We start from the raw sequence: 144,179 nt of genomic DNA, 5'->3' as shown, positions 1-144,179 counted from the left end.
CTATTACAAAAATTTGTACAGACCCCTCAAAAGTTATTTTTCAATTTCTATAAGTCAGTAGGGCACGGTGAATTCCATTATAGAATTTATGAGTTGATTGTGGATAGGACCCCTACCTATAGAATGCAGGCAGAATTTCAGTCTTAGGATCCAGGTGTGGGAGCAGTGCGCGAAGGATTCCAAGGCCAAGGAAGAGGAAGAGGCATTGGACTAGGGTGAGGGTGTGGGAAGGTAATTTTCTATAACTGTGATGAAGTAGGCCACTTCGCGTGTGATTGTCCAAATCCCACGTACCCCTCATCTCAGTGTCATCGACAGTTTGACCATGTCATAGAGGAATGTCCAGTCCTTATGGCAAAGATGCAAGAAGAGAAGGCACAGACCCAACAACCTACACAGAACATTCAGATGATGAGGGCTGAGCCCCACGAAGAGGATCATAACATAAATATTGTATTGTGAAGTGGTATAGAAACTGGCATGGATAAAGGTAATCATCTTGAGGAAGAGGGATCGGTACGCAAGTCTACTGAGAAGGAAGTCGACTTTGATCTGAATCCCACTAAAGAAACGTTCTTGGAAGCAAAGAATAACTTCACTGAGGCCTCCACCTCATGAAATTAGGAGAAAAAACTTGAGACTAATGTGACTCAAGAAGTAGATCCTTCAATACTAGATACCTTTCTGAAGACTTGTATGAAGTTGTTGCGGGATCAAAAAGTTGTCGAAGGATTGCAAGAATTAATAAACAAGTGCACCAATAAGGAAAAGACTCCTACGGAGCAGAGCATAGTAAGAAATATTGGTAAGCATAAGGCATGAACAGGGCGCGAGATGAGGTTAACCATGGAGATCGGTGAATACAAATTGGACCAGGTAATCTTGGATTTAGGGTTTGATGCGAATCTCTTGTCTAAACAGACATGGGAAAGGATAGGGAGACCTACACTATAGTGGTCTCCTATTTAGTTTTGCATGGAAAATCAGCAAAATATTATTCCAATGGGGTTCTTATATGTTGTAATAGTGGAAATTGAGGGTGCGAATGCACTGGCTGACTTCGAAGTCATTGAGATAGTGGATGAGAGTAACCCATACCCCACACTATTAGGAATTGACTGGGCTATCGATATGAACGTAGTAATCAACTTGAAGAAGCGGAATATTTCCTTTGAGATGAAGTTGCTCAAGGTAGTAGTGTCATTAGACCCGGCAGAAGGAATGTGTTACACTAAACCTATGCGTGACTATGTCGAAAGTGATGTTGATCTCGATCAGATATACAAGATAACAATGCAAGATGAGGATTGGATCAATCCTACCGCAGATGGATGAATCACGTGGGATAGGGATAGATCCTACGCCTTAGACTTAGATGGAGAGCTTGAGAATTAGCAGAATAGGCTGCATGAAGTATCTACACTTTGCTGCAATATGATGACCAAGTCGCTAAGGTGTGTTTCAACTGAGGTAAGAAACCATCCGCATTATGATGGGTTGACTGACATGGAATTGTTTTAAGATGAATTTGAATGGGAAGTACCAGAAGGGCATCGATTCTAGGCACTGGAATTGTCATTTTGCACTATGCGTGCCCGTTGGTGGGGTATGCATAAGGAGAGATTTGTTGGATGGAGAGAATACCGGAGAATGATGAAGTTAAGGTTTGGGTACACTAATACCAGGATGACAGAAAAATACAGCAAGAAGGATGACCCACATTATCATTTAGCATGATGGACTAAGGCTTGGGGAATAGAACCACAACCAGAGTGGGTGCATATATTCTTTCATATGCCAGATACGATCCCAATGAACTAGTATTTGGAAATGGAGCTTCACCATGGAACTATTGAATGTGATTTTTTAAGAGAAAGTTGTCTATTAACTTTCATCTTTGAGGATGGCTTTGAGAGTATTGATGAAGTGCTGCAAGAAATAAAAGCAATTATCTTCAGAACACCGAAGGAACTAGTAGAATGGACTTAGCCATATTGGAGTACACAACTATGCCATGCGTTGGAATGCTATAATGTGACTGTTGAAGAAGAGGATGACCCGAAAAATATTACCATCCCTGAGACCAAAGGAAAATGCGAAGTTGAAGGACTGAAGGTAGCGAACCCAAATATATCAAACCCTCTGAAAATTTGACAAGTAAACATTGGGTCTGAATAAGAACCCAAGTTTGCAAAGATAGGAGATTATTGGGATGATAATATAGTTGACAAGGTAGATGATATATTGCACGAGTACCAGGACTTATTTACCACTAAGTTTTTAGAATTTAAAGGGATTGTCGGAGATTTAGGCGTTATGAAGATTACATTAAAATTGGACGTGAAGCCTATTAAACATCGACCTTATCAATTGAATCCAAAGTATAAGGAAAAGGTGCACCTAGAACTAGATAAGATGCTGGAAGCTGGCATTATTGAGCCTGTAGAAGAATTCGACTGGGTAAGCCCAATGGGTCCAAGAAAAGAAACAGAAGGGATAAATCTGCATATGCATAGATTTGCTGAAGCTGAATGGTACCTGTGTGCATAACCCATTTCCGACACTGTTTACTGACGAAGTATTAGAGAATTTTGGGGACAGGATGCATATTCATTTTGTGATGGATTTTCAGGTTATCATCAAATAAAGATCATGTTAGAGGAACGAAACAAAAAAACCTTCACAGCGGAGTGGGGTTGCTTCCAATATATAGTTATGCCATTTGGATTGAATGCGCCTACAATATTTTCCCAGGTACTGATCACGACGTTCAAGGAACTTATTCATAAGTTCCTGGAAGTATATTTCAATGATTCGACCATGTTTGGGTTGGTGAAGCACCATGTTGCGAGTCTGTGCCTCATGCGAGATACATCTCAATGGTTTCAGATCGCACTGAACTTGAAGAAGTGTATATTCTGTGTGCCTTTTCATATTTTTATCGTCCACGTTTTCAGTAAGTAGGGATTGGTGGTGGACCATCTAAAGATCATCATTATTGTGAATTTGGAACCCCCTAGGAAAGTGAAACAACTGCACTCGAAATTGGGACACATTGGGTATTACAGAAAGTTTATCAAGGTGTATGACCTGATAACCGCACCAATGGAAAAGTTGCTAAAGAAGGATGCAAAGTTCTGTTGGGATGAAGACTGTCAGCACAACTTGGATGCCTTAAAGGATAAAATGGTGATCACGCCTATTGTTGTAACATAATTTGGTTTGATATGTTAGTATATTAGTCAAAAATAATTTTAAAATGATAAGTTAGGATATGGATGCAAAATAAAGAAAATTTAAAATGTTAGGACAATTTAATGTTTTATAGGAATCCATATCAATAAAATGATAGGTGTTAGCTGCCCTAAAAAAGGAAGGGAAAAGAAAAATAAAATGTTACGCAAGAAAAAAGAAAAGAAAGGCTTCATTTCATATTTTTAAAATGCACCACATTAGAAATTTCAAATTATGTTAATATATAGTTAGTTCCTTAATCGGGATTAATTATTTGATTAGAAAACAAAGCAAAAAACTTTGGCATTTCAATTATATTGTAACATGCAACTTTGATTTGACCCCAGCAATAAACGACAAAAAGTCTTGTCGTTTTCGAATAATGAACGCACATGATCTAACAGTTGATATACTCCCCACCCAGATCAATGGCAAGGGAGAGATTTCACACCCCCCTCCACTGTTTCATGTTAATGCAACTGGGGGGGGTCCATAAAGCGGTTTCACGGCAGACTCCCTGACCTTACATGTCACCCTCATATCTCTCCGCATCCCCTGCAAAAAACCACAAAAAACTCCCTACCCCCCCTGCAAACCACTCATGATTTTCTCCACCAACAACTCTTTCACCCTACTAAAAGCTGTTATCCCTCCGCTAATCCTGAGTTGACACCTCACCTATCCTTTGATCACTCCTCCTGTCTATTACCTATTTACACGCTTGTCCCTCCCGTTCAGCATATTGTTGTATCCATCCATTGCAGTCCCTCTCCCTTGCTTTTAAATATGTTATGGTTATCAACAAAATAGTTACTCCTTCCCGCACCTTATAAATAAAATGAAACTACCCCTTTTGTCATTTTCTTTTGATTATTCTCAAAATTGTTTGTAGGTTTCCAGTGTTGCTGAACATCTTTCCTTTTTCTTGGTCTGTCATTTATAATCATTTTTCTTCCTGTCTTCCACCATGGCCCCAAAATAAAAATCCAAGAAGCAGACCACAGAGGAGAGTATTGTTACCTCGAACCAGCCTAACCTTGATCATATCCCAATTTTCGATTCACTATTCAAAGTTGTAGAAACCAATTGTGAGTTTGATTTTCATGAACTACACTTATGGCTTAAACAGAATTATCCAGACCAAAAAGATCCCATTAGATTTTTGGAGTCCCTATTGCCTTTTTACAGTTTCCCAAAGACACATGAATTCCCTGATCTTATTACCTGGTGTCAAGCCAAGCATGACCCTGTGAAAAGGGCAGTCATAGCTTAGAATGGAGACATTCTAATAACTATCTTTGTGCAAACTATAAATTCAATGCTCTTAATTCCTAAAATTTCCTCTTTGACTCAAATCTCACCAGTAGCACTTATAAATTTGTGCCATAATTTAACTTTCCCACAGAGAGCCCAAATATTCAAAATATTTTTTCTTGAGGATGTAGAATTTCCAAAAATAAATCCACCTTTTTCATATGCCATGTTTCCTGAAGCCTCTGGACATTGCATTTCCCTTCTTTCCTATCTGTTAGGATACCCTGATGACCAATATATTGATGAGGTAATCCTTGGATTCCTATCCATTTTCAATAAATACCAACAACCAACTTTCATGTATAATTACAGCCAATTCTTGGATGATAATATACATGAACAATTCATGAACTTCACTGTGCAAGGATTGTTCAATTACAGCTCTGTAATTTTTCACATCCTTCTTTTTCAACAATGTGATCAGTTACCAATTAAACTCAGCAAGCAGGATCAACAAGGAGTGAATCAATTAGTGATTCACTGGACAGAAATGGTTAGAGAAACTTCTACCACCTCATCATTCACATAATTTGTGGATGCACTCATACATCCAGTGGTACAACTCCTTAATAGTCAGATAGAGCCTAGAATTGGGAATGAGATTAAAAGGATCCTACACTTAAGTGAACAAACCAAGATTGGTGGCTGGTATTTATACGAGAGCTACACTAAAATAAGAGTGTATGGTTGTGAGATTGCACCATACAAGCTACCTAAATATGATCCTTCGAGAATATTTTCTCTAGAATATATCAGGTAGGTGATTCACATGGATGAACTACATTTTGTGTCAGGAAAAATAAAATCTCAGTTCAAGCTCAAAGCACAGATTGGGTCATTTATTAGCAACACCAGATCAACTAGTGTTGAGGTAGATGCATTATTAAAGAAGATGAATTTCTAGCCTAGTTTCACCTGGTCCTATGATCCTTTTGGAATCATTTCCACCTTAAGGGTTAGCTTCAAGATGACTTATTACAACCATACTCCAAGTCCAGAAATTGGGAAATTTATGAATCAAGGAATGTGAGTTGATGGGACCCTTCAAGAAGTAGATAAGAAGGTTGTGTCTACTACCACTGATCGGACTCTAGTTTCTTAGAGTAAGCAATAGAAAAGGCTGAGAGAAGAAAATTGATCCACTGAAGATGTTCTGAAAGGGTTCATTTTCCAAAAAAAGAAACCTAAAGTCAGCTTGATCACATCAACAGAAGAGACTCCACCAATGATCATTGATCTTGGAGATCCAAAAGTATCCACATCAATAGGTGTTAGTACTTCAACTACTCCTCCTACAACTTCACCTACCATAGAACCTCTAGAAATTATTCAGTCAACGGGAACCAACACTTTAAATGATTCAAATATATTTTCAAGGTTCCTAGAAATTAAGCAGAAAAAATGAGACTTTAAAGTCCATTGTATATAGTTAGTTTTGGAAGTAAACTTCGACCTTTCAACAAAGGCTCCTTTCTTCTTTTGACAGTGAGAAGGGTAGAATGCAAATGGATTTATTGGAAGACAAGATTTCTTTTCCTAAATCACCATATGATTACAAGAAGACTGTGTTTTCATTTAAAACTAGTCAAATCCATCCAATTGACTAGATGGACATGCATAAACAAACTGGTGAAATGATATTTTCCACTATGACAACTACATCTATGTCTCTTTCTAGACTTAGGATTGCTCTATCAAATGTTCAATCCCAAATTAAGTTAGAAAAGGTCTCCTCTCTAGCTAAAGACAATAGGATAAAATAAGTAGAGGATTTTGTGATTAAAGTGGGATATGATCCCATGGATGTAAAAGTTGTAGAACTACTTCTTAAGAAGGAAGATGCAGGCATTGTTGCATTGAAGAAACAATTGAAGTTGCCTTCAACAGAGGATCCACTGATAAAGGATATGGCAGAAGGTCAACAACAAAAGGAGGATATGCTCAAGCTGATCATTGAGAAAAATATATAGTTAAAGAAGACAGAAGAATAGATTGAAGAGCTATTAAAGGAGAAGGAAATAACACAGCTTGCCATGGTGCCCATTACAACAACCCCAATAGCAGTTGTAGGTACAGAGCTAGTTACTCATCTATAGCCATTGATTATACATCAACAACAATTGACCCATCCAGATTAGCACAGGAACTGTCAATCCAGAAGCAAGAAAACTAGATGCTACTTTAGAAATTTCAAAATATGGAATTGCAAAAAGTGCAAAATGATACTAAGTATCTAGAAGAAATGTGGAAGACTCACAAATTAGAGCTTAAAATCCAAAATTTTGAGAGTGAGTCACTAATGAAAGACACGTTGGCTCATGCCAAGGAGAGTATTTGGACTAACATCCATCAATCTATGATAGACGTATGGCCATCCATATAGATTATTTTTGAGTAGAAGGAACTCATCACTAGGTGGGGAGTAGTGATTCAAGAGCAAAAAGCAACCTTGAAGACCAAGCTAGTAGAAGCCACAGATATGATCAAGGTTTTGAATTCAAAGAGGAAAGAGGAATTAGAATAAATAAACATCTATAACAAAATAGACACTAGTTTAGAGATCAAAAAGGTATTATAGAAAAGGAATTTGATGAATCAATTGGAAACTAAGTGTCAAAACGTTCGAGATTTCTATCAAGAGATTTCATTCAAAATTTAATGGTTTAAATCAAAAAGTATTTCTAGGATTAGTAGTTTTGAATGATAAGTTTATCAGACTACATGGTTATTGCAAGGAGTTATATGCTATTGTTATAGACAGAGCCAAATTTGTAGGAGTGAAAGGACATATAACAGGGAGGGCCTTCCTAGAAGCCTTGGAATATGATTTAACCATCTTGTTGGAAATAATACTGAGAGGGGGGGGTGAATCAGTATTATCAAATTCTTTTCAATATATCTTCCTTATTTATACTTTGAATTATTCTTGTATGTTAGTACCATAAAATAATGAGCATGGACAAGAAAAAACAGATAGTCACACCAAAGAGCACCAGATATAAGGTGGAAACCCAATGTGGGTGAAAACCACCTGCTACAATATGTCTCTATCTTCTTTCAATTAGAAACTCCTTTTACAATGATTTTGTACTGGTGCAGTCCTTTACCAGCACGCAAGCTGAAACCTGCAGAGAGCTACAACTCTCTCTCTCGTTTTACAGTCTCTCCTGGAAGGGAGCTACAACCCCCTACTTATTTTTCTTTCAAGGACCACTTTTCATCAATTTTCAAACTGGATCCAAGAAGATCAAATAATCATCAAGTACATGCAAATCACCAAAACTCCAAAGAGTCACCCAACTTCTCAAAATGCTGTAAACAGAAAAGTAGTACCAGAAATATAAACCCAGAACTCTGCAGCAATAGATAAAAGTTAACCAACAAATGTTTTAAGATAGATCCGCAGTTTTTCCTTATCTGGGCTACGTGGCCTCGCACTCGGCCTTCTGTTTTCCTGCGTATCTCCGCACCTTTCCTTCGGCCTTGCTGTGTATCTCTACTGTGCCTCCGCACTATGTCTTCTGTCATGCCGCGTACCCCTACTGTGCCTCCGCACCAGAGCCTTCTGTCATGCCGCGTACTTCTACTGTGCCTCCGCACCTGAATCTTCTGTCGTGTCGCGTACGTCTGCAACTGCACTTTCTATCACGTCGCGTACCTCCACTGTACCTCCGCACTATTCCCTTCAGCGCTCCGCACGCCCCCGCACTGTGCCTTTTTTCTCTCCGCGTGTCTCCGCACCTCACCTTTCTGTGAACTGCGAACCTCCGCAACTTTACTTTTTCTGGACTGCGAACCTCCGCATCTGCTCTGTGAATCTCTTGCGGACCTTTGATTCTAACCGAATTAGCAGCCCTCCAATGTGCCACCAACAGTCAGATGCACAAATCTGATCATGCACCCGTGAGATCACGACTTGATAGATTCACCTTCAAATTTACTTTGATTTAGATCAAGATTTTAACATTGATAACCTAATATTTCAGATCTTAAGATATTCGATTGCTAGATACATTAGCAAAGTGATCTTCTTCCCTATTTATAGTCAAGCCCTTATTCACACCATGGGACAAAACCATCAAAAACCAATACGAGGGATCCAAACCGGGGCTTAATTAGATCCTATACCAAGGGCCAAAACCATAGGATCATGAACAACGGGCTAAATACCACGGGCTAAACATAAAAAACCCCACGTGAGCGCGCTTCTCTGCCTTGAAGTGAGTGAACTTGGGACCGCACCTTCTGAATGGATAACCTGCGGGTATGACCGCACTTCCTGCACGGCGTACCTGTGGGTCCGCACCTTTTGAACCATTCACCTGCGAACCCCTTAATTTCCAACATTTTGAGAGCCTGAATAGAGCATTGCCACTTGAGTGAGTTGCCATCAAGTACAACACCTGTAACATAGAGCCATACCAGAATCATAATGCCAACAATCTCCCCCTTTGGACTTGATGGAAACCTCAAGATCTTCAACATCATTCTCCCCCTTTGACATCAAGGGCAAAGGGGTATGCTCCCCGTAAGAACATGCTCCCCCTAAATATAAACCAGATTTGCAAAGAAGAACCATAATCCACCAAACACCATAAATGAACATGAAAGAGATAGAGACATATTGCAGCAATATTCAGACCAGCATTCATGATCTCCTTCTGTACTTCCTCCATAATGCCAACAATGCATTATATGCTCCCCCTGAACCTGTGCCTTTCGATCTTCGACCAATGCGCAACCCAGCACATGTACGCAGATACCTTGCGTACAACCAATAATCAGAAGTGATTCAACAACAAGATGATGCATCAACAACTCCCAGCTTTTGCCTGAGGTATCCAAAGGTCTCCCTGGGCAATGGTTTGGTGAGTATATCAGCAACTTGTTCCTTAGAGGGAACATACTCCAACTTGACCTTTTGTTCAAGCACTTGTTCCCGGAGAAAATGATACTTGATCGGTATGTGCTTGGTCTTTGAATGCATGATTGTGTTCTTTGAAATGCTGATTACACTTGTATTATCACATAATATGGAGATAGGTGGTGTACAAGTGATTTGAAAATCTTGCAAGGTCTGCATCATCCAAAGGAGTTGAGTGCAGCAAGATGCAACAGCAACATATTTCGCTTCAGCTGTAGACAAGGCAATCGAACTCTGTTTCTTGCTAAACCAAGATACTAATCTGGAACCCATAAAGAATGCACCACCACTTGTGCTCTTCCTATCATCCACGCTTCCGGCCCAATCTGCATCTGTATAAGCATGAAGTGTGAGATTCGTATCTCTAGGATACCATAAGCCATAATTTTGAGTCCCTTGAATATATTTAAAAATTCTCTTCACTGCCTGAAGATGAGTTTCCTTTGGATTTGCCTGAAATCTTCCAACTATTCCCACTGCATGCATGATGTCTGGTCGAGTACCTGTCAAATAAAGTAGACTTCCAATCATAGATCTGTAGGTTGGTTGATGCACTGTTGTTGATTCATCATTTGCACTGAGGCTACATCCTGTGACCATGGGTGTACATACTGGTTTTGCATTTTCCATGCCATACTTCTTCAAAATCTGCTTGAGATACTTGGTTTGAGACAAGAAGATCCCTCCTTCATTTTGTTGGATTTGCAAACCAAGAAAATATGTCAGTTCTCCAAGCAAGGACATTTCGAATTCTTTCTGCATCACCAAGGCAAAGCTTTGACTCATAGCTTCTTCATTGCTACCAAAGATAATGTCATCTACATACACAACAAGTATTAGCAATTTGTCATTTTCAATTTTTATATAAAGATTGCTATCTGCTGATCCTTTTGAAAAACCTTGTTGATGAAGATATTTGTCCAAACGATAGTACCAAGCCCTTGAAGCTTGTTTAAGACCATAGAGAGCTTTTTTTAGTCTGCATACAAGATTTGGATCATTTCCAAGAATGAAACCATCTGGCTTCTCAATGTATACTTCTTCTTCTAAGTCTCCATTCAGAAAGGCTGATTTCACGTCCAATTGAAATACTTTGAACTTTTGAAAGCTTGAGAGAGCAAGGAACATTCGGATGGCCTCAAGTCTTGCAATAGGAGAAAAAGTTTCTTCAAAATCTATTCCTTCTTGCTGGGCATACCCTTTACAAACAAGTCTTGCCTTGTTTCTAATTACTCTCCCATTTTCATTCAACTTATTCTTGAAGATCCATTTTGTCCCTATAACATTCTTATCTTTTGGTCTAGGAACCAACTCCCAAGTGTTATTTTTTTCGATCTGCTCAAGTTCTTCATCCATTGCTTTGACCCAACATTCATCTTTGCATGCCTCTCTTACATTTTGTGGTTCAATGGAGGAGAGTAATGCCAAATAGCTTGACGCTTCTGCAATTGTTCTTCTTGTTTGTACACCTGCTTCTTTCTGCCCCAAAATCTGAGATTCTGGATGATTCTTTTGAACGTACCTGGATGGAGTCTTCTCTTCTATCCTTATCTGTTCCTCTGGTGCTTCTTGAGGTTCTTCTCCTTCATCATTCTGTATTTGAGGGTAGTCTTAATCTTCTTCGATATTTTCATGATTTACTTGCCTAGGAATGTATCCTTTTTCATCAACCACTACATCAATGTTGTCAACAATTCTTCCAAGTCTTTTATTGTAGCACTTATATGCTTTTCTATGAGGAGAATAGCCAATAAGAATGCCTTCATCTGCACTAGGTTCAAGTTTGCCAAGTTGCTCATCAGTATTCTTAATATAGCATTTTCTCCCAAAAATTTTGAAATGCTTTACCGAAGGAGTCTCACCATACCAGAGCTCATGAGGAGTTTGATTGCTGTTCACTCGGACATTTGTTTTGTTGAGAATAACAACTACAGCATATGCAGCTTCACCCCAGAAAGTTGCGGGAGTTCTGGATTCATCAAGCGTAGCACGAGCCATTTGTTGGACTGTTCTGTTCATCCTTTCTACCACTCCATTTTGCTGAGGAGTTCTAGCTGTAGAGGATTCCCTTCTTATCCCATGTTCTTCACAGAAATCAAAAAATTCATTCGAGGTAAACTCCCCACCTCTGTCAGACCTGAGGCACTTAATTTTGTAACCTGATTCATTTTCAACCAAGGCTTTGAAGGATTTGAATTTTTCGAATGCTTCGTCTTTGTGCTTCATAACTCCTAACCAAACAAACCTGGAGAAATCGTCAATGAATAATATCAAGTATTCTTCTCCTCGAGGTGTCCTTTTCCTAAAAGGACCACATACATATGTATGGACTAGCTCAAGAGGCATGCTAGCTGATCCTTCCTTCTCTAGAAAGTTAGTTCTGGTTTGCTTTCCAAACTGACATGATTTGCATATGGTGTTGTCTGGAATTTTGGTATCTGGAAGACCACGAACTGCCTGATATTTGCATGCTTTCCTTATTTGTGAAAATCTTAGATGCCCCAACCTCCGGTGCCATAACCAATGTTCATCATCCTTGCTCAAATAGCATTGTTGTTGTCCTTCTTCAAATATGTATAGATTATTTGGAGTTCTTCTGCCTTTGATCACCGTTTTCCCTGTATCAAGATCACAAACACTACACCCATTTGATCGAAATATTACTTCGGTTCCTTGATCACACATCTGACTGACACTTAGAAGATTATGCTTCAAGCCATCAACATACAAAACATTTCCAGCTTTGACCTTTTCTTTCAATTGAGTAGTGCATTTTCCTTTTATAGCTGCAGGAGTATCATTTCCAAAAGAAACTTTCTTTCCCTTTTCTAAAGCAGAATATGATTCAAGTCTTTCTTTATCACCTGTCATATGCTTCAAACATCCACTATCGATGTACCATAGATTTTCCTGTCCCACTGCATAAAAGGCTATCCCACATCTTTCTGTTTATGGTTCCTTTATTCTCCATGTTCTTGTGCTTGAGGCTTGTTCCTTTGTCTGCTGAAACCTGCTCCTGCATTCAGAATCTTCATGACCGAAGTTATTGCAAATAGAACATTCAATTTCATTTTCAAGAGCCGAAAAGTTGTTATAGGTCCTTTTTGTAATCCCAGTCATACTTCTTTGTTTTTGAGCTTCTCTAGTCATGATTGTTTTATATGCAACACAATGAGCTGCTTTGTGACAATAGTTATGGAAAGAGAAACATTTTCCATTGAAGAAACTTCTGCGGTTATCAAATCTACCAGCCAAATGATTGAAATTTCTATTGTCATCCATTCTTGAAGAAAATTGAGAAGATTTTACCTGTGGCTGGTTGTAGCTTTTGTTCACCCTTAAGATGGATTGCCCCTGGTTTACCTGATAGTCTTTGTTTGTTCTTGATGTGATTCGTCCCTTCTTTACTTGGTGATCTCCATTGTGCTTTTGCTCATTCCTTCTTGCTGCATCAAGATAACTCTTTGAGGTGGATGCTTGAGATGTTTCTCCATTATACCCCAGACCTGTCTTGTTTAGCGGAGAACACTAGACATTGATGATCTCATCCAGAGTTTCAGATCCTTTGACAAACCTAAGATTAATAGCCTTTGTTTTCTCAATTTCTTTTCTAAGGCCAACAATTTCACATTCTAACTTTTCAAGAAATTTTTCTTTTTCATCAATTTGAAATTGTAGAGTATCAATGATCACATTCTTTTCTTCTATACATGTCTTGAGTCTAGAAATCTTTTCATAAAAGTTATCCACATCTATAGCATCCATGTAATCATCATCTTCAAAGGCCATTAAAAGTTTATAGTCATTACCTCGTTCATCTTCATCACTATTTGATAGACCATCACTGTCTTCATGAGTGTAGTAGCTTTTCTTATTTGCATTCTGTTTCTTGTTCCATCTAATAGGTTCCTTTCCCTTGTCGATCTTATCCTTATGAGGACATTTGGCAGCATAGTGACCTACTCTTCCACAAGAAAAACATTTGAAGGGCAACTTACCTCTGAACCGTCCAGCACCCCGTTGAAGATTTCTGACAAAATTTGATTCTTCTTCTTCTTCTGACCCATGTCCTCATTCATAGTACTCTCCTTTGCCTGAAGCCTTGAAGGCAGCTTCTCTCCTGTCAGATGGACCTCCTTTCCTCATTTCATAAGCCGTTAGAATTCCATGCAGTTGTGACATTTTAAGATGTTGAAGATTCTATTTTTCTTCTATAGCAGAAACTTTAGATTCGAACCTTGATGACAAAGATCTTAGAACTTTTTCAACCACAATAGCCTCTTTTATTTCTTTACCCAAATTTTTCATACAATTAACAATCTCATCCACACGAAGAAAATAGTTAGCCACACTTTCATCATTATACATCCTGAGATTTTCATACTGAATTCTGAGGGTTTGAAGTTTTGCCCGTTTTACCTGTTCATCTCCTTCATAGCTCAAAACAATCTTGTCCCATATCTCTTTTGTGGACTTAAACTGCATTACCTTAACAAATTTTGATTGAGATAGGCATCCTAATAGAGTATTAACTGCCTTTGCATTTGTTTCATATTTCTTCTTTTCAGCCGGATCTGTAGGAGTTGCAGAAGGAAAAGTATACCCTGTATCTATGATATCCCAGACTTCTGTACCAAGAGATTGAAGATAGGCAGTAACTCTTACCTTCCAATAAACGAAGTTTGTCCCATCAAAAATTGGTGGCCTGATTGATGCTTCCCTCTCGTAGTTGCTCATGATGATAGATCTTCCTTCAAGCGATCAAGCTCCTTCAGAAGGACTTGCTGATACCAATTGTTGGAAATAATACTGAGAGGGGGGTGAATCAGTATTATCAAATTCTTTTCAATATATCTTCCTTATTTATACTTTGAATTATTCTTGTATGTTAGTACCATAAAATAATGAGCATGGACAAGAAAAAACAGATAGTCACACCAAAGAACACCAGATATAAGGTGGAAACCCAATGTGGGTGAAAACTACCTGCTACAATATGTCTCTATCTTCTTTCAATTAGAAACTCCTTTTACAATGATTTTGTACTGGTACAGTCCTTTACCAGCATGCAGGCTGCAACCTGCAGAGAGCTACAACTCTCTCTCTCGTTTTCCAGTCTCTCCTGGAAGGGAGCTACAACCCCCTACTTCTTTTTCTTTCAAGGACCACTTTTCATCAATTTTCAAACTGGATCTAAGAAGATCAAATAATCATCAAGTACATGCAAATCACCAAAACTCCAAAGAGTCACCCAACTTCTCAGAATGTTGTAAACAGAAAAGTAGTACCAGAAATATAAACCCAGAACTCTGCAGCAATAGATAAAAGTTAACCAACAAATGTTTTAATACAGATCCGTAGTTTTTCCTTATCTGGGCTGCGTGGCCTCGCACTCGGCCTTCTGTTTTCCTGCGTATCTCTGCACCTTTCCTTCGGCCTTGCTGCGTATATCTACTGTGCCTCTGCATTGTGTCTTCTGTCACGCCGCGTACCCCTACTGTGCCTCCGCACCAGAGCCTTCTGTCATGCCACGTACTTCTACTGTGCCTCGACACCTGAATCTTTTGTCGCGCCGCGTGCGTCCGCAACTGCACTTTCTATCGCGCCACGTACCTCCACTATACCTCTGCACTGTTCCTTTCAGCGCTCCGTGCGCCCCCGCACTGTGCCTTTTTTCTCTCCGCGTGTCTCCGCACCTCACCTTTCTGTGAACTGCGAACCTCCGCAACTTTACTTTTTCTGGACTGCAAACCTCCGCATCTGCTCTGTGAATGTCCTGTAGACCTTTGATTCTAACCGAATTAGCAGCCCTCCAATGTGCCACCAACAGTTAGATGCACAGATCTGATCATGCGCCCGTGAGATCACGACTTGATAGATTCACCTTCAAATTTACTTTGATTTAGATCAAGCTTTTAACATTGATAACCCAATATTTCAGATCTTAAGATATTTGATTTGCTAGATACATTAGCCAAGTGATCTCCTTCCCTATTTATAGTCAAGCCCTTATTCACACCATGGGACAAAACCATCAAAAACCAATATGAGGGATCCAAACCAGGGCTTAATTAGATCCTATTCCACGGGCCAAAACCATAGGATCGTGAACAACGGGCTAAATACCACGGGCCAAACATAAAAAACCCCACGTGAGCGCGCTTCTCTGCCTTGAAGTGAGTGAACTGGGGACCGCACCTTCTGAACGGATAACTTGCGGGTATGACCGCACTTCCTTCACAGCGTACCTGTGGGTCCACACCTTTTGAACCATTCACCTGCGAACCCCTTAATTTCCAACATTTTGAGAGCTTGAACAGAGCATTGCCACTTGAGTGAGTTGCCATCAAGTACAACACCTGTAACATAGAGCCATACCAGAATCATAATGCCAACACATCTTACATGAAATCAAGCACTTATTACTCACCAAGCCTAACTTTGAAAGATATAAAGAGGTTGACGAAATGTTGAGGAAGATGGTAAATGTAGAAATCCCAAGTGAAAAAAATGGGATCATTAGTGTGAAACAATTGAGTAAATCCTCATTATGACAACAAAACAGCTCATCAGTATTTTCAGGACAACTTGTTAGTGTTTTCAGGCCTGATGTTCAACAAATTCCAAAAGAATAGAGCCACCTCTTCAACAGTTTTTTAGTTGCTATCATATAGTTCTATTTTTGTAATTTTGTACTATTTTGGTATTCTATTCCAAACAGATTGTAGATCTTTTGTAAAATTTTGTATAAATAACTCCTCCTTTGAGTTATTAAGGGTTGAACCCTTGAACAAGTTATCAAGCAGATTTTTACAAAGCTAGAGCATTTTTTAGATAATAAAAGATTCTGGATTTGCCTCATATGGTCTGTCTCTCAGTGATTTGTATTTCATCTTGTCTATTCATTATGTTTCCTTCATATAAATTAATTCTTTTGTAGTCATCCAATTTAAAATTTAATTCAATATCAGTTTCATTTGAATCCTCTGTGAAGTTGTAATTTAAATAAGAGATTAATTTACAAAGCTATTTGTTATTTTAAATTCCTCTTTGAACTTAAATTACACTAAATCTTTGTAATAGTTTGATTATATTTTATTGATTAAGAAAGCATTGCTTTCTTAATTTCTTCTTGTAAATGGTTAAATATTTAGTTTGAATATCAAATCAATTATACTTCTCCATACTCTACCTCTCCATCACATTAAAATCAAACTAACCATGTGAAGTTAAAGAACAACCTATCATTTTATCAAAAATCTGTCTAAGTTTAAAGTGCCTATTTATAAATAGTTCACTGGTCATCCAAACACTCAAAACAACAAAGCATTATATATTATTTGGCATAACTAATTAACCTTAGGTTATCTCAAAGGACAACATCAAATTGGTGTCATTGCCAAGGAGCGAAGGATTGAAAGCTAAGTTTTCCTTGGGGCAGCGATTCTCCCTTTCCTTTAAGGTGAACAAAGGATAAGGATATAGGTCAAAATATTTCACCTGCCAATTCCACTGGTCCAAGCTAGTTGCTTTTAAGCATACTAGCTCACGTTATGATTCTAAAATTGTTAACCCTCTACCAGTTCCAGAAAGAATTATTAGGGGAGCCTATTCAAGGAGAAGACATAGAACCCTTTCTTCTTGTTCAGCTTTACACCCTGAAGATAAATCATCTATAGATCCTTTTTCACTCGCGACATGCCATCCTAATTGGACTGAACTAACTCCTAGGGTTTCTGAACTCCATTCTAGAAGAGTAGATCTTCCATCAACCTTTTTAATACAATCACTTGAGTCATATCACGTCCCAACCATTCCTATCAAATCACCTTCATCTGAGGAAGAATTGGGTTTACATTTACCTGAATTCAAGCCTACAAACTTCATTCTCCAACTCCTTATTTTATTCCATCAACCTCTACTAATCTTGAGGAGACATTTTTTGTCTATTCAAATCCTTTGTTTGATAATAAGGAAGACTTTCCACAAGGAGTTCAGAAGTTGGTTATTAAAACCCCTCTAAAATCCTCAAGGAGGTCTCCTCCCTCTTTCTCTCCTCCACATACTAATACCCCTACCAATTCATCTTCATACCCTTCAGCTTCATCATCTTCCTCTTCATCATCATCATCCACTCAGTCATCCCAGACTCTTCCTACTATTATGGCTTTTTGGTCCATTGTGCAAGCAAGGTATGCTGCTCTAGTTCTCCCTGCAAACTTGGAAAATTTTCCTGATAGATATCTAAAACATATGCCAAGATTTGATTGAGAAACAAGTCCCTCAATAGAGGATCATGTATCATCTTTCCTAGATTTTGCTGAGAATATGAGCATAAAACAGGAAGATTTTTATATGAGAGTATTTGTACAATATTTAGAAGGAAATGTTAGGATCTAGTTTAGGAAAATTAGGGCTGACTCTATTAGAACATGAAATGAACTCATAACTATCTTTAAAAACCAATCAGGGGTAAAAAAAGATCTTGTTTACTTTCTCCCTAAATATGAAGAATTGAAGAGAAACTCTGGTGAACCAGTTGCTGAATTCATCAAAAGATTTAACAAACTCTATCATAAAATGCCTGTTGATTGTAAACCACCAATAGCAGCTACAAAATTCATATTTTCCAAATCATTTGAAGATGCATTTGCAGTCATGCTAAAGGAAAGGGTATTATAATACATGAGAAGACATGAAGACAAATGCTATAGAGGTAGAAGTTAATAGGCCTGCTTCTGGAAAACTTAAAGCTAAATAAGAGAAAGAAGAAAGAAAACTAAAAGCTAGGGTTGATGACTCATCTTCTTCCAAATATAAACTTGAAGATCAGAAAATTGATGAAATTACATCTTTACTTAGAAACCTTTCTAATAGGATTTCTAAAATTGAAACAAAACCTAGAATTGCTCAGCAAAATGCTATTAGACCTGAAGCTCAAACTCAATTCTGAAGAACTCCTCAAACGCAGATTCTTCAGAGACCAGGTTCTAATCAAAATGTTCAACCACCCTTGTTGATTGATGATCAAAAGCCATAGGATACATGCCCTTTAATCACTAAAGGTATCAATAATATTGATTCTTCAACAATAGAAAGGGAAATAGTTCCTTCATCTTCACCTCAGTCTTTTGAACAAGAACAAGGAGATGATCAACTTTCAAAATACCAAGCATTCTCTGAATTTCTGATTGCAGAATTGAATAAGAGGTATGCTCTAAGACCTAGATCAGGTCTAGGTAGACCTTTAGAATCTACCACTATAACTGAACATGCAGTAAAATCCATTCAAACACAAATTCCAACACCTCAGACTACAGAGTCATCCACTGAAACCTTTTCATCTGACAAGACCATTTTGACAACTTTCAATATTGAAAAGGAATTGGAAAGGGTCAAGATCCCTATCCCTTTAGCTAAACTTTGCAAAATCCCTGGTTATAAAAATCAAGTGTCTAAATGGATACAATACTCTAGTGTAGATGCTGAGGGAGATGGTATTAGTTTGCAGGATGAAAAGCCCTCAGTAGTGTTTGGCCCTAGTTCTGATATGATTGATGAGATTATTCCACCATTTTATGTAACTTTAAAGGATCATGAATTTCTTTTTCTATAATAGCATTATGGACCCTATAGTTTCTCATAACCTTATTCCAAAGGTAATTATGGACCAGCTTCAGTTGCAAGTTACTTGTTATTATCATGATATTTACACCTATGATTCAAAGAAAGTACCATGCTTAGGATTGATCAAAGACCTAGTTGTGACCTTAGCTCAAATACCTTTCAAGAGTATAGTTTTAGACATAGTTGTCGCTAATATTCCTGCCAAGTTTGGCAGGCTCCTGTCTAGGTTATGTTGTGCTAAACTTTGAGGATCACTGCATATGAACATGTATTTTGCTACTATTCTAGAACATTTAAGGTTATATAGGGAAGTTAGATTCCTTCATACTATTTGTAGGTCTGATCAAGAAAAAAACCATCCTATCTATGCAGTAGACCAGGGTTCTGGTTGCTTTCAGTTATCTTCACAAAATTCATCAAACACTCAAATTTCCATTTAAAATATAGTCTCCAAACCTAAAATTGTAGAATCAGATATTTGGAAACTTTATTTTGATGGCTCTTGCTCAAAGGAAGGAGTAAGAGTAGGAATTCTTTTAATCTCACCAAATAAAGAAAACATTACTCAATCATGTAAACTTGAATTTGAGGTCACCAATAATGTGGCTGAGTATGAGGCTTTTATTCTTGGTCTTGAGCTAGCTAAGGGTATAAGAGTTAAAAACATGAATGTCTTTTCTAATTCTGAGCTAATAGTGAAGCAAGTTAGAAATCTTTGTCAAACAAAACACCCAGGGCTTAGGTCCTACTGAAATGAAGCTTGGGACACAATTGAAAATTTTTTCCAAGGATTTAACATAATTTTTATTCCCAGAGATGAAAATATGCATGCTGACTCACTAGCTATCTCAACAAGCTCTTTCAAAATCCTTGAGCCAGTATTGTTAGAGTAGCAAATTCAAGTCAAGTATAGACCATCAATCCTTGATAACCTTAAACATTGGCATATGTTTGAGGATGATGAACAATTAAAATCTTTCCTTCATTCATTGATGAATTTTCAAATATGCAAATTGAAGAAGATCAAAAAGATGTTCAGGAATCAAATCACCAAAATCCATAAACTTCATTTAGTCCTAAAATTCTTGATCACGATATCATCCAATTTTATAATAATTTTATTCCTAAAGGATTAGTTCCATTGGAAAAACTATTTGATAATAATGATGTCCCTAAAAACCCCTTGTTTAACTCACCTGAAGAAGAAATCGAAGAATGCAATATTGGGACTTTGAATGATGTGAGAGATGTTAAATTGTCATCAGCCTTGCCTTTGGATGTAAAAATCAAATACTTGAATATTCTTAAAAATCACAAAGTTTTTTTTCCCTGTTCCTATAATGAGTTAAAAACATATGATACATCTTTGATTGAGCATAAGATTCCTTTGAAACCAGAAGAAAAACTATTTCAGAAAAAAAAACTAAGAAGAATCAATCCCATACTACTTCCAAAAATTGAGAAAGAGCTTAAAAAGTTACTTGATGCTCATATCATAGTACATTTATGGTATTCTAATTGGGTAGCCAACCTAGTGTTTGTCAGAAAGAAAAATGGTGAGATTAGGCTATGTGTAGACTTTTGAAATATGAACAAATCATCTTTAAAGGATAACTATCCATTGCCCAAAACGGATCATCTACTCTAGAAAGTTTCAGCTGCAAATATGATTTCCATAGTAGATGGATTTTCCAGTTACAACCAGATCATGGTAAGTCAAGTTGAGCAAGACAAAACTGCTTTCATCACTCCTTGGGGTACATTTATGTATGCTAGAATGCCATTTGGATTGAAAAATGCTAGAGCCACTTTCCAGAGAGCTATGGATCTATAATTTGTAGGTAAAACATCTAAATTTACTATCATTTATTTAGATGATTTACCCGTTTTCTCTGATTCTAATGAAAATAATTTAAAACACTTGAGCAAGGTTTTTGACACGTGTAGGAAATTTGGCATATCCATCAATCCAAAGAAATATTTGTTTGTTGTAAAGGAAGGAAAATTACAAGGGCATATAATCTCCAAGTAGAGAGTTATAATTGACCCAAGGAGAGTTTCAACTATTTAGACCCTATCTCTACCAAGGAATAAGAAAGAGATACAAACCTTCCTTGGAAAGATTAATTTTCTCAGAAGGTTCATCCATATATATGCAGAGATAGTTAAGGATATAACGGATATGCTAAAGAAAAACAATGAAATGAAATGGATATTTTTTGCTAGATATGCTTTTGATCAGATCAAAAAGGCTATATTGAAAGCTCCTACATTAGCCAGTTCTGCTTATTCCTCACCTTTTAGCATATTTTCTTTTGCATTCTAGACAACCTTAGCTATTGTACTTTTACAAAAGAACACAAATGGTGATGACCATCCTATAGCCTTCTTTTCCAAAGTTATGAGGGATGCTAAACTTAGGTATGATATTATTGAAAAACAAGCTTATGCCTTAATTCAAGCCCTCAAAGCCTTTAGAACCTATGTCTTGCATTCACACATTACAGCTTATGTCCCTAATAATGTTGTTAAAATTGTTTTGACCCAACCTTATATTGATGGAAGAAGAGGGAGATGGATTGAAAAGATCCTGAAATTTTACCTTGAAATTAAGACCACAAAGCTAGTAAAAAGCCAAGTCCTAGCCAAATTGTTAGCTGAATCCAACTGCAAAGTATTGGGGATAAACCTAGTTTTTGAAATTTCATCTGGGGAGAATCCACAAGAACCTTCTTCAAATTCATCTGGGGATAATCCACAAGAACCTTCCTCAAATTCATCTGGGGATAATCCACAAGAATCTTTTTCAAATTCATCTGGGGAGAATCCACAAGAACCTACTCCTCTTATAGAAGAGGATAACTCACAAGAACCTCTTTCTTAAGACCAATCCATTCTTGTTCACATATATTAGAAATATCTACTCTCTGATTGGTACTCTGATATTGGGCAATTTCTTAGGGATTTTGAATGTCCAGCTGATCTTAATGTGAAGCAGTGCAAAGCCCTAAAGCTTAAAGCAGTAAAATATTGCATTATCAATGCTAATCTATACTGGAAATACCCTCTTAATATCCTTCTTCTTTGTTTAACTAAAAATGTAATAGAGGGAATTATAGATTAGTTCCATGCAAGGTTTTGTGGTACACACTATGCCTGGAGAGAAACAACCTACAAAATTTTAAAAGCAGGTTTCTACTGGCCCACACTTTTTAAAGAAGTCGAAGAAAGAGTAAGAAGTTGCATACCGTGCCAATTATTTGCGGGGAAACAAAAACTATTAGCACTTCCTTTACTTCTATTATTGGTTCATGCTCCTTTTCTACAATGGGAGTTGGAATTTATAGGGTAAATTCATCCACAATCAAGTAATCAACAAAGATGGATTTTAACTGCTATAGACTATTTTACCTAGTGGGTAGAAGCCATACCTATTAAAAATGAAACTGATACTATTGTGATTAAATTCCTTTAAGAAAACGTCCCATCAAGATTTGGATGTCCTCAACAAATTGTTATAGATAGTGCAGCAGCTTTCAGCAGTGTTAAATGATTGAGTTCTGTCAAAAGTATTCAATCCTATTACACCATTATGCACCATACTATCTATAGGGTAATGGGCTAGTAGAGTCCTCCAACAAGAACTTATTTAAGGTCATTAAGAAGACTCTTGAAGACCATAAAAAATTTTTGGGACAAACATCTAATCCATGCAATTTGGGAAAACCGAGTTTCTCCTAAGAGGTCATTAGGAAAGTCTCCTTTCCAATTAATTTATGGAAAGGAAGAATTTTTTCCTACTGATTTAGATTTACCTGTTATGAGATTCCTTCAAGAACATTATGAATAAAAAGATGATTTCTCAAGAAGGATTAATCAAATTATTGAGTTGAATGAAGTCAGGGATGAAATTCAGTACAAGCTAAGGAAATACCAAAATAAGATGAAAGAATTGTTTGACAGAAAGGATAGAGAAAGAAAATTCAAGAAAAGTGACCTAGTGCTTAGATGGGAAACAAGGAAAGAATATAAAGGCAAGCATGCAAAATTTGACAACCTCTAGTTTGGTCCATTTAACATTGCAGAATTCAAAGGGAACAATACATTCATCCTACAAAATTTGGAAGGAGAGTATTCCTCATTTCTAGTCAATGGGAAATACTTGAAACATTACATTCGGTATTAATTTCTCATCCATTCATTCATCATTTGTAAATATCTGAAGAGTTTATTTTATTCTTGAAAAATTTACAAGTGAGTATTTGTTTTAGCAAAGACTCCATGGCCTGAGGAGAAGGAACATGGACCTTCTTGTTCTCTGCATCCCATAAGGGGAAACAGTCCCTAGCTGGAGCCAATGTTGTAACACAATTTGGTTTTGATAAGTTAGTATATTAGTTAAAAATAATTTTAAAATGATAAGTTATGATATGGATGAAAAAGAAAGAAAATTTAAAGTGTTAGGACAATTTAATGTTTTATAGGCATCCATATCAATAAAATGATAGGTGTTAGCTGCCCTAAACAAAGAAGGAAAAATAAAATAAAATGTTAGGGAAGCAAAAAGAAAAGAAAGGCTTCATTTCATATTTTTATAAATACAAAGGCTTCTAGTCAAAATGCACCACATTAGAAAATGTCAAATTATGTTAATATATAATTTTTTCCTTAATCGGGATTATTTATTTGATTTAAAAAAAAACTTTGGCATTTAAATTATATTGTAATGCCCAAGTTTGATTTGACCCCAACAATAAATGAAAAAAAGTCTTGTCGGTTTCAAATAATGAAGGCATGCAATTTGACGGTTGATCTATTGCCCGACCAAATCAATGGTGGGGAAAGATTTTGCACCCCCCTCCACTGTTTCACGTTAATGCAATGGGGGGGGATCTGCAAAGAGGTTTCATGGCAGACTCCCTGACCTTACATGTCACCCTCACATCTCTCTACATCTCCCCCCACCTGAAAACCACTCGTGGTTTTCACCGCCAACAACTCTTTCACCCTACTAAAAGTTGTTGTCCCCCGACTAATCCCGACTGGACACCTCACCTATCCATTGATCACTCCTCCCGTCTGTTACCTCTTTACATGCCTTCCCCCCCCATTCAACATACCATTGTATCCATCCGTTATAGTCCCGCTCCCTTGAATTTAAAGTTGATATGGTTATCAACAAAACTGTTAGTCCTTCTTGCACCTTATAAATGAAACGAAACTGCTCCTTTTGTCATTTTCTTCTGATCATTCTCAAAATTGTTTGCAGGTTTACAGTGTTGCACAATTTCTTTCCCTTTTTTTAGTTTTTCATTTATACTCATTTTTCTTCTTGTCTACCACCATGGCCACAAAAGAAAAATACAAGAAGAAGACCACAGAGGAGATTACTGTTACCTCGACCCAGCCTGACCTTGACCATATGCCAATTGTTGATTTATTGTTCAAAGTTGCAGAAGCCAAGTGTGAGTTTGATTTTCATGAACTACACTTATGTCATAAATAGAATTATTTGGACCAACAAGACCCAATTAAGTTTTTGGAGTCCCTATTTCCTTTTACAGTTTCCCAAAGACACATGAATTCCCTGATCTTATTACCTGATGTTGGGAGCGAGATCCCCCAAGGGCAGTTTTGGGGCTAAACACCAATGTTTAAGTCAATTTTTGTAATATAATTCTAAATACTCCACATTTTTTGGTCGCAGATCACGAAGGTGTTATGTGTCAAAAAGGGTAGTCCACCCTCAGTTTTGTAAAGTAAAGTTGGTTGTAAGAGATCTACCCATGGTATGTAGACCATGGGATTGTATAAAAAGAGCTAAGCTCTAAGTAGTTTAAGGACATAGAATGACACCCAATGTAATGGAGCCATAGCTTGGAAGCAAGAAGTCTAAGTCTTGGGTTGTAGCATAGGTAGAGGCTATGCATCTAAGTGCGCAGAGGCCTAGGGTAGAAGTTCACAGTTGAGTGTGTGGACCCCTGCAACTGTGTGCACAAGGCAGACAGAGGTTGTAATAGTTGGAAGATATTAATAAAGAAAGATATTCTGCAATTTCTGTGTCCTTGTTCTGTTATTGCATCTTGATATGTTATGTATGAATTTCCTTTACTGTGATTATATGATGTGCAAATGATCACATTTACTAATATCTGGTTATGCATTGTTAACTATAACTCTTTAAGAAGACAAAAAAATCACTAGATTAATTGAGGAATTTTACGGTACGCTGCTCTAGCAGAGTGAAAGTACCTAAGCAGCAAGTTAGGGCTACACAAATCATATACTTTCGCGGAGGTATTGAAGGTTGGAATAGAGGGTTTCTCTTGCGAGCCCCAAAAAGAAGCAACCTGCATGAAGGCAGGGATAGAGGGAATTAAATGACATCACAACCATCTCAAGATGCGGAAACTTGGTTCCAACATTCCCCCATACTGCTTCAGGTGAGACTTCGATCCGAACTCCATGGGGTGAAGCCAAAAGGGCCAGTAGTGTAGGGATTTTTTTGGCTATTTAACGTTGAACCTGGGTTAGGCCCCCTCAAGCCAAAAAATGCTCGCACTGAAATTTGCATAAGAGATGTGTGATGCCCTTTCACTAGAATCCAACTAAAAATGAGATTGGAGACTAGTTGGATAGAAAAATCCATGAGTTCGTGGTGCAGGAAAACATGAACCCACAACTAACAAAGGAACAATGGTTGGCCAGATACCTGTATACAGAGATCCACGAGATCTTTTTCTTCTCCTTCCCTATTGAGCTATACGAGTGGATCGTGAAGCTAGCAGATAGCCAAGGAAGGTGGAAACTTGACGGTACTATTGTGTGGACCTCAGAGCTAATACATAAATTGGAAGCATCTGAGGACAAGACCGCCCATGCTGTTGATCGTTGGCTCGATCACGTCATAGGAGGATTTGTGACTGAATTCGTAGTCGACACCTCAGTTAGCTATAGCAAGGCAGAGCGATGCATTTTCAAAGCACTATGAGGTAAGTACTGTTGGTCACTTTAATTGCTTATTGAATTAAACAACAAAGTGCGACATTAATTGTCAACCCAGGGAAGTCTTGTTATTTCAAAGGCAACTACGTATTGTATGTACTTTAATTTTAAAAGTAACAGAAGTTATAGTATAAGCAAATCACGCCTTAATTTAACAAACTGAAGCTCCACTCTGCATTACAACAATTACACTCTATTGCAGATGGCTTATCAGAAAAGTGCTTAATTCAAATAAAGAAATTGAAAGAATCAATCTGCAAAAAAAAACAGTGGCTATGTTGTAACAGAGAGTCAGGACCCTATCCCCCGGAGTGGGAATCTCCGGCACCTGCCTCTGATTAATTCATCCTTGCCAATTCACTCTGTAACTAATCACCGGTGAAACACTCATATAACAATAATCAGAAACAGAGTTTCAGCAAAGGTATTATAAACAATGTTCAACAAACAGTATTGTTAACAAGGCAAAAAGGCACACTTAACACACTGCAGAAATGTAATGGGTGAATCTTGTGATGAAGGTGGGCCCTGTCCTCCTCACAAGATTCCCCAGGAAACAAGAACTAGAAAAAGATGCTCAGAACAAAACTTTATTCATCCATCAATATGTCATATTACAAAAAATAGTTCCAGTCCTGTTCCTTCAGCTAAGCCTTTTTTCTACCGTCCCCCCTCTCTAATGTAGATGTCTCCTCTTTATAGAGGAGACATCTATTACAAAAGATTTACATTGTTCTAACCCATTATACAAAAATAGGGAAGTCAATTCCAAGTCAATGAAATGTTGTTACAGTAATGTTGTCTTTAGATATAAGCGTTACATCCCGTGTAACAGCTTCTTTGGTGATCAGTCCCGATTCCTTTGCTGTTGTTGTATTTAGAATGCAGATCTCAACTGTTTCAGCATCGTGATCTGCATGTTGTTCCTGTTGTTTCAGCAACTACAAAAATAGTCTTCCAGTTGTTTCAGCATCACAAACTGCACATCATCCTTTATCTTTTTAGCACTTAATAATTCAAAGATTAACTATGAAGATGTCGTGATTTATATGCTAAATAATTAAACATATAGTGATGAGAAGAATCGTTTCGTACCTTAGAGATAATTGGGTCAAAATATTAACAAAGGCTTTTAAATATAAGTTTGAAAGGGATAGTATCATAGAAAAATATATGGTCAAAAAGGGACAATATGAGGCCCTAACATCCCCCCAACTCAAGCAGTTGCATGTCCCCATGCAACATCTACTCTGAATCTGAATCGGAATACTGGGATGTACAGTGCAAATTACTTATACAGTAAGTATAAAAGGTGCTATCAGTCGGATTTCTAAAACCCTGGACACTCTGTAATCTCTGCCATGCTGCAAGCTCCTCCTTTTTGGATACCTTAAAGTCAGCCTTATATTGTTGTACTGGCAACCAAATAAGGGGAAAGTGAAAATGATAACCTAACCATTTGTTACCACATTGTTGAACACATTTAACATAATTAGGCACACGTGAAATTGCTGCATGAAGATTGAGAGGGTTGAAAGGATGATATTCCCTTCTCTCCTTAGGGCTGTGTTCCTAGAAAAAATTGTTTGCCTGCATGGCAAGAGATCTTTTCTTCTTGATATACTGCTGACATTATTCTAACACTGCTACCTGTAATTCACTGATATGCTCAGTCATTCCTGGTTCTTTTATAATCCTATGATGTTCAGCAATGAAAATAGCAGCATTCTGTGGTTCAACTCGAATCCATAGAAGGCGATTTTCTTTGTTATGTTTTGCTGAAAGAAAAGCGTTTTGACATGTGAGATGATTAGCCATAAAAGAAACAAAAGCTCTAATCTGAATATCACCAGCTACAAGAATCAAATTAAACTTCCTATCTTCCGACATGGCCCCATTATGAAGATAAAGTTCACATAAGAGATTATGTTCGCTGACTGAGGCTGTTGCAAAGGTTTCAATAAACTGTTGTTGTGTGGTGACTTGATGTGGTCATCCATCTCTAACTGCTTTTATCTGAAGGAATGCTAGGCGTTCTGCTAGGAACACAAAATAATTAAAAGATGGTTTCCTGGTGGCCAGAAGTTTTTGAACTAATTCAAAGATAAGGGACAGTCTGGTTTTTAACTTTTTATTTTCCTTCTGTTGCGCGTGGAACTGTTCCAAGACTTCCCAATTCCTATATGCATGGTTTTTCCATGATGAATTTTGTGCCTGAAATTCCCGTTCTTGTGATAAGGCATACTCCTCCTTCCATATAGCTCTGATTTCTTGAATGCTTAAAGTTTGAGTAAAAACAGTCTCTACACGAAGAGGCTCAGTCTGGGTAAATACCATCTTTGCAGACTTTGGTGCAAGATTCTCAACTTTGACAACTGGGGTAGGCCGGTGTGCTTGCGTTTTTTCTTCTTTTTCAGAAATCTTTGAAGGCCCTGCTGGTTCTTGTGTAACAGCAGGGCGTTCCTTTCTAACTACAACAGGAGTGACTGTGGGAGTAGGTCCAGACAATGGAACTTCAACTATCTTATAACCAGCTCGAGAATAAAGATCACCACATTGGCTGCACATGTATTCCTCATACCGATCCTTATCCGCACTTCTCTCGGCTGCAGATTCTACCTGGGCCAAAGTATACAGATTAAGTTCTTTTTCATAAGCTTCCCTTGCTATTATTAACTCCTGCTTATAGGCCTCAATCTCGGCTTTCAGAAACTCATTCTCCTATTGAAGGGAAGCTATCATGACCGGGCCTTTTGTAACAATTGCAGTCTCCATGGTTAGTTCAGGTGGAAGGGAGGAAGGTTGTTCGATAGTAGCTTCATCATTAATTTCTGCAACAGGTGGTTCTTGTGTGACATCTGTTGGGCCATCGGCTGGTATCTCTTTCTGAACATGCAAATTTTTCATACTGAGCAACTGAGTGACTAGAACTTCTGTAGCAGAAATATCCTGGGTATCAATTCTTTGCTCATTGGCAGGTGGTTGTTGTGTAACACCTGCTGGACTAGTAGCTGGTTCTTGTGTATCAGCTATTGAGTCAGTAATAACTAAGTCTTGTTCATTTTCTTGTTCCTGGTCATCAGCAAGTGGCTCTTATGTGACACTTGCTGAGACAATGGCTAATTCAGTTGTATGTTGATTACCCATTTCTTGTTTATCAGTAGGTGGTTCTTGTGTAACACTTGCTGAGACAGTGGCTGCTATGTCCTGATATGTTTTTAGATCATGGTCGTCAGCAAGTGGTTCTTGTGTGACACTTGCTAGTCTAGTAGCTAGTTCTTGTGTAACAGCTATATGTAGTACATCGTCCTGGGTATCTATTTTTGATAAGTTAGCAGTTGGTTCTTGTGGAGCAGCTGTGTCTTCTAAGATGAATGATGTCACAAAATATTGGGCGTTTTTCATTTCGGTACCCGAGGGTGGGGAAGGTAGGGATTCGAGAGGGGTATGGGGTTTTAGAATGATGGGTGGAGTATCTAGGATGGGGGTCTCTATTGCTGCTGCGAAAGACATCCTCCTTCGTCTTCGAGGTAAGGAGGCAAAAACAACAGAGATTTTCCTTTTATGGATTGCCTTTTATGGGGTGGGAGGAATACTCGAAATACTAGCTTGTTTCACTGAGGCCTTTTTTGTCTTTTTATTAAAGAGGCAGTCGTTTATTGCGCTTTTCTTTTCCTTCTCAGCCTAGCCAGAGGAATGTCATCGTCTGAATCACCACTGGGAATATGGACAGTGGGAATGGATGATTCAGGTGAATTATGGGACGGGGTTGATACACTAACGGGGTCAATTCGTCTGGCTATTGTGGATGGCTGAGGAATTTCATCGTGTACTTGAGAAGTCTCAGGTGCCGCCTATGAAGTTCCAGCGATTTCTTGCGGAATTTCAGCAGCTTCCTAGGGTGGGTTATTAAGGGGGAGAGGGTTCTGCAAGGCAAAGCCTCTGAGGATTAAGAGATAAACCAAGCGATGGTGAGTAATGGAGAGGAGTGGGTACCTTGCATCCTTAGAATAATGTGACATATTCTTTAGACACCCAAGCAGATAGTACGACATATTCAATAAACGACCATGTCTTAAATGATTCAATAATACAAAGTCATGCTGGTACACTACCTGGTAACGTCCTTCGCAGGTAAAATAATGCTTGACAAACTCTGCAACCTTTTCCCATGGAGGTGGTAAGGAACGTAGTGCAACACCTCTGCCTTTAGGTTCGACCTGCTCCCCAGGTAGAAGAAAATCTTGCTGAGCGTTCAGAATTAAGAGTTTTCGGCTGAACCAGCGAATACAATTGGCCGGTAATCCTAAAACCTGTGCTATATCCTCCTCTGTTACGGGAATTCGCATTCCTCGAACAATAGAATGGTCTTCTTTTAAATTAAGTGCGAATTCCAGGACTTGCTGAGAGTCAAATTCCTGGAGCCTTCAACAGTAATCCACCCAGCCCGCTTGCAGAAAAATTTGATATACTTCTGGGTAAAGCTCCAATAAAGCTGTTGAACCAGGTTCATTTCGGACAATGTTCCCTCCCATAGTTGTTGGTTCAGTAAAATGCACAATACAGAGCCGAGTTATCGCAGCAGAGATAGAGTAAGATATTGCAAAATGGGGCGTGACAGAATAAAACCGGAATGGGATGATGAGACTCAATCGTGTTAAAAGAACAACAATGATTGACATATCAAGTAATTATTGCGAAACTTTGATATTCCCCCCCAACTGCGGCTAAAAAGTGTACGACGATTTCGGAAATCATATCGTGATCTTCTCATTAAATATTGTTTAATATTTACACATAGACACGCATACCTCACGTTTTACCTTTGATTGTTGTGCTGAAAGTCCATTTTTGTCATTTAGTGGATTACCAATGGTTATTAGAACAAGTTATAAGATATGAGGGTATAAAAGGATTTATTTTTTTTTATACATAGGAGGTGACGACAAAGGAACTTTAATTATCAGGATAAATGGCTGATTCTCTGAGAATGGATAATATTATATATTAATTATTTTGGAGAGAAATTGATGCCTCAATTACGGGAAAGATGGGAAAATTTGACGCTTTTTCTGAAAAATGAGAAAAAGTCAATGTTTCCACAATGGAGAAGAATGAGGAAACATTGATGTTTTAGCGACAGGAAAAGTGAGGGAAGATTGGTGTTTCAGCAACAGGAAAAAGATGGGAAAAGATTGGTGTTTCAGCAACGACCGATACTGGTGTTTCAACAACGGCTGAAACTAGTGTTTCAGCAACGGGAAAAAAAGTGTTGTCGTTAAAGAGGAAATGTTGCTGATGGATAATGAATTGAGATGAAATGGCCATGCTTCCCAAACTGAAACCTGATCCTGCTTGTAATGCCATTACTCCTTCAACCAGCCTCCAGATTAAGACCTGCAAAATACATTGTAATATGGCAACCCTTGACAAGGATTATTAGTTAAATAATCTAGTCTAATACTAATACAAAAAGTAATGCAGAAATTAGGTGCAATGAGGGGCAAGAGACTCCCCCAAGAAAATGTAGTGTGACTCTACCATGCAAGTGGCTTTAAAATCCTCCTTATAAATTGGTTTCTGGTATGGACGAAGCCGATACCCATTTACTAGTAATGGAGTTCTAGAACCATCAATCGTTAGGAGCCTTACTGTTCCATTGGGAAAAACAGTGTCTATTTCATAAGGTCTGAGCCACCTTGTTCGTAACTTGAAAATTTTCAAACTTGGAATCATATAGTAAAGCCCAATTACCTTTTAGGAACTGCTTATGTTTAATAGCTTTGTCATGCCACCTAGTTCTTTGCTGCTTAATCATAGTTGTTTGATGGATGGCATCCAGCCTTTTTTCATCCAATTCCTGCAGCTGCTGCAACCTAGTTGTGTGTGCATCAGTTAAATCAAGGTTAACAGCTAAAGCAGTTCTTAAAGTTTTAATTTCAAATTCTACAGGGAAAACAACATTTTTACTGTAAACCAATTCATAGGGTGAAAAACCTGTAGTGTTTCTCCAAGTAGTTCTATAAGCCCATAATGCCTCAGGCAGTATTTGAGACCAATCTTTCCTATTCTCTTTCACAGTTTTTGTTAAAATGGCTTTTATGACTTTATTTGTGCTTTCCACCTGACCATTAGCTTGGGGGTGGTAAGGTGTAGTCATTTTATGGTTGATATGATATTTTTGAAGCATATCTTTGAAACTATGTGAATTGAGAGGAGGTCCTCCATCTGTGAATAATTCTCTAGGCACCCCAAATATCACGAAGATTTCTTCAAATAAAAAGGTTAAAACAGATTCTTCATTAGCTTTGATTAGTGCCTTAGCTTTCACCCATTTAGTCATGTAATCTGTACAAACCAATATATAAATTCTTTGGTTGGATGGAGGGTTGATGGGCCCTACAAAATCTAGAGCCCATATTTCAAAGGGTTCAAGTATTACCTGAGGGTTTAACAGCATTTCATCTCTATGGTTGGGTTGGCCCATTCTCTGATAGCTGTCACAGGCCCTGACATATTTCTTTGCATCCTTGAAAAGTGAGGGCCAATAATAACCCATCCTGAGAATTTTATGTGTTGTTCTCTTATCAGCGAAATGCCCACCACAAGGGCCATATGACAAGCCTTCAATATGTCGTAAAATTTATCTTCTCTAATGCATCTCCTGATTTCTTGATCAAGTCCTTTATGAAAAAGACACCCATTTATCCAGTTGTACCTAGCACTTTGTTGAATGATCCTTCTTTTCTCCCTATGTGATAGGTGTGATGGTAACTTCCCTGCAACCAAATAATTGGCAATGTCTGCATACCATGGTGAGTGAGCAGATACTGCAAACAAATATTCATCAGGAAAGGAATCATCTACTGGAGTATTATCATCAGTTTTTATCTGAGAAAGGAAATCAACAACCACATTCTCTTTACCTGGTCGATCCACAATTGTAATATCAAATTCTTATAGTAACAATAACCACCTGGTAACTCGAGCATTTGTAACGGATTTATTCATTAAATACTTAATAGCTGAGTGGTCAGTGTGAACAAAAGTAGGATAACCAGTAATATAATGCCGAAATTTATTAATAGCATAAATGAATGCTAAAAATTCTTTCTCGGTAACTGTGTAATTAAGTTCAATAGGTGTCATATTCTTACTAATGAAGTAGATAGCATAAGGAATATTGTTTTCTTCTTGACCCAAGGCATCTCCAATTGCAGTGTCCGAAGCATAAGAGGATATGTGAAAGGGAAGTGCCCAATCAGGTCCCCTCAGAATAGGAGCTGTTGACAACTAATGCTTAAGTTCATCAAATGCTTTCTAACAGGCATCAGTCCACTTAAATTCAGCATTTTTCATAAGTAATACAAACAAAGGGGAGGCTATTTTAGAGAAATTTTTGATAAATCTTCTGTAATATCCAGCATGTCCTAAAAAGCTTCTTACATCAGTTTGTGTTTTAGGAATAGGAAAGGTCTGAATTACATGTACTTTGGATGGATCCACCTGAATCCCAAGAAATGAAATGAAGTGCCCTAGTACAATTCCTTCGTTCATCATATGACATTTTTCAGTACTCAAGGAAAGGTTAGCTTGTATACATCGTTTGAGTACTTTCTCAAGGTTTTGCAGCGCAACTTCAAAAGTCACACCATAGGGAGTGAAATCATCCATAAATATTTCCAAAGAATCATTAAGCATATCAGAAAAAATTCCTATAACTGCTCTTTGAAATGTTGCTGGAGCATTACATAATCCAAATGGGAGAACTCTATAGGCAAAAGTTCCCCAAGGACTAGTAAAGGTGGTCTTGTCCTGATCTTGGGGTGCAATTCTGATTTGGTTATATCCACTAAAACCATCTAAAAAGGAAAATAATTTCTTCCCTGAAAAACTATCCAACACCTGATCAATAAAGGGCAAGGGGAAATGATCTTTTTGGGTGGCTTTGTTTAATGCTCTATAATCCACACACACTCTCCATTTCCCATTTTTCTTAGGTACTATCACCAATGGTGAAACCCATTCACTGTCAGATATAGGATATATAAACCCAGCATCAAGCAATTTTTGAAGCTCTTCCTTAACAATTTCCCTTAGTTAGGATTCATTCATCATTAGGGTTGACAGACTGGTCAAGCTCCCTCCTTAATATAAATACGATGAGTACATAATTCAGGAGAGATCCCCTTCATGTCCGTGTAATCCCAGGCAAATGCTTCTTTGTTCTCATGGAGCAACCTCATTAGCTGTTGTGTTTCAGCATCTGATAAATTGGGGTTTATGTTTAGTGTTTTGCCAGGTTCAATTTCTATTGTTATTCTTTTAGAGGAGATAGCAGTTGATGTTTGAGGTAAATCTTCAGATTTAAGCTTTTGCTATACTCCAGGATCCTTTTTTGTAGTTAATTGATTATGTGCTTCAGAAGTAACTGAGGAAGGTTCAGAAATAAAATTACTAATTACTTCGTCTTCTGTGGTATCTTTAAGAGTTAAGGCCTCTCCAATGGTCAAGATGGGTTGGGTATCATTATCCTCATAGTCTAACCATACAGAATCGTAATTATTAATTATAGGTGTATCATGAGGGTACAGCATAAGCTGCTTAGTTTCACAGCCATTAGAAATTGTCATTGAACCTGATCGACAGCTGATAAAAGCATCTGTTGTAGCCAGCCAGGGTCTTCCCAAAATCAGAGGATGCCCCCCCAACTTTGCTTTAGTCTGTAACACCACAAAGTCAACTGGGTAATTCCAGGATTCAACTGAAATAATCAGATCTTCAATAACCCCCTCTGGTTTGATTGTGGAATGATCAGCTAATTCCAGGATAGTTGGCGTTTCTCTAATTACATTTTTCAATTGTAACAGCTGTGTAGTCTCAAGGGTCATAATATTTATAGCAGCCCCTAGGTCTACCAGAACTCGTGAAACAATAGTTTTTCCGACCTGCACTGTGACCGTAGGGCGACCAGGGTCACCATATTTGATAGGAGGTTCTTTTCCTATCATTAAAGCATCTAGATCTCCCATCACATGAACGGTAATGGGATCTTTAGCCCTCCTTCCCGGTTTCTTAATGCAAATTTCTCTGACAGTTCTGGCATAGATTGGTACATCTCTGAGTGCTTGTAAGAGTGGAATTTTAACATACAGATTCTGTAATTCTCCTAAAAGGTTAAAAGAAGGTGGATCAGGCATCTTAGTGAGAGCCAATCACTCAGGGAATGGTGGTTCTTCTGTTTCAGTAGTTCCATTAGAGGATGGGTTGACTGTCTCAGCAGTTTTATTAGATGATTTATTCTGTTCTGCTTCCTCTTTCTCAGAGTCTGAAGAGGTAATATCATCTGTAGTTGGCTCGACTACTCTCCCAGATTGTAAATGAATATCATTGCATTGCATAGGCTATGTAGGCAGGCTCTGAATGTTAATAACTTGCACAACTTTATTTCTATTTGGGTTAGGGTTCAGTTGTACATGCAACTGAGGCTTCATGGTTTGATTATTTGATAGGGTACCTACCAGGAGAGAAAGTTGTTGCTGGAGCTGAGGAAATTGATTTGAGAATGGAGTCCGTTGAGCTCTCGAGTTTGGGTTCCATTGGTTAAAATAGGATTGCTGTAGAAGCCAGGGATTCCACATTGTCGGGTCTACAAAGGGAGGGTTTGTTTGCTGCATGGGTGGGAAATTAAAGGGTGGGTATTGCATTTGGTTAAGGGGTGGGTAATTTTCTTGATTAAACGAAGGATAATTATTCCAACGATTAAATGGCATACTAGAATTCGTACCTTGTCCTCGTGGTTGCCATTGCCTCCTTTGTGTCAACAGATAAACTGCTTCAGCTTCTTCCTCCGTTGGTTGTAACACTGCCTTTATCCCTGGTAAAGAGGGGCATTGTTGAGTTTCATGGTCCTTTTCACAAATGGTATAGATTGGCACCTTGTCCAATGTGTTAGCCTCCTATACCAATAGGGTTTCATATTTCATGATTGACAGTGGAAATACTAAAAATGATCATCTTTGATGATACAAAGGTTCCATTTTTGTGGACAAAGCAAAAAGTTAAAAAATGTAAAGAGGGTATGCCTTAAAAGAATAATCAAAGGGCAAGAAAATGATTTGGTCAAAGGAAAAAGAATTGAAATGAACCCCAAAGAAAGACCAGGAAAGTGGCCAATCAAAATGCCACTGCTATCTTGATGTATGGCTCAACAGCTTAATCTGGGCCATGCCATGTTTTGAATTGCTTGTTTTAGAATAGGTAATGAGTACCTGTTCAAACAGTTTGAGCTTGACAGATGATTAGTTGATAGAGAAAGAAAGGAGCCCACTAGCTTAATCTGGGCCCTTGGAATATATAAGGCTAGATTTAGATAGGAGGGCAGCAAAAAGAAAAGAGCACATGAGGGTTTGCAAGTCTAAGCGCACCCTCCCTGAAGAAACAAAAAATGCTAGGAAATAAGATGGGTAGGTAGTGAGGTTGCAGAAGCATGATTTCTCTCATGTCACTAGCCTAAGCAAAGGAAACACATGGTGGCCAGTACAGATCTTCCTATTCAGCATTTTTGTGGCAGCACAGTGAAGCATGGCTAATTTCCCAATCATTCCCTATCAAACTTCTTTCTAACATCCCACTATCACCTTTGTTCATAACAGAAATCAAACCCATTTGCTGATTCTGGTTATATAAAAGAGCCACATTTCTTGTGTAAAAATCTTTTCATTTTGATCTACTCTCAAAACTAAGTTTGTTCCCTAACAACTTAGTGTCTGCTACCTATCATCCATATCTTCTTCCCATATTAACTACTAACCATATCATTACTTAATTCCCTATGTTCCCCCTTTCCCTATTTATTATATCACCATTGTATATAAAAACCCCAAAAAAAGTATGTATTCCCCATCCCCTTTGGTATTATAGCCATATGTTCAAAACTTGGAAAACCATGCAGAATCAAAGTCTTGTTGTATATGGTTTCTTTAAAGTCGGCAGTTAAACTAACGATTGGTTGGTTTAATAACCTAACCCTACCCTTATCCCCTTACAATCCCTTCACAATGCTATACCCGCGCTATTTGCAAAAACCTTGTTAAAACCCACTTTCCCTGCCTTTTCCAAAGTTCACGATTCGGCACGCTCACCACAAAAAACAAAAGAAAATATTATTTAAACCCCGCCGAGACCCGCCATATCCACCCATCACCTCCACAGCCCGTCGACTGTCGGATCTGGGCCCTCCCATCCAACGGCTCACAACAATATCAGACCACCTCCGATGCCCGGACGATAGCGCCCGAAATCTATCAGAGCATGACGTCAGCGCTCGGACGCGTGTCATTCCCAAGTTGTATCGGGTGGCCTCCTGCCAAAACCACTCCCGTACCATAAGCGGTCCGACAGAATCATTTACCGCTCTGCCAATTCCACCATACGTCGCTCCTACGTCATCCATGTGTCATTGCCACCTCAGCATTGCATCACTGCCCCATCCGCCATCGCTCCGAGCTGTCTGCCATGTCACCTGTCCACGTGGGGTCGCCCACCGGCCGCCACGTCATCATTCCGTACCCGACCCCACCCATGACGTCATGCTGACGTCATCCGACAAAAACGCGCCAAAAGCCAAATTTTCACTATTTTACCCAAAAAACCCGTTTTTTCGCGTTATTTGCAATTTTCACTCACTGTACTCCTGCATGAGCGAGTACGTCATTTACCTGTCAACTTTGAAGACTGCTCCTTGCTGCTGGCGCCCCGAATTCACCTGCATTTCCACCATTGTGCCAAGTATACCAGGTATTTATCAGTTTCCCCCCTCCGCGCCTGGTTTTTACATAATTCACTGAAGAAACTAAGAAAAGAAGAAAGAACAGTAAAAACCAGAAATCCTTATGAACCATTGGTATTCACAGAAGTCCCCATTGTGCTGAATTTCCACAAATTCACAGTTTGTTTGCACATTCGCAAACCTGAGCCTCTGCCCGATAAATTCACTGAGAAAGCAACTCTCAAATCCCAGCATTTGCTCAGTAAACCTATCCTAGGAGCATTTTGACTCAATTTTACCCCAATTTTGCCTCTTCTCCTCTGCAAATTGCCCTGCTCCTGCAAAATCCACTGCTCTATATTGTTGTGCCCAAGAAAAAACTTCAAATACAATTCCAAATTCAGGTGACCATGGAGACTCCAGTGGCATTGAACATTGCCCCATTAAATGCCCCGCATAAGGACCTGGAATGGCTAGCCCTGGCAGACCAAGATTATCAGATGAAAGACACTATAAAGTTGTGTAACAAATACCACGTAGAAGCAGTGTGTGAGTTAAGGAAGAAACAAAAAGATGGTACAGACCTCCTGGGAATCTGGAATTCCCATTTTCCAATCTACTATCTCCCTCAGGTCAATGAGTTTCCTGACTTGATCCATCAGTGCCGCTCAAACTATGACCCCACTCAAAGAGCTGTTCTGAGTCCTTCAGGCTCTGTCTTGTTCCATATTACTCCTGAAGCCATAAATCAAATGCTGCAGTTTCAACCTACAAAGCCACTGGTCCCTCTGTCCATGCAGCTTTTATTAGAGCAGGGTGCCAAGCTCTCCAATTCACAAATCACAAGAATTGGCCAACTGTTTATGATTCCAGAGTTTCAACCTAAGCAGCCTCCCCCTTATCTACATGTCTGGTTTAATGACGTAGGGAGACTATTAGTAGATATGATATCTTCCATCCTAGGGTTCAAGACCAGTGAGTTTGTAGATGAGACAACACTGGTGGTACTATCCATTTTTACCCCAGGACAGCCCCCTGTTGTCCAGTATGACTATGCTTCATTTATATCCAACAAAATGCATGAACAGTTCATGAATCTGGAAAGAGAGAGGGTATTCATGTACACCTATTTTATATATCATCTGATATTGTACAATCAGCCTGTTTCTTTTCCTCTTTTCCTCAAGAAACTAGATCCAAAGGGAAACAAAAGATCTGTAATGTTCTGGACATCAGTCTGCCATCACATCCATTACTCACCATACACATACTGTGAATTTATTGACTTATTCATTCACCCAGCCTTATCACTGCTGCAAAGTTCACCTCCTCCTAGACTCACTGATGATATGCAGAAAATCCTTCAGCTATTCAAGAACTATAGCATAGGGGATTGGTACTTTTACCAACACCATATAGTGATCAGGATATATGGCTGTGAGTTAGCACCATACAGGCTACCAAGATATGTCCCCATGAGACTCTTTGCTCTAGAGTACTTCAGACAGTTCGGCAACGCAGATATGAATCACTTCCATAGCAAAAACAAGAAGGCACAACTGAAAATCAAGCATCAATTGGGTCCATTCATCTTCAATAAGAGGGAAGAAGCTTGGAATGTGGCAGACCGAATGCTAAAAGCCCTCCAGCTCAAGACAAGTTTCTATTGGGCACCCTATGACCCTAACCATTTCATAAGCCTCAGAAGAATCAAGCATAGGCTTGCCCCATATGACCACATTAGCATTCCAGAAGTTGAAAAATATGCAAATCAAATAGATTGGAAAAAGGGCACATTAGTGGAAGATTATAGTGAAGAAGAAATAGCAGACAAGGACATTAAAACTTTAGAAAAAACAGTTGACTTGGAGTATTTTGGACAGGTTTGGTCTTCTGGCATTAAGCATCATGGAGAAGCTGCCTCCTCATCCACCATTCCTCAACAACCTGCCAAAACAGCTGATCCACCAGCAGACATGACTAAAGGCAAAGCAGTGCAGCAAGAAGAAACACCTCCAATTATGGAGCAGCAGGAAAGCAGAGCCAAGCAATCTGCCCACACAGAACAACAAACACATGAACAAATTCCTCCAAGGCAGGAGGTGACAGTTGAGTCCTCTGTTTTACAAACACCTGCTAATGAGGACAGGACAAGAAAGAGGGATCGGCAAGAGGACACTCCTCTCACTACCTCTATGGACTAGCAAGGAGAAAAGGGACAGAGGTTGAACCCTTTTTTAGAGGAGGAAGTACCAGAGAGACCAATTGATAATATGCCCCCTCCTAGCATTGAAACATCAACTAGCTCTTTGCAGCAAGGGCAGGACATCCCACACGGGACAAAAGTGAGCTCTTCAAGGCAGAAATCAAAGGCAGACTCCAGCATTAAGCAACAATTTATTGACATAAAGAAAAGGAATGAGCCCCTCAGGCACCAGATTTACAACCATCTCCTAAAAATGGCACCAACAAATCAGCAGAGATTAATGTCTGCCTATGACATTCAAGAGCAGAAAATGACTCTTAGTCATTTCAGGCCTACCATGCAGCAGCCTCAAACAGCTGCCGATTACATCAGAACTAATCTGGAAATTTTTGCCAGAGATATCCACCCCTTGGATCAAATTGAGCTACAGAGACAAACAGGGGAAATGATATATTCCACTTTAGCTGATAAGACCTTGTTAGCACACCAACTACAAAATTCTCTACACAACACTGCAGCTCAATTGGAATTAGAGAAGGCATCATCCCAGGACAATGACAACAGTATCAAGTCCTTGGAAGAGATCATCATAGAGTTGGGTCATGATCGAAAGGACCCCAAGGGTGTGCAGGCACTGCTAAAGAAAAGAGATGAGGATGTAGCAGTTATGAGAAATCATATCAAGCTGCCAGCTGGCCTTCACCCTCAAACTGGAGAAGTGGCAGAGCAGAAAAAGGATCAGGATGTAATGGCTCTACTCCTGAGTTTGTACAAGAGGCTAATGGAAACAGAGAGTGCACTAGAGGTGGCACTAAAATCAAGACAAAGTGAGGCACCAATGCAGCCAGCACAAACATCTGCATCTACTGAAGGTGTGCCACTTTCTACTACCACAACAGCTCCTCCCACAGGACAAACATCAGAGGCAGGTCCTTCGGCATCAGCACCAGCAACAACACCAGATCAGGGACCCGGCCTAAGTATGCAGAACATGATGAAGGAACTGGAAGCCTTGGAAGCACAGATGGCAGAACTGAATGAGACTAAAGAAAAATTGGCCACAGTTAATGAAAAATATGACAAATCCAAGCAAAGTGTAGCTGAAAAAACAAGGGAAGTAAGAGCTCTTGAGAAGAAAATAAAAGAACTAGAAAAAGAGCTCTCTCTTGAAAAAGTTGTAGTTGAAATCAAGAAGATCCTATGGACCCACATTGGTCAATCTATAACGGATCAGTGGCAATATATTGAAACCATCCATGAGCATATGGATCTAATAGGCAGGGCCCAAAAGGAGAATCAAAGAGCAAGGGCATCTCTAGGCAATATGCCTGAAATAACCAATAAGATAATCAATGTTTTGAATAACAACACTGGCCCTCAGTTAGCAGCAATGGGTATCACTAACAGGACTGATACCATTTTACTAGTGAAAAGAGTGCTCACTCTAAGAAATCATGTGCAAACATTGGACAGGAGGTGTCAAGAGATGCAAATAGAGGTTAACAGATTCATTGAGAAGATCACAGCATTGCATAACAGAGGCCTTCCCAGCTTAGTAACCAGTGCAGGAAGGTTACTATCTCACGAAAATTATGCCAAGAGGGTAGACACATATGCCACAAATCAAATCACTGTAGCAGCAAGTACCCCAGAGGAAACAGGGCCTCCATCTGGGTAGAGTCTCTATGACAAAATAGAGAATTTATTCTTCATTGCACATGAGATCAGACATCTTTTTGAAGTGCCTCCAAACTACTACAAATATACTGAGGCAGATGAGACTCTAGGCATAATCTTAAGGCACCAATTGCCTACTCAGGAATGGTGGACAGGCATGATACAAACACTGCTGTAGAAAACAAATTGTTCACCATATTTTTGTGTTTTTGTCAGAAACTCAGCAATTTCAAAAAAGTTAATACATATTTGTTTTGACTGGGAGAGAGATTAAGGAAAAGGCCAACTCAGCAAACCAGCTTGACCAACAAAAGCAGATGACGGGGCTGAGATAGCCGCACCTCGACAGAGCAATAAAGAGCGTATCATTCAGAATTAATACAAAGTGCCCAACCGACCCAACGGCCTCCAAAAGTCAAAGAATTTCTGACAAAGCTGAAAAGGCGTTCATTGTATATTTAAAGTAGCAATAACTATTGTCTCTAATATTTTTGAGAGTTGGTAAATGCAGTTATTGAGCAAATGACTCAGCGTTAAGATATTTTGTAAGAACGATTGTATATATATCCCCACGCATGAACTTGCTGGGGTTGTTGATTTTTCTTCTGGAGAAGTTATGCTGTAAATTTTAGACTTTTAATACAGGGAGCTAATGGAATTTCTGAAGTTCTGAGTTGTTTTGATGTGTTGTGGTGTGATGGCTTGTTGCTACAGGATTCCTACGCTATTTCATGGCACAATAAGTTTCCTGAACCCTCTTGTTATGTATTTCATTCTTTCATAATCCGCTCATGCTCTATATTTCACAGGTTTAATAGCACAGAAAAAGAATAGTTCAGGATTTGTTCATTAAAACACCCTAAACTCAATCTATGCTGTTATGAATGTTTTCTCCAGTATTAGTTATGAATGTGTAATTCTTAGTTGCTCACCTTCATACTAAAACTTTCACAGTGAATATTATTCAGGAATTCAAATCTGCTCCTGAGTGATATTCCCTTTCCCCAGATCACCAGCTTAGTGAAAGATTCTTAGTTGCCTCTCACTGGCTGGACATATTTCATATCCATAATTTGAAGTTTGTTTCATGATATATCTATATGGCCCTGCAGCTTCATCACTCTTACTCAATACCTCAAACAACACATAATCACAAACGACATTGCCCAATGGACTGAACCTTCTGAAGATCTCATCTCAGCTGCTAGAAGACATCATTCAACCAAGACTTTAAACAAAAATTCAACACATCATAACTAGCCTAAAACATTATCAAAACAAAGTTAAATCCTAAAGAGAGAGCCCTCTCTGATTGCAGGTAGGCTAGGACCTGTGATCCAAAGATTGGTCTATGGTTACCTCGGCCATATTCCCTTAGGAGTCAAAGGGAACAACCTGAGTGATAACACAGTGGGCATTCCCTCAACGGATGTTTTTCCCTGCATTTAGAGCAGAAGATGGCCAAAGCAGCTTCTGCCTCTGCCTGCTTCTTTTTAACCTGCAAGGTATCAATCTGTGAAGCAAAAGAACTTAACATTTCAGTTTTAAATTCCTCAAGTAAATTACCTATTTCCGCCCTTGTTGCTCCACTACTAGCTGATTTCTGGACCCTTGAATAAGTACTATCCCTGCTCTTTGATTTATTTGTAGCTCCTCTTGAACACCTTTTGCAGAGGTTAACAATTTCATCATACGATTCTTTGGATATATCTCCTTTACCAAGCATATTTAGCATATCTAAACAATCATCTCTTACCCCTTTCAACAATATTGTTTTGAGAATATCTTTACTTACATCGAGGTGTTCAGATCTCTGCAGATTATACTGGAGTCTTTCCAAAAATTCCTCTATATTTTCATCCTCCTTCTGAACCATCTTGAATAATTCCTCCCTTTTTTCCCTTGTCCAACAATAATCTTGGTATTTGGCCAAAAATTTCTCCTTCATCTGGTCCCATGTCGTGATCACATGAGCTCCCAAGCTCATAAACCATCTTAGTGCATTCCCCTTTAATGTAGCTAGAAACAACTTCAATTTTTGAGCAGCATTAACATAGTCATAGCTTCTACACAATATATCAAATTCAAAAAGAAACTCATCAAGATCTTCAGAGGATAAACCATGGAAATTGGGTAATTCTGAAAGTGGGATATTCTTCATAGGAGTTGCTCCTCTGGGGAGTTCCCCAATAGGGAATTCCAGGGTGGAGAGAGAATTCTCTCCCCTTCCTTTTCCTCTGCGACCTCCATCGAAAAGTCCTTCATTGTTATCCTCCATTGGTTGTTTTCCTGATGCGCTTGCCCGATCTTCAGTGCTTTCTGTTGGAATTTCAATGTCCTGAACTGGTTCCTCAACTTTAGTATCCTCTATTGGCTCCTCAATATTTTCTACTAGTCCTTTGACTTCTTCCATTGGTTCCTCAGTATATTCTGATGGTTCTATAACCCTTTCAGGTCCCACTACTTCCTCTGTTTGATAGTCTATTTGGAAAGAGTGTTGGGTCTGTGGCCTTCGAGAGCTTAACCTCTGGGATGTCTCAGCTTTTGAAATAATATCATCGATGAAAGTTTTTCTTCCTCCTCTTCCTTTGCCCTTGCCACCTGTAGGATTAGTTTTCTTGTGTCCTCTCATGCATTCTGCATACCTACAGAAAAATCATCAGTACTTTTAAAATCTATAATTGCCTTCCCCAGCAACGGCACCAAAATGTTGGTCACTTTAATTGCTTATTGAATTAAACAACAAAGTGCGACATTAATTGTCAACCCAGGGAAGTCTTGTTATTTCAAAGGCAACTGCGTACTGTATGTACTTTAATTTTAAAAGTAACAGAAGTTATAGTATAAGCAAATCACGCCTTAAGTTAACAAACTGAAGCTCCACTCTTCATTATAGCAATTACACTCTGTTGCAGATGGCTTATCAGAAAAGTTCTTAATTCAAATAAAGAAATTGAAAGAATCAATCTGCAAAAGAAAAAAGTGGCTATGCTGTAACAGAGAGTTAGGACCCTATCCCTTGGAGCGCGAATCTCCAGCACCTGCCTCTGATTAGTTCAGCCTTGCCAATTCACTCTGTAACTAATCACTGGTGAAACACTAGTATAACAATAATCAGAAACAGAGTTTCGACAAAGGTATTATAAACAATGTTCAACAAACAGTATTGTTAACAAGGAAAAAAGGCACACTTAACACATTGCATAAATATAATGGGTGAATCTTGTGATGAATGTGGGCCCTGTCCTCCTCACAAGATTCCCCAAGAAACAAGAACTAGAAAAAGGTGCCCAGAACAAAACTTTATTCATCCATCAATATGTCATATTACAGAAAAGAGTTCCAGTCCTATTCCTTCAGCTAAGCCTTTTTTCTACCGTCCCCCCTCTCTAATGTAGATGTCTCCTCTTTATAGAGGAGACATCTATTACAAAAGATTTACATTGTTCTAACCCATTATACAAAAATAGGGAAGTCAATTCCTTGTCAATGAAATGTTGTTACAGTAATGTTGCCTTTAGATATAAGCGTTACATCCCGTGTAACAGCTTCTTTGGTGATCAGTCCTGATTCCTTTGCTGTTTTTGTATTTAGAATGCGGATCTCAACTATTTCAGCATCGTGATCCGCATGTTGTTCTTGTTGTTTCAGCGACTACAAAAATAGTCTTCTAGCTATTTCAGCATCACAAACTGCACATCATCCTTTAACTGTTTAGCACTTAATAATTCAAAGATTAACTATGAAGATGTCGTGATTTATATGTTAAATAATTAAACATATAGTGATGAGAAGAATTGTTTCATACCTTAGAGATAATTGGGTCAAAATCTTAACAAAGACTTTTAAATATAAGTTTGAAAGGGATAGTATCATAGCAAAATATATGGTCAAAAAGGGACAATATGAGGCCCTAACAAGTACATAAAATCTTTGAATACCTGGATTAAAATGCTATTGTGTGAAAAATGGGTTATGCAACTACCTTGATGTTTGAAACTAAGCAAAGTAGAAAAATTTACAGGAATGAAGGAAAAAAGGGTCCAGAGTATAGTCCATTGATTTCACCTCTATGAGGTGACGAGGAAGAGATAGTGAAGGTTTCTCCTCAAAGCGCTATTTAGTTAATAAGAAAAGGATTCCCGCGAATACCACCTCTACCCACACCACCTCCAACTTCACCACCATCACCTCCAACTTCACTCGTACCACCTCCCCTCCACCGCAGTTCAGTATGGCAAATACAGTGAATCTGCCTTTGTTCAAAGGCTTGGGAAATGAGGACCCAGACCCATTCTAGTTCGTTGTAAGGGTTGTATGGGAAGCTCAAGGTGTTACAAATGATCATATAAAGAAGGCAATGTTGTTTAGTGCTTTGCAAGATGGCGCGCTAACCTGGTATATTAAGTACTCTAATGATAACCTAAATGCTAGAGTGGTAAACATCTAGGTAGCACTGAATAGAGAATCTAGTAAGCCTAAAACTAAGGCACAGTCGATTGTGGGATTCAAGGAAATCGTGATGCAACCAGGCAAGATGCCTTGGGAACTAGATTAGAGGTTGAAGTGCACAATCCGCGAATCCAACATGAATTTGACAGATGGACAACATCGCAAGTGGTTTGTGGCTTTGCTGCTACATCACTTAAGGAGTGTGCTATCGTAGTAGAAGATAACCACTCAGACAAAGGCCTTGGAGATTGCCATGAGACTACATGAAACTTGGATGCAAGATCCAAACCTAGGGGTTCAGTAGATCCATGTGCGGCTAAAAACAATGTAAACTTTGAAACGACAACTATAAACTCAAAACGGGAACTCTTGACAAAAAATCCGGAAAAAAATCAAAACAGTGCTAAAAATGAAAAGTGTGTATACTGGAACAATGGTTTTTTTTTTTAGGGTCAATTTTGAACATGTTTTAAAAATGGCAGTGAAAAAAAAATGAAAAAGTGTTGATACTAGAACGACGATTTTTTTTTAGGGTCAATTTTCAACATTTTAAAAAAATGCTAGTAAAATCGAACTTTTATGTGCAAAAAAACAGTTGTTTATGAGGAAAAAAACACACTAATGTTTTTAATACAATAACATTTTTCTTTCCTAAGTATAAATTCAACATGTTTTCAACCATAACATGCTAGATACAAAAGAAATTGGAATTTTTTCAACAATAAAATTAAAAAACCATGACATTATGAAAAAATTACATGACTAAATGAATCAAAATGTCATTATTTGTATATTGAATGAAACATACATTATATCTCTAATTTAATGTTAGATTGTAGATATTTTAAACAATAAAAGTTATCATAATTAAGACATAGAATCAAACAACATAAAAATGACTTATAACTTCTGATTTAACACCATAAGGAAATCAAAAAAATTATTTCAAGATACGATGCAAACATCACTTATATAAACTGTCTTAGACAACTATTCAAAATCACTCATATTTTCTTGCACACCATCAGAATTCACATCTTCAGATGAATGACTGGATGCAGACAAATATGTTCTATATTCTTCTCTTTCATCAACTAGTGCCCTATATGAGTCCACATGCATGCCCACCATTTCAGGTTTCAAAATTCTTCTAGATATAGGATTGGTTTCAGCAGACTCCCATCTCAACATTGTTCATTCTAGTAACAACCTTTTAAGAATCTCTATCATCATAGCCAATCTAGCCACCAAATTGTTGTATGAGACCCCCTTGTTTGAGGGACAAGAGACCCACCTCCACGCAAGGATTTGATTATTATGTCTATGAAGGCATATCTATTATAACCCTTTCTAGTTTTTGAACCTGTGACCTCTTAGGAGAAAACACATGCTCTTAACCATTATGCTTATTCATGCTCTAAGAAAGTGGATTTGATTAGCTAAAGATAGTAATCTAGAAACTCACAATTATAACTCACGATCACAATATATAACACACATGAAACACACAAGTAAGATTACAAATTATGATAATATGTTTGAGAATACAAGCATAACTATTTCCTTTTATGCATCTCCAATGGGAATGTAATTATGAACTAGAACATTCATGCATGTCTTTTTTTCCATTAAGATGTTCATGCAAGTTAGTAAATTGGTGGCAACAAAAAAGTTGGATAAAGGACTTTGGTTAACTATTATGCAGTCAAAGAAATGATTTTTGGTTAAATCATGATCGTTCATTATTTAAAATATAATCTTTAACTATATATAGATTCAACAGTTAAAAAAATCCTTAAAACGTTTTAACTAAAAATTTAAATCCTTTTAACTAATGCATTAGATAACATGGATACAAGTTGTTGCAGTGATGTGACCAACGATGTGTACTATGTAACTGTCACATGGAAGTTACAAACCTATAAACCATAAACCCAAATAAATTTATGAAGGTTTAGCTACTCCAAAGAAATATCTGCGGGTCGAGTGGAGGTAAGTGCAATGAAGAAATTTTGACTAAATCTAATTAAACAAATATAAATTTATATTGAAGTAGTTTTAAAGAGTGATTTATTGTACCTTAATTCTAATTTTAATTTAGGTTGTTTAAACTAGTTTTTGATAATATGATTTACTATTATTCTAGATAATATATAATGCATTAGATAACATGGATACAAGTTGTTGCAGTGATGTGACCAACGATGTGTACTATGTAACTGTCACTTGGAAGTTACAAACCTATAAACCATAAACCCAAATAAATTTATGAAGGTTTAGCTACTCCAAAGAAATATCTGCGGGTCGAGTGGAGGTAAGTGCAATGAAGAAATTTTGACTAAATCTAATTAAACAAATATAAATTTATATTGAAGTAGTTTTAAAGAGTGATTTATTGTACATTAATTTTAATTTTAATTTAGGTTGTTTAAACTAGTTTTTGATAATATGATTTACTATTATTCTAGATAATTGTGAAAAAATTACTTGTAAAATTTGATATTTTAATAAATATTACTAAATTCTAAACAAATTAAATCCAAAAAAAAAAATACTTTTCAGAAAATCACACTTAACAACTCAACTTAGAAAAAATTAATATCACACCATAATGACTATTATAACTACTACGTGGCAAGGGCTAATAATTCCACTTCCCACGTCATTTTTACACTATAAGATCTATTGCCAAGTCATTTATTCAATGTGTTTATGGTTTTATTTCAAAACTAATGAAAAAATATTCTAACAAAATGTTAAAAATTATTCAAAAAATAAGTTTATTACGAAAGTTTATTCGTGGAAACCCAGAAATGATGTGTGCAATACTTACTATCTCGTGCAAAGAAAATAGGAAAACATACTATCTAGAAATGCCCAAATTTGTGAATGGCTTTCCAAAATTCTGGTAGATCAGCCATAGCTAGTGCCACATGACAGAAAAGGAGGTACATTTTAGTATTTTATGAATCTTCAAATTCCAATCTCAAAACCAACCCAAAAAATAAATTTAGATTTCCATAAATGAATTACCAAATCCTATATACTAACCTGCCAAGAGTACAACACCCACCAACATTAGCACCTGGCCAGCCTATGATTCCAAATCCAAAGCGGTTGTTAGCACCTATATGGAGATGCATGATAATTTTTTTTTTAATTTTAAATTTTAAATGTTCAAATGTTGGTTTCAGAAATATCGCTTCCTTTTGCATAACCCTTTTATACATATTTCGATGCAGAACAAGGAACCTCATTACTTTATTAAAATTGTGCATTTTTTAAGATGGATGTAATGAAGTAAAGTAAAGAATAACCATGAGATTTATTCATTCTTTGTGAGGTTTAATTTTATTAGGGTATTAAAGATAATTGTTTGTTTAAGACCTAATTAAACAAAATATATAGCATAATTACTAGAATAATATCACACATTCTATCATTCTCGAATCTGATTAGTTTGAGATGTGCATCCCACTTAATAAGGTGCAGTCGTAGTATGCAGAGAAAATTAATTCTATATTATATGTGGGAGGAGTCATGAGCAGCCATAGCTGCCATCAACCACCATCACAAGCGTGCCATCAGAGAGAGTCGCAGCTCTTGCCGTCACTATAGCAACATGTTTTTAATCTTTCGGTTGATTTCTACATTGTCGTGATCTAGCGTACAACAAACATGAAGAAAGAAGTGAAAGAAAATTCAACATTATAGACACAAGAAAGAAGTGAAAGAAAAGTTGGCATTAGAGAAAGCACAAAAATAGTTATTTTGGAAAGACAAGTCAACCTTCTTGGAACGCACTTCGAAGGAGTCAAAAATATTGTCCATCACGTGGGCAAAGTATAAATAAAGATTTTTAGTTGGGTAATTCCATCTGTTGAATTTGAAGTAATAGGGTGATTCTAAGAATCGCCCTTGCTCCGCCACCATGATCACTAGATGTGGCGGGGTGAGGGCGATTCTCGGAATCACCCTATTACTTCAAATTCAACAAATGGAAAGATGATGAATCAAATAGCCATCAAATTCGACACCTTCATGAACAAAATCGATCCAGATCCAGATTTTTAGTTGGGTAATTGCATATGTCGAATTTGAAGTAATAGGGTGATTCTGAGAATTTCCCTCGCCCCGCCACCATCATTCTAGTAGAGAAGCCAATAATTTATTTTGTTCTCACCTTTAGATAATGTACTTAAGTACAATTGTTTATCATTTTTTTCCTACGTAAATATGTGTATATTAACACAGTCCTTCGATAGTTTTCCCGTATGTACATTGGGACATTACTATGTTCATCTATAATAATTTTATTAGAATACACTAAACCAAGTTCCCATCTACCTGTCCACATGGGGTAGCTCAAGCGGCAAGGGCCGTCGAAATGAAGTCTCACCGAACCGGAAGTCTTGGGTTCAAATCTTGGGCTACCCTTCCCCCGTAGAGGGGTACATAATGGACATGTAAATCGGAAAGTCCCACCCTAGCTTACAAAAAAAAAAAAGTTCCCATCTACCTATCTTTCTTCTTTTTTTTAATGTTTGCATACATATACATAGTATTATTTGGATTCTGGATTTATCACAAACATTAATGTGTTGAGAATCATCAATGAACCCACCGTGGCCACCATTGCCTACGGGTTGTGTTATCACTCAGGTTGTTCCCTTTGACTCCTAAGGGAATACGACCGAGGTAACCACAAACCAATCTTTGGATTGCAGGTCCTAGCCTACCTGCAATCAGAGAGGGCTCTCTCTTTATGATTTAGCTTTGTTTTGGGGTGATTTTAGGCTAGTTCTGAAGTGCAGAGTTTTGTTTTAAGTTTGGGGGGATGGTTGATGCTTCAGACAGAGTTGGCATGCAAAGGATGAGAAGTTCAAACCATTGGGCATGGAGTCAACGATAAGGGCTGCTGGTGCGTTTTCTTGGTCACAATAGGAATACAGAGCATGATAGCTACACATAGAACAATATCAAGCTGGAATAAAGATGGAATGAAGGTCAGAGATGAAAGGCAACTAAGAATCTTTCATCAGCTAACAGAAGGAGGGTGAATGAACTTTATCTAGGAGCAGTCAAGGATTCCTAAACAATCATTCATAAATGAGAGAAACAGTGTAAACATGATCATTCAAGTATGCATATTCATAACTATTTCTGAGGAAAACATGGAGAAATAACAGGAATTGAGCATAGAGTGCTGCTGAGCAAATTCTAAGCTATTCTTCTTTTCTGTTACTTAGATCATGACACAATGGTGATATAAACACATATAAAATGAAAACAGAGGCAAGAAAGACTTATTGAGCCATGTAGAAGCATTAGAATTCCGTAGTTCACTCTTCAGCCATTAAAACAAAACAGAGAGTTCATCATCCAAGAATTCCAGCGATCTTTGATTATAGAGGCTCTCAAAGAATACATCGCAAGTCTGGAGAGGAGTTATCAACCAACCAAACCTTTAAACAATAAACAGGGTCGTTTATATAGAGAAAATATTCACGAAATATCTACAATCAGCAGATCTTAAACAGATCTGAGGGAATAAGTGTCTTTAATCTAACTTATCCTGAAATAAATGCATAAAAGATCTATCTAACTGTTGCGTTGGGGCAACTGCCTCAAAAATGAGTTAGTATGATGTCCTTTGAGCTCTGTGCTATTCATTTGGCCATAACTGTGCTTTGTTTTCTGCAGCGCTGCCCTTAGGCGGCCTTATGTGCATTAACTTTGATCTGGTGAGCCTTAATGGCTTTAAATTCCATCACTGGTACTCTTTGACTTTGCTGGGGCTCTTTAATGTTCCTTTGATGTGGCTTTATGATTTCCACTGATATTTTCCACTGATACACTTTGCCGCTACTATGATACTCTTTAATACTGAATCTGGGCCTTTTCTCTCCACTGATACACTTTGCCGCTACAAAATCACCCTTGCCTGCCACTTTATGGCAAGATTTGACTACTGTTGTGCCTTCCGTGGCCTTTAGAACTGTTTCAGCGCTTGGCTGATCAAAAAAATATCAAAACTGAAGAAATATTGCAAAAAAGAGGAGGAATGGATGTTGATAGCTTGCTGAGGCAAAGACCATGCTGTTTAGAGCCAATTTGTGGTGGAGCAATCCAAAATTGATGCAGAATGATTAAGCTTCCCTTGGAGTTGAAGCGCGCGCGCGTGCTGAACAAAACCATGAAGAAATGCCCTTTTCCCTATATAAAGTGAAAAATCACTTTACAAAGAAAAATCGATGAAAAATGGAGCGGGAGCGACACTGTAGCGGAAATTAAATCCAGACCATTGGATCTAGCGCGGGCAGATCCAATGGTTGCGATCAAATTGCAATATCGCAATTGGCGGATCTCCAAACCACAATGCCCCAGAAATGCGATGAACCCCGCGGACCCAACACACTATAGGCTCCCTTTTTATGGATATCAGGTCCGGCCCATCGGCGGTCCCTTATCGATGGACTTATAATTAAAATGGGTCATCAAACCCGATATTCCCTTCAAAATGTTCTTTATAGTATTTCGGCTCCAGAATACCAGAGCTCTATATGGAGCCGCGAGTTAATGAGGACCGTTGATCTGAGGGCCCGAATGAGCAGCTATGACTAAATCGGTGTTTCACTATCGGTGGGGACATGGGGGTGGGGCTTTATACATATGCGATCGCCGAAATGGGGCGATCGCCGATAAGATCTGGGCCGTTGAATGAGCGGGGGTAGATCGGACTTCTAAGATTAAGTCGGCGATCGACAATCAGCGGGGTGGAGAGTGCGGACCTTTGTATATGCTGACAGCGAAAAAGCGATTGCGATGAGGCTTGCAATACATGGAAAGTGCGGGTTTTGCGATAAAACTTAAGTTTTATGAAAAACTTAGGTTATAACAACAAGGAAGGTTTTTTAATGATAAAATATATATATGGGGGATACATGGAAAATGCGACAGGAATGGCTTCCGATAGCGATATCACTTCGGATGCGATAGCGATATCACATCGGAGTAAGAGGAATGGGAGCATATATATATGGGGCCAACACTGCTGCTACCTCCGACAACGATATTGCGTCGAAGGGGGGGCGAAATCAATTGGAGGAAGGTTTATATGCATTAAAAGGGGTTTTTAAAGCATCGGAAGGGTTTTCATGCCTTGAAAAAGGTTTAATGAAATCGGAGGAAGGTTGTTAATGCATCGGAAGGGGTCCGAAGCATGGAAAGAGGGTTTTCATGAAGCAATAAAGGGGTATTATGCATTGGAAGGGGTCCAAAGCATTGGAAGATGGTTAAAGAGGTAGAATGAGGGTTCTTACTAAGTTTCAGGCAAACTTAGTAGTTTTGAAGCATACTTATGGTTATTTTTCAACTAGAGGAAGGGGATATGTATATAAGGGGATATTTAGCATATTTTTAGTAGGGGAAGGGGAAACAAATAGGGATTTACATAATAAGTTAGAAGTTAATATGAATTTTGATCAGAAAAGCGCTAAGGATAGAAATCTTAGGCTTCAAAGGGGAAATAGGAGTTTATTGGAGAAATCTAGGACTATTGAGTAGATCTCAATATCTTTTAGGAAATTAGTGAATGATTTAGGGAAGAGGAAGAAGGGGAAGTTAGACATGCCTCTCTTGAGCTACTCCAAATGGATTTTGCCTTATACTTGTGATCTGAATAGATTTAACACTTGAAAACTTGAAAAGGATCACAATTCATCATACCGCCACCTCAAAACTACCTACCCAGCCTACTTACCTAACATCTTTTCTTCTTTTTGGATGGGTGCACTTGGACAAACCCAGACTTTCATCTTTTCTTTTGGCTATCCTCCTATATAAATCTACCCTTATTACTTCCAGGGGCATAGATTAAGCTGTTGAGCACCCTAGCTTCTCTACCTATCTAACAATCTGCCAAGATTAAACAGTTTGGACAGATATTCATTCTCTATTTCTAAAACAAGAAATTTAAGCCTAGGGAAGCCAGGATTAAGCTGTTTGGCCTTCCCTTAACTGTGAAATCCTTCAAAAATGGAACTTTTGCAGCATGGAAAAGATGAAAATTTTTGGCACTTCCACTGTCAATCATGAAATATGAAACCTATTGTAATAGGAGGCTAACAGTGGCTCCACTTGGGGATGGCTTTTCCTTGTGAAAAGTTAAGAACAACAGGTCAAATGGTCTTATCTTCAACTATTTGCTGTAAACTGAAAACTTCCCTTTGCTGGTTGCTTTATTTATGAACATCACAGCATACTTGAGGAGCTTAGGGCCTTCTCTTCGGGCTTCGACTGCAGCAAGCTGCTATCCAAACAAAAAACCAAAAATCCTACCTACCTACTCTAATTTATTGAAAACCAGGATGAATCAAACAACGCAAAAGTGCCAATGAAGCCAATCAAGCAACTGCAGAAACACATGAACTGCTTGACTGATAGTTAGTGAAATCAGAAGTATAACTGGATCATGTGCCATCATAAACAAAATTGTGATAAAGAAAGGCCACAGCAGATGTATCTAATCTTTACAGAGAAAATATGTAAAAGATTTTGAATTGAGAAGAGCCTCCATATAATCTACTATAGGATCAACAAAAGAGTAATGTGTGATAGCTTCTTCTGGGCCTTCTTGCTCCATATTTACAGGGATGAATGAAACAGCAGGAAGAAATGGAATAGCTGGAACAGCTGGGGTGAAAGAGGAAATAATAGGAGTAGGTGTAGTGGATGAAGGTGTAGAAAAGGTGCTTGGATAGGTAGATGTGAAAGCATGATTATCCTCAATCTGCAAATCAGAAGGTAGTACAATTTCCTCATGACTTGGAGAAGGAAGATTTCGCAAGAATTCTTTAGGGTCGTGAAAATCATAAGGCTGAAGTTGAGAATGCAAAATTTCAATTTCATTTTCATATCTTTCAATGACTAATTCAAGAAAATTGATATTGGTCTTATGCGAGAGTCCTGCTATTTTGACCTTTAACAACACCAATCTCAAAAATTCTTCATCAGGCTCCATTTGCGATAACGCTTCCCTGGCTTCATCTAAAGCTTGTTCTACTGAACGATCTTCCACAAACCCAGTCATTTTGTCTCGCTATCAATGCTTTGGAATATGGATGACATGGCTATATAAGTGCTCTGAATACTTGAAGCTCTGGATCTATGAACAAAAATATTTTGATAGTTCTCTTTCAGGTTCGTTCCTCCAGTGGAGTCTTGATTGAAAATGATGTGGAGTCGCCAGGTGGATGAATTAACTTTGAAGTGCCTAATCACTATCCACCATCACAGATCAGAGCTAAACATGAAATAATCCTGAAGAAAAAGGGGATCTTCTCCAGGGAACGAGATTTTTTGAGATTTTTTCGGATTATTTTGATTTTTTGTGATTTTTCAAAACAAATGTTATGATTTATTCAAGAGGCAACTGATCAAGTACTTAGATTTGCGACCATAAACAAAAATGATTCAGGTCCCCAGTGGAGTTGCCAATGATGTTATCACTCAGGTTGTTCCCTTTGACTCCTAAGGGAATACGGCCAAGGTAACCACAAACCAATCTTTGGATTGCAGGTCCTAGCCTACCTGCAATCAGAGAGGGCTCTCTCTTTATGATTTAGCTTTGTTTTGGGGCGATTTTTGGCTAGTTATGAAGTGCAAAGTTTTTTTTTAAGTTTGGTTGGATGGTTGATGCTTCAGATAGAGTTGGCATGCAAAGGATGAGAAGTTCAAACCATTGGGAATGGAGTCAAGGATAATGGTTGCTGGTGCGTTTTCTTGGTCACAAGAGGAATACAGAGTAAGATAGCTACACATAGAACAATATCAAGCTGAAATAAAGATGGAATGAAGGTCAGAGATGAAAGGCAACTAAGAATATTTCATCAGCTAACAGAAGGAGGGTGAATTAACTTTATCTAGGAGTAGTCAAGGATTCCTAAACAATCATTCATAAATGAGAGAAACAGTGTAAACATGATCATTCAAGTATGCATATTCATAACCATATCTGAGGAAAACATGGAGAAATAATAGGAATTGAGCATAGAGTGATGTTGAGCAAATTCTAAGCTATTCTTCTTTTCTGTTACTTAGATCATGGCACAATGGTGATATAAACACATATAAAATGAAAATGGAGGCAAGAAAGACTTATTGAGCCATGTAGAAGCATTAGAATTCCGTAGTTCACTCTTCAGCCATTAAAACACAACAGACAATTCATCATCCAAGAATTCCAGCGATCTTTGATTATAGAGGCTCTCAAAGAAGACAACGCAAGTCTGGAGAGGAGTTATCAACCAACCAACCCTTTAAACAATAAACAGGGTCGTTTATATAGAGAAAATATTCACAAAATATCTACAATCAGTAGATCTTAAACAGATCTGAGGGAATAAGTGTCTTTAATCTAACTTATCCTGAAATAAATGCATAAAAGATCTATCTAACTGCTGCACTGGGGCAGCTGCCTCATAAATGAGTTAGTATGATGTCCTTTGAGCTCTGTGCTATTCATTTGGCCATAACTGTGCTTTGTTTTCTGCAGCGCTTCCCTTAGGTGGCCTTATGTGCATTAAATTTGATCTGGTGAGCCTTAATGGCTTTAAATTCCATCACTGATACTCTTTGACTTTGCTGGGGCTCTTTAATGTTCCTTTGATGTGGCTTTATGATTTCCACTGATACACTTTGCCGCTACTCTGATACTCTTTAATACTGAATCAGGGCCTTTTCTCTCCACTAATACACTTTGCCGCTACAAAATTGCCCTTGCCTGCCACTTTATGGCGAGATTTGACTGCTGTTGTGCCTTCCGTGGCCTTTAGAACTGTTTCGGCGCTTGGCCGATCAAAACATTATCAAAACTGAAGAAATATTGCAAAAAAGAGGAGGAATGGACGCTGATAGCCTGCTGAGGCAAAGGCCCTGCTGTTTAGAGCTAATTTCTGGTGGAGCGATCCAAAAATTATGCAGAATGATTAAGCTTCCCTTGGAGGTGAAGCGCGTGCGCGCCAAACAAAACCATGAAGAAATGCCCTTTTCCCTATATAAAGTGATAAATCACTTTACATAGAAAAATCGATGAAAAATGGAGTGGGAGCGACACTGTAGCGGAAATTAAATCCAGGTCGTTGGATCTAGCGCGGGCAGATCCAACGGCTGCGATCAAATCGCAATATCGCAATTGGCGGATCTCCAAACCATAATGCCTCCGAAATGTGATGAACCCCGCGGACCCGACACACTATAGGCTCCCTTTTTATGGATATTGGGTCCGACCCATCGGTGGTCCCTTATCGACGGATTTATAATTAAAATGGGTCGGCGGACCCGATATTCCCTTCAAACTATTCTTTATAGTATTTCGGCTCTGGAATATCGGAGCTCTATATGGAGCCGCGACTTAATGAGGACCGTTGATCTGAGGGCCCGAATGGGCGGCTATGATTAAATCGATGTTTCGCTAGCAGCGGGGACATGGGGGCGGGGCTTTATACATATGTGATCGCCGAAATGGGGCGATCACCGATAAGATCTGGGCCGTTGAATGAGTGAGGTTAGATTAGACGGCTAAGATTAAGTTGGTGATTGGCGATCGGCGGGGTGGAGGGTGTGGGCTTTGTATATGCCGACAGCGAAATAGCGATTGCGATGAGGCTTGAGATACATGGAAAGTGCAGGTTTTGTGATAAAACTTAAGTTTTATGAAAAACTTAGGTTATAACAATAAGGCGGGTTTTTTAACGATAAAATATATATATGCGGGATACATGGAAAATGCGACAGGAATGGCTCCCGATAGCGATATCGCTTCGGATGCGATAGCGATATCGCATCGGAGCAAGAGGAATGGGGGCATATATATATGGGGCGAACACTGCTGCTACCTCCAACAGCAATATTGCGTCGAAGGGGGGGGGGGAATCAATTGGAGGAAGGTTTATATGCATTAAAAGGGGTTTTTAAAGCATCGAAAGGGTTTTCATGCCTTGAAAAAGGTTTAATGAAATCGGAGGAAGGTTGTTAATGCATCGAAAGGGGTCTGAAGCATGGAAAGAGGGTTTTTGTGAAGCAATAAAGGGGTATTATGCATTGGAAGGGGTCCAAAGCATTGAAAGATGGTTAAAGAGGCAGAATGAGGGTTCTTACTATGTTTCAGGAAATCTTAGTAATTCCGAAGCATACTTATGGTTATTTTTCAACCAGAGGGAGGGGATATGTATATAAGGGGATATTTAGCATATTTTTAGTAGGGGAAGGGGAAACAGATAGGGATTTACATAATAAGTTAGAAGTTAATATGAATTTTGATCAGAAAAGGGCTAAGGATTGAAATCTTAGGCTTCAAAGGAGAAATAGGAGTTTATTGGAGAAATATAAGACTATTGAGCAAATCTCAATATCCTTTGGGAAATTAGTGAATTATTTAGGGAAGAGGAAGAAGGGGAAGTTAAACATGCCTCTCTTGAGCTGCTCCAAATCGATTTTTCCTTATACTTGTGATCTGAATAGATTTAACACTTGAAAAATTGAAAAGGATCACAATTCATCATACCGCCACCTCAAAACTACCTACCCAGCCTACTTACCTAACATTTTTTCTTCTTTTTGGATGGGTGCACTTGGACTAGCAAACCCAGATTTTCATCTTTTCTTTTGGCTATCCTCCTATCTAAATCTACCCTTATTACTTCCAGGGGCTCAGATTAAGTTGTTGAGCACCCTAGCTTCTCTACCTATCTAACAATCTGCCAAGATTAAACAGTTTGGACAGATATTCATTCTCTATTTCTAAAACAAGAAATTTAAACCTAGGGAAGCAAAGATTAAGTTGTTTGGCCTTCCTTAACCATGAAATCCTTCAAAAATGGAACTTTTGTAGCATGGAAAAGATAAACATTTTTGGCACTTCCATTGTCAATCATGAAATATGAAACCTATTGTAATATGAGGCTAAAAGTGGCTCCACTTGGGGATGGCTTTTCCTTGTGAAAAGTCAAGGACAGCAAGTCAAATGGCCTTATCTTCAACTATTTGCTGTAAACTGAAAACTTCCCTTTGTTGGTTGCTTTATTTATGAACATGATAGCATACTTGAGGAGCTTAGGGCCTTCACTTCGAGCTTCGACCGCAGCAAGTTTCTATCCAAACAAAAAACCAAAAATCCTGCCTACCTACTCTAATTTATTGAAAACCAGGATGAATCAAACAACGCAAAAGTGACAATGAAGCCAATCAAGAAACTGCAGAAACACATGAACTGCTTGATTGATAGTTAGTGAAATCAGAAGTATAACTGGATCATGTGCCATCATAAACAAAATTGTGATAAAGAAAGGCCACTGTAGATGTATTTGATCCTTACAGAGAAAATATGTAAAAGATTTTGAATTGAGAAGAGCCTCCATATAATCTGCTATAGGATCAACAAATCTGGGCCTTCTTGGTCCATATTTACAGGGATGAATGAAACAGCAGGAAGAAATGGAATAGCTAGAACAGCTAGAGTGAAAGAGGAAATAATAGGAGTAGGTGTAGTGGATGAAGGTGTAGAAAAGGTGCTTGGAGAGGTAGATGTGAAAGCATGATTATCCTCAATCTGCAAATCAGAAGGTATTACAATTTCCTCATGACTTGGAGAAGGAAGATTTCGCAAGAATTCTTTAGGGTCGCGAAAATTATAAGGCTGAAGTTGAGAATGCAAAATTTCATTTTCATTTTCATATATTTCAATGACTAATTCAAGAAAATTGATATTGGTCTTATGCGAGAGTCCTGCTGTTTTGACCTTTAACAACACCAATCTAAAAAATTCTTCATCAGGCTCCATTTGCGATAACGCTTCCCTGGCTTCATCTAAAGCTTGTTCTACAGAACGATCATCCACAAACCCGGTCATTCTGTCTCACTATCAATGATTTGGAACATGGATGACTTCGCTGTAGAAGTGCTCTGAATACTTGAAGCTCTGGTACTTTTAACAAAAATATTTTGATAGTTCTCTTTCAGGTTCGTTCCTCCAGTGGAGTCTTGATTGAAAATGATGTGGAGTCGCCAGGTGGATGAATTAACTTTGAAGTGCCTGATCTCTGTCCACCGTCACAGATCAGAGCTAAACATGAAATAATCCTGAAGAAAAAGGGGATATTCTCCAGGGAACAAGATTTTTTGATATTTTTTCGTATTATTTTGATTTTTTGTGATTTTTCAAAACAAATGTTATGATTTATTCAAGAGGCAACTAATCAAGTACTTAGATTTGCGATGATAAACAAAAATGATTCAGGTCCCTAGTGGAGTCGCCAATGATGTTATCACTCAGGTTGTTCCCTTTGACTCCTAAGGGAATACGACCGAGGTAACCACAAACCAATCTTTGGATTACAGGTCCTAGCCTACCTGCAATCAGAGAGGGCTCTCTCTTTATGATTTAGCTTTGTTTTGGCGTGATTTTAGGCTAGTTATGAAGTGCAGAGTTTTGTTTTAAGTTTGGTGGGATGGTTGATGCTTCAGACAGAGTTGGCATGCAAAGGATGAGAAGTTCAAACCATTGGGCATGGAGTCAAGGATAAGGGATACTGTGCGTTTTCTTGGTCACAAGAGGAATACAGAGCAGGATAGCTACACATAGAACAATATCAAGCTGGAATAAAGATGGAATGAAGGTCAGAGATGAAAGGCAACTAAGAATCTTTAATTAGCTAACAGAAGGACAGTGAATGAACTTTATCTAGGAGCAGTCAAGGATTCCTAAACAATCATTCATAAATGAGAGAAACAGTGTAAACATGATCATTCAAGTATGCATATTCATAACTATTTATGAGGAAAACATGGAGAAATAAGAGGAATTGAGCATATAGTGCTGCTGAGAAAATTCTAAGCTATTCTTCTTTTCTGTTACTTAGATCATGACACAATGGTGATATAAACACATATAAAATGAAAACAGAGGCAAGAAAGACTTATTAAGCCATGTAGAAGCATTAGAGTTCCGTATTTCACTCTTCAGCCATTAAAACACAACAGACAGTTCATCATCCAAGCATTCCAGCGATATTTGATTATAGAGGCTCTCAAAGAATACAGCGCAAGTCTGGAGAGGAGTTATCAACCAACCAACCCTTCAAACAATAAACAGGGTCATTTATATAGAGAAAATATTCACAAAATAACTACAATCAATATATCTTAAACATATCTGAGGGAATAAGTGTCTTTAATCTAACTTATCCTGAAATAAATGCATAAAATATCTATCTAACTGCTGCACTGGGGCAGTTGCCTCAAAAATGAGTTAGTATGATGTCCTTTGAGCTCTGTGCTGTTCATTTGGCCATAATTGTGCTTTGGTTTCTACAGCGCTGCCCTTAGGTGGCATTATGTGCATTAACTTTGATCTGGTGAGCCTTAATGGCTTTAAATTCCATCACTGATACTCTTTGACTTTGTTGCGGCACTTTAATGTTCCTTTGATGTGGCTGTATGATTTCCACTGATATTTTCCACTGATACACTTTGCCGCTACTCTGATACTCTTTAATACTGAATCAGAGCCTTTTCTCTCCACTGATACACTTTGCTGCCACAAAATCACCCTTGCCTGCCACTTTATGGCGAGATTTGACTGTTGTTGTGCCTTCCGTGGCCTTTAGAACTGTTTCGGGGCTTGGCCGATCAAAAAATTATCAAAACTGAAGAAATATTGCAAAAAATAAGAGGAATGGACGCTGATAGCCTACTGAGGCAAAGACCCTACTATTTAGAGCCAATTTATGGTGGAGCGATCCAAAATTGATGCAGAATGATTAAGCTTCCCTTAGAGCTGAAGCGCGCGTGCACCGAACAAAACCATGAAGAAATGCCCTTTTCCCTGTATAAATTGAAAAATCACTTTACACAGAAAAATCGATGAAAAATGGAGCGCGAGTGACACTGTAGTGGAAATTAAATCCGGGCTGTTGGATCTAGCGCGGGCAGATCCAATGGCTGCGATCAAATTGCAATATCGCAATTGGCAGATCTCTAAACCACAATGCCTCCGAAATGCGATGAACCCCGTGGACCCGACACACTATAGGCTCCCTTTTTATGGATATCGGGTCTGGCCCATCGGCGATCCCTTATCGACAAATTTATAATTAAAATGGGTCAGCGGACCCGATATTCCCTTCAAACTGTTCTTTATAGTATTTCGGCTCCAGAATATCGGAGCTCTATATGGAGCCGCGACTTAATGAGGACCATTGATCTGAGGGCCCGAATGGGCGACTATGATTAAATTGGTGTTTCACTATCGGCGGGGACATGGGGGCAGGGCTTTATACATATGCAATCGCCGAAATGGGGAGATCACCGATAAGATCTAGGCTGTTGAATGAGCGGGGATAGATCGGACGACTAAGATTAAGTCAGCGATCGAAAATCGACGGGGTGGACGGTGCGGGCCTTTGTATATGCCGACAGCGAAATAGCGATTGCGATGAGGCTTGCAATATATGGAAAGTGCGGGTTTTGCGATAAAACTTAAGTTTTATAAAAAACTTAGGTTATAACAATAAGGCAGGTTTTTTAATGATAAAATATATATATATACGGGATACATGGAAAATCGACAAGAATGGCTCCCGATAGCGATATCGCATCGGAGCAAGAGGAATGGGGGCATATATATATGGGGCCAACACTGCTGCTACCTCCGATAGCGATATTGCATCGAAGGGGGGGGGGGGAATCAATTGGAGGAAGGTTTATATGCATTAAAAGGGGTTTTTAAAGCATCGGAAGGGTTTTCATGCCTTGAAAAAGGTTTAATGAAATCAGAGGAAGGTTGTTAATGCATCGGAAGGGGTCTGAAGCATGGAAAGAGGGTTTTTATGAAGCAATAAAGGGGTATTGTGCATTGGAAGGGGTCCAAAGCATTGGAAGATGGTTAAAGAGGCATAATGAGGGTTCTTACTAAGTTTCAGGCAAACTTAGTAATTCCGAAGCATACTTATGGTTATTTTTCAACCAAAGGGAGGGGATATGTATATAAGGGGATATTTAGCATATTTTTTGTAGGGGAAGGGGAAACAGATAGGGATTTACATAATAAGTTAGAAGTTAATATGAATTTTGATCAGAAAAGCGCTAAGGATAGAAATCTTAGGCTTCAGATGGGAAATAGGAGTTTATTGGAGAAATCTAGGACTATTGAGCAGATCTCAATATCCTTTGGGAAATTAGTGAATTGTTTAGGGAAGAGGAATAAGGGGAAGTTAGACATGCCTCTCTTGAGCTGCTCCAAATGGATTTTTCCTTATACTTGTGATCTGAATAGATTTAACACTTGAAAACTTGAAATGGATCACAATTCATCATACCGCCACCTCAAAACTACCTACCCAGCCTACTTACCTAACATTTTTTCTTCTTTTTGGATGGGTGCACTTGGACTAGCAAACCCAGATTTTCATCTTTTCTTTTGGCTATCCTCCTATCTAAATCTACCCTTATTATTTCCAGGGGCTCAGATTAAGTTGTTGAGCACCCTAGCTTCTCTACCTATCTAACAATCTGCCAAGATTAAACAGTTTGGACAGATATTCATTCTCTATTTCTAAAACAAGAAATTTAAACCTAGGGAAGCCAAGATTAAGCTGTTTGGCCTTCCATTAACTGTGAAATCCTTCAAAAATGGAACTTTTGCAGCATGGAAAAGATGAACATTTTTGGCACTTCCACTGTCAATCATGAAATATGAAACCTATTGTAATAGGAGGCTAACAGTGGCTCCACTTAGGGATGGCGTTTCCTTGTGAAAAGTCAAGAATAGCAGGTCAAATGGTCTTATCTTCAACTATTTGTTGTAAACTAAAAACTTCCATTTGCTGGTTGCTTTGTTTATGAACATGACAGCATACTTGAGGAGCTTAGGGCCTTCTCTTTGGGCTTCGACTGGAGCAAGTTTCTATCCAAACAAAAAACCAAAAATCTTACCTACCTACTCTAATTTATTGAAAACCAGGATGAATCAAACAACGCAAAAGTGCCAATGAAACCAATCAAGAAACTATAGAAACACATGAACTGTTTGATTCATAGTTAGTGAAATCAGAAGTATAACTGGATCATGTGCCATCATAAACAAAATTGTGATAAAGAAAGGCCACTGTAGATGTATTTGATCCTTACAGAGAAAATATGTAAAAGATTTTGAATTGAGAAGAGCCTCCATATAATCTGCTATAGGATCAACAAAAGCGTAATGTGTGATAGCTTCTTCTCGGCCTTCTTGGTCCATATTTACAGGGATGAATGATACATCATGAAGAAATGGAATAGCTGGAACAACTAGGGTGAAAGAGGAAATAATAGGAGTAGGTGTAGTGGATGAAGGTGTAGAAAAGGTGCTTGGAGAGGTAGATGTGAAAGCATGATTATCCTCAATCTGCAAATCAGAAGGTAGTACAATTTCCTCATGACTTGGAGAAGAAAGATTTCGCAAGAATTCTTTAGGGTCGCGAAAATCATAAGGCTGAAGTTGAGAATGCAAAATTTCAATTTCATTTTCATATCTTTCAATGACTAATTCAAGAAAATTGGTACTGGTCTTATGCGAGAGTCCTTCTGTTTTTACCTTTAACAACACTAATCTGAAAAATTCTTCATCAGGCTCCACTTGCGATAACGCTTCCCTTGCTTCATCTAAAGCTTGTTCTACTGAACGATCTTCCACAAACTCGGTAATTATGTCTCACTATCAATGCTTTGGAATATGGATGACTTGGCTATAGAAGTGCTCTAAATACTTGAAGCTCTGGATCTCTGAAGAAATGTTTTTTGATAGTTCTCTTTCAGGTTCGTTCCTCCAGTGGAGTCTTGATTGAAAATGATGTGGAGTCACCAGGTGGATGAATTAACTTTGAAGTGCCTGATCTCTGTCCACTGTCACAGATCAGAGCTAAACATGAAATAATCCTCAAGAAAAAGGGGATCTTCTCCAGGGAACGCGATTTTTTTCGATTTTTTTCGATTATTTTTATTTTTTGTGATTTTTCAAAACAAATGTTATGATTTATTCAAGAGGCAACTGATCAAGTACTTAGATTTGCGACGATAAACAAAAATGATTCAGGTCCCTAATGGAGTCGCCAATGATGTTATCACTCAGGTTGTTCCCTTTGACTAAGGGAATACGGCCGAGGTAACCACAAACCAATCTTTGGATTGTAGGTCCTAGCCTACCTGCAATCAAAGAGGGCTATCTATTTATGATTTAGCTTTGTTTTGGGTGATTTTAGGCTAGTTATGAAGTGAAAAGTTTTGTTTTAAGTTTGGTGGGATGGTTGATGCTTCAGACAGAGTTGGCATGCAAAGGATGAGAAACTCAAACCATTGGGCATGGAGTTAAGGATAAGGGCTGCTGGTGTGTTTTCTTGGTCACAAGAGGAATACAGAGCAGGATAGCTACACATAGAACAATATCAAGCTGGAATAAAGATGGAATGAAGGTTAGAGATGAAAGGAAACTAAGAATCCTTCATCAGCTAACAGAAGGAGGGTGAATGAACTTTATCTAGGAGCAGTCAAGGATTCCTAAACAATCATTCATAAATGAGAGAAACAGTGTAAACATGATCATTCAAGTATGCATATCCATAACTATTTCTGAGGAAAACATGGAGAAATAACAAGAATTGAGCATAGAGTGTTGCTGAGCAAATTCTAAGCTATTCTTCTTTTTTGTTACTTAGATCATGACACAATAGTGATATAAACACATATAAAATGAAAGCAGAGGCAAGAAAAACTTATTGAGCCATGTAGAAGCATTAGAATTCCATAGTTCACTCTTCAGCCATTAAAACACAACAGACAGTTCATCATCCAAGCATTCCAGCGATCTTTGATTATAGAGGCTCTCAAAGAATACAACGCAAGTCTGGAGAGGAGTTATCAACCAACCAACACTTTAAACAATAAACAAGGTCGTTTATATAGAGAAAATATTCACAAAATATCTACAATCAGCAGATCTTAAACAGATCTGAGGGAATAAGTGTCTTTAATCTAACTTATCCTGAAATAAATGCATAAAAGATCTATCTAACTGTTGCACTGGGGCAGCTGCCTCAAAAATGAGTTAGTATGATGTCCTTTGAGCTTTGTGCTGTTCATTTGGCCATAACTGTGCTTTGGTTTCTGCAGCGCTGCCCTTAGGTGGCCTTATGTGCATTAACTTTGATCTGGTGAGCCTTAATGGCTTTAAATTCCATCACTGATACTCTTTGACTTTGCTGGGGCTCTTTAATGTTTCTTTGATGTGGCTTTATGATTTCCACTGATATTTTGCACTGATACACTTTGCCACTACTATGATACTCTTTAATACTAAATCAGAGCCTTTTCTGTCCACTGATACACTTTGCCGCTACAAAATCGCCCTTGCCTGCCACTTTATGGCAAGGTTTGACTACTGTTGTGCCTTTCGTGGCCTTTAGAACTGTTTCGACGCTTGGCCGATCAAAAAATTATCAAAACTGAAGAAATATTGCAAAAAAGAGGAGGAATGGATGCTGATAGCCTACTGAGGCAAAGACCCTGCTGTTTAGAGCCAATTTGTGGTGGAGCGATCCAAAATTGATGCAGAACGATTAAGCTTCCCTTGGAACTGAAGCGCGCGCACGCGCTGAACAAAACCATGAAGAAATGCTCTTTTCCCTATATAAAGTGAAAAATCACTTTACAAAGAAAAATCGATGAAAAATGGAGCGGGAGTGCCACTGTAGCGGAAATTAAATCAGAGCCGTTGGATCTAGCCCGGGCAGATCCAACGGCTGCGATCAAATCACAATATCGCAATTGGCGGATCTCCGAACCACAATGCCTCCAAAATGTGATGAGCCTCGTGGACCCGACACACTATAGGCTCCCTTTTTATGGATATCGGGTCCGGCCCATCGACGGTCCCTTATCGACGGATTTATAATTAAAATGGGTCAGCGGACCCGATATTCCCTTCAAACTGTTCTTTATAGTATTTCGGCTCCAGAATATCAGAGCTCTATATGGAGCCGCAACTTAATGAGGACCGTTGATCTAAGGGCCCGAATGGGTGGCTATGATTAAATTGGAGTTTCGCTATCGACGAGGACATGGGGGCGGGGCTTTATACATATGCGATCGCCGAAATGGGGTGATCACCGATAAGATCTGGGCCATTGAATGAGCGGGGGTAGATCAGACAGCTAAGATTAAGTCGGCGATCGGCAATCGGCGGGGTGGAGAGTGCGGGCCTTTGTATATGCCGACAGTGAAATAGCAATTGCGATGAGGCTTGCGATACATGGAAAGTGCGGGTTTTGTGATAAAACTTAAGTTTTATGAAATACTTAGGTTATAACAATAAGGAAGGTTTTTTAACGATAAAATATATATATACGGGATACATGGAAAATGCGACAAGAATGGCTCCCGATAGCGATATCGCTTCGGATGCGATAGCGATATCGCATCGGAGCAAGAGGAATGGGGGAATATATATATGGGGCCAACACTGCTGCTACCTTCGACAGTGATATTGCGTCGAAGGGGGGGGGAAATCAATTGGAGGAAGGTTTATATGCATTAAAAGGGGTTTTTAAAGCATAGGAAGGGTTTTCATGCCTTCAAAAAGGTTTAATGAAATCGGAAGGAGGTTGTTAATGCATCGAAAGGGGTTCGAAGCATGGAAAGAGGGTTTTTATGAAGCAATAAAGGGGTATTATGCATTGGAAGGGGTCCAAAGCATTGGAAGATGGTTAAAGAGGCAGAATGAGGGTTCTTACTAAGTTTCAGGCAAACTTAGTAATTCCGAAGCATACTTATGGTTATTTTTCAACCAGAGGGAGGGAATATGTATATAAGGGGATATTTAGCATATTTTTAGTAGGGGAAGGGGAAACAGATAGGGATTTATATAATAAGTTAGAAGTTAATATGAATTTTGATCAAAAAAGCACTAAGGATAGAAATCTTAGGCTTCAAAGGGGAAATAGGAGTTTATTGGAGAAATCTAGGACAATTGAGCAGATCTCAATATCCTTTGGGAAATTAGTGAATGATTTAGGGAAGAGGAAGAATGGGAAGTTAGACATGCCTCTCTTGAGCTGCTCCAAATGGATTTTGCCTTATACTTGTGATCTGAATAGATTTAACACTTGAAAACTTGAAATGGATCACAATTCATCATACCGCCACCTCAAAACTACCTACCCAGCCTACTTACCTAACATTTTTTCTACTTTTTGGATGGGTGCACTTGGACTAGCAAACCCAGATTTTCATCTTTTCTTTTGGCTATCCTCCTATCTAAATCTACCCTTATTACTTCCAGGGGCTCAGATTAAGCTGTTGAGCACCCTAGCTCCTCTACCTATCTAACAATCTGCCAAGATTAAACAGTTTGGACAGATATTCATTCTCTATTTCTAAAACAAGAAATTTAAACCTAGGGAAGCCAAGATTAAGCTGTTTGGCCTTCCCTTAACTATGAAATCCTTCAAAAATGGAACTTTTGCAGCATGGAAAAGATGAACATTTTTGGCACTTCCACTGTCAATCATGAAATATGAAACCTATTGTAATAGGAGGCTAACAGTGGCTCCACTTGGGGATGGATTTTCCTTGTGAAAAGTCAAGAACAGCAGGTCAAATGGCCTTATCTTCAACTATTTGCTGTAAACTGAAAACTTCCCTTTGTTGGTTGCTTTATTTAAGAACATCACAGCATACTTGAGGAGCTTAGGGCCTTCTCTTCGGGCTTCGACTGCAGCAAGTTGCTATCCAAACAAAAAACAAAAAATCCTACCTACCTACTCTAATTTATTGAAAACCAGGATGAATCAAACAACGCAAAAGTGCCAATGAAGCCAATCAAGCAACTGCAGAAACACATGAACTGCTTGACTGATAGTTAGTGAAATCAGAAGTATAACTGGATCATGTGCCATCATAAACAAAATTGTGATAAAGAAAGGCCACTGCAGATGTATCTGATCCTTACAGAGAAAATATGTAAAAGATTTTGAATTGAGAAGAGCCTCCATATAATCTGCTATAGGATCAACAAAAGCGTAACGTGTGATAGCTTCTTCTGGGCCTTCTTGGTCCATATTTACATGGATGAATGAAACAGCAAAAAGAAATGGAATAGCTGGAACAGCTGGGGTGAAAGAGGAAATAATAGGAGTAGGTGTAGTGGATGAAGGTGTAGAAAAGGTTCTTGGAGAGCTAGATGTGAAAGCATGATTATCCTCAATCTGCAAATCAGAAGGTGGTACAATTTCCTCATGACTTGGAGAAGGAAGATTTCGCAAGAATTCTTTAGGGTCGCGAAAATCATAAGGCTGAAGTTGAGAATGAAAAATTTCAATTTCATTTTCATATCTTTCAATGACTAATTCAAGAAAATTGATATTGGTCTTATGCGGGAGTCCTGCTGTTTTGACCTTTAACAACACCAATCTCAAAAATTCTTCATCAGGCTCCATTTGCGATAACGCTTCCCTGGCTTCATCTAAAGCTTGTTCTACTGAATGATCTTCCACAAACCTGGTCATTCTGTCTCACTATCAATGCTTTGGAATATGGATGACTTGGCTATAGAAGTGCTCTGAATAATTGAAGCCCTGGATCTCTGAACAAAAAATTTTTGATAGTTCTCTTTCAGGTTCGTTCCTCCAGTGGAGTCGCCAGGTGGATGAATTAACTTTGAAGTGCCTGATCTCTATCCACCGTCACAGATCAGAGCTAAACATGAAATAATCCTGAAGAAAAGGGGGATCTTCTCCAGGAAACGAGATTTCTTGAGATTTTTCCGGATTATTTTGATTTTTTGTGATTTTTCAAAACAATTGTTATGATTTATTCAAGAGGCAACCGATCAAGTACTTAGATTTGCGACGATAAACAAAAATGATTCAGGTCCCCAGTGGAGTCGCTAATGATGTTATCACTCAGGTTGTTCCCTTTGACTCCTAAGGGAATACGACCGAGGTAACCACAAACCAATCTTTGGATTGCAGGTCCTAGCCTACCTGCAATCAGAGAGGGCTCTGTATTTATGATTTAGCTTTCTTTTGGGGTGATTTTAGGCTAGTTATGAAGTGCAGAGTTTTGTCTTAAGTTTGGTGGGATGGTTGATGCTTCAGACAGAGTTGGCATGCAAAGGATGAGAAGTTCAAACCATTGGGAATGGAGTCAAGGATAAGGGTTGCTGGTACGTTTTCTTGGTCACAAGAGGAATACAGAGCAGGATAGCTACACATAGAACAATATCAAGCTGGAATAAAGATGGAATGAAGGTTAGAGATGAAAGGCAACCAAGAATCTTTCATCAGCTAACAGAAGGAGGGTGAATGAACTTTATCTAGGAGCAGTCAAGGATTCCTAAACAATCATTCATAAATGAGAGAAACAATGTAAACATGATCATTCAAGTATGCATATTCATAACTATTTCTGAGGAAAACATAGAGAAATATCAGGAATTGAGCATAGAGTGCTGCTGACCAAATTCTAAGCTATTCTTCTTTTCTGTTACTTAGATCATGACACAATGGTGATATAAACACATATAAAATGAAAACAGAGGCAAGAGAGACTTATTGAGCCATCTAGAAGTATTAGAATTCCATAGTTCACTCTTCAGCCATTAAAACACAATAGACAGTTCATCATCCAAGCATTCCAGCGATCTTTGATTATAGAGGCTCTCAAAGAATACAGCGCAAGTCTGGAGAGGAGTTATCAACCAAGCAACCCTTTAAACAATAAACAGGGTTGTTTATATAGAGAAAATATTCACAAAATATCTACAATCAGGAGATCTTAAACAGATCTAAGGGAATAAGTGTCTTTAATCTAACTTATCCTGAAATAAATGCATAAAAGATCTATCTAACTGCTGCACTGGGGAAGCCACCTCAAAAATGAGTTAGTACGATGTCCTTTGAGCTCTTTGCTGTTCATTTGGCCATAATTGTGCTTTGGTTTCTGCAGCGCTACCCTTAGGTGGCCTTATGTGCATTAACTTTGATCTGGTGAACCTTAGTGGCTTTAAATTCCATCACTGTTACTCTTCGACTTTTCTGGGGCTCTTTAATGTTCCTTTGATGTGGCTTTATGATTTCCACTGATATTTTCCACTGATACACTTTGTCGCTACTTTGATACTCTTTAATACTGAATCGGGGCCTTTTCGCTCCACTGATACACTTTGTTGCTACAAAATCGCCCTTGCCTGCCAATTTATGGCGAGATTTGACTGCTGCTATGCCTTCCGTGGCCTTTAGAACTGTTTCAGTGCTTGGCCGATCAAAACATTATCAAAACTGAAGAAATATTGCAAAAAAGAGGAGAAATGGATGCTGATAACCTGCTGAGGCAGAGACCCTGCTGTTTAGAGCCAATTTGTGGTGGAGCGATCCAAAATTGATGCAGAATGATTAAGCTTCCCTTAGAGCTGAAGCGGGCACGCGCGCCGAACAAAACCATGAAGAAATGCCCTTTTCCCTATATAAAGCGAAAAATCACTTTACACAGAATAATCGATGAAAAATGGAGCGGGAGCGACACTGTAGCGGAAATTAAATCCGGGTCGTTGGATTTAGCGCGGGCAAGTCCAACGGCTACGATCAAATCACAATATCGCAATTGGCGGATCTCCAAACCACAATGCCTCCAAAATGCGATGAACCCCGCGGACCCGACACACTATAGGCTCCCTTTTTATGGATATCGGGTCCAGCCCATCGGCGGTCCCTTATCGATGGATTTATAATTAAAATGGGTCAGCGAACCCGATATTCCCTTCAAACTGTTCTTTATAGTATTTCGGCTCCGGAATATTAGAGCTCTATATGGAGCCGCGACCTAATGAGGACCGTTGATCTGAGGGACCGAATGGGCGGCTATGATTAAATCGGTCTTTCGCTAAAGGCAGGCTTTATACATATGCGATCGCCGAAATGGGGCGATCACTGATAAGATCTGGGCCGTTGAATGAGCGGGGGTAGATCGGACGGCTAAGATTAAGTCAGCGATCGACAATCAGCGGGGTGGGCGGTGCGGGCCTTTGTATATGCCGACAACAAAATAGCGATTGCGATGAGGCTTGCGATACATGGAAAGTGCGGGTTTTGCGATAAAACCTAAGTTTTATGAAAAACTTAGGTTATAACAATAAGGCGGGGTTTTTACGATAAAATATATATATGCGGGATACATGGAAAATCGACAGGAATGGCTCCCGATAGCGATATCGCATCGGAGCAAGAGGAATGGGGGCATATATATATATATATATATATATATATGGGGACAACACTGCTGCTACCTCCGATAGTGATATTGCGTCGAAGGGGGGGCAAATCAATTGGAGGAAGGTTTATATGCATTAAAAGGGGTTTTTAAAGCATCAGAAGGGTTTTCATGCCTTGAAAAAGGTTTAATGAAATCGGAGGAAGGTTGTTAATGCATCGGAAGGGGTCCGAAGCATGGAAAGAGGGTTTTTATGAAGCAATAAAGGGGTATTATGCATTGGAAGGGGTCCAAAGCATTGGAAGATGGTTAAAGAGGCAGAATGAGGGTTCTTACTAAGTTTCAGGCAAACTTAGTAATTCCCAAGCATACTTATGGTTATTTTTCAACTAGAGGGAGGGATATGTATATAAGGGGATATTTAGAATATTTTTAGTAGGGGAAGGGGAAACAGATAGGGATTTACATGATAAGTTAAAATTTAATATGAATTTTGATCAGAAAAGCGCTAAGGATAGAAATCATAGGCTTCAAAGGGGAAATAGGAGTTTATTGGAAAAATCTAGGACTATTGAGCAGATCTCAATATCCTTTGGGAAATTAGTGAATGATTTAGGGAAGAGGAAGAAGGGGAAGTTAGACATGCCTCTCTTGAGCTGCTCCAAATGGATTTTTCCTTATACTTGTGATGTGAATAAATTTAACGCTTGAAAACTTGAAATGGATCACAATTCATCATACCGCCACCTCAAAACTACCTACCCAGCCTACTTACCTAACATTTTTTCTTCTTTTTGGATGGGTGCACTTGGACTAGCAAACCCAGATTTTAATCTTTTCTTTTGGCTATCCTCCTATCTAAATCTACCCTTATTACTTCCAGGGGGTCAGATTAAGATGTTGAGCACCCTAGCTTCTCTACCTATCTAACAATCTGCCAAGATTAAACAGTTTGGACAGATATTCATTCTCTATTTCTAAAACAAGAAATTTAAACCTAGGGAAGCCAAGATTAAGCTGTTTGGCCTTCCCTTAACTGTGAAATCCTTCGAAAATGGAACTTTTGCAGCATGGAAAAGATGAATATTTTTGGCACTTCCACTGTCAATCATGAAATATGAAACCTATTGTAATAGGAGGCTAATAGTGGCTCCACTTGGGGATGGCTTTTCCTTGTGAAAAGTCAAGAACAACAGGTCAAATGGCCTTATCTTCAACTATTTGCTATAAACTGAAAACTTCCCTTTGTTGGTTGCTTTATTTATGAACATCACAACATACTTGAGGAGCTTAGGGCATTCTCTTCGGGCTTCGACTGCAGCAAATTGCTATCCAAACAAAAAACCAAAAATCCTACGTACCTACTCTAATTTATTGAAAACTAGGATGAATCAAACAACACAAAAGTGCCAATGAAGCCAATCAAGCAACTGCAGAAACACATGAATTGCTTGACTGATAGTTAGTGAAATCAGAATTATAACTGGATCATGTGCCATCATAAACAAAATTGTGATAAAGAAAGGCCACTGCAGATGTATTTGATCCTTACAGAGAAAATATGTAAAATTTTTTGAATTGAGAAGAGCCTCCATATAATCTGCTATAAGATCAACAAAAGCGTAATGTGTGATAGCTTCTTCTGGGCCTTCTTGCTCCATATTTACAGGGATGAATGAAACAGCAGGAAGAAATGGAATAGCTGGAATAGCTGGGGTGAAAGAGGAAATAATAGGAGTAGGTGTAGTGGATGAAGGTGTAGAAAAGGTGCTTGGAGAGGTAGATGTGAAAGCATGATTATCCTCAATCTGCAAATCATAAGGTAGTACAATTTCCTCATGACTTGGAGAAGGAAGATTTCGCAAGAATTCTTTAGGGTCGCGAAAATCATAAGGCTGAAGTTGAGAATGCAAAATTTCAATTTCATTTTCATATCTTTCAATGACTAATTCAAGAAAATTGATATTGGTCTTATGCGGGAGTCCTGCTATTTTAACCTTTAACAACACCAAGGGGATATGTATAGAAGGGGATATTTAGCATATTTTTAGTTGGGGAATGGGAAACAGATAGGGATTTACATAATAAGTTAGAAGTTAATATGAATTTTGATCAGAAAAGCGCTAAGGATAGAAATCTTAGGCTTCAAAGGGGAAATAGGAGTTTATTGGAGGAATCTAGGACTATTGAGCAGATCTCAATATCCTTTGGGAAATTAGTGAATGATTTAGGGAAGAGGAAGAAGGGGAAGTTAGACATGCCTCTCTTGAGCTACTCCAAATGGATTTTCCCCCTTGTGATCTGAATAGATTTAACACTTGAAAACTTGAAATGGATCACAATTCATCATACCGCCACCTCAAAACTACCTACCTAGCCTACTTACCTAACATTTTTTCTTCTTTTTGGATGGGTGCACTTGGACTAGCAAACCGAGATTTTCATCTTTTCTTTTGGCTATCCTCCTATCTAAATCTACCCTTATTACTTCCAGGGGCTCAGATTAAGCTGTTGAGCACCCTAGCTTCTCTACCTATCTAACAATCTGCCAAGATTAAACAGTTTGGACAGATATTCATTCTCTATTTCTAAAACAAGAAATTTAAACCTAGGGAAGCCAAGATTAAGCTGTTTGGCCTTCCCTTAACTGTGAAATCCTTCAAAAATGGAACTTTTGCAGCATGGAAAAGATGAACATTTTTGGCACTTCCACTGTCAATCGTGAAATATGAAACCTATTGTAATAGGAGGCTAATAGGTTGGACAAGAAGGGAAGCGCAAAAGAGAAGAATATATTGATTTTTTCGACCTCGGTGGTGGGACTTTCAATGTTTCCTTGCTGACAATTGAGGAAGGGCTCTTCGAAGTGAAGGCGACAGCAGGAGACACGCATCTCGGGGGCGAGGACTTCGACAATAGATTATTGAATCATTTTGTGCAGCAGTTCAAGCGTAAGCACAAGAAGGATATTAGTTTGAACACAAGAGTGCTTCGGAGGTGAGGGAGATTCTCAAAATCGCCCTATTACTATAAATATTAATTATTTAATATTAATATTAATATTTTATTTATTCAAAAATATTTTGTTATATTTATTTATAATAGAAATGTAATACCTATCAAAAAATTTTAAAATCATTCGCACCACATGAAAAAATACCTTCGGTTAACTGAGATATATATGATTCAAGAACTTATATAGTTTCATAGATAATCCAGTTCCACCTAAGGTAAACTGGAAATCAAACTTCAGAATGAAATTATAAACCAGAGTGATGACAATGAATTTCAGCCAATGCATTTCAACCATCCCGACTCTCGTAACCGATTGGGGTTATCACAACTCGTAGCCACTCGTAAAGCTTTACACAACGCAAAAGTAAACTTTAGAGGTGTTTGATTATGATGACGATAATGCATTTCAGCCATCCTAACTCTCGTAACCGATTGGGGTTATCACAACTCGTAGGCACTCGTAAAGTTGTACACAACGGAAAAGTAAAGCAGAAGAATAACACAAATGTAAGGAGGGTTCCCTTTTAATAACGAAAGATTTAGTCATTTTGACATTTAAATTGTTGTCGTGTGTTGAAAAAATTAAATGATTTTTTAGTATAGTTATTCAGTTAAGTCCAACCGCAAAAATTAAATGCTTTTTTAGTATACTTACTCAGTTAAATCCAACCAGAAAAGAAAGCGTTCAGATTTGTAGTGATTGGAAGTGCATCTCTGTGGAAACCCGAAATAGCAAGCATCCAGATCGTTCGAGACCCTTATTTTATGCACAATATAATTTAGCCCACAAAAGGTTGATCATAAAACCTTTATTGAATATCACAATCAAAATCCTCTAAAGTGAATGCATTATCATCCTCACAGGTAAAGAAAGTAATATCGTAAAAAAGGCAAGAAAATTAAACACCTAGGAGGAAGCAATGATGACTAAAAATAGTGAAAAGTAAACATCTAGGTGGCGGGGCGATGGTGATCTTCAGAATTTCCCTATTACTTAAAATTCGAGAGATGGAATTACCCAACTAAAAATCCAGATCCAGATCGATTTTTTTCTTGAAGGTGTCGAATTTGATGGCTAGTTGATTCGCCGCATTTCCATCTGTCGAATTTGAATTAATAGGATGATTTTGAGAATCGCCCTTTCCCCGCCACCTCTGGTGATCATGGTGGTGAGGCGAGGGAGATTATGAGAATTTCCCTATTACTTCAAATTTGACAGATGGAATTACCCAACTAAAAATCTTTATTTATACTTTGCATTGTCGTCATCACAATCAAACTCTAAAGAAATGGTGGGAAGAAAATCGCGTAAGAATTCATGTGAAATACGCTAGGCCTCCCATTTAATGTGTCGATGGATTGCTAATAACATCTCTAGATTATTTTCAGATTATTTACTGTGCGTATTTGCTGAAATATAAGTTGAGGTCTCGATTAGGTTAACCATCGTCATATTATTGAGTATCTTCACTGAAATAGAAGTTAGCCACTCTAGTTTATAATTTCATTATGAAGTTCAATTCCCAGTTTACTTTAGGTGGAATTGGATTATCTATGAAACTATATAAATTCTTGAATCATAAATATCTCAGTTAAGCGAAGGTATTTTTTCATGTGGTGTGAATGATTTTAAATTTTTTTATAGGTATTCCATTTCTATTATAAACGAATCTAATAAAATATTTTTGGATAAATAAAATATTAATATTAATATTATATAATTAATATTTATAGTAATAGGGAGATTTTGAGAATCACCCTCACCTTCGGAGTGCTCTTGCGTTCAAACTAATATCCTTCTTGTGCTTACACTTGAACTCCCGCACAAAATGATTCACTAATCTGTTGTCGAAGTCCTCGCCCTGTTGGGTGTGGAGCCTGATTATCTTGTATATTCAAAGGTTTCAACCGAATGTATACCCCAAGAAGACTATACACCCCTCCACGTGGGGGGGACTTGTCCCCCTGGCAGGGGTAAATCCCCCCTGGCTGGGGGGTCCAGAGGCTAGCGGTTCCCCGGCAGGGGTTCTGGGGCAGTGCCCCTGAAGCTAAAAAAATAGATGTAAAATTGCCTTGTAAAAGTCTAGTAATTTCTAGTCAATCTGGGCCATTCATTAGGCAGATGATCTGACGGTAGAAGTTATGTTTAATTTAGGGTTTTCTGCCCTAGAAGGCAACCCCTCACTATATATGAGTGAATTGTATTGCGTCTATTCATATATGTATTCTGAGTGAGGAAGTGAGAGGAGATTGAGAGCAAAGAGGGTGTAACAACGGATCTGTTGTAGGTTGTATCTCTTCAGCTTGCTGGATAATATAAAAGGAAGGATTGGTTGTTTCTCCGTGGACATAGCCCAAACTGGGTGAACCACGTATATCTGTGTCTCTCTTGTTTTATGCGTTTTCTGTGTTTATATTTCTGCAATATTTTATGTGTTCCATTGCTCCATAATATATAATTTTCTAACAACTGGTATCAGAGCCGAAGGTCTATTTGGCTGATAAACTCACAGGAGAGAAGGGTTCTTGGTTCGAATGGGAACAATGGCGAAGATGGTAGGTTTAGGGTCGAAAAATTCAACGACCAAAACTACTAGCTATGGAAGATGCAGATGGAAGATTATCTGTATCAGAGAGATCCGTACCTACCATTGAGCGGAAAGACAAAGAAGTGATGAGTATGACAAACATCGAATGGGATATCCTGGACAGAAAGGCACTTGGAACAATACGGCTATGCCTAGTGGCGTCGATAGCATTTAATATTTCAAAGAAAATGACAACATAGGGTTTAATGTCGGCATTGGCCAAATTGTATGAAAAAATCTCAGCCTCAAATAAGGTATTCCTTATGAAGCATTTATTTAATATGAAGATGTCAGAAGGTGGATCTATTGTAGATCATTTAAATGATTTTAATACAGTTACAAGTCAGTTAAGTTCTATAGGGGTAAATTTTGATGATGAAGTTAGGGCTCTATTATTTCTGTGCTCATTGCCAGAAAGTTGGAATGGTTTAGTTATGGCCGTTAGTAACTCTATCTCTAGATCTATTACTTTAAAGTTTGATGATTTTGTTGGTGCAATCCTTAGCGAGGAAATGAGAAGGAAAATCTCCGTTGAGACATGAGGTAATGCTTTGACTGTAGAGACTAGGGGAAGAAAAATGGAAAGAGGAAAGAGCCCAGGATATCATAGTAAGTCAAGAAAAGGAAGATCCAAGTCCAGATCAGGGATAATGTGTTGGAAATGTGGGAAGAAATGACACCTGAAGAAAGACTGCAAGTCTCGGAAGGGAAAATAATGAGATGCACAATAAGAAACTAATCATGAAGTGAATGTAGCAGGTGATGTGTTACAAGATGCTTTGATTCTTTCATTAGAAAATATTATTGATGCATGGGTGATAGATTCAGGGGCCTCATTCCATGCTACAACTAATAAGAAACATTTTCATGATTATGTTCAAGGATATTTTGGACAAGTTCGGTTGGGTGATGATAAACCCTGTAAAATCATTGGAATGGGTATACTTTTCATAAAACAACAAAATGGAAATCAGTGGCTATTGAAGAAGGTAAGGCGTGTTCCAGATCTAAATAAAAATTTGATTTCAATAGGGCAGTTGGGAGACGAAGGTTGCATAACTACTTTCACAGATAAAACCTAGAAGGTCACTAAAGGATCCCTGGTAATAGCGAAAGGAGAAAAGGTTGGTACATTGTATTTATGCAATGGTATTTCTAATTTTGTTAATGCTTTAACCTCTATAGGAGAATATATAGCATTGTAGAATCATAGGCTCGGGCACATGAGTGAGAAGGGGATGTAGATTCTTCACTCAAGAAATTTGTTACTAGGTTTGAAGCATGTTGATTTAAAATTATGTGAGAATTGTGTTTATGGAAAACAGAAGAGAGTCAAATTCCTTAGAGTTGGGAAAGAAAAGAAGAGTGAAAAATTAGAGCTTGTGCATACAGATGTATGGGGACCTGCTCAGGTATCATCTCTTGGTGGCTCTCATTATTATGTTACTTTTATTGATGATGCAACCAGAAAAACTGGATTTATTGTATTCGAAATAAATTTGATGTATTTGATACTTTCAAGAAATGGAAAGCTTTGGTTGAAAATGGGACAAGGAAAAGGTTGAAGTGTCTCGGATTAGATAATGGAGGTGAATATTGCAGCAAATATTTTGATAGGTACTATTCAGAGAATGGAATTTGTAGAGAGAAGACAGTTCCAGGAACACCACAAGAAAATGGTGTGTCAGAAAGGATGAACAGGACAATCATGGAGCATGCAAGGTGCATGAGATTGCATGCAGGATTGCCTTTACAATTTTGGGCAGATGCTGTAGATACTATTGTTTATCTAATAAACAGAGGGCCTTCAGGTTCCTTGGATGGTGGTATTCCAAAGGAGGCATGGACAGGTAAAAAGGTAAACTACTCATTTTTAAAGACTTTTGGTTGTGGAGCCTTTGTCCACATTAACAAAGAAAATAGAACAAAGCTTGAGGCAAAATCAAAGAAATGTACTTTTATTGGATATGGTGTTAATGATTTTGGTTATCACTTATATGATTATGAAAATCACAAAATCATTAGGAGCAAAGATGTAATATTCAATGAAAAGGTCTTGTATAAGAATTAGTTGCTGGAAAGGAAAAAAGAAAAGAAAACAGAGAATACACAGTGCTTGACGATATGTAGGAAAAGTGATGGTGCCTGAAAATCATAATGATCAATAGCCAGAACAACAACCACAACAGCAACAAGCACTTCAAACACCTGAAAGTGGTGTTATAAGATCTACCAGGATAAGTAGACCCCTTGAACGATACTCTCCTTCATTATATTATGTATTGTTGACTAATTCTGGTGAACCAGAATGTTATGAAGAAGCAGTGCAGGTAGAAACCATGAAGAAGTGGGAGCAAGCCATGAAAGAAGAGATGGACTCCTTAGCACATAACCAAACTTGGGACTTAATCAGGTTTCCTGCAGGTAAAACATCATTGCAGAATAAATGGGTTTACAGGCTAAAGGAAGAAGATGGAGGAAAACAGAGGTACAAAGCTAGACTTGTGAAGGGGTTTGCACTGAAGAAAGGTATTGATTTTGATGAAATATTGTCTCTTGTTGTTAAAATGACTTCAATCAGAACTATTTTAAGTCTAGTAGTAGCTAAATATTTGCATCTTGAGCAGTTAGATGTAAAGACAACCTTTCTCCTTGGGGATTTGGAGGAAGAGATATATATGCAATAGCCACAAGGATATGAGGTAAAATGGAAGGAGAAATTAGTGTGCAGGTTGAAGAAGAGCTTGCATGGCTTAGAATAGGCTCCAAGGCATTGGTATCTAAAATTTTATAGGTTTATGTTTGAACAAGGTTATACTAGATGTCACTCTGATCATTGTGTTTATCTCAAAAGGAAAAATGATGGCAACTATATTATATTGTTATTGTATGTAGATGACATGCTTGTTGCAGGTTCTAACATTCAGGAAATAAATGTGCTCAAAATGAAATTGGCAAACTCATTTACAATGAAGGATTTGGGTGTTGCAAAACAAATCCTTGGTATGAGAATAACTAGAGACAGGAAGAATCACAAATTAACATTGTCTCAAAGTGAGTACATAGAAAAGGTGTTGAAAAGGTTTAATATGCAGAATGCAAAATCAGTTAGTATACCTTTGGCTAGCCATTTCAAATTAAATAAGGAGGCGTGTCCCAAGACTCAGGAAGAAATGGCTCATATGTCTAAAGTTCCATATGCATTAGCAGTTGGAAGCTTAATGTATGCAATGGTCTGCAAAAGGCATGATATTGCACATGCAGTGGGAGTTGTAAGCAGGTACATGAACAATCCAGGAAAAGAACATTGGATGGTAGTGAAGTGGATTCTCAGGTATTTAAGAGGTACCACAAATCAAGAGTTATGCTTTGGTGGTTCAAACATTGTTCTACAAGGATATGTTGATGCAGATATGGCAGGTGATAGAGATAATAGGAGGAGCACAACAGGGTATGTGTTTATTGTAGGTGGAACAGTTGTCAGTTGGGTTTCAAAAATCCAGTGTTGTTGCACTTTTAACAACAGAAGAAAAATATGTTGCTGCTATAGAGGCTAGTAAAGAAATGATTTGGTTACAAAGGTTTCTGGATGAATTGGGCAAGAAGAAGTATTTGGGTAGGTTATACAGTGACAACCAAAGTGCCATACATCTTGTAAAGAAATCTGCATTTCATTCCAATAATAAACACATACAACTCAAGTACCATTTCATACGGTCAGCATTGGAAGATGGATAGTTGAAGCTAGAAAAGATACACACTAGCCAAAATCCTACAGATATGTTAACAAAAGTTGTAACCAGGGAGAGACTGAGAATCTGCTCAGTTTCAATTGGTCTTCAAGTATGATGAAGAAGATGAGAAATAGCCAGGTCCAAAGTGGAGTTATTGTCTAGAAAATGAAGTAGTGGTGGAGTTGCTATAATCAGTCTCCAAGTGGGAGATTGTTGGGTGTGGAGCCTGATTATCTTCTATATTCAAAGGTTTTAGCTGGATGTATACCCCAGGAAGACTGTACACCCCTCCTAGCGGGGGGGGTGCGGGGGGGACTTGTCCCCCCTGCGGGGGTCCGAGGTGTAAATCCCCCCCGGTTGGGGGGTCTGGGGGCCAGTGGTTCCCTGGCGGGGGTTCGAGGGCAGCGCCCCCAAAGCTAAAAAGAATATATGTAAAATTGCCTTGTAAAAGTCTAGTAATTTCTAGTCAATCTGGGTTGTTCATTAGGCAGATGATCTGACGGTAGAAGTTATGTTTAATTTAGGGTTTTCTACCCTAGAAGGAAACCCCTCACTATATATGAGGGAATTGTATTGCGTCTATGCATATCTGTATTCTGAGTGAGGAAGAGAAAGGTGATTGAGAGGAAAGAGGGTGTTACAACTAATCTGTTATAGATTGTATCTCTTCATTTTGTTGGATAATATAAAAGGAAGGACTGGTTGTTTCTCTGTGGACGTAGCCCAAACTGGGTGAACCACGTATATCTATGTCTCTATTGTTTTATGTGTTTTCTGTGTTTATATTTCTGCAATATGTTATGTGTTCCATTGCTCCATAATATATAATTTTCGAACACGCCCCTGAGTTGCATGTCTCCCATTGTCGCCTTCACTTCAAAGAGCCCTTCCTCGATTGTCAACAGGGAAATGTCGAGGGTGTCGCTGCCGAGGTTGAAAATCAATATATTCTTCTCTTTCGTGCTTCCCTTCTTGTCCAGCCCATAGGCAATGGTGGCTGCGGTGGGTTCGTTGATGATTCTCAACACATTAAGGCCCGTGATAAATCCAACATCCAAATAAGACTATGTATATGTATGCAAACATTAAAAAAAAGGAGAAATACAAGTAGACGAGAACTTGGTTTAGTGTATTCTAATAAAATTATTATAGATGAACATAGTAATGTTCCAATGTACATACTGGAAAACTATCGAAGGACTGTGTTAATATACACATATTTACATAGGAAGAAAATGATAAACTATTGTACTTAAGTACATTGTCTAAAGGTGAGAGCAAAAGAAATTATTGGCTTCTCTACTAGAATCATGGTGGCAGGGCGAGGGCGATTCTCAAAATCGCCCTATTACCTAAAATTCAATAGATGGAATTACCCAACTAAAAATCTAGATCCGGATTGATTTTGTTCTTGAAGGTGTTGAATTTCATGGCTAGTTGATTCGTCGTGTTTCCATTTGTCGAATTTGAAGTAATAGGGTGATTCTAAGGATTACCCTCGCCCTGCCACCTTTGGTGATCATGGTGGCAGGGCGAGAGTGATTCTCAGAATTTCCCTATTACTTCAAATTCGACAGATGAAATTACCCAACTAGAAATATTTATTTATACTTTGCCCATGTGATGGACAATATTTTTGACTCCTTCAAAGTGCATTCCAAGAAGGTTGACTTGTCTTTCCAAAATAACTATTCTCATGCTTTCTCTAATGCCAAATTTTCTTTCACTTATTTCTTGTGTCTATAATTTTGAATTTTCTTTCACTTCTTTCTTCATGTTTGTTGTACGCTAGATCACGACAATGTAGAAATTCGACCGAAAGATTAAAAACATGCGGCTGTAGTGACGGAAAGATCTGCAGCTCTCTCTGATGGCATGCTCGTGATGGTGGTTGACGGCAACTATGGCTGCTCACAACTCCTCCCACATATAATATAAAATTAATTTTCTCTACATACTACAACTTCTTCTTATTAAGTGGGATGCACATCTCAAACTAATTGGATTCAAGAATGATAGAATGTGTGATACTGTTCTAGCAATTATGCTATATATTTTGTTTAATTAGTTCTTAAACACACACTTATCTTTAATACCGTAATAAAGTTAAACCTCACAAAGAATGAATAAATATCATGGTTATTCTTTACTTTACTTCATTACATCCATCTTAAAAAATACACAATTTTAATAAAGTAATGAGGTTCCTTGTTTTGCATAGAAATATGTATGAAAAGGTTATGCAGAAGGAAGCGATATTTCTAAAACCAACATTTGAACATTAAAAATTGTAAATTTTTAAAAAATTATCATGCATCTCCATATAGGTGCTGACAACTCCTTTGGATTTGGAACCACAGGATGGCTGTGAGCTGATGTTGGTGGGGGCTATACTCTTGGCAGGTCAATATATAGGATTTGGTAATTCATTTATGGAAATCTAAATTTATTTTCTGGATTGGTTTTGAGATTGGAATTTGAAGATTCATAAAATACTAAAATGTGCGTCCTCTTCTGTCATGTGGCACAAACTATGGCTAATCTACCGGAATTTTTGAAATCCATTCACCAATTTGGGCATTTCTAGATAGTATGTTTTCCTATGTGCTTTGCATGAGATAGTAGGTATTTCACACATCGTTTCTAGGTTTCCATTAATAACCTTTTCTAATAAACTTATTTGTTGAATAATCGTAAAAAATGATTGCTCGATTGAGCCCTTTTTAAGCACTCGATTGAGCCCTTTGAGCACTTATACAATGTAACCCAATGTTATTTAGGAGCTCGACTTAGCCATGTCTTTGCGGTAGTCAAATGAAGGAGATTGGGTTTTGGATTTATTTTCTGGCTCAGTTAAGTTTTATTATATGAAATTGAATTTCAATATGTTATTTATTAATTTATATGTCATTGTACTAATTTACTTCATTATTTCTTTTGTGCTTGATAATTAGGTACAACACTAGCATGTTTCCTTCAAAAAGGAAGAAATTGCATTGCCATTGAAAAAGATCCAATACAGTGCAATTTTATTTAGCAAAGAATTAATGCTCTTCAATTTCTTCCAGATGCAATGAAAGAAATTGGGTTTAAGAAAGGGGACTTTAGTGAATCACGGTGGCGAAAAAGGCAAAGGAACCCCAACCACCATTACACATAATGATTGGAAAGGTATACATTGGGAGATTCGTAGACATCAAAGATCTATTAGAGGAGGAAAATGAGCAAAATGAAGCAGAAAATATTGTGGAAGAAGACAATGATGAAACTCCAGAGGATGAAGAGTTTGGATTACATGACATTGTTGATTAAATTTAAGTTATGCTTGGAAATCAAGCTCATTTCTGGAAACTATTAATTAGTTATACTTGTAATGTTTTGACTTTGACATTTTATGAGAAGAATAAGCACTCAATTAAGGTTGTTATGTGTTCAATATTTGTATTATGTGATTTTCGCATTCATTTTTATGTTAGTCATTATTTTTTGAAAAAAAAACAGTGATTATTATTATTTTTTGACATGAAATTCATAAAAAAACTATTATTTAACCATTTTAGTTAAAATTTTCCTATAAGAATTGTGATTTTGACATGTCATCTCTAACAAAAAATTATCAAAACGTGTAGTTTTTTAGTTATATTTATGTTAAAAATGGTTAATTTTTCTGTCAATTGTTAAAAATTATTGTTTTTTAGAGACAATTATTTCATTTGGATTGAAATATTAATTAATGATGTATAAATATGTAAAATATCGAAAATTCAAAATATCGACCTTCTTCTTTAAATATGCCAAACAATAAAAACCTCACTACAAAAAAAAAATTAAAATAAAAACAAGAAAATATGAAGAAGAAGACCACTTCAAAAATTATTAAATTTAAAAAATAATTATTTACATTTCATACATTAGAAAATTTAAAGTCAAAAAATAGGTCTTTTAAAAAAATGGCCTGATAAAGAATTACCACTTTTTAAAATCAGCATGAAAATCACTACCATTCTAAAACGTAATATACATAAAAAAATTAAAGTGCCAAAAACTATGCTCTAAAAAACACATGTGTTCTGCATCACCCCTTTTCAAAATCAGGTCACTTTTTTGCTATCTCTACAAAACAGGTAATAGTATCAGTTCTCGTTTCAAAGTTTACATTGTTTAAAGAGCCTATGCCTTGAGATGAAAAGTCTGGAGCAAGACAGGACAGTTCAACCAGAGGTGTGCGAGGAGGTATGGTGCTTGAAATGCAACAGTCAGGATCATGATAAAGACCATTGCCTGGTATTTGCAAACTATATTGCAGGAGGAGGACCGATGCCTTTAAGGCCAGAAGATCAAGTAGGACCTAGCACGGGGCCTACATTATGGTGAGCTATCTGTCAGGTAGCCGGAAAACATCCCACAAATAACTGTCACTTGCTACAGAAGTTTTTATAGACACCGGAACAACTGTTCTAGAACTTTTGTAGGTCGGTAGGACATGATGAGAAATCTTGCAGGAGCTATGAATTGATGATGGATAGAACTCCTGCTTATAGGGTTCAGGTCGAAACACAGCCCCTTGACCAGACTGCAGGGATGGCATGAATAGGATTTCAGGGGTGCAAACGAGGACTTGGTAGAGGTCGAGGACAGTTGATTTGTTATAATTGCAGAGGACCGAGACACTAGGCCCATGATTGCACTAATCCAACGCGTCTGTCGTGAAAATATTTCACGTTGTTTGATCATGAAACAAAATAATGTCCTATGTTGATAGCTATGATACAAGACAAATGGGTGTTATCACCTCCTCTGACTCATAACCTACAGATGATGAGGTTTGAGCCACGCAAAGAGGATCCAAATGTAAATATAGTGCTCAGAAGTGGAATCGCGATGAGAGATGACAAGGGGAAACAACCAGAGGATAGTACATGAGTTCACAAAGATATGACGAAGGAAGCTGAGTTCAATTCGGAGCGCGCAAGTGAAACCTTCATGGAAGTTAAGAAGAGCTTCGCTGAGGCCTCCACCATAGGAAGCAAGGATAAGCCTAACGAGGAGATGGCCTGACCAGGAGATGGACCCCTCTATGCTCATATCTTTCCTGGAGACCTGTACGAAGTTACTACGCGATAGTAAGGCTGTGAAAGGGTTACAAGAGCTCATCAATATATGAGTTGGGACCGTGCCAGGTGAACCGGACGTGGTACAAAAGATTGGTAAACATAAAACAAGGATAGGACGAGAGATGACACTGACTTCGCAGATAGGAGAGTATGAAATGGATCAGGTTATTTTTGACGTGGGGTCAGATGTGAACATCCTACCAAAACAAACCTGGGAACGAATGGGGAGACCTATGCTACAATGGTCTTCGATTCAGCTAGGGATGGAAAATTAGTAGAAGATCATCCCCATGGGGCGGCTATAGGGGGTGACCATGGATGTTGAGGGAGAAAGTGCGCTGGATGATTTTGAAGTAATAGAGATAGTGGATGACAACAATCCCTATCCTATACTCTTGGGAATTGACTGGGCTACTAATATGAACAGGGTAATCAATATGAAGAAGCAAAAGATGATCTTTAAGAAGAAATCGCTACGCGTAATAGTACCCGTCGATCTTATTGAAGGATCACGCTATACTGAACTAGTCCACGATTATGAGAGTGATAACGATTTGGAGTGTATCTATAAGATAACAGCACAATACCAAGATTGTGTGAACCCTACAACAGAAGGATGGATTACATGGGATCGTGAGAGTTCCTGCACTTCAGACTCTGATGAAGAAACAGAATGTTGGCAGAATCGGTTACATGAAGTAACTAAGCTGAATTGCAACATGATGACTCAATCACTGCACTGTGTGTCCTCAGAGGTAAGAAATATACCTATTTATGATAGTCTAAATGAGGTAGATATATTTTTGGATGCATTTTAAAGGGAGGTACTAGAAAATAAATGCTTCCAGGCGTTGGACTGGGAACTGCACGCTACGCCCACCAGATGGTGGGGTATGCACAAGGGAAGCTTTGATGATTGGCGTGAATGTAGGAGAATCATGAGAACTCACTTCTGGAAGCCTAAAATGTGAGTGATAGACAAGTATGATGGGCAGGATGATCCATGCGCGAATTTGGCCAAAGTGAGGAAGAACTATTCCACCATCGAGTGAGACAGGCTAGCTATGGTGTATGCGCTCTAGAAGTATAGGCACTACTTGGTGGGAGGACATTTTAAGATGTATACAAATCTCTCCACACTGAAGTACATTGTCAATAAGCCTATTTTTGGGGGGAGAATCTGTAGGTGGCTCTTATTGTTCCAGGAGTATGATTTTGAAATGGTTGTGAAGCCTAGACTATTGAACGTGGGACCAGACCATCTATCATGCATTGAAACAGGGGAGGAACCTACTAAATTGTAAGAAGGATTACCTAACGCACAACTATTTGTAGTGCACGTTGCAGATGGTAATTTTGAGGATATAATACACTTCCTAATGACAAGAACTACACCAGAAGGATACACTATCTAGCGATAGAAGGAATTAGTGGTGTGCACAACAGATTTCTCTGTCATTGTTGGGAATTTGTACAAAATGGGGACTAATGAGATATTGCGATGGTATGTACCTAAGTTTGAAAGAAGTAGCATCCTCATGGATGCTCATGGGGGTGTCGTAGGAGGCCATTATGCAAGGAGAGCAACTGCGCAGACGATTCTACACACAGGGTTGTGGTGGCCAACCCTTCATCAAGACTCAAAAGCATATTGCAAGGTGCGCGATGTGTTTCAAAGAACTAGCAGGCCATCGAGAAGGGATGAGATGCCTTTGAATCTGTAGATGATGTTTCAACCCTTTGAAAAGCGGGCGATCAATTTTGTAGGACCATTTCACCCACAAGGAAAGACAGAAGCAAGGTATATTATCACCGCGACAGAGTATTTGACACGTTGGCCAGAGGCACAGCCTCTGAAGGATTTCATAGGCATGATCACTATGAAGTTCCTATTTGAGCATGTACTGATGCGGTTTGGCTATCCAAAGATCTTGATGAGTGATCGTGGTACGCATTTCCTAAATGAGACGATCAACGTGCTGACGGAGGAATTTCAGGTATACCACCATAAGAGTACACCTTATCACCCGCAGGCTAACAGAGTGGTGGAAGCATTCAACAATGTGCTCAAAAACGTGCTGACCAAGGTTTGTAATGCTCAACAAAGTGATTGGGATCTATTTGTACCTGCAGTACTGTGGGCTTATCGAACGACATGCAAGAAGTTGACCAGAAAAACCTATTTTAGGCTTGTCTTTGGTGTTGAAGAGGTAATGCCTATGGAAAAAATCATGCCTAGTCTACACATAGCAATGCTCCCAGGTATGACGAATTGTGGAGCCCTAGAGGAGAGGCTCACATAACTAGATGAATTAGAGGAAGAAAGATTTTTAGCAAGATTTCACCAGTAGGTCCAAAAGTAGGGCAAAAAGGCATGGCATGATCGACACATCAAGCTGCACACATTTAAGGTAAATGACCTAGTTTTTCTATATGGTAGTGAGTTTGATAAATTTCCAGGGAAGATTAGGATGCACTGGTTAGGGCCTTATGTTATTAAGGAGATCATCGATGGAGGAGCAGTAAAACTGGTCAAATTGAATGGAGAACCCTACCCAGGAAAGGTGAATGGCAGTCACTTGAATCCATACACCGGTGGTCCGGCCATGTGACTAAATGAAGGTAGCACAATCTTAATTCTCCAGGCAACTGAAAGGAGGCAAAAGATGATATACTACACTACTTGGGTTGGGGGGCTGCGCGATTGGAAGATGGTGCAAAGCAAGGACGTGTCACTGGATCCGTTGTAGCATGGAGGGAGCTGTGCTACCCTGCAAGAAATCATGCAGGTTGGCTGGAAAATGACTGTTAAAGTCATTGTTCATGAAAAGATAGCAGAAATGAGGCCAAATGGAGTGAACAAATAACATTTAAGACGAAATTTATGGCTTAGATCCTTGAAATTCTACTGCCAATCTAACATTAATGAACTGATTTTGGGGGGAACGGTTGGATTTGAATTCAAAATGCCCTATAAATTACAAGTGGTTTTCCAACAAGAAACACTTGGAATTTTGATAATTGAGTTGTTGTGCTCTTAGGTGCACATGAACTGTGAATTATTTCAAGATCTGATAGTGAGTCCAGCATTTGAACAATTGTCAAAGGAGACACAGGAATTAGTGAATAGCGTCATGGAGACACACACAGAAGCTATTGAACACTAAAGAAGTGGTAGTCGAGGATAATGTGTAGGAAATCAATATGGAGGCTGAAGTAGCTACTCCAGAAGTAGCTGCCCCGAAAGTGGCCGAAGTATTGGTGGAGGTCCCTAAATCTGCGCGATGCACTCCACCTCTTGTAGGATGGAGTAATTGTAGAGCTGAGCGCCCGAGAGCACCTCACCCTCTAGGTGATCAAAAAATAGTGGATAAAAATGAAAATATGGCCCTACATAAAAATTCTTCCATCACTACTGAGACTGAGGTGACCAACCAGAGCAAGAAGATCATGCAGGTCATGGAGGAGGCAGGCAGAATGGTTCCCGAGTTGGCCATTCCAGAGGAGTAGCAAGTCAAGGTCCGCATCCATAAATTGGCCACAAGGGTGCGTGACACTCGGGCTAAGATGGTGTGGATTCAAATGGAGTTGAACTTACAAATTACCAAGCTCCAGTTGAGGGCCTAGCCTTCAACACCACTAGAGGTAAAGGAACAATGGGTGGTCGCTGTCACAAAAGCAGTCACACCAGTGGAGAGTGCAGTAGCAGACTGCACACAATTGTTCGAGCAATTGTTTGAGGTCTTGACGAGCTTGTAGGAGGACCCAAACATCCAGAGGCGAGAGGCAGAAGTGTGCAAGCTACAACAATGATATGATGAAGTTAAGGGCACAACATGAACCATCACACTGACACAGAGGTTAGAAAAGTTGTAGGAAGCCAAGCAGCTGAAGGAATAGGTGGATGCAGTGCTGCAAAAGGAAGCAGTGTTGAAGGTGCAACTAAAGCCCTGGCTAGAGGAAGCTTACGCAATCACAAGGAACATTAAAGGTAAGCTTGCGACTTTGCAAGCAACACAACAAAAGCTTCAGGCTGACAGCGTAGGAGTAGTAAAGGAGAAGACAGTTGAAGATGTGAAGTAGGCAGCAACTCGGTGCATGGCCGAGGTTGTGGTCATATGGGTCAAGCTGGATGGGCTTCGTGCAAAGAAATATGCTCCTACCAAGTGACTCGAAGGTGAGTCACAATGTTTGTGTTGGGGGTCTGTTGGAGGCGAGATCCCCAAAGGGCAGTTTTAGGGCTAAAAGCCCATGTTTAAGTCAATTTTTTTAATATAATTCTAAAGACTCCGCATTTTGGGGTCGTAGAGTACGAAGGTGTTATGTGTCAAAAGGGTAATCCACCCTTAGTTTTGTAAAGTAAAGTCGGCTGTAAGAGATCCACCCATGGTTTGCAGACCATGGGTTTGTATAAAAAGAGCTAAGCTCTAAGTAGTTTAAGGACATAGAATGACACCCGATGTAATGGAGTCATAGCTTGGAAGGAAGAAGTCTAAGTCTTGGGTTGTAGTGTAGGTAGAGGCTTTGTAGTTGAGTGCACAAATGGCTAGGGTAGAAGTCTGCAGCTGAGTGCACGGACCCCTGCAGTTGTGTGAACAAGGTGAACAAAGGTTGTAACAGTTGGAAGATATTAATAAAGAAAGATATTCTGCAATTTTTGTGCCTTTGTTTTGATATTTCATCTTGATATGTTATGTATGAATTTCCTTTATTTTGCATATATGATGCGCGAATGACCATAATTACATTGAGTAATTAAACACATTTATGAATATCTAGTTACGTAGTGTTAACTATAACTGTTTGACAAGATAAGAAAATCACTAGATTAATTGGGAAATTTGTACGGTACGCTGCTCTATCAGTGCCAAGTACCTAAGCAACAGGTTAGGGCTACACGAAGGTCGATCGTATACTTTCACAGAGGCACTAAAGGTTGGAATAGAGGGTTTCTCTTATAAGCCCTAGAAAGAAGCAACCTGCGTGAAGGTAGTGATAGAGGGAATTAAACGACATCACAACCATCTCAGGGTGCAAAAGCTTGGTTCCAACATCCCCCCATACTGCTTCGAGTGAGACTTTGGTTCGCGCTCCATGGGCTAATGCAGAAAGGGCTAGTAGTGTGGGGATTTGTTTGGCTATTTAATGTTGAACCTGGGTTAGGCCCCCTCAAGCCAACACCTGGTGTCAAGCCAAGTATGACCCTATGAAAAGGGAAGTCATAGCTCAGAATGGAGACATTCTAATAACTATCTCTACTCAAACTATAAATTAAATTCTCTTAGTTCCTCAAATTGAATCTTGACTCAATTCTCACCAGCACCACTTATGGATCTATACCATAAGTTAAATTTTCCACAGATAGCCAAAATATTCGAAGTCTTTTTACCTGAGGATGCAGAATTGCCAAAACGCAGTCCAACTTATTCATATACCATGTTTCACGAAGTCTCTAAACATTGCATTTCCCTTCTTTACTATCTATCAGGATACCCTGATGACCAATCTATTGATGAGGTAACCTTGGTTTCCTATCCATTTTCAATAAAGACCAACAACCATCTTTCATGTATAATTACAGCCAATTCTTCGCTAATAATATACATGAACAATTCATGAACTTCACTCTCGAGGGAGTGTTCAATTATAGATCTGTAATTGTACATCCTTGTTTTTCAACAAGGTGAGCAGTTACCAATTAAGCTCCGCAAGCAAGATGAACAAGAAGTGAATCAATCAGTGATTCACTGGACAAAAATTCTCAGAGCAACTTATACCACCTCATCATTTGCAAAATTTGTGGATGCATTCATACATCCAGTGGTATAGCTCATTAATAGGCAGATAGAGCCTAGAATTGGGAATGAGATTAAAAGGATCCTACACCTAAGTGAACAAACCAAGACTGGTGATTGGTATTTATATCAGAGCTACATTGAAATAAGAGTATATGGTTGTGAGATTGCACCATACAAGATGCCTAAATATGTTCCTTTGAGAATATTTTCTCTACAATATATTAGGCAGATGATTCACATGGATGAACTACATTTGTGTTAGGAAAAAGAAAATTTCAATTCAAGCTCAAAGCACAAATTGGGTCATTTATTTGCAACACCAGATCAATTGGTGTTGAGGAAGATGCATTATTAAAGAAGATGAATTTTCATCCTACTTTCACCTAGTCCTATGATCCTTTTGGCATCATTTCTGACTTAAGGGTTAGTTTCAAGATGACTCCTTACAACCATACTCCAAGGCTAGAAATTGAGAAATTAATGAATCAAGAAACATGGGCTAATGGGACCCTTCAAGAAGCAGATGAGATGGTTGTGTCTACTCCCACTGATTAGACTCCAGTTGCTCATAGTAAGCAATAGAAAAGGCTAAGAGAAGAAACTTCATACATTGAAGATGTTCTGAAAGGGTTCATTTTCTAGCAAAAGAAACCTAAAGTCAGCTTGATTACATCAGCAAAACAGACTCCACCAATGATCATTGATCTTGGAGATCCAGAAGTATCTACATCAGCAGGTGTTATTACTTCAACCACTCCTCCCACAGTTACTGCTTCAACTACTCCTCCCACAACATCACATGCCAGAGAACCTCTAGAATGTATTCAGTCAACAAGAACTAGCACTTCGGATGATTCAAATATATTTTAAAGGTTCATAGAAATTATGTAGAAAAATGAGATTTTAAAGTCCAATGTATACAATCAGTTTTGGAAGCAAACTTCAACCTCTCAACATAGGCTCCTTTCTTCTTTTGATAGTGAAAAGGTAAGAATTCAAATGACTTTCTTACAAGCCCATATTCCCTTTCCTAAATCACCATATTATTACAAGAAGACTGTGTTTTCATTTGACACTAGTCAAATCCATCCAATTGACTAGATGGGCATGCATAGACAAACTGGTGAAATGCTATTTTCCACTATGACAACTACAACCATGTCTCTTTCTAAACTTTGGGCTGATCTATCAAAATTTTCAGTCCCAAATTAAGTTAGAAAATATCTCCTCTCTAGCTAAAGGCAATAGGATAAAATCACTAGAGGATATTGTGATTAAAGTGGGATATGATCCCAAGGATGTAAAAGCTACAAAATTACTTCTTAAGAAGAAACATGCAGACATTAATGCATTGAAGAAACATTTGAAATTGAATTCAACAGAGGATCCCCTGACCAACGATATGAAAAAAGGTGAACGACAAAAGTAGGGTATGCTCAAGCTGATCATTGAGCAGAATATACAGTTAAAGAATATGGAAGAACATACTGAAGAGTTATTAAATGAGAAGGAAACAACACAGCTTGCCATGGTGCCCATTACGATAATCCCAATAGAAGTTGTAGGTATAACTCCTAGTTCCTCATCTACAACCATTGGTCTACATCAACAAAATCTGACCTAGCCAGATTAGCACAGGAACTATCAATCCAGAAGTAGAAAAGCTAGAAGCTACTTCAGAAATTTCAAAATCTGGAATTGCAGAAAGTGCAAAATGATACTAAGTATCTGGAAGAAATGTAGAAGACTCACAAATTAGAGCTTAAAATCCAAAATTTGGAGAGTGAGTCACTAATGGTAGACACTTTGGCTCATGCCAAGGAGAGTATTTGGACTAAAATCAGTCAATATATGACAAAAGTATGGCCATCCATACAAATTATTTTTGAGCAGCAGGAACTCATCACTAGGTGCAGAGCAATGATTGAAGAGAAAAAAGCAGCCTTGAATACCAAGCCAACAAAAGCCGCAGATATGATCAAGGTTCTAAATTCAAAGAGAAAAGATGAATTAGAATAAGTAAGCATCTCTGACAGAACAACCACCATTCTAGAGATCAAAAAGGTATTACATAAAAGGAATTTGATCAATCAATTGGAAATTAAGTGTCAAACCTTGGAGATTTTTGTCAAGAGATTTCATTCAAAATTTAATGTTTTAAACCAGAAAGGATTGCAAGGATTAGTAGGTTTGAATGATAATTTGATCAGACTAGATGATTATTGCAAGGAGTTATTTGTTATTGTTGTAGACAGAGCCAAATTTATAGGAGTGAAAGGACATATAATAGGGAGGGCCTTACTAGAAGCCTTGGAATATGATTTAACCATCTTACATGAAATAAATAACTTGCTTCTCATGAAGCCTAATCTCTAAAGATATATAGAGGCTGATGAAACATTCAGGAAGATGGTAAATGTAGAAATTCGAAGTGGAAAAAAATGGGATCATTTGTGTGAAACAATTGAGTAATTCCTCATTATGACAGTAGAACAACTCATAAGTATTTTTAGGACAACTCGTTAGTGTTTTCAGGCCCGCTCTTCAACAAATTGCAAAAGAATAGAGCCACCTCGTTAACAGTTTTTTGGTTCCTATCATATAGTTCTATTTTTGTAATTTTGTACTATTTTGGTATTCTATACAAACAAATTGTAGATCTTTTGTAAAAAAAATATATAAATAACTCCTTTGAGTTATTAAGGATTGAACGCTTGAACAAGTTATCAAGCATATTTGTACTAAGTTGGAGAATTTAAAGATAATAAAAGATTCTGGATTTTCCTCATATGGTCTATCTCTCAGTGAGTTGTATTTCATCTTATTTATTCATTATGTTTTATTCATATAAATTAATTCTTTTGTAGTCATCCGATTTAAAATTTAATTGAATATTAGTTTCATTTTGAATTCTTTGCAAAGTTGTAATTTAAATAAGGGATTAATTTATAGAACTTTTTGTTATTGTAAGTTCCTCTTTGAACATAAATTACACTAGATCTATGTAATAGTTTGATTATATTTTGTTGATTAAGAAAGCACTGTTTTCTTAATTTCTTCTTGTAAATGGTTAGATATTTAGTTTGAATATCAGATCAATTATACCTCTCCGTACTCTACTTTTCCATCACATTAAAATCAAACTAGCCATGTGCGGTTAAAGAAAAACCTTTCATTTTATGAAAAATAAGTCTAAGTTTAAAGCACCTGTTTATAAATAGTTCACTAGTCATCCAGTCACTCGAAACAATAAAACATTATAGATGCTTTGGCATAACTAATTGACCTTAGTTTATCTCAAAGGACAACTCAGATTGGTGCCATTTCCAGGGAGCGAAGGATTGAAAGATAAATTTTCCTTGCGGCAATGATTCTCCCTTTCCTTTAAGGTGAACAAAGGATAAGGATATAGGTCAAAATCTTTCACCTGGTGATTCCACTAGTCCACGCTCGCTCCTTTTGAGAATACTATATCATGTTCCGATTCTAAGATTGTTAACCCTCTACCAAATCAAGAAAGACTTATTAGGGGACCCTCTTCAAGGAGAAGGCATATAAACCCTTATTCTTCTTCAGCTTTACACCCTGAAGACATCTCATCTATAGATCCTTTTTCATTTGTGCCATCCCATCCTGATTGGACTTAACTACCTCCTAGGGTTTTTGAACTCCATTCTAGAGGAGTAGATCTTCCATTAGCCTTTTTAATACAATCACTTGAGTCATATCAAGTCCCATCCATTCCTATCAAATCACCTTCATCTGAGGAAGAAGTGGGTTTACATTTACCTGAATTCAAGCCTACATAATACATTTATGCAACTCCTTATTATATTCCATAAACCTCTACTAATCTTGAGGAGACATTTTCTATCTATTCAAATACTTTGTTTGATAATAAGGAAGACTTTCCACTAGGAGTTCAAAAGTTGGTTATTAAAACCCCTCTGAAATCCTCAAGGAGATCTCCTCCCTCTTTCTCTCCTAATACCCCTACTGATTCATCTTCATCCCCTTCATCTTCATCATCTTCCTCTTCCTCATCATCATCCACTCAGTCACCCGAGACTCCTCCTTCTATTATGGCTTTTCAACCCATTGTGCAAGCAAGGTATGCTACTCTAGTTCTCCTTGCAAACTTGGCAAATTTTCCCAATGGATATCTAAAACATCTGCCAAGAATTAATGGAGAAATAGGTACCTCAATAGAGGATCATGTATCAACTTTCCTAGATTTTGCTGACAATATGAACATAGAACAGGAACATGATTATGTGAGATTATTTGTACAATATTTAGAAGGAAATGTTAGGATCTAGTTTAGCCAAATTAGAGTTGACTCTGTTAGAACATGGAATGAGCTCATAACTATCTTTAAAAACTAGTGGGGGCTAAGGAAATTTCCTGTTTACTTTCTCATTGAATTTGAAGAATTGAAGAGAAACCCTAGTGAACCAGTTGTTGAATTCATCAAAAGATTTAACAAACTCTATCATAAAATTCCTGTTGATTGTAAACCACGAGTAGCAGCTGCAAAAGTCATATTTTCCAAATCATTTGAAGATGCCTTTGCATTCATGCTAAGGGAAAGGGTATTATAATACATGAGAAGACATGCAGACAAATGCTATAGAGGTATAAGCTAATAGGTATTCTTTTGGAAAACTTAAAGATAAAGCGGAGAAATAAGAAAGAAAACTAAAAGCTAGGGTTGATGACTCATCTTCTTCCAAATCTAAGCTTGAAGATCATAAAATTCATGAAATTACATCTTTACTTAGAAACCTTTCTAATAGGATTTCTAAAATTGAAACACAACCTAGAACTACTTAGTAAATTTCTGTCAGACCCCAAGCTCATACTCAATTCTGAAGAACTCCTCAAAAGACCAGGTTCTAATCAAAGCGTTCAACTACCCTTGTTGATTGATGATCAACAGCCACATGATACATGCCCTTTAATCATTGAAGATATCAATAATATTGATTTTTCAACACTACAAATGGCAATAGTTCCTTCATCTTCACCTTAGTATTTTGAACAAGAACAAGGAGATGCTCAGCTTTCAAAATACCAAGCATTCTCTAAATTTATGATTGCAAAATTGTATAAGAGGTATGATCTAAGACCTAGATCAGGTCTAGGTAGACCTTTAAAATATACCATTATAATTGAACCTGCAATAAAATATATTCAAACACAAACTCCAACACCTCAGCCTACAAAGTCATCCAATGAAACCTTTTCATCTGACAAGACCATTTTGACAACTTTCAATATTGAGAAGGAATTGGAAAGGGTCAAGATCCCTATCCCTTTAGCTGAACTTTTCAAAAACCTAGGTTATAAAAATCAAGTGTCTAAATGGATACAGTCATCTAGTGTAGATGTTGAGGGAGATGTTATTAGCTTGCAGGATGAAAAGCCCTCAATAGTGTTTGGCCCTAGTTCTGATATGATTGATGATATTGTTCCACCATTTTATGTAACTTTAAAGGCTCATGACTTTCTTTTGTATATCTAAATGCTAGAATCTGGAGCTTCTCATAACCTTATGCCAAAGGTAATTATGGACCAACTTCAGTTGCAAGTTACTCATTCTGATCATGATCTTTACACCTTTGGTTCAAATAAAGTACGATGCCCAGGATTGATCAAATACCTAGTTGTGACCTTAGCTCAAATACCTATCAAGAGAATAGTTTTAGACATAGTTGTCACTAATATTCCTGCCAAGTTTGGCATGCTCCTGTCTAGGTCATGTTGTGCTAAACTTGGAGGATCACTTTAGATGGACATGTCTTTTTCTACTATTCCAGTCTATTGAGGTGAACATTTAAGGTTATATAGGGAAGTCAGATTCCTTCATACTGTTTGAAGGTCTGATCAAGCAAAAAACCATCCGATCTATGCATTAGATCAGGGCTTTGGTTGCTTTCAGTTATCTTCACAAAATTCATCGAACACTCATCTTTCCATTGAAAATATAGTCTCCAAACCTAAATTTGTAGAATTAGATATTTGGAAACTTTATTTTGATGGCTCTTGCTCAAAGGAAGGAGTAGGACCAGGAATTGTTTTAATCTCACCAAATAAAGAAAACATTACTCAGTCATGTAAACTTTAATTTGAGATCACCAATAATGTGGCTGAGTATGAGGCTTTTCTTCTTGGTCTTGCACTAGCTAAGAGTCTAAATGTTCAAAACTTGAGTGTCTTTTCTGATTCTAAGCTAATAGTGAAGCAGGTTAGAAATATTTCTCAAACAAAACACCCAAGGCTTAGGTCTTATAGAAATGAAGCTTGTGACACAATTGAAAATTTCTTCCAAGGGTTTAAGATAATTGTTATTCCCAGAGATGAAAAAATGCATGTTGACTCACTAGCTGTCTCAGCAAGCTCTTTCAAAATCCCTGAGCCAATATTGTTAGAATACCAAATTAAAGTCAAGTATAGGCCATCAATTCTTGATAACCTTAAACACTGGCAGATTTTTGAGGATGATGAACAATTAAAATTTTTCCTTCAAGTCATTGATGAATTTCCAAATATGCAAATTGAAGAAGATAAAAAATATGTTCAAAAATCAAATCACCAAAATCCAGAAACTTCATTCAGTCCTAAAATTATTGATCATGATATCATCCAATTATATAATAATTTTATTCCTAAAGGATTAGTTCCATTGGAAAAACTATTTGATAATAATGATGTCCCTAAGAACCCCTTATTTAACTCACCTGAAGAAGAAATCAAAGAATGCAATACTGGGACTTTGAATGATGTGAGAAATGTTAAATTGTCATCAACCTTGTTTTTGGATGTAAAAATCAAATACTTTAATCTTCTTAAAAATTAAAAAGATGTTTTTTCCTGATCTTATAATGAGTTAAAAACATATGATACATATTTGATTGAGCATAAGATTCCTTTGAAACCAGAAGCAAAACCCTTTCAGCAAAAACTAATAATAATCAATCCCATATTACTTCCAACCATTGATAAAGAGCTTAAAAAGCTACTTGATGTTTACATCATAGTACATTTAAGGTATTCTGATTGGGTAGCCAACCTAGTTCCTATTACAAATAAAAATCGTGAGATTAGGCTATGTGTAGACTTCTGAAATCTAAACAAATCATATTTAAAGGATAACTATCCATTGCCCAAAATGGATCATCTACTCTAGAAAGTTTCAGGTGAAAATAGGTTTTTCATGGTAGATGGATTTTCTGGTTACAACCAGATCATGGTAAGTCAAGCTGACCAAGACAAAACTACTTTCACCACTCCTTGGGGTACATTTATGTATTTTATAATGGCAGTTGGATTGAAAAATGATGGAGCTACCTTTCAGAGAGATATGGATCTAGCATTTGTAGGTAAAACATCTAAATTTACTGTCATTTATTTAGATGATTTAACTATTTTCTCTGATTCTGATGAAAGTCATTTAAAACACTTGAGCAAGGTTTTTGACAGGTGTAGGAAATTTAGCATATCCATCAATTCAAAGAAATCTTTGTTTGTTGTAAAGGAAGGAAAAATACTAGAGCATATAATCTCAAAGGAGGGAGTTATAATTAACCCAAAGAAAGTTTCAGCTATTTAGACCCTATCTCTACCAAGGAATACGAAAGAGATACAAACCTTCCTTAGAAAGATTAGTTTTCTCAAAAGGTTCATCCCTAATTATGCAGAGATTGTTAAGGATATAACTGATATGCTAAAGAAAAACAATGAAGTGAAATGGACAGTTTCTGCTAGATATGCTTTTGATTAGATAAAAAAGGCTATATGTTGGGCATGGGATCCCCCAAGGGAAATTTTGGGGCTTAAAGCCCATATTTTGGTCAAAAGTTGTCACCCCAATCTAAAGACTCCACATTTTTTGGACGCGGAGCGCGTAATTTGTAAATGAGTCATAGGGTTGTCTGTCATCAATTTCAAAATGTAATGTCGGCTGTAGAGATCTACCCATGGTCTGCGGACCATGGGATTGTATAAATAGAGTGAGGCTCTAAGTAGTTAGGAGATAAGGGAATCTAAAGATGGAATAGAAGCATAGTGGAAGATCAGAAGTGAAAAATCTAGTTTGGGTCGTAGAGTAAGAGAAGGCTCTGCAAGTGAGTGTGAAGAGGCCTAGTAGTCCACAACTGAGTGTGCGGACCCCTGCAGTTGAGTGCATAGGGCGAGACGAGTCTATGATAGTTGGAGCATTAATAAAAAGAAGTTTCATATCCATTTTGCGTATTTATTTCCTATTTTATGCATTTGTTACATTGAATATACATTTCTCTTTTAATGCTTATATGATGTACGAATATCTATGAAAGTGTTGAATAAGTGAATGCAAGATAGAATATTTGTTTACGCGAAGTTAACTAAGACCTTTAAGAAGACAAGTAAGATACGTAGTGTAATTTGGGGAAATAGCGTACGATGCTACCATAACAGCGTGAAAGCATCTCAGCCCCTGGTTAGGGTTGCGCGAAAGGTGATTATAATAGATTGTGAAGGTATTCAAGGTCATGACAGTATGTGAAGTGACCTGCATGAAGGTAGGAACAATTAGACTAAATCGACACCTCAAACATCTCAAGGGTGTAGAAACTTGGTTCCAGCATCCCCCCATATTGCTTCGAGTGAGACTTCAGTCCACACTCTACAGGTTGATGCCGAAAGTTCCAGTAGTGTAGGGATTTGTTTGGATAATTAACTCTGAACCTCGGTCAGGCCCCATCAAGCCAACACTATATTTGAAGCTCCTACATTAACTAGTATTGATTATTCTTCACCTTTTAGCATATTTTCTTTTGCATGCGAGACAACCTTAGTTGATTTACTTTTACAGAAGAACAAAAATGGTGATGACCAACCTATAGCCTTTTTTTCCAAAGTTATGAGGGATGCTGAACTTAGGTATGATATTATTGAAAAACAAGCTTATGCCTTAATTCAAGCCCTCAAAGCATTTAAAACCTATGTCCTCCATTCACACATTAAAAATTATGTCCCTAATCATGTTGTTAAAATTGTTTTGACCCAGCCTGGTACTGATGGAAGAGGAGGGAGATGGATTGCTAAAATCCTTGAATTTGACCTTGAAATTAAGACCACAAAGCTAGTAAAAGGCCAAGGCCTAGCCAAATTGTTAGCTGAATCCAACTGCAAAGTATTGGGGATAAATTTGGTTTCTGAAATTTCATCTGGGGAGAATCCACAAGAACCTTCTTCAAATTCATTTGGGGAGACTCCACAAGAACCTTCCTCAAATTCATATGGGGAGAATCGTGAAGAACCTTCTTCAAATTCATCTCGGGAGAATCCACAAGAACCTCCTCCTCTTATAGAAGGGGAGAACTCACAAGAACCTCTTTCTATAGATCAAGCCATTCGTGTTCACATAGATCAGAAATATCTAATCTCTCATTGGTACTCTAATATTGTGCAGTTTCTTAGGGATTTTCAATGTCCAGCTGATCTTAACTTGAAGCAGTGCAAAGCCCCAAAGCTTAAAGTAGTAAAATACTTCATTATCAATGTTAATTTATACTATAAATACCCTCTTAATATCCTTCTCCTTTATTTAACTGAAAATGAAACAGAGGGAATTATAGATCAGTTCCATGCAAGGTTTTGTGGTGGACACTATGCATGGAGAGAAACAACCTACAAAATTTTAAAAGAAGGATTCTACTAGCCCACACTTTTTAAAGAATTCGGAGCAAGAGTAAGAAGTTGGATACCATGCCAATTATTTGCACGGAAATAAAAATTGTTAGCACTTCCTTTAGTTCCAGTATTGGTTCATGTTTCTTTTCTACAATGGGGGGTGGAGTTTATAAGGGAAATTCATCCAAAATCAAGTAATCAACACTGATGGATTTTAACTACTACAGACTATTTTACCAAGTGGGTAGAAGCCATACCTGTTAAAAATGCAACTGATATTATCGTGATTAAATTCCTTGAAGAAAACATCCTATCAAGATTTGGACGTCCTCAACAGATTTTTACATATAATGCAGTAGACTTTAGTAGTGTTAAAATGATTGAGTTCTGTCAAAAGTATTCAATCCTATTACACCATTCTACACCATACTATCCATAGGGTAATGGGCTAGTAGAGTCCTCCGACAAGACCTTAGTTAAGGTCATTAAGAAGACTCTTGAAGACCATAAAAAGAGTTGTGATAGCCATCTAATCCATGAAATTTGGGAAAAATGAGTTTCTCCTAAGAGGTCAACAGGAAAGTCTCCTTTCCAATTAGTTTATGGCAAGGAATAAGTTTTTCCTACTCATTTAGCTTTACCTGTTATGAGATTCCTTCAAAAATCTATGAAGAAAAAGATGATTTCTCAAGAAGGATTAATAAAATTATTGAGTTGAATGAAGACAGTGATGAAATTTAGTACAAGCTAAGGAAATACCAAAATAATATGAAAGAACCCTTTGACAGAAAGGCTAGAGAAAGAAATTTCAAGAAAGGTGACCTAGTGCTTAGATGGGATATATGGAGAGAAGATAAAGGCAAGCATGAAAAATTTGACAACCCCTAGTTTGGTCCATTTAACATTGCAGAAGTCAAAGGGAACAATACATTCATCATACAGAAATTGGAAGTAGAGTATTCCTCATTGCCAGACAATGGGAAATACTTGAAACATTACATTCAATATTAATTTTTCATATATATTCTTTCATCATCTATAAATATCCAGAGAGTTTATTTTATTCTTGAAAAGATTGCAAGTGAGTATCCATTTTAGCAAAGACTCCATGGCCCGAGGAGAAGGAACTTGGACCTTCTTATTCTTGCATCCAACATGGCGAAGCAATCCCTAGTTGGAGCTAATGTTGTAACATACTTTGGTTTTGATAAGTTAGTTTATTAGTCAAAAAAAAATTTAGAATGATAAGTAAGGATATGGGTTCAAAAGAAAGAAAATTTAAAATGTTAGGACAATTTAATGTTTTATAGGCATCCATATCAATAAAATGATAGGTGTTAGCTACCATAAAAAAGAAGGAAAAAGAAAAAGAAAATGTTAGGGAAGTAAAAAGAAAATAAAGGATTCATTTCATATTTTTACAAATACAAACGCTGCTAGTCAAAATGCGCCACATTAGAAAATGTCAAATTATGTTAATATATAATTAGTTCCTTAAGTGGGATTAATGCTTCAAATTCAGTGAGAAAGTAAACATGATCTTTATTTACCCCCTATTGGTTTTTAAAGATAATTATGAGCTCATTCCATGTTCTAATAGAGTCAGCTCTAAGTTGCCTAAACTATATCCTAACATTTCCTTCTAAATGTTGTACAAATAATCTCATATAAAAATATTCTTGTTCTATTTTCATATTGTTAGCAAAATCTAGGAAAGCTAATACATGATCCTCTAATGAGGGACCTGTTTCTCCATTAAATGTTGGCAGATATTTTACATGTCCATTAGGAAAATTTGCCAAGTTTGCAAGGAGAACTAGAGCAACATACCTTGTTTGCGTAATGGGTCAAAAAGCCATAATAGCAGGAGGAGTCTTGGGTGACTAAGTGGATGATGATGAGGAAGAGAAGGATGATGAAGATGAATCAGTTGGGGTATTAGTATGTGGAGGAGAGAAAGAGGGAGGAGACCTCCTTGAGGATTTCAGAGGAGTTTTAATAACCAACTTCTGAACTCCTAGTGGAAAGTCTTCCTTATTATCAAACAAAGGGTTTGAATAGACAGAAAATGTCTCCTCAAGATTAGTAGAGGTTGACGGAATAAAATAAGTATTTGGATAAATGAAGTGTGTAGGCTTGAATTCAGGTCAATGTAAACCCAATTCTTCCTTAAATGAAGGTGATTTGATAGAAATGGATGGGACTTGATATGACTCAATTGATTGTATTAAAAAGGCTCATGGAAGATATACTCTTCTAGAATGGAGTTCAGAAACCCTAGGAGGTAGTTCAGTCCAATCATGATGGGATGGCACAAATGAAAAATAATCTATAGATGAGATGTCTTCAGGGTGTAAAGTTGAAGAAGAAGAAGGAGTTCTATGTCTTCTCCTTGAAGAGGCTCCCCTAATAAGTCTTTCTGGATCTAGTAGAGGGTTAACAATCTCAAAATAAGAACATGATCTAGTATGATTAAAAGGATCCAACTTGGACCAGTGGAATCGCCAGGTGAAATATTTTGACCTATATCCTTATCCTTTGCTCACCTTAAAGGAAAGGGAGAATTGTTTCCCCAGGGAAAATTTAGCTTTCAAACCTTCGCTCCCCAACAATGGTGCCAATCCGATGTTGTCCTTTGAGATAACCTAAGCTCAATTAGTTATGCCAAAGCATCTATAAATTTTTTTTTGTTTTGAGTTATTGGATGACTAGTGAACTATTTATAAACATGTGCTTTAATCTTAGACATATTTTTGATCAAATGAAAGGTTGTTCTTTAACTGCACATGGTTAGTTTGATTTTAATGTGATGGATAAGTAGAGTATTGAGAGGTATAATTGATTTGATATTCAAAATGAATATTTAACCATTTACAAGAATAAATTAAGAAAACAATGTTTTCTTAATCAGCAAAATACAATCAAACTATTACATAGATCTAGTGTAATTTATGTTCAAAGAGGAATTTACAATAAAAATAGTTCTTTAAATTAATCACTTATTTAAATTACAACTTCACAAAGGATTCAAAATGAAACTGATATTCAATTAAATTTTAAATAGGATGACTGCAAAAGAATTAATTTATATGAAGAAAACATAATGAATAGACAAGATGAAATACAACTAACCGAGAGATAGACCATATGAGGTAAATCCATAATCTTTTATTATCTCAAAAATGCTCCAGCTTAGTAAAAATCTGCTTGATAACTTGTTCAAGGGTTCAACCATTAATAAATCAAAGGAGGAGTTATTTATACAAAATTTTACAAAATATCTACAATATGTTAGGAATAGAATACCAAAATAGTACAAAATTACAAAAATAGAACTATATGATAGGAACCGAAAAACTGTTGAAGAGGTGGCTCTAATCTTTTGGAATTTGTTGAAGATTAGGCCTGAAAACACTGACGAGTTATCCTAAAAATATTGATGAGTTGTTTTGCTTTCATAATGAGGATTACTCAATTGTTTCACACCAATGATCCCATTTTTGTTCACTTGGGATTTCTATATTCATATAACTATTTGCAATAATTATCTAGTCTGATCAACTTATCATTTGAACCTATTAATCCTATAAATCCTTTCTTATTTAAAACATTAAATTTTGAATGAAATCTCTTGACATAAATCTCCAAGGTTTGACACTTAGTTTCCAATTGATTGATCAAATTTCTTTTCTGCAATACATTTTTTATCTCTAAAATGGTGGTTGTTCTGTCAGAGATTTTTATTTCTTCTAATTCCTCTTTTCTCTTTAAATTCATAACCTTGATCATATATGTGGCTTCTGCTGACTTGGCCTTCAAGGTTTCTTTTTTCTCTTCAATCACCGCTTTGCACCTAGTGATGAGCTCCTACTGGTAAAAAATAATCTGTATGGATGGCCATACATTCGTCATAGTGTTGTCTTGAGGGGGCCTAACCCAAGTTCAAAGTTAATTAGCCAGGCAAATCCCTACACTACTGGCCCTTTCGGAATCAGCTTGCGGAGCGCGGACCAAATTCTCACCCAAAGCAGTATCGGGGGATGCTGGAACCAAGTTTCCGCACCCTAAGATGGTTATGATGTCGTTTGATTTCTTCTATCCCTGCCTTCGTGCAGGTGGTCCCATTCTAGGGCTTGTAAGACAAACTCTATATTCTAGCTTTCAATACCTTCACAAAAGTATGCGATCGACCTTCATGCAGCCCTAACCTGGGGCTCAGGTACTTTTGCCTTGTTATGGCAGCATGTTGTGCAGATTCCTCAATTACCCTAAGTGACTTTCTTATCTTGTCAACTACTTAAAGTTATCACCGTGCAAGTAGATATTCGTAATTGCATTCAATTATTCAATGTAGTTGCATTCATTTTTTGCATCATATAAGCATAATAAAGGAAAATAATACATAAAATATTTGAACACATCGACAGAACAAAGATACATAAATTGCAGAATAACTCCTTTTATTAATATCTTCCAGGTGTTTACAGACTCTCTCCACCCTATGCACATAAATGCAAGGGTCCGCGCACTCAGTTGTGGACTTCTACCCTAGGCCTCTGTGCACTCAGTTGCAGAGCCTCTACCTACACTACAACCCAAGACTTAGATGTCTTTCTCTAAAGCTATGACTCTCTTACATGTTCTCTCTCTAACTACTTAGAGCTTAGCTCTTTCTATACAATCCCATGGTCCACGGACCATGGGTAGATCTCTTACAGATGACTTTACTTTAAAAAACTAAGGGCGGACTACCCTTTGTGACACATAACACCTTCACACTTCGTGACCACTAAATGCGAAGTCTTTACAATAATATTACAAAATTTTGACTTAAACATGGGCTCTTAGCCCTAAAACTACCCTTGGGGGATCCTGCTCCCAACAAGCCCCCAACACAAACATCGTGACTCGCCCTTTAGTCACTCGGTAGGCATGGATATCTCTGTCTGAAGCTCATCCGTCTTGACCCTGATGACCACAACTTCGGCTGTGCACTGAGCTACTTGTTGCTTCGCATCTTCAACTGTCTTCTTAGTTACTGCCCCTACGCTGTCAGCCTGAAGTTGTTGTTGCTTTATATCCTCTTTTTCGGTTTTGGGTGAAGGTGGTCACACACCTTTATTAAATCACTGCTCTGTGCCACCTGTCTGTTTTCCTACCTCCTTTCTTGTCTGTTCTACTTGGGCCTTCTCAGCGGCCTCCTTGTTCCTCTTTTGGACCAGCTGCGCCATCTTCAACTTGGCCTGTTCCTTCTTCTTTTGTGTGGTGGACTTGCTTCTACCCACCACCAAGTCCATTGAGGTGCACCACTTCACCGACCATTTATCCAACATCACATCGATGGCATCATCTATGGCTAGGTACGGAAAATCGTATCTCATCATCCATGGGGATGTCTTCGATATCCTCCTCTTTTGCTTCTAGGTTTATAGCCTTGACTTTCTCCTAGGTAGTGGGTTTAGTGGGTTTCATCTTGGTGATGTGCACACTGGTGTGGAAAGCTTCTTGCCCTTATTGTATTTCATGGTCTCATTTTTTTCGGTTGGCTTCAGTCTCGGCATTCTCAGAGATTTAATGACCTCCGCCAATACTTCGACTACTTCAGCGGCAACTACTTCGGCCTCTCTCTCCATTCCCTGTGGTGGCTCCTCTACTACTTGCTATGTATTGATAACTTCTGGGGCCGCAAACATGATCTTCCACAATAATTCTTGTGTGTCCACCGGCAAAGTCGCGAATACACGAGAAACTATCAGAAGCTTGTATTTCTCATGATTCATAGGCACTTGAGAGCTCAATCGCTGAATAATCAAAATGAAAATTGTTTTTCACTGGGCAGCCACTTGTAATTTATAGTGCAATTTGAAATCAAATCTGAGCGTTCCCCCCATAATCGATTCATTAATTCCAAATTGGTGGTATATTTTTAAGGACCTAAGCCATAAATTTCATCTTAAATGTCGGTTTCCCTCTCCATTTGGCCTCACTTATGCCATCTTTTCATGAACAATGACTTTAATCGTCACTTTCCAGCCGACCTACGCAATTTCTCCCTGGGTAGCATAACTCCCTTTAGATTGTCACAGACCCAGTGACACATCCTTGCTTCATACCCTCTTCCCATCGCGCATCTCCCCCACCTGGTTAGTGTAGTTTATCATCCCACGCCTCCTTTTAGCTGCCTACAGTGCTAAGACTGTGTCACTTTCATTTAGTCACATGGCTAGACCATCGGTGTATGGCTTCAAGCAACTTCCATTCACCTTTCCTGGGAAGGGTTATCCATTTAACTTGACCAGTTGTACCACTCCTCTGTCGGTAATCTCCTTAATAACATAAGGCCCTAACCAGTGCATCGTGAATTTTCCTAGAAATTTATCAAACTTACTATCATACAACAAAACTAGATCATTTACCTTATATTTGTGCAGCTTGATGTGTCAATCATGCCATGCCTTTTCGTGCTGCTTTTGGACCTGCTGGTGAAATCTAGCAAAAAATATTTCTTCTTCGAGCTCATCTAGCTGCGTGAGCCTCTCTTCTAGGGCTCCACGATTTGTCATACCTGTGAGAACTGCTATGTGCAGACTAGGCATGATGTATTCCATAGGGATTATGGCTTCCACACCATAGATAAGTCTGAAAGGGGTTTGTCTCGTCAACTTCTTGCATGTTGTTCGATAAGCCCACAATACTGTAGGTATGCGTAGGTCCTAATCACTTCGTTGATCATTGAAAACCTTGGTCAGTGCATTTTCAAGAACTTTATTGAATGCCTCCACTATTCCATTGACCTGTGGTGTTACAAGGAAAAGTGTCTATGCAGAACTGCTAATCCCACTAAGGCGTGGTAGCTACCTTAGAAACAAACAAAGTAAAACTACTTTCGTTTTCCTTTATGAAAGATAGATGAGAGAAGAATAAAGGAGACCAACCTCTGTCTTGCGCTTGGCTCCTTGCTCGATTCCTCTCTCTTCTGATAGTCCTTTGCTGCTTGTTTTCTGGTATACCCAGCTTCACAGAGTACCTGTAGAATCAAAGCAGCATAACACTATACAAGAACATGGATCTACCATCATAAACAATCTAGGATTAGATGTAAATTGACCATACAAATGCATAAAACATAAATGACACAAGAGTATGGAGGAAAACGTGAATAGCTTTATTGATAATCAAGAAAGAGCCAAGAGAGTTAAAACCAGTTGTTCTGACCCAGCATCATCCTCTCAGCGAGTGAGCCCTTCTTCACCTCATGCAAAGCTTAGATCACCCAACACTATGATGTTGCCTCAAGAAACCAACAAAAATTCCTTACAAGATGCAAAATTCCAGCCTCCGGATCTCTGGGATGAGGGATCCATATATAGATATCTGTAAGGGAGATGAGTCAGCTTGTGATTTGATTAGTGTCTTCTCTATGATAGTTCTTGCTTCCACTTGGAGATTGATGATCTCTTACTCATCCTTGGTCGAATTCAGAGAGGCAAGTGTCACAGGAGAAGTTTCTGGAAGATTCCATGCCTCTCCACCTCGCGGATTGACACTGCCATTTGTCTCTTCTCGCCCATCGCACCCCATAGAAGGGATTTTTGAAATTCAACGCATCCACTGAGTGTACTTAGGTGAGATGCAACGCACTTTGCCTATGGAGCAGGTGAAATGATCCTGTTTTGACCAGTTCTGAGTAGTTTTTCATGGAGAACTTCTGGGAGAAGCTGTAATCAGTTGACCTTGTTCCTTTAGGGGTTGGAACAAAATTTTTAGGGACTTAGGAGCCCTTGGTTTATGGACATTTTATGCTTGGGGTTCCAGTGCCCAAAAATGTCTATAATAGTTGCCCCCTAAAGCATGAGGTCGTTAATCTTTTTTGATGTCGGGTGAAATCCTTTATCATGAGGATCCAAAGTTCTTTCAAGTTGGGAGGAGACCTATAATAAGATACAATACAATACATTATCTTCATAATATTTTCATGATCTAGCTGAGGCGGGAATTCCCATGCTCAGCTTTATAAATTCATTTTCATGTACATAGGACAGACAATCGTCTGAGTGTAGACTGATGATTCTGGAGGAGCCATCATCCCATAGATTGGATGATTATCTGTGCAGCAACGACATACATTTGATGTCTTTATTTTCCTGAATATATATCGCATCCCAGATGGATGAAACTAGATCCGAGGTCTTCAATATCGTTCGATCTTCACTCAAAGTACAAGTCGATCCATGTGAGAGATGTTCTGGAGTTGAACATGGAAAGACATCGCCTGATTACCAGCCAATGATGTAAGCTGTTAACAGGCACGAGAGGAATCACTGATAATGATAATGATCCTCAAGGTACTACAGTACAATTCACGTGGTGTGAATAAGGGAATTGGCGTCGAACACCATGCAAAATATTTCGGTCGAAGGCCATTGATGTAAACCTGTCGCCGGAAGTGAGAAACTTGCCATTGAGCCATGCAAGCATCAAAGTACTGAAAGGGGTGTCCCTAGATCGACTTCTTGGATAATGAGCTGATGTCGACAAGAAGCGATCCGTCATAGGAGGGCCTTAAAGAATCCCACATCAATGACACGGAACAGAGCAAATGATTTTAATGGAGGTGAAAACGATCTGGTGATATAAGGTTCAGGGTGGCGGTCATGAAAGAATGGAGCGTAAATGTATTGCAGCGGGTGAGACACAGGTGAATTCTCTGAGTGACTTCTCTTGAACATATCGGCAACACTGACATGATGGATTGGTAGCATTAACCCCAAATGTGGATGGTGTGATGTGACCATGGTGATGTGACCGGTGAATGAAACAACCCAACCCGACTTGGATGCGGAGTGAGAGTGTCATGTTCAAGAGCGACTTGCTACCAACAAAGTTTCTTCAAGTTTTCTTCCCAATTTTTCCCCAGTCATTGCTGAACAGTACCTCTTTATTTTTTTCAAGCTTGAGGAGGATAACATATGCTTATTCTATAATTTTCCCTTCAGGCAAACCCATCGCTATATTTTAACGAGCCTAACGATAGTGAAACTCGTTCTTGTCTGCTATGGACAAGTTTGTCGCTATTAGGTTTTAACGAGTTTAACGACAAATATAACTTGGTCCTTTTCAATTTTAGAGAGTCTAAAAAGGGACGTAAAGGAAACTCCAAAAATCCTTTTTCGTCATCTAATCCCTTAAGTCTGAAAAAGTATAAAACAATACAGAAGGGATGAATTTTCAATACTCTTAACGAGCCGAATAAAACAAGCACTCGATCTTGTAGAGCTGTAACTAGGGTCTCTCACACCGCTAATTATTCCACATTAATAAGTCAATCCGGGAACGTTTTGTTATTGCAAGAAGTAGCTCAATCCGAGGCTATTTGTCCGAGTAATGCTTAGTAGTACAGTGTTCAGAAAATTCAAAGGAAAACAGATGCTAAGTTGTAACTAAACTAATCACACAAAACAACCGATCAGTCAAGGGTACGGAAGCAATATCCCATCCCTTTAGAAACTGATTAAAGAAGGGAAATTTAGAGCATGGACTTATAGGTCTGGGAGCTAAGCAGCGTCTTGCTGAGGCTCACTACAGCCTTAGGCCTTCTCTCACACCAAAGCAACAAAGGCAGGTAAATAAATCAGCGGAAAGTAAAATGGAACAACAAAATGGAAATGGGACAGCAATAAATGGAACAACAGTAAAATGGAACAGCAATAATCAAATGGAATAGCAATAATCAAATGGAACAACAACCCTTAATGATTTACGAAACAACAACCATCACCTGTATGTACATGTTCTACATTAATATAGCAATCTGAGAGTATTGAATGATACAACTATGTTTCTAAACAGAATGACGCTACTCTCAAATCCCACAAATATTGTTTAACATAAATCCAATGACAGTAACATTCATACCAACACTCTGTTACAGAAATGGCTGAATAAAGATACAATCTGACCCTGTGTAAATTCAATTATACAGTGCAGAGTCTTTACATAGAGAAATCATTCATTCATTAAACATAATAGAGCATAGCGTATCATATAAAGAATTCATCAGACTGCTAAGTAATAAAGATACACAAACCACACACAAATCACCATATAATGATACAAAAGCAAGTGTCCTTCGGAGCCGGGCCCTTAGCTGCCAATGGTACACTGCCTTAGATTACTCCGGACGCAGAGACGGAATAAACACCAGGTCTTTTATATTAATCGCATCCACAAAAGTATAACAAAATCAGGTCTCAGTGAGACTCAATGATTAAAGTTTGTTCTGGAGCTGTAAAATTACAAAAACAATCCTCCTCTTGCTTAATGATGCTGTGCCATTATATAAAAGAAATGACGGAGATATCTAGATAATCAGAGATAAGTAAAGCAGCGATCCCTCAGGATCGAAGATCCTGAGGGATTCACTAATCGTTCAATCTTTCTTGCGTTCGCCGAGCCGGTATTCCGCATTCTTTTCCTGGACTATTCAATTCCGATTTGCTTGATCGTGTCCGCATCCGGTTCCCTACTGGAGGAACAGCAGTTATTTTTCCTCTGCTTCTCGCTTTTGGGCGGGAACTCCTTGCTCGCATGTCTTCCTGCATAGAAAACGTCAATTATTAGCACTTGAGCTTCCTTTGTCTATTTTTGCACATTTTATCAAAATCCTTTATCTTCTTCGAATTCCTTATGCAGAAAAGGTTACAACTATTATTGAAAAACCACTAGATTGCTAGTCAAAAGCATACCTTCCAGGTGCTCCACACACCCCCCTGCTTACCCTGTTTCATGGCCTCATGAAAACATTGTAGTTGACATGCAAGGCGGTGAGAGAATAGGCCGGAGAAGGGATCTCGTGAGGAGGCCGACAACCGTGATGAGCAACTAGATTATCAAAGAACTGGTCTATTTGATCTGCAGGCATCTCATACAAGGCCTGATATCCGGGTGCAAGGTGCCAAATAATTGGACTGCGAAATCGATACCCTAACCAGGATGGCCCTGCTTGCAGAATCCGTTCCCCATAAAGTTTCAATCGGCTGGCAGCCAGCTCAAAATTCTCATACTTGAATGGTTCCCTGAGCTGGATGCTTGGACTAGAGGTCCGGTATCGAAATTTTGCAGCATCGAGGGCAAGATCTTTAATAGTCAGGAAATATTCCAAACCATTTCGGATCAAGTCTTCGTGCATGGGTCCTATTATCTCAATGACACCTGGGATCCCCATAAGACTCCTATGCTCTCTCCACAGCGTCACTGGGTCTCTAGGTTCAGCTCGTATCCACAAGTCTAGGCTATTTTCTTGTCTCTGAAAGGTGTTATAAGCTCTGAGCCATTTCATCTGATTAACCCCAAATGAGATGAAGGCTTGGAATTGTATATCGCCAACAAAAGGGCCAGGATTTAAATCAGTTTCCTGGTCTAGCACAAGGTTGTGCAAGTAAAACTCGCACAATAACCTTTGAACCTTAACCCCATAATGCTTGCAATAGTCTATAAAATCATTAACAGTGTTGATGTGGATAGGTGCTCCTGCCCTAACGGCTTTTATTTTCAATCTCAAATATCTTTCAAGCAAAAATAAAGCATAATTTTTAGCAGGGGCCCTACAAGTCAAAACATCATTATATAAGGAACACACAGTGTCCATCTGCTTAACAACACTATCTAATCGACGAGTTACCTTAGCAACCTTTTCTTGTTCCTTCTGCCACCCCTCAAAGGCTTGGCTTTCGGATTGACTAATACTCCGAAGTTGCTGTTGTAATTCTTCATATTTCTCCCGGGGGATTGCTTGCTCTCTCAGTTGTTCAGCTTCTTGTTGGGCTTGCTTCATCATCCTGTGCAAGTTTCTCGTTTTTGGATCCTTGTTCCATTGAGCCGTAGAGGCCGGGAATTTTGCCTGCAACTTTTTATTGCGCTGTTTAGAGTTCAGAACCTGAATAACCCCTGAGGGTGGTGCCTCTATTTGGGTCTCCTTATTCTCTTTCTCCTTCTTGACACGAATGAAAGGCTGCTGAGGTCCCCCTGCCATTGGAACATCTTGTTGTTCTTCTCTCTTAATTGGAATGTCAGTTTGTTCTCCAGGGTCAGATGGAACAACAGTCTGTTCCTCTATGTTATTTGGAACAGCACCCTGTTCCTCATTAACATTTGGAACAACAGACTGTTCCTCGGTAGTAGGTCTCCTGATGGGGTTTCGACCAACAAAACGGGTTCTTGTCCTCGGGGTTTTTGCTGTAGTGGCCCTCCTCCTTTTCCTTGAGGTCCTTTGTATTCTCAAATCGGCTTTCAGAATTCGAATTTGCTGTCGGAGCCTGGCTATAGTGCCCAACAACCTCTCCTGTTTCTTTCTTAATTTCTTAATCTCCTTTGCCTCAGCAGAGGGTTTGACCCTTAAGCCCGCTCCTTCTTCATCTGGGATATCTTCCGGCGTCCTAGGGACAGACTGTCCCTGATTGTTGTCTTCAATTTCATTATCATAACCAGGCGGGTTTTCTTCTCCTGCCTTTTCTGCATGTGCTTCCTTGGGTAGTTCTTCCTCTGCGGGACTGTCAGGGACGCCTGTTGTGCTGGAGGGCTGGCCATATTCCCCCATATTGGCCATAACTGCTGCCAATTCCTCCTCACCTACAGGGTCCTGCAACGGGCTACCCCCTGGCTGTGCTATTTCTTCTTCTTGATTGCCCTGTTCGGTAAACCTTTCTTCCTCAGAGTGCTCGTTTTCTTGATTGTTCTGCTCGGTGGCCATTGCTTCCTCGGAGTGCTCATTTTCTTGGTTGCTCTGTTCAATAACCATTTCTTCCCCTTCCGGTTGGCCAGTCCCGGGCCCTAATTGCTCCACATTTCCTTCGGAAGGTCCTCCTTCTGGTTCTGGAGGTTCGTCCGCAATTTCAATTGGCTGGGCCGTTGCTTCCTGAATTCTTTCCAACCTTCCTCGTATCTAGGCCAGCCGAGCTGACTTCCTTGGTCTCTCAGGTAAGTCGGGTGTGCGAGCAGGTTCTCTGGGTTCCTCTGGTCGTTCTGGCGTATCGGAAGGTTGTTTCCGTTTTGGAGCAGCATGTCTTTCTGTTGCTGACTTCTTGCGTTTCTCTAATCGTTCCGGCGTGCTAAAGGACTGTTCAGGTTTTGGGGGTGGTGCAGCCGATCCTCCTTCGATTATTGCGATCAATTCCTCCCAAGTTCTTTGTTGTTGAGTGAGACTGTGGCTCACTATCAACCGAATCAGCCCATGGTGGCTAACGACTGCATCTATGTGCTGGGCCTTTCTCAGGTTTCGGGCCGCGTCATGTAGTAGCGAATTTAAAAGTGCAGGGAGATTTACAGAACATTTTCCTTTTAAAACAGCTAAAAGTTTTAGGTGACGAGGTCTTACCACGTCTTTTCTCCCTTCGCAGGTGATATAACTTTGTACTGTCTTTGCTAGCTCGGTCCAGGGTTCCCCTAATGTTGCCGGCAGAACTCCTTTCCCTTTGACTGTCAAGCTTTGGCCTTCGTCCTGGAAAATTTCCATAGCTTTTTGTAATCTTTCCTTCTTCGGTGTCCATATGGGTCCAGCAGCTGGTAATCCTGAGACTTCTGCGATGATATCCTCTGTAACCGCTATCCGCTTTCCTCCTACTATGGAGTAATTTTCCTGCAAATTCTGCAGGAATTCCAACGCCACGGCTTCATTTGATTCTTGCAGGTGGCTGAAGTAATTCAACCATCCTACGTTTTCCAGAATTTCGCGAACAGCAGCGGAAACTGTCAGCTTGTGAGGTTCACTTCGGACCGTCTTTCCACCCATGATTCTTCTCAGAAATGGAACAGCGACTGCTTGCGGTGTTTGCGACGCAGAGAGGATGATCATCGAGCATGCAACTAAAAAAAAAAAAAAAGATCGTGGATGGCAATTTCCGTAGAATGGAAGCATCATACCGTTAAACCATGTCATTTCTTCGTACATTATCTCACCCGAATGGTGTGCAGCCATGTAATCATGGAGTAATGAGATTACCTCCCCCCCGCGATCTGATAGGCTATCCCCAGCTGTCAAAGAGAGGAGCAGCAGCCACTTCGGAGGTCCAATCATAAAGTACAACATATGAAATTATGCCATGTTTTAGAAAAACAACGAAATGCCGAAACCGAGGCAAAAAGGTAGATCGCGTTTTACATAAGAGCCTGCGTGATATAATGAGGAGCTAGGGGATGGGACATCTGTCAAACGTACGAAGTCTCCAGTGGTCACTGTCAGATCCATTGCCATGATTGGTGGTAATAAATATTCATGCGATATATACATCGGGTGTGACATATGATCTTTGCAAAGGATAAGAGACAGAAAACTTAATATCGTACCTGTTGGTGTAATTATTACGACTTCTATGCCATTAACAGAGCTCTGCTGCCAATAGGTGTTCATAACCTTGGCAGAGTTGTTTATTTCACCCTCTGGAACCATGATCCTTTGTGTATATTCGAAAGAGTGCTTTGTCAAAATGCAGGCCATTATGCTGGCTTGGTAACCAGATAGCCATAATGCCATTCACAAGGTAGGCGCGAAACGTGGTCAGGCCGGCTCGCGATGAGACCCCCTGTTCCAAGGTTTACTTGTTAATTTACCTTTGGACCATATCCCTGGTGTGGTGGCCATTATGGGAATGCCACTTCGCTTCCATCCTTATGATCATGGTAGGCCGGCTCTTAATGAGACCTCCTATCCTGCATTTGACAATTTTCATATTTTGTTTTTGTTTTCTTTTGCAGAGCACCTTCTCTTATTTATTTTCACATAAGGGTGGTTCCGCACTCCTTAAGAGCGAGGAATGGAGGAAGAAGTCTTACGATCCCAACAGATAGATATAAATCGTTCGTTCTTACTCCTAAGTAATGATCAAAAAAGATTTTAGGGGAATCGTCATGATAAAGATCACCAATGACAATGGTACCAGTAAATGACAATGACAGCGAATATGAAAAGTTCTCGTCCCTCCTCTTGTCCTCTTATACATACTGGCTTCATAGTGATAGCGATTTATGATGTGTTGATTTCGGTATATCATGGTTTATGTTCACTGCATAAGTTCATTGCTGTATCTACAAGATTGAGGAGAACATGGGGGCAGAGCATCTTCCATAAGGGCAAAAACATGTCGATGGCATTCCTGAGAGAAGAATTCATTCGTAGGATACCATTTCTTTGAGAGGAACAACGGAAAATCGCAAATGTTGTTCCTTTTGAGAAAGGAACAGCAAAGACACTCAAATGATGTTCCTTTTGGAAAGGAACAACAGACACACTCAAGTGTTGTTCCTTTTCGCAAAGGAACAGCAAAAACACAAGTGTTGTTCCTTTTCGCAAAGGAACAGCAAAACACAAAAGTGCTGTTCCTTTTCACAAAGGAACAGCAAAACACACAAGTGTTGTTCCTTTTCACAAAGGAACAGCAAAAAGCACAAGCGCTGTTCCTTTTCGCAAAGGAACAACAAAATCTCACAAGTGTTATTCCTTTTCAAAGGAACAGCAAAAACACTTGGAATACAAGCAAAAAAATCAAGAAAACATATATACAAGATGTTATGTACAAGTTATAAAAATGAATTTCTTAAATTATAGGTGAGGAAGATTTCGCTTCCTCTCCTAAGATTTCCATATCAGTATCTTGTCGTAGCTTCTGACAGAAGGATTCCCGAGTGAGTGGCTTTCGATAAAGGCGAACTCGATGGCCATTTACTTTGAATGCATATCCAGAACCGTCAATTGTGACCAGGGTAAGGGTCCCATTATCATGTACCTTCTGGATTTCGTATGGTCCTAACCATCGAGTCTGTAGTTTCCCCGGGAAGTCCTGAAACCGAGAGTCGTATAACAGAGCCCAATCTCCTTCATGAAAGACTTTATTCTTGATAAGTGCATCATGCCATTTAGCTCGCTGCTGTTGAATCAATGCTGTATTTTGTAATGCAGAGAGCCTGATTTTGTCCAGTTCATTAATCTGCTGTAATCGATTGATTTGTGCCTCACTCAGATCTAGGCCGACTTCCTGTGTCGTTCGTAGCGTTCGGATTTCGAATTCGATGGGGAAAATTGGCTGCTTTCCAAACACTAATTGATAAGGTGAATAGCCTGTAGTACTTCTCCATGTGGTTCTGTAGGCCCACAGTGCCTCGGGTAGTCGAGTGGCCCAATCACGCCTATGCGATGCAATGGTCTTTGTTAAAATTGATTCTATTACCTTATTACTACTTTCTACTTGCCCATTTGCCTGTGGATGGTATGGGGTAGTGATCTTATGTTGGACATGATAATTGTTAAATGTTGCAGCTAATTTATTTCCAACAAATTGTGGTCCACCATCGGTGATTAGTTCTCTCGGAAGTCCATAACGTACAAACAAATGGAACAAGAATTGTATCACAGAGCCTTCTGTAGCCCTAGGTAATGATTCGGCCTCGACCCATTTAGTAACATAGTCTGTCGCCACCAGGATGTATGTCTTCTGATTTGATGATGGATTGATGGGCCCAACGAAGTCCAGAGCCCATCGTTCAAATGGCTCAATGAAAAATTGTGGTCTCAGAGGCATTTCATCAGCTTGGCCAGGTCTTCCTGCTCGTTGGCAGCTGTCACAGGCTTGTGCAAACTTTTTCGGATCCTTGAAAATTGTAGGCCAATAGTATCCTGTCTGCAATACTTTATGTGCTGTTCTTTTTTCAGCGAAATGTCCCCCGCATGGCCCGTCGTGGCAAGCTTTTAGAATGTCGAAGATTTCGTCTTCTCGAATACACCTTCTGATTTGCATGTCTGCCCCTGTATGGAACAAATCTCCTCCAATCCACGAAAACCGAGTGCTCTCCTGAACAATCTGCTTGCGTTCCTGAGGGGTTAAGTGTTTTGGTAGCTTACCGACTGCAAGGTAATTAGCGACATCATCATACCAGGGTGTTCGAACAGCAACGACAAACAGGTGCTCGTCAGGAAATTGGTCTTCCACTGTTGATGTTTCAATTGCTTTCGGTATTCGTGAGAGGAAATCAGCTACAGGGTTCTCCTTGCCAGGTCGATCCTTGATTGTGATGTCGAACTCCTATAATAAGATCAACCATCTCGTTATTCTAGCTTTCGTAACAGGTTTATTTGCCAAATATTTGATAGCAGAATGATCTGTATATAACACAACGGGATAGCCTGTGATATAATGTCTAAATTTGTTAACAGCATGTATTACAGCCAGGAATTCCTTTTCAGTAACAGTATAATTGAGTTCGGCAGAGGATAAATTTTTGCTGATATAGTAGATAGCGTATGGTCTCTTATCCTCTTCTTGCCCTAGGACTGCACCAATTGATGTGTCCGAGGCATCAGATGAGATTTGAAATGGCAAATTCCAGTTGGGTCCTCGAAGGACTGGGGTTGTTGATAGAAGCTTCTTCAATTCCTTAAAAGTCTGGTCGCATTTTTCTGTCCACAAGAAATCAACATTTCCAGTTAAAGCATATAGAGGTGTAGCAATACATGAGTAATGTTCTATAAATCGTCTGTAATACCCAGAAAAGCCAAGAAAACTGCGTACCTCCGTTTGAGTAGTGGGGGTAGGAATAAGCAAAAGAATCTGGATTTTAGCCGGGTCTACCTGGATGCCAGCTGCTGAGATATAGTGCCCTAGAATGAGTCCTTCTGTCATCATCATGTAACATTTTTCGTGACTCAGACAAAGTCTAGTAGCGATACAACGTTGTAGGACTTTTTCTAGGGTATCTAGAGCTAGATCAAAATCATCTCCATATGGTGTAAAATCGTCCATATACACTTCAAGTGCGTCATTTATCAGATCTGCGAAGATACTAAGGACAACCCTTTGGAATGTAGCAGGGGCATTACATAGGCTGAAGGGCAAAACTCGATAGGCAAACGTTCCCCAAGGGCAAGTAAAGGTAGTTTTATCCTGGTCTTCAGGGGCAATTTGGATTTGGTTATATCCGCTGAAGCCATCCAGGAAAGAAAAGAATTTCTTTCCTGCCAAAGTATCCAATACTTGATCTATGAACGGGAGAGGGAAGTGATCCTTCTATGTGGCTTTATTTAACTCCCTGTAATCTACGCAAATCCTCCATTTTCCATTTTTCTTGGGTACCACCACCAGGGGAGAGACCCACTTACTGTCGGAGATGGGATAAATAAAATTAACATCTAGAAGTTTCTGAAGTTCGGCTTTTCCTACCTCTTTTAGATGGGGGTTAAGTCTTCTTTGCGGCTGACGAACAGGTTTTGCATCTTTTTCTATGTAGATGTGGTGGGTGCATAATTGGGGATCGATCCCTTTCATGTCAGGGTAATCCCACGCAAATGCTCCTTGATATTTTCGTAACAGATTTACAAGTTTTGCCTCTTGGTCTGATGTAAGGTTGGCGTTGATATTTAGGGTCTTACCAAGTTCAATTTCCACTACTTTACTATTGGCAACAACAGTCACTGATATTGTTTGATCATGTGCGTCTTTCAAAGGGTCTTCCTCTAGCTCACTATCAAATGCTGCCTCTATCATAAAACACTGTGTGTGAGATGTAGATTCAGTTTGACTAATGAAGTTATTGATGGCATCATCTTCTATTTGATCTTTAAAATCTAAAGCCTTCTGTACAGTCAATGGGGATCTGATATTGTTAGTGAGGTATGACACAGGATACTGATTGGTTTTGATCATTGGCAGGCTTGGCTGTGCTGGAGGATATAGAACTAGATTTTTAACATCTGGTCCTTTAGTTATAGTCATGTTTCCCTGCCGGCAACCAATGTAGGCATCGACAGTAGCAAGCCAAGGCCTTCCTAATATTAGCGGATGTCCATCCAGTCGGGTTTTTGGGTTAATTATCAGGAAATCAGTTGGATATTCCCAGGAGTCTACAGAAACCATGACATCGTATAGAGTGCCTTCTGGTCGAACTACAGATCGATCTGCCAATTCTAGCAAAGTAGAAGTAGGTTCTACTGATGTAATGCCAAGTTTTTGGCAGGTAGAGGTTGTCAAAATATTGATTGCAGCTCCTAGATCAACTAAAGCGTTAGTCAGGGTTTGGCCATAGATTTGGACGGTCACAATTGGATTTCCGGGATCTTCGTATTTGATAGGTGTCTCTTTCCCTGATAATAAGTCAGATAAGGTGCCGACTACTTGGACTCTTGGGTTAGTGGTTGTATTCCTCCTTGATTTTTTTATGCATAGTTCTTTTATGGTTTTTGCGTATATAGGAATATCTTGAATGGCTTGGAGGAATGGAATTTTTATGTACAGGTTTTGTAACTCTCCCAGAATGTCAAAGTCTGGATGTTGTACTAGTCGTGGTATGACTAATCGTTCTAGGAAAGGAGGAGAGGATGTATTTGTTTGTTGATGGGTCTGTTCCTTATTTACACCCTCTTGTTGTGGTGGTTGTTCTATTGGTAACTGATCTTCAATGTGAACTGTTTTGTCTCCCTCTGTTTCTATGATACGTCCAGATCGTAACTGAAGGTCATTGCACTCCCTTAGGTCAAGTCCAGTTTCTGATGTTTCTATAATTTGGAGGGATTGGACTGGTCTATTATTAGGATTGGGATTGGGTTGGGCTAGGAGTTGCGGCCTTAGATTAGACTGGGGGTTTTGTTGTAAGGCTGGCAGAGTCGGTTGAGGGAGTGGAATAGTTCCAGTTGACTGATATGTCGATCTTGGCCAATTTGTCTGCTAGGGTGAACCTTGTGAAGTAGGGGGAATCCATTGCGGAGGGTATGAGTTATTCTGCCAATATGGTGGGGTGTAAGGAAAATTTGGCCATCCGAATTGGCTTGTCTGATTCATCCATGGATTTGGAGAAGGAAACGGTTGTGATGACCAATTCGGGACTGGGGGTGTAGATTGGTTTTGCCAAATACCATATTGCTGAGCATTGTACTGCGGAGGCTGAAAAGAAGAAGTCGGGTCAGAAAACATACCAGATTGCCTAGGTTTCCATTGGCGACGTTGGTTAACAAAGTATGCTGGTTCTGATTCTTCTTCTGCTTCCTTGTATACTACCTTCAATCCAGGAAGTGAGGGGCAACTCTCAGTAAGGTGGTCTTTCGTACAGATAGCACATGTTTGAACTGTATCTAGCGTACATTCCTTGTGGCTGTGTTTTCTTCTGCATCGAGGGCAGAAAATTGCCAGATTTTGCTCCGCCTCCATTTGCTTTTGTTTAGCCTGCACAATATCAAGCTGAGTAGTTAATGTCCCTAGAATATCAGTTTTAAAATTTTCTAATAAATTCCCTAGTTCTACACGTGTTACCCCTTCTGTTGATATTTTGTTGTCTTTAACAAACCTATCATACTCTGTTGATTTTATCCTTGTGCTGCCTCTTGAACTCCTGATGCATAAATTAATGATATCAGCAAAATTCTCTTGGTAAATATCCCCTTTTCCCATGATATTCAATGTTTCAATCCACTGCTCTTTCATTCCTCTAATCAATGCATTTTTCAACACATTATCGGGCAGAGGTAGTGATGCATAGGGGGATCTCTGTAAATTATACTGGAAATGTTCTACGTATTCTTCCAAAGTTTCATTTGGTCTGGCCGTCATTTGGAAAATTTCATCTTTTAGCTCTCTGGACCTACAATAATCCTGATATTTTTTAAGAAAGGATTCTTTCATTTGCTCCCAGTTGTTTATGACTCCACCACCTAAACCCATGAACCATCTCAGAGCTGCTCCTTTTAAAGTGGAGGGGAACAACTTTAATTTCTGGGGGTCAATGGTGTAATCGTACCCTCTACATAGCACATCGAATTCAAATAAAAATGCATCGGGGTCTTCTGATGTAAGTCCATGAAATGTCGGGATGTGTTGAAGAGGTATTGCTTTCATGGGTGCATTTGCAGCAGAATCTACTATAGGATATTGCAATGTAGAAGTTTGAGTATTTGGCTGATTCTGCGCCATTGGATCAAAGATGTGCCAATATCCTTCCAGAATTTCTAGGAGGGTGTTCCTAGGTTGAGAAGGGACGGCCTTGGCAGGAACTGTTTTAATGACACTTCCCTTATCTGGGATTTCTGTCTGAGGGAAGGGGGTGCCTTCAAGGTTAACTTTGGTCGCGCTCCCCCAGTCTGGGCTGTTTAACGATTGGATTATCCTAGAAGGAGACCTTGGTTCCTCTATTTCCCCTGTTTCCCCTTCTCCTTCACAAAGATTACTTAAATTCCCTTCTTGCAGCCGTTTTGACACAGAATTTTCAATTTCTTGGAAGTCCTGTTCATCAGTCTGACTATGCACCTCAGCGTAGGCTCCAAATGGTGATGATGTAGCCTGAAGGGAACTAGTAGGCTGCTTAGAATGAGTCTTTCTGAGGCCTACTGATGGCTGAGATTCGGTTTTCTTATAGATTTCGTCTATGAAGGTTGTTCGGCCAAGGGTCACCGGTCCTTTGGCTTTTTCAGGTTTGACTGGAGGTTTGATATTCTTCTCTAGCTTTTTCTGCTTAGTCATACACTCTAAAAACTACTAAATCCTATTCAACCAGCAATTCTGCTAAGAGAGCGGACGGTGGAGCAGGGCTTTTACATGCTCCGTACGCAGGTTCTTACCTTCCGTTTTTAAAATCCAACTCCCCCCTAGCAGCTTTGCGCACTACTCTGTAAAGGGCAAATGGCTATACTCCTTCCCCGGCAACGGTGCCAAAATGTAGAGTTGTAACTAGGGTCTCTCACACCGCTAATTATTCCACATTAATAAGTCAATCCGGGAACGTTTTGTTATTGCAAGAAGTAGCTCAATCCGAGGCTATTTGTCCGAGTAATGCTTAGTAGTACAGTGTTCGGAAAATTCAAAGGAAAACAGATGCTAAGCTGTAACTAAACTAATCACACAAAACAACTGATCAATCAAGGGTACGGAAGCAATATCCCATCCCTTTAGAAACTGATTAAAGAAGGGAAATTTAGAGTATGGACTTATAGGTCTGGGAGCTAAGCAGCGTCTTGCTGAGGCTCACTACAGCCTTAGGCCTTCTCTCACACCAAAGCAACAAAGGTAGGTAAATAAATCAGCGGAAAGTAAAATGGAACAGCAAAATGGAAATGGGATAGCAATAAATGGAACAACAGTAAAATGGAACAGCAATAATCAAATGGGACAACAATAATCAAATGGAACAACAATAATCAAATGGAACAGCAACCCTTAATGATTTACGAAACAACAACCATCACCTGTATGTACATGTTCTACATTAATATAGCAATCTGAGAGTATTGAATGATACAACTATGTTTCTAAACAGAATGACGCTACTCTCAAATCCCACGAATATTGTTTAACATAAATCCAATGACAGTAACATTCATACCAGCACTCTGTTACAGAAATGGCTGAATAAAGATACAATCTGACCCTATGTAAATTCAATTATACAGTGCAGAGTATTTACATAGAGAAATCATTCATTCATTAAACATAACAGAGCATAGCGTATCATATAAAGAATTCATCAGACTGCTAAGTAATAAAGATACACAAATCACCATATAATGATACAAAAGCAAGTGTCCTTCGGAGCCGGGCCCTTAGCTGCCAATGGTACACTGCCTTAGATTACTCCAGACGCAGAGACGGAATAAACACTAGGTCTTTTATATTAATCGCATCCACAAAAGTATAACAAAATCAGGTCTCAGTGAGACTCAATGATTAAAGTTTGTTCTGGAGCTGTAAAATTACAAAAACAATCCTCCTCTTGCTTAATGATGTTGTGCCATTATATAAAAGAAATGACGGAGATATCTAGATAATCAGAGATAAGTAAAGCAGCGATCGATCCTGAGGGATTCGCTAATCGTTCAATCTTTCTTGCGTTTGCCGAGCTGGTATTCCGCATTCTTTTCCTGGACTATTCAATTCCGATTTGCTTGATCGTGTCCGCATCCAGTTCCCTACTGGAGGAACCACAGTTATTTTTCCTCTGCTTCTCTCTTTTGGGCGGGAACTCCTTGCTCGCATGTCTTCCTGCATAGAAAACGTCAATTATTAGCACTTGAGCTTCCTTTGTCTATTTTTGCACATTTTATCAAAATCCTTTATCTTCTTCGAATTCCTTATGCAGAAAAGGTTACAACTATTATTGAAAAACCACTAGATTGCTAGTCAAAAGCATACCTTCCAGGTGCTCCACAGATCTTTTTGTGTAATAATCCCTCAAGTCCAAAAAGATTAAAATCTAAAGGAGGGATAACACTTCTAGTCCCTTTAACGAGCTAGAGAGGCCAATGGCTCGGCAATCTTTTCATATTTTACGAGTCAATTGAAAAGAGCTTAAAGGAGACTCGTCTTTGAGGAACGAGTGATAAAATTGGGTAGCAGTTGATTCCAGGTAAGGTTTGGAATTTTCCAATCACGGCAGCGTTACAAGGATGGCTAATAGGATCACTCTTCGCAGCTGTTCCTCAAAAGGGGTAAACAATCAAATGGAGGTGAATGATCGGCCAATTCAGAGTAGAGGTGATGATGAGAACACAACCAAGGCTTAAAAGGCTGAAGTACTACATTCATGATGGTTATTCACCGGGAAATGGTTCATTTTTTATTGAGCTTAAACGTTGGGGGAAACATTTGCTCATTGCTTATGTTTATCTTTTAACGAGCATGAAGTCCACGTTAAAACTGCTCGATGTATCAAGTCGTATAATAAGGATGTCTCATATATAAAAATGACAATTTTTCGAATCTTTGCCCCACATCCTTTCTTTATGCAAGTTAGGAAACGACCAATCCTACAAGTTTAAAGGGTTAGAGGACCTATAAATTTAAAAAATAAATGGTCGCTCTTCACTTACACGCCAAAAGGTTTGCATGCCCCCAGGTATAAAATAGAGTTTCAAGGTCACCTTTTATTCTACCGACAAGACATTCGTTTTATTGGGAAAGGTATACCTCTTTCAGGTTACCAAAGATTGTTTTATCTGCACCGTAAACAAAACACTTCTTCGGCGATGCCTACCGAAATAGACAAAGGCGAGTGGCACAGACGCCTCCACCCACATAAATTTGACAAGGGAATCTTATTCCAGTCCAACCCCCTTTTCCAATCACGGACGGGAATGTCAGACTAGTCATATATCCCTCACGGAAACCTATCCTATACTTGAAGTTTTCCTGCCGAAGCAGACCAGGGTGCATGCCCACGGGGTTTCAGTCATGTCCCCCAAATCACTCTCGCTCATCAGGTGGACGGACTGGAGATTGATGAGACATTCCTTGCATGAAAAGTCCATTCATGGATGGTATATGACTATTTGCTATGCGTGAACTGGGGAATGAAAGCTGGTCTACGAGCTTGACCACTCTTCCTTCGTGCGGAAAACACATTACTCTAAAGAGTGATGAGACAATGGCTCCCATGCAATAAATATAGTCTCGTCCAAGGAGTAGATTATAATCTAGGGGTCCTTGGACTACCATTATGTTCATTTGAATGGTTTTCCCTCTCAATGTTATGGGCACATTGGGAAGGATCCCTAACAGTCGACTGGTTCCTTTGTCAAAGCCTGTTAGATTTCTCATCTCAGGCAAAAGCGATGGCGAACCAAGTGCTTTCCAAGTAGTCGAGGAAAGGATACTCACAGAAGCCCCTTCATCTATGATGGTATCGGCCATAACCATTCTATATACTTGAGCAATGATTCAGAATGGTACACTAGCCGGTAAACGGGGTCTGCCTAGCTAATTCCAGTCGAAGGAAACAACTAGGTTGCTTGGAGGTGGGACCGAATAGACGGCCGGGTATGACTCTGACAAACTTCCTTCCTCTGGTAAAGGAATGGGTAAATTGCCCCCATGTTCATTGGAGTCTGTGTTTACGAAAAGAATTTGGACAGTGTCATCCTTGTTCTCTTCGGTGACTGTATCATCTGAAGATGGAACCTCTGAATGCAAGACCGGGTCAACTACCGCCTCGACCTTTTGACTTTCATCTGGTATGGGTTCAGATGGTTTATCTTCAATGATAGATGCTTCGGCCGACCACCTGGGAGGGTCAGCCAGATTTTCAACTAGTGACGGACTGGGCAAGAGTTTCTTATATCCAGGAGGAAGTCGTAACGGTGAAACCAGACAATCGTCCAAAAATATTTTAGCCTCGTCTAAGAAGGGACAACGGTGGACGGCGTGATCACCTTCACACAGTTTACAAGGAAATTTGCACTTTCCTTTTTGTCCAAGGACTTCACTTTCACTAGTCGACGGTGTGCTTTCAACATGATCATCAGAGGTTGACGACACTGGGTTGTGAAAACGAGGAGACCAGTCCCTTAAGATCCGAGGGATGCAGGGACAATCTCTATGATAATGGTCTCCTTTGCAAATGACACATGGCGATTTAGGCCTAGTCGGTGCAATGTGCAGATTTTCGCTAGACGACACTTGGTTGCCCCTTTTCGCCTTTGGCTCCTTCTTCTTCTTCTCTTTCTTCTTATTTTCCTTCTTCTTCTCAGGTACTTTAATTTTGGCTTTACCAACCTCATCAAGCGAAGAGGAAGGAGGAGAGGAAGAATTGGATGAAGTAGAGGGTTGGGAGGTAACTCTGGAATTGTCTAGTTACTGACTCGATTTTTCAGGAATTGCAGTGTTCTGAACGACGGAGGTTGAGAAAAGCCATACGGGCAAACCAATCGTCAATCCTGGAAGTGACAATGTGGCCATGTGGGGTGCACCAACATCCCCCCAAGAGGATAAGGGACTAGGATTTCCTCCAAGGGGAACTCCTTGGTTGGTGGACTCCATTTTCTCAACCTAAGATCAACGTAGGAAAGGTGGTGATTATTCAATTTAAAATAAATTTTAGATGCTTTGACACAACTTGTTTTTTCAATTTTAAAGAGTCGAGAAAGAACAAAAGATGACTCTAGTCGCCTTCGATTTTTAATGAGCCTGAAGTGACAAGTGCTCAGATGGACCTTTTCCATTAAGGAGTCTAAAAAGGAATGAAAGGGACTGCTCTGGAAATCTAGGCAGAGGGATTACCAAACCAATCGCAAAACTGCAGAATACTTTTTACGATACGGTAGTCAATCTTCCCTAATGTTGTGTTTAGTGCATTGCGATCAATAGGGCAGTAGACACGGCTTCCTATAGATAAAGGATTAAGCCTATTGTGGTCTCCCAAAATATACTCGACGGTAGGTGGGAGCACAAGTCCGTACTGGCACTTATCGTCTCCAAGTGGAGGAATCACCCAACCAACAGTGAGAACAACAGTTACCAGGCTTTATGACGCCAGAATACGTCTCTAGCCTAGACTTCTAGATGTTGTGTGTTAGGTTCCAAAGCGTTGTTAGATTCATTAAATTTATTTTATAGTTGATCTTGCTTAAGAAATTTTCCTTTCAGGTTCACCGCGTGATGTAGATGTACAATTCCTAAAATGCAATCTAAGATGATAAATAGTCTTTTTATCTTCTTTGTGCAATGAAAATCCTAGCTACTAAGGAAAGAGAGACAATATTCTTTCAACAAAGAGCAAAGAGCACACACTATATGCACTGTCCTAAATCAAACCAATCAAACAGTATAAATGCAAATGCACATGCATGTATTTTTTTCAGCCTTCTTAATATGTGAATGATAAAAGAAATCTAATGCGCAAATCTGAATTATTTTCACAGCGACAATTACTAACAAGTTTCTTTTCAAAATAAAAAATGAAGATAATGACAGCACTTTACGATTTGGAAATGAAAACTTGCTTTCGACACTAGAAAAACTACTAATTCAGATCAAATACAATAGTAACAGGGTAATCGACTATCAAGAGCAATCAGACTCTCTTCTATGACTAAAAACGACACTTGCGACACTTTCAAATCAAGAAACGACAGTACAATTATGTTACTTTTTTGCAAAAGAGAACTGAAAATGACTCAACAAATACACAAAAACATTTACAGTCCTTTGCACAATGGAGGCAGAATAACAACAAGGAAAGGGGTTTCAAACAAAGGTGTACTCACTACAGGCAACAAAATTCTTGAATAGATCTGAAAAGAGTGAACAGAAACCAAAATTCACGAAAAATGCCTAGTCTCATCAGTGCACCTGTAACACAGTGAATTTGAAATGCAGCACACCTACTACACTCGGGAAGTGCGCTGAATTTGAGATTCACAGAACAGACAGTGCGCTGGACCAGAAACGAGAATTTGCTTGGGTTCCAGGTCACAGTTTGCAGTTCAGTTCAGGGATTTTGGCCGAGCAAGTGGTAATCAATAAATCAACAACAGGGGTAGATCTAAGGAGGTTACTAGAGCTACCACAAGGGCAATTAGAGAGTTTGTAAATCAATTGTTTAATTCATAAACAAAACCCAGAGATTGACTGAAGTGACATTTATCTACTTTGCATTTGCATAGCAAATGCAGTTCGAAAGCTACCTGGCTCGACTTCAGGCTCCGTCTGTAAGTTTATAAAGTAAACAAATGTAGATAGACAAACAACCTAGTCACTCCCCAGCGGAGTCTCCATTTTGTTACAGGGAAAAGTGTTTATGCAGAACTGCTAATCCCACTAAGGCGTGGTAGCTACCTTAGAAACAAACAAAGTAAAACTACTTTCGTTTTCCTTTATGAAAGATAGATGAGAGAAGAATAAAGGAGACCAACCTCTGTCTTGCGCTTGTCTCCTTGCTCGATTCCTCTCTCTTCTGATAGTCCTTTGCTGCATGTTTTCTGGTATACCCAGCTTCACAGAGTACCTATAGAATCAAAGCAGCATAACACTATACAAGAACATGGATCTACTATCATAAACAATCTAGGATCAGATGTAAATTGACCATACAAATGCATAAAACATAAATGACACAAGAGTATGGAGGAAAACTTGAATAGCTTTATTGATAATCAAGAAAGAGCCAAGAGAGTTACAACTAGTTGTTCTGACCCAGCATCATCCTCTCAGCAAGTGAGCCCTTCTTCACCTCATGCAAAGCTTAGATCACCCAACACTATGATGTTGCCTCAAGAAACCAACAGCAATTCCTTACAAGATGCAAAATTCCAGCCTCCGGATCTCTGGGATGAGGGATCCATATATAGATATCTGTAAGGGAGATGAGTCAGCTTTTGATTTGATTAGTGTCTTCTCTCTGATAATTCTTGCTTCCACTTGGAGATTGATGATCTCTTACTCATCCTTGGTCGAATTCAGAGAGGCAAGTGTCACAGGAGAAGTTTCTGAAAGATTCCATGCCTCTCCACCTCGCGGATTGACACTGCCATTTGTCGCACCCCATAGAAGGGATTTTTGAAATGCAATGCACCCACTGAGTGTACTTAGGTGAGATGCAACGCACTTTGCCTATGGAGCAAGTGAAATGATCCTGTTTTGACTAGTTCTGAGTAGTTTTTCATGGAGAACTTCTGGGAGAAGCTATAATCAGTTGACCTTGTTCCTTTAGGGGTTGGAAAAAAAATTTTAGGGACTTAGGAGCCCTTGGTTTATGGACATTTTATGCTTGGGGTTTCAGTGCCCAAAAATGTCTATAACATGTGAGTGATAAGGTGTGCTCTTCTGGTGATATACCTGAAATTCCTCCGTTAGTGCGCTAAGCGTCCCATTCAGGAACTGCATACCACGATCACTCATCAAGATCCTTGGACATCCAAATCGCTTCAGTACATGCTCAAATAGGAACTTTGCATCCTTTTCCCCATGCGATCCTTCACTGGCTGCATTTCTACCCAACGAGTCAAATACTCCATCGCAGTGATAATGTAGCACGCTCCAGTCTTCCCTTGTGGCTGAATGGGTCCTATAAAATCTATCACCCACTTCTCGAAGGGTTACAACTTCATTTGTGGATTCAAAGGAATTTCAACCCTCCACGATGGCATGCCCATTCTTTGACATACATCACATGTTTTGCAATATAATTTTCAATCATGATGAAGGGTTGGCCACCACAACCCTGCGCGATTGCTCTCCCTACATAATGTCCTCCCGCGGTGCCCCCATGAGCATCTACGAGGATGCTGCTTCTCTCAAACTCAGGTACATACCGTTGCGATATCTCATCAATTCCCATTTTATACATATGCCTAGCAATGACAAAGAAATATGCCATGCACACCACTAATTCCTTCGTTTACTGGACAGTGTATCCTTCTGATTTCGTTCCTATAGTTAGGAAGTGTATTATATACTCAAAATGACAATCCATGACATGCACTACAAATAGCTATGTGTTGGGCAATCCTTCTTCCAAGTTAGTAGGTTCCTCCCCTATTTCGATGTGCAACAGGTGGTCTGGTCCCATGTTCAGTCATCCTGGCTTCACAACAACTTCAAAATCATACTCTTGAAACAATAAGAGCCATCGGCAGATTCATCCCCCCAACACAGGATTATTAACCAGGTACTTCAGTGCAGAGTGATCCGTATACATCTTAAAATGGCCTCCTAGCAAGTAGTGCCAGTACTTCTGGAGCACATACACCATAGCTAGACCCTCACGTTCAGTAGTAGAAGAGTTCTTTTCTACTTTGGATAATCTACGGCTTGCGAACACGATAGGGTTGTCCAAGCCTTCTTCACCAGCCTATTAGTACTACTCCCAGTGCTATACATGACACGTTGACATATACATGGAACTCTTTCTTCCAGTCTGGGAAGACTAGAATCAACATGGTAACCATCTTTTCTTTCAATATATCCAAGCTCTTCTTACAGTCATCGTTCCAGAAGAACGTGACATCCTTCTTGAACACTTTTTTCATAGGCGCGGTGATTTGGGCATAACTTTTGATAAACTTTCTATAGTATCTTGTATGTCCCAGAGTAGCATGTAACTGTTTCACACTCCTCGACGCTTCCAAGTTCAATATCACTGCGATCTTCACAGGGTCTACCATCAGTCCTTGTCTGCAAACCACATGCCCCAATAGGTTCCCAAAAGGAATGCAAAATAGACACTTCTTGAGATTAAGCACGATCTAGTATCTTTGACAGGTATCCATCATTAAGCGCAAGATTTCTACGTGGTGCTTAACCAGTACAAATACAATCTAGTCATCAAAATATGCCTCCAGGAACTTATGAATAAATTCCTTGAATGCCACAAAAACCACGCATGAAAATATTGCAAGTGCATTCTTCAATCCAAATGACATTATAGTGTATTAAAAACAACCCCACTCAGTCATGAAGGTTGTCTTTCTCCTATCCTCCGGTGCGATTTTGATTTGGTGGTACCTAGAGAACCCATCAGTGAAGGAATATGCTTCCTGGCCACCTACATTTTCTAACACTTCATCCATAAACGGAGTCGGGGAAGGATCATGCACACAAGCGTCATTCAGTTTTTTGAGATCCACGCATATCCTTGTCTCATCCTTCTGCTTCTTCTCTTGCACCACCATTTGGCTTACCCAATCAGATTCTTCCACAGGCTCAGTGATGCCTGCCACTAGCATCTTGTCTAGTTCTAAGTGGACCTTCTCCTTGTATTTCGAATTGAGAGGATAAGGCCTTTTCTTAATTGGCTTTGCATCGGGCTTTAATGTGATCTTCATCATTCCTAGGCCCCCGCTTATTCTTTTTAGGTTCATAAACTTGGTAAGGAATAAGTCCTGATATTCACAGAGTAATTCAGCGGCCTTATCCACTGTCATGTCATCCTAGTAGTCTTTAATCTTCGTGAATTTAGGTTCTACCTCCATATCAATGTTCACTTGTTTCATTTTCTATGGTGCAGTTATGTCAGAGTTCTCAATATGTGGTCCTTGAACTGTGTTGTGGCCTTCTGTTTCCAAAATGTTAATCTTTCGCCGATCCTTGTCCTTTTCTTCAGTGGTTACATTATAACATTCTAGCATGTGACTCAGATGAGTAGCCCATTTAGTCTGAATAAGGTCTAAAGGATCCCGCAGTATCGTAAAGATTGCTTCTTTTACCTACTATAGCATTTCATCAATACTGTCAAACTCTTCCTCGAAATTGAATGTCATCATGAATCCTTCACGCAAGATATCCCATTTTCGTGTCCCATGGCAAAGCTCTATTTCTATATACCAATTCATTGGGATAACATCCAGGGTATGATAGAACAGGTGCACCCACTCAGGTTGGGGTTTTTCTCTATAAGCCTGCATCCATTTGGCCAAATGTGTGCACCGTAGTATACCTAGGGGGGATAGTATGGGGTACAAAGAGAGGTACCCAAGGGAATAATGTAATAATGGGATGGGCCATAGTAATAAATAAAGTGGTTAACATGTATCATGTAAGGGACCACAAGTAGTTAGAAATAATGTAATAAGCCCATTGTATTAGATAGATGGTATTAAGGGAACCATGGTAATGATCCATGGTATTGTATGTATGAGGCCTATATTGAGGCTAGAGACTCCCCATTGAGAGATGTTAAGGATTATTATATGAACAAGCATATGGCTTATGGAGTGTTCTCCTTCCTTAAGGAGTGATTGTATGGTGTTACCCTACCTTAAGGGTTTGATCAATAAAGAAGCATTTCTATCTATATTTAGATCTTATTATTTTTGGTGATTATTTATAGTTAATTGATATATTGGTATCATCTCATATATTTGTAGGTCAGGTCTATAACAAGTGCTGAAGGAAGGAGAACACTCCATAAGCCATATGCTTCTTCATATAATAATCCTTGACATCTCTCAATGGGGAGTCTCTAGCCTCTATATATGCCTCATACATACAATACCATGGGTCATTACCATGGTTCCCTTAATACCATCTATCTAATACAATGGGCTTATTACATTAATGCTAACTACTTGTGGTCCCTTACATGATACATGTTAACCACTTTATCTATTACTATGGTCCATCCAATTATTACATTATTCCCTTGGGTACCTCTCTCTGTACCCCATATTATCCCCCCTTGATATACTACATGTGCAGATCATTTTGCCCATTGTATTTTTCTGTCAGTCACATCTTAGGCTTCCAAAATCATGTTCTAGTCATCCTCCTACATTCATGCCAATCATCAAAGATTCCCTTGTGCGTACTCCACCATCTTGTTGGCATTATGACATAGGTGTTGTCCTTGATGGAAACTCACTTAGATGACAAATCACAATTTAGACTCACAGAATGAAGAAAGAGAGGTATATGTAGGTTCCCCATTGACCAAGCCACGTGTACAAGCGGGCTCGTAGACCAAAAGATGCATATAGCGTACACGTGCACTTTCACAGAAGGAAAGGCGCATACATGTTGGAAAACTTAGTTTTGGTCTATGGTATTTGGTCCATGGTGTTTTGATCCATGGTATTGTCCAAGGTATCTTGTCCAAAGTGTTGACCCCAGGTATTTGGTCCAAGGTATTGGTTTCAAGTGGTTTTGGTCCATGGTGTTGACTAAGGCCTAAGACTATAAAAGGAGGAGAAGATCATTAGGCAACGGCACTCAAGCATTGAATATATAATGAAGAGCAAGATCTAGAATATAGGTTATTGGGAGATGGTGCATAGCTAGATCTGAATCAAGGATGAACCTTAACGCTTGATGAAGGATAAGATCTAATGATGGATCAAGATCTTAAGGCTTGAAGTGAAGTATCTTTGTGTGATTTTGATCTTTTATCTGAATAACTGGCGTATGTTGTAGACTGTAAATATGATGATCTGGGTATAACTGAAGTGTGGAATTGTTGTAAAGATTAAACATCATTTATAGATCTATACGCAGTTTCACTTTAGAAAAGGCATGTATACATGTTGGTTCTAAATATCAAAACAACATATACATCTTAAATTTGATTTACAGATCTGTACGCAGGTTTATCTTGAGAAAAGTGTGCATGCATGTAGGTTCGACACATTGAAGTAGCATATACCTCATAAAATGCACTTTAGCTACTTTTGGTTGCTGTTGCAGTGTTCTAGGTTCTAGTTATTGTTTCTGGTTATTGTATTCTGGTAACAACATTTTGAAAAGTGATTGATTGATTTAGTTTTGGTTGGTGAAAAGGAGATTGGTTAATTGAATGATGTTATTGATGGCTCCAGTATGAAAATTTATGATCTGTGGTCCCTGGAAGAAAAGAGAAGGTTGTAGCCTTCTATAGGCTGGAACCTACGTAATAGTAAACATTTCAGCTAGTACAAGAGCTAGGGGGTTGTAGCTTCCTTCCAGGAGAAGCTAGAAAACAAGAGAAGGTTGTAGCCTTCTGCAGGTAGAAGCCTGTGTACTAGTATAAGACTGCACCAATACAAAAATTGTAAAAAGAAGTTTCTTATTAAAAAGAAGATAGAAATGATTGTAGCAGGTGGTTTTCACCCACATTGGGTTTCCACCTTATATCTTGTGTTCATATGTGTGATTGTCTATTCTATTTTTACTCCACCTAGTTACTATTTATATGGTTCTGATGCACTGATTAAAGATCAACCTATGATGAATTAACTGAATCATAAGTTTGCAAGATATATGCTAGTTGCCTTAAATACAGTTGCATGTACACGCAAGTTCCATTAACTAAAGTAGTGTATATGAATATGTTTGTGGAAATGAAATATTATTGACTTGCTAATACTGATTCACCCCCCCAAGTATTATTTCCAACAATTGGTATCAGAGCAGGTCCTTCAGAAGAATCTTGATCGCTTGAAGGAAGATCTATCATCATGAGTAACTACGAAAGAGAGGGATCCATTAGACCACCAATCTTTGATGGGAGCAACTTTCTTTATTGGAAGGTAAGAACCACAACTTATCTTCAATCTCTTGGAACAAATGTCTGGGAAATCGTGGAAGGAGGATATACATTTCCATCAGCAATTCCTACAGATACACTAGGTAAAAAGAAATATGAAACCAATGCCAAGGCTGTCAATACATTATTAGGGACTCTGTCACAATCAAAATTTGTCAAAGTTAAGCAGCTCAAAACCACCTAATAAATATGGGACAAGATCATTCTAAGCTATGAAGGAGACAATCAGGTAAAACATGCAAAGTTGCAAACTCTCCTAATTCAATATGAAACTCTCAAAATGCACAATGATGAAAGTATCGCTAGTTACTTCTTACGTATAGATGAGATAGTTAATTGCATGAAGAACTTGGGTGAAGAGATAAAAGAAGTTACTTTAGTTGAAAGTGTTTTAAGATCCTTGTCTAATAAGTTTGAATCAAAAGTACTGCCATAGAAGAAAAGTAGGATCTTCAGACTATTGATATGACACAGATGCACAGAATCTTAACTTCTTTTGAAATGAGAAAAGGAGGTCCATCAAATATGAGAGAAGCTGCATTCAAAGCTTCAGGAAGAGAAGAACTCAATGAATTAGGACATATTTTAGAAGGAGAGGAAGAAGCAAACTCTGTCAAGAACCTTCAACGGGGTTCCAGAAGATTTAGAGGTAAACTACCTTTCAAATGTTTTTCTTGTGGAAGAGTCGGTCATTATGCTACCAATGTCCTCATAAAGATAATGTTGATAAGGGTAAGGAATCAACAAAATGGAATAGAAAGCAAAGTGTAAGTAAGAAGAGCTACTATACACATGAAGATAGCGATGGTTTATCAAATGGTGAAGAAGATGAAAATAGTAATGACTATAGACTTCTAATATGATTATAGATACTAAGATGAAAAGAATATGATTATAGATACTCTGACATTCTAACTTTCTAAAAGAGAAAAACACAATGAAAAACTAGAATGTGAAATTGTGGGTCTAAGAAAGGTTATTGAGAAAACGAAAGCTCTCAATCTTAGATTTACTAAAGGATCAGAAACCTTAAATGAAATTATCAAAGTGCAACATTCTCCTCTGATAAAGACAGGCCTTGGATATACTGAAGAAGCATCCCAAGCACAGAAGTCGTCAACCTCCACTAAAAGCTATCTTGATGCAGCAAAGAGCAGTGAATAGTTTGACAATCGACAGCAAAGGCATAAAGCAGATCACTAGGTAAATCAGGCTCAATTTACTTCAAGGATGAATAGAAGCTACAACCAACCTCAGGTAAATCATACTCAGTCTGCTTCAATAATGAATATCAACAGTAAATACAATCACTAGTTCAGTAGATTCGATAATCGCAGGAACTTCTTTAATGTCCAATGTCTTTCTTGTCATAACTTTGGACACAAAGCTACTCAATGTTTTGCTTACAATACCACATTACTAGAGAATCACAAAATCAAGAGAATGTGGCGAGGATCATGAAACAGACCTACAATAACTTTTCTCTTCTTGAAAATGAAATAGAATGCTATATCTGCAACAACTTTGGTCACGAAGCATCTGAATGCAGGAGTAAATTTCGGCAAACATCTCAGAAGGAGAAAACTTCATTAAATCCAAAAATATGGAGAAAGAAAGAACCACAAAAAGAAATATGTGGTGTAGCCCCGTATGCAGAAGGACAAGAAAATTAGTGGTACATCGACAGTGGATGCTCGAAACACATGACAAATGGGAAATGACACTCTTGCTGTCATAAAAGGTAAAGGTTATATTCTTTTAAAAGAAAAAATTAAAGCTGGGAATGTTATGTATGTTGATGGTCTAAAGCATAACCTATTGAGTGTCAGTGAAATGTGTGATCAAGGAAATGAAGTAGTATTTCGATCAAATGGATGTGTTGTTCGTGAGCTTGATACAGGGGAAACTGTGATCAAAGGTATAAGAACTCCAAACAACTTATACATACTCAAGGGAGGACAACAACAATGTTGTCTAAGTAAAAATGATGAACATTGGCTATGGCACAGAAGAATGGGGCATCTAAGCTTCTCTCAAACAAGAAAAGCAAGCAAATTCCAAGTCGTTCGTGATCTTCCTGATATCAACATTCTAGAAAATACAATATGCAAATCATGTCAATTTGGTAAGAAAACCAGGTCGCAATTCCCTTAAAAGGAAGGATCAGCTAGTAAGCCTCTTGAACTTGTTCATACTAATTTATGTGGTCCATCAAGGAAAAATTCACCTCGTGGAGAAGAATACTTTATATTGTTCATTGATGATTTTTCTAGAATGTGTTGGATAGGACTTCTAAAGCATAAAGATGAAGCATTTGAAAAATTCAAAGCCTTAAAAGCATTTGTTGAGAATGAATCAGATCACAAAATCATATGCCTCAGATCGGATCGAGGAGGGGAATTTACCTCAGATGAATTTTTTGACTTTTGTGAAGAACATGGAATAAAAAGGCAATTCTCCACTGCAAGGAATCCTCAGCAAAATGGATTGGTAGAAAGGATGAACAGAACTATTCAAAAAATGGCTGGTGCTATGCTGGATGAGTTTGGAACTCTTGCAACTTTCTTGGGTTAAGCTGCATTCGCTGCCGTCACTATTCTCAACAAAACAAATGTTCAGGTAAACAACACTCAAACTCCACATGAACTTTGGTATGGTAAGACTCCTACTGTAAAAGACTTCAAAGTTTTTGCAAGCAAATGTTACATCAAAAGGACTGATGAAAAACTTGGCAAGTTTGAACCCATAGTAGATGAAGGCATTCTCCTTGGTTACTCTTCCCGAAGTAAAGGATATAAGTGTTATAATAAAAGACTTGGGAAAATTATTGAAAGTATTAATGTTGTGGTTGATGAAGCATGCAAAAATCCAAAGCAAGTAAAAACCGAAGATTGTGGAGAAGATGAGGATTATCCTCCCACATCAAATCAGACTAATTCTGAAGAAGAAACCAATGAAGCACCAGAAGAATAGATAAGGGAAGAAGAAAAGACTCCATCCTGGTATGTTCAGAAAAATCATCCAGAGACTCAAATTTTGGGACAGAAAGAGGCAGGTGTGCAGACAAGAAAAAATATTACAGAAGCTTCAAACTATCTAGCATTTCTTTCCTCCATCGAACCTCAAAATGTAAATGAAGCATGCAAAGATGAATGTTGGGTCAAGGCCATGAATGAAGAACTTGAGCAAATTGTAAAGAATAATACTTGGGAATTAGTTCCTAGACCTCATGATAAGAATATCATAGGAACCAAATGGATATTCAAAAACAAGCTTAATGAAAATGGTGAAGGCATTAGAAACAAGGCTAGACTTGTTTGTAAAGGATATGCTCAACAAGAAGGTATAGATTTTGAAGAAACTTTTGCACCTGTTGCTAGACTGGAAGCCATAAGAATGTTTCTTGCTCTTTCTAGTTTTCAGACATTCAAAGTATACCAAATGGATGTAAAATCTGCCTTTCTTAATGGAGACTTAGAAGAAGAAGCATATATTGAGCAACCAGATGGATTCATCCTTGGAAATGATGCAAAACTTGTACGCAGACTTAGAAAAGCTCTCTATGGTCTAAAACAAGCTCCAAGGGCCTAGTATTACCGTCTTGACAAATACCTCCATCAACAAGGTTTTTCAAAAGGATTAGCTGATAGAAATATATATACAAAGATTGAAAATAATAAATTTCTAATACTTGTTGTGTATGTTGATGATATCATTTTTGGTAGCAATGAAGAAGCCATGAGTCAAAACTTTGCTTTGGTAATGTATCAAGAATTTGAAATGTCCCTGCTTGGTGAGCTCACATATTTTCTTGGTCTACAAGTTCAACAAAATAAAGATAGTATTTTTCTGTCACAAACAAAGTATCTCAAGCAGATCTTGAAAAAATACGGCATGGAAGATTCTAAACCAATATGTACCCCTATGGTAACAAGATGCAGTCTCAGCTCAAATGATGAATCAACAGCAGTACATCAACCAATCTACAGATCCATGATTGGAAATATGATTTATCTAACAGGTACCCGACCAGACATCATGCATGCAGTGGGAATAGTTGGAAGATTCAAAGCAAATCCAAAGGAATTGCACCTTCAAGCAATAAAAAGGATTTTCAAATATCTCCAAGGAAAATAGAATTTTGGTTTATGGTAGCCTAGAGATACAGATCTTACACTTCATGCATATCTAGATGTAGATTGGGCAAGAAGTGTTGATGACAGAAAAAGCACTAGTGGTGGTGCATTGTATATGGGTTCCAGATTGGTGTCTTGGTTCAGCAAGAAACAAAGTTCAATTGCATTATCTACAGATGAAGCAGAATATATGGTTGTTGCATCTTGCTGCACACAACTACTTTAGATGATGAAAACATTGCAAGACATTCAGATCACATGTACTCCACCCATCTCCATTCTATGTGATAAGACAAGTGCCATCAGTATTTCAAAGAATCCAGTCATGCATTCCAAGACCAAGCACATACCGATCAAATATCATTTTCTACATGAACAAGGGCTTGAAGAAAAGGTCAAATTAGAGTATGTTCCCTCCACAAAACAAGTTGCTGATATATTCACCAAACCACTACCCAGAGAGACATTTGAATATCTCATACATAAGTTGGGAGTAGTCGATGCATCATCCTGCTGTCAAAACTTATCTGTTTCAGAGAAAAGTGGTTATACACAAGTTTCATGAAGCGTATCCGTGTACATACGCCAGCTTTTGTGGATATAGTCACGTATATGTTGGTTGAAGAAAAGTAGTGGGCCAGACTCAGGATGAAAGGAGTCTGATATGGGTCTAACACTGATCATCTAGAACAGGTTCAGTGGGAGCATATACTTCTAATAATGCATTATTTTCATTATCTTAGAATATCTTGGTACAAATTCACAGTTTCTTTTGACTCAAGTGCAATAGGTTCAGGGGGAGATCATGGTTGCTCGTCTGGCTGGTGATTGACAGATGTTGTTGGTGATAGTTGCTGATGACTATCATGGTCTTGTTTCAGATATTTGGTCTCTATGTCATGTATATCTTTTAATGTCAAGGTCATGAAATGACCTATTTTTTTCCCCACTATGCATGGGATGGATGCTACAATGTTCTTGTTTTGACATGTATAAACAATTGGTATATCCCCACTTGGTTGGGAGATGGATGTATGAATGAGTCGTTGGTGATAGGAAGGTCTTTTATCATGTATGTATAGAGTCATGTTCTTCTTTTAGAACATATTTTTGCAGACCTTGGTTATATTCAGGGGGAGCATGGACTCAAGCATGGAGCTCAATTAGCACACTTCAGCATATCAAAGAATTTAGCATGTACTCAAGGGGAGCATAACCCTTTGCCCTTTATGACAAAGGGGGAGAGTGACTTGGGGTTGCCATCAAGTCCAAAGGGGGAGATTGTTGGCATTATGACACATATTTGGCACTATGACATAGGTGTTGTCCTTGATGGCAACTCACTCAGATGATAGATCATAGTTCAAACTCACAGAATGAAGAAAGAGAGGAATACACAGGTTCCCCATTGACTAAGCCATGTGTACACGTGGGATCATAGACCAAAAGACGCGTATAGCATACACATGCACTTTCATGGAAGGGAAGGCGCGTACATGTTGGAAAACTTAGTTTTTGTCTGTGGTATTTGGTCCATGGTATTGTCCAAGGTATCTTGTCCGAAGTGTTGACCCTAGGTATTTGGTCCAAGGTATTGGTTTTAAGTGGTTTTGGTCCATGGTATTGAGTAAGGCCTAAGACTATAAAAGGAGGAGAAGATCATTAGGAAAAGGCACTCAAGTATTGAATATCTAATGAAGAGAAAGATATAGAATACAGGTTATTGGGTGATGGTGCATAGCTAGATCTGAATCAAGGATGACCTTAGCACTTGATGAAGGATAAGATCTAATGATGGGTCAAGATCTTAAGGCTTGAAGTGAAGTATCTTTGTGTGATTTTGATCTTTTATGTGAATAACTAGCGTATGTTGTAGACTGTAAACATGATGATCTGGGTATAACTGAAGTCTGGAATTGTTGTAAAGATTAAATCATCATTTATAGATCTGTATGCAGTTTCACTTTAGAAAAAGCGTGTATACACCTTGGTTTTGCATATCAAAATAGCGTATACATCTTAAATTTGATTTGAAGATTTGTATGCAGGTTCGTCTTGAGAAAAGTGCGTATGCACACAGGTTCAAAACATTGAAGTAGTGTATATCTCATAAAATATGCTTTAGCTGCTTCTGGTTGTTATTGCAGTGTTCTCAGCTCTGGTTACTGTTTTCTAGTTACTGTATTCTGGTAATAGCTTTCTAAAAAGTGATTGATTGATTAAATTGTGGTTAGTGTAAAGGAGATTGGTTGATTGAATGATTTTATTGGTGGATCCAGTCAAAAAATTTATGAAACATGGTACCGGGAAGAAAAGAGAAGGTTGTAGCCTTCTGTAGGTCGGCACCTACGTACTAGTAAACATATCAGCTAGTACAAGATCTAGTGGGTTGTAGCTCCCTTCCAGGAGAAGCTGGAAAACGAGAGAAGGCTGTAGCCTTCTGCAGGTAGAAGCCTGCGTACTAGTATAAGACTGCACTAGTATAAAAATTGTAAAAAGAAGTTTCTTATTAAAAAGAAGATAGAAACGATTGCAGCAGGTGGTTTTCACCCACATTGGGTTTCCACCTTATATCTTGTGTTCATATGTGTGATTTTATGTTATGTTTTTACTCCACCTGGTTACTGTTTATATGGTTCTGATGCACTGATTAAATATCAACATATGATGAATTAACTGAATCATAAGTTTGCAAGATATACCCTAGTTGCCTTAAGTACAGTTACGTATACACGCAAGTTCCATTAACTAAAGTAGCGTATATGAATCTGTTTATGGAAATGAAATATTATTGACTTGATAATACTGATTCACCCCCCCCCCCCTCTTAGTATTATCTCCAACACATATTTTGGGTGTCGCTCACAGTACTGATTCCAAGGCCTGGAAGCGCTGCTTTTCTGGTACCTCCCTTTCAAATGCATCCAAAAAGATATATACCTCATTCAAACCATCATAAGTAGGAATATTTCTTACCTCTAATGACACACAGTGCAGCGGCTAGGTCATCATGTTGCAATTGAACGTAGTTACTTCATGTAACCGATTCTGCAAGTGTTCTATTTCTTCGTCAAAGTCCAAAGTGCAGGAACTCTCATGATCCCAGGTAACCCATCCATCTGTGGTGGGATTCACCCAATCTTGTTCTCACGCTATTATATTATAGATACAGTCTAGGTCATCATCACTCTCATAATCACTGATATGTTTAGTGTAGCGCAATCCTTCAGCAGGATCGAGGGGTACTATTACACGCAATGATTTCTTCTCAAAGGTCATCTTTCACTTCTTCATATTGATTGCCTTGTTCATATCAGTAACCTAGTCAATTCCTAGGAGTGCAGGATAGGGATTGTTGTCATCCACTATCTCTATTACTTCAAAGTTAGCCAGCACGCTTGCTCCCTCAATATCCACGGTCACCCCCTGCAGCCGCCCCATGGGGATGATTTTCTACTGATTTTCCATTCTTATCTGAATCAGAGACCATTGCAGTGTAGGTCTCCCCATTCACTCCGAAGTCTGTTTTGGTAGGACATTCACATCTGACCCCAGGTCCAAAATGACCTGATCCATTTCATATTCTCCTATCTATGCGGTGAGTCTCATATCTTGTCCCGTCCTTTTTTTATGCTTTCCAATCTTTCGTAATATGCACGGCTCACATGGTGCGGTTCCAGCGCATCTATTGATGATTTCTTGTAACCCTTTTACAGCCTTACTGTAGCACAGTAAATTCATACAGGTTCCCAAGAAAGTTGTGAGCATAGAGTGGTCCATCTTCGGCTTAGGCTTATCCTTGCTTCCTGAGGTGGAGGCCTTAGTGAAGCTCTTCTTAGCTTCCATGAAGGCTTCATGAGCGCAC

This window comes from Pinus tabuliformis, chromosome 2_2, assembly GCF_031772625.1.
Source record: "Pinus tabuliformis cultivar Carrire ecotype Pingquan chromosome 2_2, CPIR1, whole genome shotgun sequence".
NCBI lineage: Eukaryota > Viridiplantae > Streptophyta > Pinopsida > Pinales > Pinaceae > Pinus > Pinus tabuliformis.
This window is presented reverse-complemented; position numbering follows the sequence as displayed.